Here is a 144,179-nt window from a genome sequence, read left to right as displayed (position 1 = left end):
CCAGCTTCACTTTGCTCACAGAGCGACTGTTGGCACGAAATGCAGTGGCTGTACCAATAACAACCGACCGTTTTAGTTAGTATGTATATTACCGGTCAGCACCTAGAATACAATGGCTCGTCCAGACCTGACTCTCACCAATGGAAAAGTCAACGTATACAACTAAACCACACGGGTACCACACTGTCTGGCTCGACTACCATTATTAATTTTTGAGCATTCCCATTCATTCAGACATTCGTAACCTTTACCGACCTTGGCTCTACATGGAGAAGCTTTCTTTTGGCGTGACGGTCATTTGCGCACATGCGAAATTTGACAGGAAACGCTTGAGTTTGTGCAAAGCATTTCCAAATTGGCCATTTAAAGCACGGAAATGCCGTCATTCTTGCGCGGGAGCATAACAATTTTCCAGCTGCAGGAGCACTAGTTGATCCAAACTTCTTCAGGGGCTGCGGCTCTTTCACATAAACTGTGCCACTCGTGTAGCACTGTCCTCAAGGTGGCTCGCCAGCCCTACAAATGGCAAAGTTGGGTATACGAGAGTTGGCCCTGGTCAGGGCCGGCGATGAGAACCGTACACATAGTTATCTTCGTGATATCTTTTTGAGCCACGCCCGTATACCAAAGCGATAAGAACCAAACAAAAAGAAAATGCTTTTGCCATGCCGGTGCTGGCCTTTCTCAGCTGTATGCAACAGTAAACCATCGGGTTGACTCAAAGTGCAACGCAAGAAAATTGCACAGGACCTCATCATATTAAACAGGATGAGAGCGCGACAGCGTCTTTTATGACTCGGTTTGTTGTCGAGCGTTCCGCCAATGCCGCCTATAGCCTACAATCCCGACAGTGCACTCGGTGCAGCCACTCATTACAGAATCACTATCCATGCTGCTGCGGCACTGCCTCGACTGAAGCAGAGGGCCAACAAAGACTGCGGGAGCAATTTATTTGAATGCACATTTATTTTTGTGTTGCACGTCTTACGGAGTGTGTTGCAAGGATATCGGAATTGACCAAGCGCCGAATGTTTCTTTTTCTGTAGCAGTATATGCAACAGTGCATACCAAGTGCTTCTTGTTTATTTCTTTCTGGTCCACGCCATGGAACAACCATCCATGGAATGCCATGGATGTGCGCACCATTCTGTGACGTGGAATGTTAGGAATGCATTAGGAAATTGTCAGCGGTTGTGGTAGCAAGTAATATTTTCGCATTTAGAAAGCGATTCACTGAAGCACACTGTTGAGCCCACAGGTGTACTTGGCGCAGTGTCAATGAGCCTATAATAAGTGCAACAAACTGAGGAGGAGGCGAAACACTATTGACAACAGGCCGGACAAATAGCTCACAATGCTTCAATGGGTATCACAAGCAGCACAAGCTGTTGCACTGGCATAGGAAAGAACTAAAAAAGGCCAAACAAGGAGAAAAAAAACATTTGGCATCGGCGAGCATGGGAGGTCACTGTATATAAAGTCGGTCAGAGCAAAACTGCTTTTCATAAACCCCCTCTCAATTTTTTTTAAACTCATTCCTCACTCCGCTGCTGTCATTAAAACAGTTGCACGAGGTGTGCATTTCTAGAGCAGCCGTTTTTCTTATGAAGGCAAACAAAATTGCCTTCGTGCGCAAAGTCTTAGACAACATTAATGCACCAACTGGTTTAATTAGCCGATAGTCTGCAACTACGGTATGCATTACAGCTCAAGTATGGCTTCCGTGCATTAACCTACAAATTTTAACTGCTGTACGGAAAAGAAAGCAAGCTTCATTAAATATATGTGCTGACAGCAATGTAAACTTAAAATTCCTTATAACAGAGCTAGAAATTCTTTCAGAGCTAAAATGATAAAATTCCGTGCTGAATGATGCAAGGCACCACTAAGTACTGACATATGTACACGCTAAGAAAAAAGTTTAGCAGTGTCAGTAACACTTCGTAAAACTTTTCTTTGTGCCCTTTGGCAGGGCATGCGCAACAAGATGTCATTGAATTGCTCCACAACAATCGCTTTCTTCTTGTTGCTCTGCAAGTGCCGTGGCTCCAGTCCACCGCTCAAACAGATGAGACACTCTACCCCGCTGACCACGAACAGAAGTTCTTGGCTTGCTCCAGGGAAACAACACCAGTGGTACCAATCTGCACCAAGTTTGTTGCTACCTGGCTTGTGGCTCCCTGCTGGCAAAAGAAAAAAGAAAATGTGCAGTGAGAGTTAGACAAGGGATTGCAGGGGAAAAAAAATCAATTTCTCCTTTTAAAGGATTGCAGGGCACACTGCGATTTCACGTATGCATAAGCAAACACACATGCACTCCTTAATAGAGGCTTCACGTCAATGAGGCATGGGTGACATAACATTGCCCCTTTGGAAGGGAGGTGTGTTCTCTTCATCTTGCTAGATGGCATGGCCAGCATGACAAGGATGACAAGACTGAGGGAAGGAATGATGATGTGGAACAGAAACAGTGGCATTCTACTAGTTCGTAACTGTTGCACATAAGAAGCTGCACTACTTCATGACTTTCTTACATTAGTGAGGTCCACATCTTCTTGTAAGCACAGTTGCGATCCCGCCCATTGTTCCCCACCCTCTCCTTAGTGGGGTGTGGCTCCTGCCCCGAGTCAGTGGCGGCTTTGACGGTGTGTAGTGATGTAAGTAGTACGGATAAATTTTAGCCCAAGCTTGGTAAGTGCCCTACCTTATCGAATCGGATCTGTCATTTTGTCAAAGTGTGGAGTCAATGGGCATGGAACAAAAAAGTGACGTGCAAGACAGAAAAAAAGAGTGTAACAACGTTAGACCACACAGAAAACACAGTGCAGTAGAAACAAAGGACAAGGTGAGGCCGGGGCAAGAGCTAACTTTCGAAAAATGCTTTATTGCAGGACCTGCACTTATAAAAACATCTGGCTCATAGTAGGAGAGAAAGAAAGGAAAACATCAAAACGAACAACGAAAGATGAGACAAAAACCACCACGCGCCGCCTACACCAAGAAATAAATCTCTAGCTTTCGTAAAGCCATAGATGGTCTATTGATGCGTTGATCGCCGTAACATGCCATCTCAGCTGCTTCCACAAGTTCTTTCATCAGTCCAGACTGGTGGTAATGCAAAGCAATCATCTCGTTGTGCAGGGGATAACACAGGTATCCCGATACGCACTTTTTACAATGGGCAGCCCGCTGGCCGTCAGTGGCAACGCTGCTTACTTTATTCTTGTACTCTTAAATGGACATTCAAATATCTGCTTCTTTGGCCAGTATAGTCACTGCCACATGAGAGTGAAATTTTGTAGACAGCATGATGCCCACAGCGTACCAGCTTAGAGCAGACCGGTTTTTGCACACGCGTTAGGCAGGTTAACCTGCACAAGCCCAAAAGCCTGTTCGGGGCTGTGAACAAGACATTGATCCCACTAACAGCCACCTGGCTGCCCATTGTAAAATGTGTGTATCGGGAAACCTTTGTTATCCCATGTACGACCAGACAATTGTTTCGAATTACCACTGCTCTGGGCTGACGAGAAACTTGTGGAAGCAAGTGAGATAGCATGTTCTGGTGATCAGTGTGTCCGTAGACTGTCTATGGCTTTATCAAAGCCAGAGCTTGATTTCATGGTGTAGGCGGCATGTGGCGGGTTTCGTCTCATCTTTTGTTGTTTATTTATTTTTTCTTTTCTCCTCTTACGGGCCAGATGTCTTTATATGTGCTGGCCCTGCAATAAAGCATTTGTTGAAACCTTGCACTTGTCCCGTCCTCGACTTATTGTTTTTACTGCGCTATGTTTCTCGTGAGAGTATGAACCAACACGCCCAAACATTTTCCCTTCTGTTAGACCGCATCCAGGGCATAACAAAAGTTCACAGAGCGAAAGAATGTTAAGTGAGCAAATGAGCTTTTCTAAATGCCCAGGGGCGTCGGGTATGCTAGGTACAGCAGTTGCTGCAAGAACCAATGGAGAGTGCAGTAACTGCACAGAGACGGCAGTAAGAGGAGGAGGCTAGGGTATATATAGTCAGGATCCAGCTTACATGGCCTTATCGTCTGGTGGTAGGGCAGCGTATCGCCTTTATCGCCTTCCAATAGTTTCAGGGAGGGAGGCCATGTAATTCAGGTGGTATTAGTGCTCATTATCACGCTTTTAGAACTTTGCAGAGTAAAAAATGCCAAGGTCATCATGATGTGTTGAACCCAGAATAGTGGCTCAACTAGTTGCACAAAACAAGATAAGTAACAGTCACTAAGCAGTGCTTAGCATGCTACACATGCCCTAAGCAGTGCTTAGTGACTGTTCGAGCGCTACCACATCGATTCACATTAGGTAAACAAATTTTTCTCATCCGGCATGCATTGCATTTGGGTAAGCATATATGCTGGTGCATGTATATATGTGTGCCAGCTTATGTTGTATACATATGCACTAGTGGCATAGGCAAGATACATAAACTTGTGCATAGCTTCCTAGCCAATGCATTTTGGCCTTGGCAACTACAACACCACCCGAAGGTAAGACTAGCCAGATGAAATTGTGGAGGAACTCCTGACGTTTGTTCTGTGGATACAGGAAAATTTTGATATAGTCAGGTACACATCACACTTTCTGATAAAATGTGGCACTCCCAGCATTCAGCGGAGCGCCAGTGGGGTGCTGGTACTGGATGAATTGCATGGACATTGGAACGTAACGAAACCCTGCAGTGTATGAGTATAGCATTCCAGGTTACTCCATGTGAAGTAATACGTGATAGCTTAAGCAAAATTCCCCCGCATTTCCCCGAGGGGGAGAATGTGAAAGTGCGAATACACGGTTGTCGGCCCGCTTGCGGCGCTTGCGCTCGGCCCCCGCAGCCCACCGCCTCGCCGCCTTCTCTTCCATCTCTTCCATCGGGTTTGTAGTATCACGTGTACACCACGCAGTTATCAAGCCGCTATAACGCCGCTGAGTCGCCAACGCACGCCGCTGACGACGTAGTTTGAATGCGTTAAAGATATAAGGCGCGTCAACACTGATATCACCGTCGCGTCCGTGGCTTGATCGGTAGAGCGTCGCGCTGCGGCCGCAAAGTCCGCGGATCGAAACCTGGCGCCGGATGCTGTTTTTCTTTATAGAGGAGCACTGCGGACGCCGCCGACGCCGCCGCCGCCGCCGCCGGCGGTGGATGGTTTGGGGTCGCTTATAAAGTGTATTCACACTTAAAAAGCACCATATTCGTTTGGTCGTGGAAGTCAACCAATGTGTAAGCAAGGTGCTCACTGCATGTTCCAAAACATGCAAACGTCTATTGCAATCTCGTCCTGTCTATTATGTTCGGCTATTACGCCCGCTTTCAGTGTTTAATGAACTTCTTATTTTCGCTACACACGCCCATTGAACGTCCGCACCGCAACCAGCTGCGCCACCGATGCAGTGAGCAATTTTTGCAAGTGTCGTCCTCGCCTTACCGCGGTCCGATAGGATCATACGTTTACACAAATTTACTCGTAAATTGTAACCCTATAAAAATCAGATTTAATCAAATTTAAATGTTTAGAGAATAATATTCGATCACTGACTGATTCGCACAATCGTTACTCGCAAGACATCCAATCGTCATCGCATCGTCACTGCAAGTTCTTGATCCGAATATCGACACTTCGTAACGGTCATTCTACGTAGTTTTTAACGAAATCGATGCCACAAGGCAAGTTACACTGACTGCAAATCATGCCTGAACATCCAAGGAGTACTATAAAAACAACGGCGCAACCGCAAACAGTAGGGCTCTTTGATTTCCAGTCTCGGACTCACCGCGGACTCCCCGAGAAGCAGTCCGGCATTCGATTTTCCCATGTATCCCCATGACTTCGGGGAATCCTCGGACTACCCGCGGACTACCCACGGTGAGTCTGAGACTGTAAATTGAAGAGCCCCAATGAAGCAACCAAGTTACAGCCACGGGACGTGCGACAACGCCGGTAAGCAGTTCGGCCTCTTCCACTGGCTAATATTAGTACTTTACACAGGTTAACTGTGCAGAACCGCTAGGCTCCGAAGCTTTACCGGCTTCGGGTGCGTCACTTGAGCTCAAAAACAGCGTAATATAGACCGTAACTAATGAATAAGCGGTATTTGAGTTCGATAACTCAATTGCCGTAAGCATACATGGGCGCCGCCATCTTGAATGTTTGTTTACATCAAAGTTACCAGACCAGCATCGACATTTCGCTAAATTTAGCGGCCACTTACAATTATTGCGATCTGAGTACAAAGAAAGCAAATATAAAATGGTAATAGAGAAGCCAAAATAGCATGGTATTAATCCAGAAAAACGCGAAATCCGCTGTAGCAAATCATGGTGCACTTGTAGCAATTGTAGAATGTGCTTGTAGCAGTTGCTTCAGTATGGTAGATTGGCGGCAAATTTTAAATGCATACAAGCAGATTTGCATACAGTGTTCGACCTAATCTCTTGTTAAGTATCGGTGACAACATATTGTTATTTAGGTACGCTGTCTTTCGGTTGGTAAGCACGCTTTTTTTCCGTCATGCCGCTGCTGCTGTGTGGCTTGCTGCTAGTTTTCTTTCAAGAAAGCCCCGCATTTATACGTTCCTTTCTGTGTGACCAGCCATTGGTAACAGACACGTTTTCACTGTCTTTTTCATGTGGTGCAAGCTATGTTCCATCAGGTGTATGTGACACCTGAGGTAAGCTTCCATAAATTTCTGCATTCTCCAAACGGGTGAAATGGAACAAGCTATGAATCTGACAAAAAAGAAACAAGAAAAGCGGTGGGCAACCAAGAATAGCTTGTTTTTTTTTCTTTTGGCTCAGAAACAGCGATTTCTTGTGTATGGTTGGAGCATTGTTGGAAAAATACACTGGCACATTGGAGTCCAGCCTGATGATACCTTTGCCCTCTGTGCACATAAAGCTGAAGTATCATTCGAAAACTCGGAATGCAAAATAAATGTGCTGAATACTGTCGGCAGACCAAGTGTGTTTTGTTCTTCAATTGCAGTGAGCTGTTTACGGTGTGTGATTTTGAGATTATTGGTAGCAGCATATCTGCATTGGGTGCGCTAAAAGTAAACATGATACAAAACTAGGATACTGCAAACTTTTCTGAACACTGCGCTAGGAATAATCATCAAAGAAAAAAAGACGGCTCAAGAATACGATACTCCCTAATGCAAAATTGGAGCGCAGTGCAAACTGCAGTCTTCTCGGTGACAGCGTGTAGCTGCTGTGTCTCAGGAAGTGATCGTGTCATCAATGAACACACGACGCAGACGCTACTCTGGCGTTTTCTCACAGCGCCTCGGTGCCACTGAGCACGTCTCGCGTGGCCTCTGCGTACTGCCCTCCCTTTCACACTTTCATTTTACTTTCCTCCTATGCCTTCCTGCTTGCTCTATCTCATTTATCTCCAGTGCCCTCTTCTTCGTTCGGTTACAACAAAGTCGACGGCCACACGAAACCACAGGAGTCAAGCGGGCACTTAAAGCCAACTGCATTCAAAATTTCGACCTCTTGAAAACACCATTTCCGTATAGTCTGCTGAAAAAAGAAAGCAAGATGCAAAATACAACGGCTGAAATACGCGTGTGGACGCCGCAAGCGGTTAGCAAAAACCGGTGATTTTGAAACCGAAATCGAGGAGCGCGGCCATTAAAATGACATTGCAGCCATCCAGCGAGCGGCCGGACGGCGTGCGGGGCAGCAAACGGGTGAAGCGTTCGCAGCAGAGCTTGACCGGTTATCTAGTTGCATGGCTGGCCAGAGGAAGAAGCCACCGTCAGCTGGAGCGTCACAGGCGTGTCATGGCTGTTTACGCAATCTGCCGGCAGGTGCAGCGTGGTCTGCGGTGGAGCTTTTTTAAACGCTTCTGACTGATTAACGAGGCAGTTCAAGGGGCTACCACTCGTGTCCCAGCTGATGTGGGGTGATACTAGAAATTAAAATAAATTTGGTCGATGTGAAATTTGAGTGCAGTTGGCCTCTTAAAAGGTGCGCTCTAAAAAAGAAATGGCAAGCAAATTGCCTTAGCAAGCTGCGTTGCAAAGAAATTATTTCTGTATCTGAACAGCTCTGAAATTTGGTTGGTTCTGAAGTTTGTTCAATCTATCTATCCCAGTCAAAGTATGATATACAGCTGTATAACTCCGGCCCTTTTTCATTTTTAAAAAGTGTTTTTCCTTACATATCTTTTTTGCTGCTGCAGCAGCGCTGGGAGCATGAGCATGCAAGACAGAATGTAAAAAGTGGTATGGTCACGACACCTTTCACTTGCATTACAAATTTCCTGATCCACTTTACTCGAAGTAGTAGAATAATTAAGTGAAGCATCAGTTTTACAGTTAAAAAATGGGTAAAAGAAGTAAGTCCACCACGGGCATAAACATTTAAAAAAATGAGATGTCTATTTATATGTTGTATTAGCTGGCGCAGAATCTAGCAGTACACCCGATGTCGAACCACATTCCATACCGAGACACGGTGCTAGTAACTCCAATACCTTCGACAAACATCACGTAAACTGATAGGTTCGCCTGGTGCACTGTCGAGGCACGAGTCATGAGGTTCCCAGACAGCTCCGATGAAAACCACGCAATCTGATAGCTTCAGCTGGGAGGCTATGGTGCCCTGCAGTGTTGTGGAGCCACCAAGGACTTGCTTTCGTTTTGTATGTTATTTCTCCTTGTAAGCCATGCTCCATGTGTACCCAGGGAATATAGTGGCTCTTCACTGCTTACAACACTAAATATTTATCCTCATGGAGCAGATAAGGTTTGCAGCTCATTAATACAGAAATAAAAGTTGGCTCTGCCACACGATGATGATGATGATGATTTCTATTGGTTTCCCCTTTGTATCGGGGTGATGACATGTCATCTTACCAAAAAGGACTAATATACCTATGTTTTACACTTTTGGTTCAATACTAGCACTGCTTAGGGCAGGCACAAAAAGCTTATCAGGCACAAAATACTTTTTTTTTTTCTGTTACAGGTGGTAACTGTCCTAGGCAATATTCCCCTCTCTGCTTTTCGTCCAACAACAGTCTAATCTTCTTTTCGTCCCCTCGACCGCCTTGAAGATAACTTCCTCTGTGATACCCTTAAATCCTAGGGCTTCTGAAAGCCCAATATTCCCTTCATGTAGATTTGGATGGACACTTCCAAGCTTCACTGCATGGCATTTTCTTTAGTGTTAGCTTTTTCGGCACGACGCCGAAGCCATGCAAGAAAGCCTACCACAAATGCCTTGCACAAGAGTGGAACTCTTACAGCCAATGTTGGCTGAGGTGTAACGCTACCTGGGCAAAATTTATAAACTGGAAAGAAGTTTCCCATCAATATGGTGGTATGAGTGAGAAATCAAGGTTTATTACTTGCTGGAAATGCTTGCATTAAAGTAAAGGTCACACCAACCACTAATGTACCTAACCTCTTTTCAATGCCTGGAGCAAGCCATTCAAATGCAGTCGACTCTTGATCATCACCTAATTGGAATTTTCAGGTAATTGGAAGCAATGCTCTGGTCCCACCAATGTTACATTCAATTCAGTAGAAGAAATTGCTTGGTAATTTAAAGCTGAAACCCAATTTTTCGATTAATTGAAAGTTATTTCGAATAAAAAGCATCAAGGTGAACATCACATCTTGATAAAATTGGAAATTTTAAAGCGTCAAAACACCGCCGTGTACTGCAATGTTGGCACCATCACAACCGAGGCAGCGCATAGCTGATAAAGCAGCCGGTCACTTGAGACTTGTGCCAGTGTAAGCATCTCTCTTTTGAGGCCCTCAACCTTCTTTGTTGCGCACAGCTCCGTGCAACAGTTTGCGTGGTGAAAGCTTCAGGCTTCGATTTTCACCACAAGTCTGAACTATCACGGCAAGCTGTGTCACATTCGAATAGGCAACAAAACAAAACCAAGAAGAGAAGATTGTTGCAGACCAATGGCAATGCGCTATTATGCCTTCTGTTTTTTTGTTGCGGACTTTGTACTAATGGTAGCCAACTGTATAATTTCTCTGGTCACAACATGTTGAGGAAACCGCATTTTCCATGGCAGGGTGTACCAAATTTCATTCCGCTGCCTTGCCATACTGTCTTAATCTTTTAAGGGGCAACCACACGCAGTGACAGCGAGAAGCGACGTGAAAACTGTAACTCAATGGGTACACCAAACAGATAGCACGAGTGACAGCAACAAGTGAAAAAAAAATGATCAAACTGCCGCCAATGCCCTCCGTCGTCGTCGTTCGTCGCTGCTGCTCACTTATGGGATGCTTCTGTACAGCAAAAAGCAAGCGGCGGCGTCAGCCCATCGCCTTCTGCTGTCGACTCCCTTAGCAACCTGGTTATAAACATTTTCGCTTGTCACCATCATCCACACTACCAGTTTGCTGTACCCATTGAGTTACGTTTTGCCGTCGCTGCATGTGGTTGCTATTTACTTGCCATTTTTTGTACCATTTTCCTAGCGATACATAAATATTCTAATGCCTCAGGTCCTGACGACTGCCGAAGTTATCTTTTTTGTCACTTTGTTTTAAAAACTCTATAAACAATGAAAAAGATATCTGTATTCGAATATATTTGATTCATTGAATCCAGTCAGTTTTTGCTAATTGTATTTTATGCACAGTACGAAATTTCCTGTTTGCACATCTCTAGTTAATATGTTATGCAAGATTAAATGAATGAACAAGCTGACCAATTGTTCAAACTTTCTAGGGAATGTGAGAGCAGTTGAAAAAACGAATGTACACAGAGAACGAAATCTCACTGGTAATAATCGTGTGTAGAAACCAGGGTCGGAGCAAAAAAAGAAATGCCAGAAGCAAATATCTAACACACAGTAAATGCCCACAACGAACTAACTTATGATGTTTCCATGTGAAGGAAGAGAAAGAGCAGGCTCAGAGGAGGTTGGCACTGCACAACTTCTTCTGAGCCTGCTCTTTCTCCTCCTTCACATGGAAGCATCACAAGTTTCTCCGTTGTTGGCATCAATTTCCTGACTACCTGTGATTTTGTACCCCTTCTCTCTCTTCTACCGTCTTATCTTTTCTTCATATGCTGCATGGCCAAAATATGAAGTAAAAAAAAAGAAAGGTTAGCAGAGGGTGGTACATGAAAATTCTAGTTGAAGGCTGTAGGATAAAGCGAACAGCAATAGGGATCCTGCGGTTATTGCCATTTTAACCTCTCGTCACGGCAAACAAAAAGTCAGAAAAATCATATGGTGAATGGCTTCAGCACATTAAGTTTCAGACGTCGTTATACACTGGCACAATAGGGTGGACGGCAGCGCCACTGACGTGTCTGAATGATTGGACAATCTAAAAAATCAGTCTGTGACTGTGTACAGGTGCCGTCATAAGTAATTGGAGCACAGGAGCTGTGGCCGAACTGCATCGGAGCGCCATGTAGCTGCACCGGCGGTAAATGCGTGTTCTCATGCTTTCATCTACCGCCGGTGCAGCTACACGGCGCTCCGATACAATTCGGTCGCAGCTCCCGTGCTCCACTTATGACGGCACCTGTACGTAACGATCGAAGTCAAACATTGCTTTCAGGATTAATTTTTCATCAAAGAACTTGGCATGACCTACTCGTTCGAAAGCACCTTTTGTCGCATGAAAGCTTGCTCACACCTATGACAATGCCACCAAGGAACGAGAGACCTGAAGAATACACCACTCAGTGGAGGGGTGTGAGAGAAGAAAACCCAGGGGCAACAAATGGATCTGGACAAAGCAAGATAAGCAGGCAGGCCTTAGTTCTTGTTCTACAGGGTACACAAATAGGCTCAGGACGATGACTATAGCATGAGCAATTCGAGAAAAATTCTCGTCTAGTGATGTGAGACCGGCCAAGAAGTGCCCCGTGTTAGCGAAAAGTAGCGATTGCTACCTATTCTTTGATTACCTACGAGACTCCTGGAATTTCGAAACCACACTTGTATTGCTTGAGAAAATTTCTGCTGAAGTGCAATTACGTTAGTAAATTGCAATCTTTAGCAATTCCATAACATATAAAACGACCATGCTCAGCAACCCTTGTAGTGCGATTATAGCAATTGAAAAAGAGAAGCAGCTGCATTACGTACACTCAACATCAACTGTCGGGAATCAAACGTGAGTGTGTTAAGTGGGCCCACCGCATGCTACACAGTATTTGTTCATTGAAAGCATCAAGTATCTCTATTGCACTTTCCCTCCAACAGAATAAGTCATGACATGCATTCTGTGAAATAACTTCTATCTTCAAACTCCTGCATACAAACGCTGAAAATTCTCCATTCTGTTAAAAAAAAAATTAGAACAGAAATTGTGAGGACAGGTGCAAATTGTATCGACACACACACACGCACGCACGCACGCACGCGCGCCACATATATATGTGGCTCCTCAACAGAAATATACTTGCACTGCACTGTCTACGAAAAACAGGATAGGGAGCGCAGATTCGGTGAAACACTTACATCCGCAATGAGAACAGTGGCACCCTGTATGCCAAGGCTTGGACAAGCAGTCTCTTGAGGTAGGTCTGGCTCTTAGAAACGGAGCAGGTCACCGATCAGCCACTCGTACACATGCTGGGACTGTGGTGGAAATTTATCAGCCCCTGTAACGAAAGCGCAGTGAGCGGCGTCTCGATGACACATGATACGAAAAAAATATCTCCGAAACATTGCTTGCTTTACATTTGTGCGTGCAATCTAAAACCCCTGTTCTGCTTACTACAGCTGTTAACGTAGTAAGCCTCCATGTAATAACTGTCACTAGTGGTAAGCATAGTGACACCACAGCAGATTCTAGCCAACAGTTACGCATATGAGCTTGTAAGTTAAAAAAAAAAACCTTAAGACACTAGCGTGTGTTTCGGGTGTGCTTTCGCAAGAAATGGCATGTAGCTTATCCACTTTGAAATTAGCCTACACTTCTACCACGAACACTAAAGGCAACATCACCTTGCATGTTTTCTTCTCCGTATGAAAAGGGCGATGTGACAAGTCTAAACACTTACCTCCTCACGAGCTTGTTGCTACCACCGATGTTGACGGCCACGAAACCGAGCTAGCGAAGTCTCAGACTTTGCGCCGTCGAAGCTGAGGCGCAGACTGACTGACGTGAGGCTCGGCAGGACCCTAGGAACTTCAGTTGGAGTAAAAGCTGCGATTCCAAACCACGAAGGCGCACAGGCCGTCCGGCCGTTCAGTCGAAGCGGTGCCGGAGAAGCAGGGAGAAGCACAGCCCGCGCGGACGGACAAGCAAAAAATGCGCAAAACAATGTTGTCAGCACGGCCAAAGGCCCTCGATTTTTCAGACCAAAGTTGGAGACGTTTTGAGGCAAAAACGACAGCGTTGCCAGCATAGTTTGGTGCGTTTAGGCCGATTTGGCGGCGGTCGCGGGCGGGTTTTAGTCGGATGCCCCTTCTAGCCACCATACCTGAATTTCTTGGGTCGACATTCGACAACGTAGAGGGTGTTGCGACGATAACTGGAACACTTTAAATTTTTTCCTGAACGATCCGCCGCTCTGTTCGCGCTCAAACTTCACACAAAGGTCGCATTTTGTGGTCTATTTTGTTTGACACCGGGAACAACAACGGTACTTACCTGTTTATTCTGAAAATAAATAAAAACGATTTTCGCCTATGGGAAAATGGCCGCTGATTTGGACGTGCGAGCCAGCGCAAGTTGATGTTGGAACGACGGAACCACCTGCAGAGTGAAACGCATGTTTGGGATTCACGTACGGAGCCAAATGGGGCAGCAGACGATCAGAAAATGCACCTACAAATGAGCTAACAGACGATCAGAAAACCCGGTTTTCGGACTCGCACGTCCAAATCACCGCCATTTTCCCATAGGCGAAAATCGTTTTATGAGCAGAAAAGTCATGTGAGCATGCGCCACAAGAATCAAAATTGCGTGATATTCAGCGCTTAAAAAGATTTCCTAGTGGAAACCAAAGATTTCGTAGTAGAATACACGATTCTACGACAGTTTAGGACCTGCGACCTTCAAAAGGTAGAATAGCTAGACGCTTCGTCTCATAGCCACTGCACTGGTATAACTTTCACGTCTCACTGTACCGTGGTGTACGCTATGTTGGCCAGACTTGACTAAGTCCCTCATGCAAAGAAAGTTAATTCAGGACACACACCCAGACGATAGGGTCAGAGAAGAGGCTGTAGAGACGGTAATAGGAAGGGTGTACGCTTGGCCGGCCATCATGTCTAATACACCTACATGCACTCCAGCATATGAAAACCTATGGGTTCTGCACAGGCTCAATAAGCAGCGTCAAAGAGAATCTTAAGATGTGCCTGGAACGTGAAAGCATCTACGGATTGTTTGTGTAAACAGGTATAAGCAGCGAGCATGCTGCAAATGTAATTGATAGGCAAACGTCAAGGCTGTCATGGGGCGAATTTAACAAAAAGAAATGGTGAAAAAGATCCCAATTTCAAACTACATTGATGTTATATGTGCATGCACTATAAACACAGTCATCAGTATGTTAACTGTACGTAAAAACTCAAGTGATATGATCAAACGAGACTAGAGGCCCCACTGCAATCGCCCAGTTATGTTTCTTTGCAGTGGAATAGGTCGGTATCTGTTAGTCGCACAAACAAGATTCACTGATGGCATGGAGAAATAGCTGGAAAGTGGCTATGGAGCTCCAGCTGCTTTACACATTTTCTGTAATACCAGTTATTTGTTTGAAGTTTGCAATAAAATTGATGTCATTTGTTAGTCTTTTTAATTAATGAATGAAACTTTTCGTGGCCACAAAACAGTGGTCGATAAACAAATGCTCTTTCTTTGGTGGCTTGTAACGATTCACTAGAATTTCACATGGCCAACCCAAGGAATCCATGGCTCGTACACTGCAGGGTAGTGCTAGTCTCCAAAAACATTTGACAGGACGAATGGAAATTAGCGCAGCCCACACGCTCCATAGGTGGAAACCAGTAGCCCACCCACAGTGCCATAAAACAGCTAATGAATGGAGTGAGTCTCTGCTAAATATTAAGCAGGTTCAAAGGGTAGGTTCGCATTGATAAATTTTATGCCATCGTTCACTGTGCGTAGATTAACTATTTAATGGGCACAATAGTCATTTTTGTTATTTCGGACAGTTCTTGAAGGGTTGCCTATAAATGTTCTTTAACAAAACAAAAAGTGAAAGCTCTCAGTTAGGGATTTTAAAAACATTGTTTAGCCTCTCCAGCAATTGTCCCAGCCTGAAGGAACTCGGCTGATAGTTGGTGCCGACTGTCGTCCTCGCTTGCTAGCTCCCTGACCAAGCACATGAATGCAGTGACTAAGAAAGATGGTGACCAAAGTGAGAAGAGAAGGTGGATCCCGTACAACAGCCCTTGATCACCTAAACACCAGAAAAAAGCACCGATGACTCACAGGCCCCGACTAGGGCGTTAAAATACCTTTTGACATACATTTACAGGGCATTTACAACCTTTTATAAAAAAATCTTATGATTACACACAGTCCCTCCATAGAAGGGGTTTGTTTCAGACAAGGTCGTTGAAATTTGTTATTAGTAACAACATAAACTCATCATTGGTCCCTTTCATTCAGCATACTTATGGGCTTCGTTTTAAAAACCCTGCTGTTTCTATTTCACGTATAAATGAAGTGCTTATGCAATATTCTCTTATTTACCTATGTTCGAAGTAAACTGTGTTATACCGTAAAATGTGATGTGCCGAGTGCATGCAGGTGTAACGTTCTTCAATGGGACATGCAGAACATGAAGCTCAGTGCTGATAAACTTAAATCAGGGAAAATAAAGCTTCCCATGTTGCTTCTTTATTTTTGTAACTATTCTCTCTACCAAATACCTTGGTGGTAACTCAACTAAGCTCACCTTTACCCTAGGCCTTTATAATTATTTTGCTCTGCAATTATACATTCTCAGCTGGAGCATGCCTGCTGAATTCAGGCCCCAAACACGCTTTGCTATTTCACATTTGCAGCTGTATGAAATGTTGTTCTTTAGGTTTTGCCAATGATTTCCAACAGGCCACTTAACTAGTGTCAAAACCATTTTATACCTTTAATTGCTATTTATGGCAAACAGTATTATATCATTTTTCATAACACATTTTGTTGTAACTTCATTCAATGATTTTGTTACCCCACCAGCCTGGTTCATAAATCTTTGCGTGAACATGCTTGTCTTGCAGCTAATCTGCAGTAACAGACACCACACATTTTGGCTTTCCAGCGTAGCTTTGGTGTCCGCAAAAAGGAATCTTTTTCTTGGCTCGTCTGCAGCGCTTTGTAGAAAAGGATCACTTGCTGGTTTGGCTTTCCCGCAGGACTCTAGTGTAGTGCAAGATAGTATTGCTTGCTTATTCCTTTTTTGTTGAGGTTTTAATGCTGTGCATCTTCCAGAAGAACCCTGGCATTTTGTTTAGAAACGGGGCTTCACAGCACAAACAGTGCACAGAAAGTAGAGCTACTCACTTTTTGCATAGACACGGAAGTTTGGCAGATCACTTGTCATTGACAAGCAAGTGTTTGATTTCTGGCTTAAGGTGCAACGCTGGGATAGTTTACTAGTTGGGGGGAAAAACGCAGCGCTGATAAACGGTACTGAAGTACTAGGAAAGGTGCCGTGATCAACATGGTTTCCATGTGTTGGCAGCTTTTTGGTCCAGTGTTTTTCATGAATATTTTCCAGGGGGCCTTAACATGGCCTGCTTTTGTGTAACAAAAATGTCAACAGTAAAGCACTTATCAATGCTCACATGCTGCTCATTGATACCAGAGCAAACGTACGTTCAGCAGTCATTTTATTGTTAAAGCCACCCATGATCCATACACCTTCCAGCTGCAACTTTCACAACCACCGACAGGCATTCACATCCACGCACGTGGCCTTGGCTCCAGTTCTTGCACAAGGTATTAAGAAGTACTCTCGGTAGTGGGCAATGTCACGCTCGACATCAACCATTACCCTGAAGTTGTACTTGATGAACTATTTTTTAAGCCTGTTGGCTTAAAGGATTGTTTAAGTGCCCGTTTTGTGGAAGAAAAAGGAACAGCTAATGGGCACACAACACACAAACCGTGAATGTTTTCTAGCAGCTGGCTTCTGACGAGACTTGCATCATTGCGAACGAAATGTGGGACATTTTATAATGCCCCTTACCACTAAGTAAATTCACTTGAGCTTTCCAAAACAGTTCACACAGTGTGGAGTTAAAAAGCAATAGAATGTGAAACGTCCCCTCACAACTGGAAACTCTTCCTGTTCACTACCCCGAAGGCTTTGACAGTAGACGCTTAAGCACGCTTCACCAGTTGCGAATACAAGCATTAGTGTCACGTTGAACTCCGCAGAGTGCTTGGGATGGGCATATAGATGTCACAGCCACTTGGAATTTGTGCATAGACTGCAAGCCTCCGAGATAAGCTCTCATCATCATTAGCCCATCCTGCTGAGAGTGAATGAAAGTATTGTGGCTGGTTATGTTCAATTCCAACCAAGCCAAACACAAGAGTAAAGAAGGAACGAGCCTATCAAAATACATACTCAAAGCCGATGCAGGAGGAAGTTCTGTTGCCTAACCAGGTTACAGGAGGCGAAATGTACTGGAGCGAAGGAAAGGGAAATAAAAGCCAAGCAGTAATTTTAAGCCTTGCCTATCATTTCATTAAGACTTCCTAAGTTGAAAGCACAATGGTACTAAGCAACAAATCTGAGCATAGATGAGCAATATAACTGAATTGTCACTTGTTAGCCTTAAGCACACCAGACTTTTAAAGGACTATTAGCAGAAGTTCCAAATTTGGCTCACACGGCGATCTTATCGGCTGCACTTCTCCCATGCTTGCACAGTTGGAGCTTGAGCCTCCTTACACAAGAAGCCAGCCAGTCAGCGAATAGTTTCAGTGGTATCTTGAATAGATATATCTTTGGACGGGCAGTTGGGCTCCACCCACGGCAGTGAAACTGCGCTCCCTTCACGGATTCTGCAGCACCACGTGCACAGATCGTTTCTGTGGAATAGTCAGGATACATTTCTCGGCGACAGTACTACTGCCCCGGGGGAAAAATTGCAGAAGCTACATGCGAGATCGGATTGCGTTCGATGATGCCGCGCGCTACCTGACGACACTCGATTCGTGCACACGCTGACACTACGTCGTTCGCCACGGCGCGACGCGATGGAAAATACTGATCCCTACGTTTTATAATTGAGCCACCACTCCAGAATCAGAACACAAGGCTTGGCATGGAAGAAGCGAGGCACAAGTAGACGACAAATGCAGGCGCGTAAAGCCGATAGCACGCGAACTGCAAAACAACGTGAAGCTTACAAAATATTAAACGACAACAGTACAGTTCTATATGAGCATGTAAAAAGCGGGGCGAAGCAGCGTGCAGAAAACAACGCGTTAGGCTTACCAAGACGTGCAACAGCAAGTTCACAAAAAATACCCAATCTAAATAATTACAAGCACACCTCCCAACAAGAAAAAAGCGCCGCGAGGCAGCCGCTGTACAGGGAGATAAGGACGTAACGATGCGCCAGGCCTGCCATTCGAACCACGGGCGGAGAACATCGGGACACAAGACGCGAACCCGGCTGCCGTCGTCGTTAACACAAAAAATGGCATGATCAAATGACGTAAATATGACGTTTGTTTTGTGACGTCACAGGAAGTCACGTGATTACTTTAGCTTGACGTCACTTCTGCGTGGCAGCAGCTGTTGCCAGGGGGGCGCAGCTCGTGCCACGCGCGTGGCAGGAGACTTAACCTTGATTCACAACCAATTGTGGTGTGTCAAAGTTGCGAATTATCGTTCAATAACCCCATTGAAACTCTTTATTCTTGCAAAAAAAGCATGTCTGTTAAGAGGCAGAGCCAAAAGTTAAAAGTTATAGTTGCTTGAGAATGAGGGCCCAAACACATTTGTTAGCAGATTTCTCAAGAATAACGCGGTCGTAACTGCAACTGGAACTATATTTTATCCCAAATACAAAAATTTACATGACGTGTAACGCAGTTTTAAACAATAACCTATCACCTGGGACCAGTTGAAACCAGTTTCATGGTCCCAATTGAGCCAACATGAAACCACTATAGCACAGCGCTATTGCAACTGGGACCAAATTGAAACTGGGCCCAGATGAAACCAGTTGAAACCATGGTTCACGACAGTATACAAAGAAGCTCCACGTACGTTGCTATTCTTCTCATATGCAATTTTTTTACTTTTATAAAAAAAAATTATATTTCGCATCTAGAGAACTCAAGTGGGGTGTCAGGGATGGACAGAATATTGGTGGAGGTTACCATAGTTGTCACTGATATCAGCAACCTACATTGACAAATGCATGTTTAGAAATTGGAGAATGACCTAATTAAGTTCTAGATCTATGTACCTGGCAATGCCCATGTTATTCTTATATTTATTTTTAATGAGCTTGACATAATTTTGGCCTCTAATGCTCATGAGAACATATCTGCAGAGCAGCTCGCGAGCACTAGTACTGATGCTGGTTAAACGAGAATGAGCCAAAATATTTTAAAAGTTCGAAATCACCAACAAAAATTCAGCAAAAACAATTATTGAGTGTAAAAATATGTAAGTTTGTGTTCTCTTGGGTTATGTGTTTAACTTGCTATGCGTACTTACTGAAGAGGATGGCTGCCGTTCCTTTGCGTGTCTGTCTTTTCCATAAAGACATCCTTTATCAGTCAAGGCCAGCACCCGGAAAGGCATCACCAAGTTCAGTGGAACAGCTCCGCGGCTCATGGAGAACATCAGCTTCACTGCATGCAGATTTGCACCAATGGGTCACTTCCTGCTGTCTGTGCACGTGCTCCCCTGAAACTCGATCTATTTATGTACACTAAAATTTGCCATATTGTGTCAACCTTACTAAAGAGAATCCATGCTAAATTTTATTTTATTTCCGATTTTTTTTCCTGACACTCATTGTCGTAGTCTTGCGGCTCGCCTCGATAGCCACTGTCCGACTTTTTTATTATCCAACTCTTTTCCCCTTCACTCTGCTAGCTGTTTTTTAATGCGCCTTTGTGCGTGCGTGTGTATTCAACCGTTCAGAATCGAACGTTCGGACCTAAAAGTTCAATTAAATTAGCATGGTACGCCTTTGAAAGGACACCGACATATTTTTGAAAAAAAGAAAAATCGCAGTCGCACCTTGGTTTTTGTTCGGCTTCACCGCGGAGCAGCGTCAACGTGTTGTGAAGCCAACTTCAGCTTTAAAGGAGCCATGAAGACAAAATACAAGTTGGGTTTATTAGAAAGACTGCTTAGCCCCGATAACAATGACACCAATCGCAATCTTCGAAAAAATAACGGATATATTGAAGGAAATGTGTGAAGCAGTCGCGACCCCCTAGCCAATTTCCCGCAACTTTTCTATGACGTCACGGAACTTTGTTTGTGAGATTGGCGGCCGCCTAGCTGACCTGTCGCGACGACACATGACTGGACGCCTGTAATGGGGCCTCTAGTTCCATTTGAACGCATTACTTGAATGCTAACGCGCAGTTAACGCAATGAATATTATGTTTTATTGTTGGCCCGTATGACGTCATTCTTGCTCATAACACGTCACTGTGGCGCAAAATTTGAAAGATTTGAAATACTTCTTGCTTTTTTTTTGTTAAAAAACATCTTTTGTGGCTGTAATGGAGCTGAGTGAGATACTGAATTCTAGTTCTTTAAAATTAACAAAGTTGTATTTTCTCTTCATGGCTCCTTTAAGGAGAGGTCTTTCAGCGCGTTCGTACGCGCGTTTCTGTGTTTTTTTTTTCGCTGTGTCTAAAGGTACGTCGGACGTACCCGCAAAATTTCTTAAAGATACGTCGGACATACCCGAAATATTTCTTAAAGATACGTCAGACGTATCCGCAAAATTTCTTAAAGATACGTCGGATGTATCCGCAATATTTCTTAAAGATACTTCGGACGTATCCGCGAAACCTTTTAAAGTACGTCGGTGTATTCGGTTTCACTCGGACCTCTGAGCCACCTTAGCGAGCTTATCCGAGCGCTTTATGTCAACTGTCACTAAAGTTCCGTCCAGAGGAAACACAACTGATGCGTGGTGACAGCAGTCTTTTGATTTTTACCCAACCGGCCAAACCGCTTCCGAGCACTGACTGGCCAGAGTCACTGTTAGTTGTTCATCATTATTAACGATTGCAGATGATCATACGTAACTTTAATGACGGCTACGGTGGCCCTGGCTTCAGTGAATGGTAGTGGTTCGGCCGTTCGTGTAAAAATCAATACCGACTGCTCTCACCGCCTGAATTATAAAACGGGCGTGAAGTATTGCTATTAATAGCGTCACTACATAAAAGCGTAGCTTATTTAGTGACGCTAGCTCAGACGATTCAAAGCAGGTCGCGCGGATACACGCTGTTACTTCTACATTTCCATGTCCACATGCAAGTGATTTTATGATTTTTTTATTCGCAACTCGCCAATTTAATAACGTGGCTCAACACAGCCGAGGAAGACCATTTTCAATGGCAGCCCCAGAGTAGAGTGAGCTAGAAGATACTCCAAGTTCGCTCTACCCCACAGTCAGTCGACGCGTAAATTAAGCCTACGGAACACTTCGGCCGATTATGAGCTCGCGAAAACACTAAATATCATTTGCAGCGGCCGGTAACACTCTGCGCGCATAAGCCAGTAGCCTAAGTGTTGACTGTTAACGACAAGAATTGTTTATCATCGAGAAAATAGCTTTCCGCTGCCTTGTTTTCTTACATCACCAATCGAGCTTCCTCACACACCTGGGCGCCGCCATGTTTAAGCTGCCCTCCTCCGCGGAACTATAGTGAACTAAAATGATCTAGTGGCGCGAACGGCGAGGAAGGGGCGTGCTCTTCTGTGTAGAAAACACCAGGTGGCGCTGCTGCGCCATCTTCGAAAGGCGCCGCCGCGGCAGGCTGTCGCTGTTCCGATGTTGGGTAGTAATTAACCCTTTAAAAAAAATGCTACTCGTGTCTGGCATTTCCGTACCTTGCTAGGAACGTTTTGTTGCAAATCTGCCCGTTTGAGCTGTAGGGAAACGGCTATAAATCGAGTTGTTTGGTGTCGTCTGCTACCTGCGCAGACGATCGATGCGAGCGTACGCGTTCGATGTGCTGCCGGCGGACAACTGCTATGTTTAATTCTTTACGAATGGATTTACTTTTTATATTTACTGTAATAAAGTCCCGGCATGAACCTACTTGTGAATTTCACTCTACAAAAGCAAATTATACCCAGTATTCACGCGTCCAGTAGCACCCGGCTGATTTTCTCAGCAGCAAAGTTTGCAATAAACAAATTACCTTCAGAGGAAACTTTCCCCAGGCACTTAGTGCTGAAGGCAGCGTCTCCAAATGTGTCGTTTGAGATCGCAGCTTCTGTGTTAGCACGTGTAATACATCACTAAACCTCCTAGTCGTCATGGCCCCTTTGCAGGCCGAACTGCTGTCAGCTTCTTGCAGCACACTGTTCGCAACAGCTAGGGAATATATGTCACCGCTTCCGCATAACACACCACGAAAAGAATGTTTGCGACGACACTTTGTCGTCATGTGGATAGAAGAGCACAGATTTCTCGTGAAAATGTCTAGCTTTTTTTTTTTTTTCGTATCGATGTCGTATAGCGAAACGAACGTTTCGATCGTCGGCACAATTTAGCCGGCACCAGAGCTTTGAATGAAGCTTGACTTCTTGAAGATGGCTCATTGTGAAAGCATCATTCCACAGAACTTGCGACTTCATTTGATGAGCACTGCGGAGAGAGAGCCTCGTGTTGTGGCTGGTGCACCTCATCTTTTTCGGCTCTTCAGCTTGCTTGCTGGCTGCCGAAACTGAAACTCTTGTCCGCCTTTTCCTTTGCGGCTTCCGCGTGCATGCTCCGCGCAGAATTCGAAGCACAGTCAGGCAGGATGGTAGGTACAGCACCTGGAGCCAGTGACAGCTTCCCGCGTACAAGTCGCACTTTACAGCCGTTTATTACGTGGATGTAATCACGCAATAAGCACTCGGGCTCAAAGTGGCGCTCACCAACGGCTGAAGATATGGTCAAGAGTTTGTCCAGTCTTCCCAAATTTTGTCCCCACTTTTTGCACAGTTCATCGTCCAAAGGAGCGGCGAACAAAGACGCCTTTGGAGCACCTGCAGGGTAACCACTGTGACAACCCGGAGCAAAGCAATAGGTGTCCGTCCTTCGTTTTGACATCGCGTACCCGGCCTGGCCAACCTCTATTCGACAGCATTCGCAATAACTATATTCCCGACGATTGTATACCTCTTGCTTCTGTGGAACATCACGGAAACGTAAAACACGCAGAAAATAAAAGGCCGGCCTCAGCCATAAACAGACGGAGAGTTTGTCCGACCGCGCGCCGCCAACGTATCGCACATCCGCTCGTATCGTCTGCGCCGCTAGCAGACGATTTGTTTGTAGCCGTTGCCCGATGGCTCAAACGGGTCTGATAAGCAACAAAACGTTCTTAGAAAAGTACAGGGACAACAAAAGTGAGCATCTTTCTTCCATAAAGGTTAATTACTGTACCACAGTAAAAAACGGCAGCGGCAATAGCTGGCGAGCGCCCCAAGGAACGGCCCGTGCAACCGCGGTACCGTTTTCGAAGAAGGCGCAGTGGCGCCCCTGGCGGCGGTAGACGCGCTTTGCTTCAGCCCGAACGCTGCAAAGCGCTCCCGTTCGCGCCACTGGATCAAGACATTCTAGTTCACTGTAGCGGAACCATCCCCTGTAGTCTCCTGCGGCGACTGCTATGCTTTCTCTATGGGCGCGGCGTAAATAAGGCGGAACCAACCATTTTTAATGACGTTATGCGTAAATATGGTGGTGGGAGAACAATTTTTCGTGATCGTTACGTCACAGCATGACAGGCTCCTCCCCCTGACCGAACTCTTCTAAATAGAAGGCTCTGCACCATGGAAGAAGAAAATTTTCTTTCCTCCATGCTCTGCACCCACCGGGCGCCCGTGCGCCTCTCGCTTCTTGCGCCTGCCACAGACCAAGGGCGCCTGCGAAACCGATGAGGCTTTTTTCTTGTTTTTTTTTTAAAACAAAGCTTTTTACCTCTACCTCCCAAGGGTTCTTTCGCGACCGTTGGTGTCAACAGAAAACTATCGCGAACAAATAAAAGAAGTTACTGGCACCGCCAGGACTCGCACCTTGAACTAATGTAGTAACGGAGCGTGAGCCCGTTCTCTTACCGATTGAGCTACGAGCCGATGTGGAAACGGAGGAGACAGGCGGTGCACTCACCAAGCACATCTGCGGGTTTACCCCCTGCGTTCTCGCTGAATGCCACGTGATAGCGTCGCGCGACCTCTCGCGCCGCTGTGCGCTCCGCCTACGGCACGTGTAGCGGCCGTGTGCGCACCTTGAGCATGCGCTAGGACTTACAAAACTTGAAGGAAGCTCATACCAACGCATGCAATCTCACTGCCAGTTCGCCACCATGCTAATGCCTGTGGCCCCAGTGTTCACCTCAAAAATCAGAGCTCCTTGTCGTCCACCCTCACGCCAAACGACGCATCAAGGAAGACACTCAAATACTCCTTGATGGCCAGGCCATCACTCCAAGCCCCATCATCAAGATCCTGGGCCTACATCTCCAGTCCGACACCAAGAGTGACGATCCTTGCAGCGCCTCAAACAGAGCATCAATCAAATCACACATTATCAGGCGTGTTGCCACCAAGAAGCGAGGCCTCAAGCAAGCCAATACGCTTCGAATAATTCAAGCTTTCGTTCTCTAGAATATCACTTACGTCACCCCCTATCTTCTTCTCGGCAAGGAGGACATAAAGATGCTTGATATAATGATTATAAATGCGGTTAAGCGGGCCATGGTCTTCCCATGAGTGCGTCCACGGAGTTGCTGCTTAGAATGGGGTTTCACTACACGATGGAAGAGCTGATAGAGGGCCATCTATCTAACCAGAAGCTCCGATTGGGCAGAACTGCAGTGGGTCGCCGCAACCTTCACTAGATTGGCTGGGAAGCACAAAATGTCACTCCCGGACTCTTGGCGAAAAGACCCAAAGATGCTCTCTTTACCTAGAAATATGAACCCCTAACACCAAGAGGGTCGCCAACAAGCACGGGTTGAAGCGGTCAACACCACCCTCGGCTGGGATTATGCAGTTATCTACACAGACGCCTGCCAACATCGAGGGCAGCAGTACGCCATCATCGTGGCTATCACCAGAACCAACATCCTTGCGCGTGCCTCACTCAAGACCCAAGACATGACGGCAGCAGAAGAGGCAGCCATCGCCTTGGCTCTCGCTCAACCATGGGTTCGGATGGTAGTCACCGATTCCCAACAAGCCTAGCAGAATTACCAGTCGGGGTGGGTGTCTCAAGCTGCACTGCGTGTGCTAAAAAACACTGCCCAACCGGTTCCATTCAGCTCACCTAGACGCCTGCTCAAGCTTTCATGGAGGGCAACCAATACGCCCACCAACAAGCCTGTGCTTTCACACCCCCCCACCCCCCCCCCCCTACCCCCACCCCTGCTATGGAGCTGCACGAAGACCGTCACCCGCTTGTCACGTTCAGGGACATAACCCAGCATTATCGCCTTCAGAGACAGATCCTACCCTCACCGCACCATGAACTTTCCAAGGAACAACTACCCTACGACTCATACCAACGGACGCGTCTTCACTCAATGCACGCGAATGGCTACGACACCGAATATAAATTTTACTCAGGAGTAGAAACACACTTAGGCCAACACACAACTTAGGCCAAGTTGTGACCCCGGATCCCAACCATGAGGCAGAGATAATTCGAAGGATAAGAATGGGGTGGAGTGCATTCGGCAGGCATTCTCAGATAATGAATGGCAGCCTACCATTGTCCCTCAAGAAGAAAGTGTATGACAGCTGCATCTTACCGGTACTCACCTACGGGGCAAAAACATGGAAACTAATACACGGCATCGAAGCGGGTACAACTGAAGAAGACCTAGCCGACCTGATCTCTACTACTGGTCCTAGAATACTTCACGCACGTATGCTCGGGCGCTCAACATCAGCCCTAATCACTTTCGACGGGCCACATGTCCCCTTCTACGTCAAGTTTGGAAGCACCTACACCCGCTGCCGCCCCTACCGACGATCCGTGCAGTTCTGTTCTGCATGTGGAGAACTCGGCCACCGCCAGGACGTTTGCCCCAACCCAGAAAAAAACGTCTGCAAGCTCTGCGGGGATGAAAACCCCCAGCCAAATCATTCGCGCCAACCAAAATGCAAATTATGCGCTTTAGTATGGGGCACAACTACTACGCAGAATTATAATTAATTGCTATTGTTGCAGAAGAAGGTATTAAGAATATTCGAAAATTACTACGGCAGGCCTGAATACCTACCTACTCATGAACTCTTTCTAAAGCATTCACTTCTTAAGGCAAATCAAATATACTGCTACAAATTACTTCAGTACATTAGAGACAACAAGTTATACAATACTTCCAGCCCTGTAACCACCACAGAACATAACTTGCGTAGACTACATCGACCAATGCCATCTACAAGAACAAACTATGGCCGGCAACACACAGGTTATCAAATCCCCTCCTTGTTGAACAAAGTTCAGAAACAGATTAATTTTCGCCAACGGTTGTCAAAAACACAGATTAAAAATGTCCTGTTAGAGCAGTTAATTGCATATTGCTAAAATTTACCCAAGCATAAAAAAAAAGGTTGCAGCGAAATTGTAGATATATATGTTCAAGTAAGTCTCTGTTTCGGGTGTATTTTGTTGTTCGTTCTTTTGTTGTGTTGTTGCATTGTAGATATCTATGCTGAAGTAAGTCTCTGTTTCGGGTGTATTTTGTTGTTCGTTCACTCGTTGCACTGCACGAAAAAACACACGAGTGTTTTGATACCATATCCAGTGTGAAAATTTGCTTCTGTATTCTTTTTTTTGTGTGTGTGTGAAAGTAGTCGCGCATTGAGCGTTCGAGGAGCACGACTGCAAATGTACTCTCTGTAGTCTGTAGCCCTCTTTTGTTTTTGTTTTTTTTTTTGTTTTTTGTTTTGTACACTCCAGTGCAAGTGTGCAATATAATATACTGTGCCCGCACGCTGCCTGCCACCGGAGCAGGGACCCTAGTCAGGCTCCAAGCCTTTTGCCTCTGCTCCCCTTTCTGTACGGAAAGAAACAATAAAGAAAGAAAGAAAGAAAGAAAGAAAGAAAGAAAGAAAGAAAGAAAGAAACAGCCGGCAAGGACTGTAAGAAACGCCCTCGACCAAGCCCGCCACCTCTACACATCCGTGAGCGCTTCATCCGGTATCCGGAATACTCCGGAAACACCCCCGTTCAGTGCCCACCCGCCCAGGAGACTCGGTCAACGCTACCGCAAGACAACACCAAGGTAAGCTGGTCACAAGTCCTTTAAGCACCCCCCCCCCACTGCTCCGAACCCCTTTCCCCCGCTCCCAGACAGATTATCATCAAACACCAACACCCAACATTACGAGCAGACCATCAGCACCCTACGTAGCCAAAACACGGAATTAACTAGAAGGCTTGAACTCATTGAGAAAGCCGCCCAAAGCAGAATCGAAGCCCTAGAACGCCAAATAGAACTTATCACCCGAATTGAAACATCTCAAAGCAGCTCAGCGACCCTGCGCCCTCTCCAACAAGACGCACCCGCGCCCACCCCTGACGCCCCACAGGTCCCTGCACTCCCGACATTTGAGCAGCTAAATCTCATGATAGAGCAGAAGATCGACCAGAAGCTGACGCAATTCAAGGAACAGGAAGAGCAACACCTCACGTCCCACTTGGAAAATGTCCACAAAGCTCTCGAGAACACTACCCATACCATCATGAAGTTAGGAGAAACACTCAACGCCCGCATGACTCGTCTCGAAGAAGCTCTTAACGACAAAGTTGACAAGATGGGCTTGAACCTCAACCAGCGCGTTATAAGTCTCGAAGAAGAGCACCAACAATCGCACAAAAAGCCCAAATCGCACCCCTTGCGCGAAGCCCATATGCAAGAAACCGGCGAACTACCCGACAATGACTAACGACCTCTCCCGCTCAGATACCTCCCCTACTCTCACCGTGTGGCAGTGGAACTGTAGGTCATTCAATCGAAAGCGACAGTCCCTCCTCTACTTCAGCCAGCAACACAATCCGGATGACGCCGCACTTGGCCCTACAAGAAACTGAAACAGAGCACATTAAATTAAGTGGATATGATACGCACATCGCTCTCGGTCGTTTCCGTACTGCAATTCTTACGAAGAAGCAGCACACCTCCCAACAGCACTTCTTCGATAACCCTATCGAACAAACCCTCGTCGAACTACTACCGCGCAACAAGATTCACCCAAGCTTGTTTATCCTCAATATCTACAGCCCGCCATCTAAATCTCTTGTGGGCCTCGACAAACTCCTCCGAACGACCAAACGACTCACCCATGGACACAAACTGCTCGTCCTTGCAGCACCAGCTTACCCTCTGGACCGATCCCACACTGCCCACTCGCATCGGCAACAGCGTTTCCCGTGACACGACGCCCGACCTTACCTTCTCCCACAATACCAAGAACATCCAATGGACAAGACTGGACGAAACCCTGGGAAGCGACCATCACATCCTTCGCATAGTAAAACATAATCGGATCCCCCAGAGAATCGGGCAAGCGAAGATCACGAACTGGACCGCATTCCGTGAGTCCGCGCAGCCCGAAGTTCTCACTGATATCGAGGAATGGACTAAAAATTATTGGATTCTGTTAATGAACACACTAAAACAGTTCAGCTTACGATGGACAATCCAGCGGCGGACGCGCATCTGCTTCATGTCTGGGACGCCCGGCGGAATTTGATACGTCGCTTCAAGAAACAAAAACACAACCGCAAGCTCAAACTGCGAATAGCACAGCTGACTAAACAAGCTGAGGAATATGCAAACACCCTCATCCGACAAAATTGGAACCAGCTTTGCGATCAGTTACAAGGTACCTGAAGCAATCGCCGCACCTGGCTCATTCTCCGGTCTCTACTCGGGCGCACGGAAAGCAAAGCAACTACAGGACACCACCTCCAGCGGCTCATCCACAACTATCCCCGTACCGATGAAGAACTCCTCCGTGACATCACGACCCACCATATTGGGGCCTCTCTTAGCGCTTCTTCCCCGACCATGGGCCTACCCGATTACGCTGGAAGACCTAACCCGGACCTAGACGCCCCTTTCACGACGACGGAAATTATCGCTGCTATGCGCAAACTGACCCGCATTACAGCACCAGGACATGATCGCATCAGCAATAAAACACTGCGAAACCTTGACTATAAAACCATTGACAGCCTCTACAATACATCAATGAAAGCTGGGAGCGAGGACAATTACCGGCGCAGTGGAAACATGCAGACATCACCATGATTCCCAAGCCAGGCAAACCCATTAACTTCCGCAACTTGCGCCCAATATCCCTTACCTCTTGCGTGGGCAAACTCTACGAACACATGGTGCACGACAGACTATCACCGTACTTGGAAGACAAGGAGTACCTCCCGCACACCATGTTTGGCTTTCGCCCCGGACTTTCAACACAGGACATCAATCTTGAAATTAAAGAAGACATTGGATAATCTCAGCAGCCAACACAAGAGCGCCATTCTCGCACTTGACGTCAAAAGCGCGTTTGACAATGTCACCCATCAAGCTATACTCGAAGGCCTGCAATCTACCCACTGCGGAGGGAAAGTCTACCGTTATGTGCGCGACTTTCTCACCGACCGCACGGCCACGATTGGCGTGGGACAACTCCGCACGGCAACTCTAAAAACACCACCAAAAGGCACCCCCAAGGTTCTGTCATTTCTCCACTGCTTTTTAACTTGGCAATGCGAGGGCTACCGCCACTCCTGAACAAGATACCAGGAATCAGCCATGCGCTGTACGCAGACGACATCACTATCTGGACGCGTACAGGCTCAGTAGGAGAACAACAAGACGCACTCCAAACAGCAATAAACATCACGGAAGAATACCTCAGGGCTCGCGGGCTTCCCTGTGCCCCTGACAAATCGGAACTTTTACTGCTCAAGAAACGCAGCAGAGGTCGCCCACCCGCCCCCATACCCGACCTTGAACTCTCAGTCAATGGTAACCCCATACCCCTGGTTAATACCCTACGGATTCTCGGCTTAATATTACAGAGAGACGGAGCAGGCCTTGCAACCATCCAAAAAGTTCAAGAAACAGTAATTCAAGTCACCCATCTCATTCGCCGCGTAAGCAACAGACGCCATGGTCTCAAAGAGCACGACATAATACGCTTGACCCAAGCCCCCTATCATCAGTAGGATTACTTACGGCACTCCATAACTCAGTCTCAAGAATAGCGAGCGCGACAAACTGAATGTCCTTATCCGGAAGGCCTACAAGCTTGCACTTGGTCTACCTCCGACAACTTCTGCCGACAAGCTAATGAAACTTGGTCTGCACAACACCTGGGAGGAACTCGCTGAAGCTCACAAAATCAGCCAGCTCGAAAGACTTAAACGCACCAAAACGGGTCGTCATACGCTACGTCGGCTTGGCTACGATGCACAGGAGACATCATATAGTAAACAGCGCATTCCCCTGGTTCTACGCCAACTTATTACCGTTGCTCCTATCCCCAGAAATATGCATCCCGTATTCAATGCATACCGAAGAAAGGCCAGGGTCATCACCCTCAGAAAATCCTACGGAGACAACAAACCAGCGGTCCGCTACACAGATGCTGCCCGGTACTCTCGAAAGTCTGCGCATGCCGTCAGCGTTGTCAACAACCATGGCACAGAACTCACGTCGGCCACATTCCCAGTCCCTGACACAGAGTCTGCAGAGGAAATTGTCATCGCCCTCGCTGCTACCACGGGCTCAGACTACCTCACTGTGATCACAGACCGCCTGCCGCAATTACCAACTAGGTCGTGTTTCTGGTCAAGCCATCCGCATCCTGAACAATCTACAATGCCCACTCGAACTCCGCATAGTCTGGACCCCAGACCAGGCATCCCTCGAGGGGAATGAAGCGGCACACGCCGCTGCCCGCGAGCATACCTTCCGGGCCTTCCCCTCGTTGGCAGACAGATCGATGACCTCCAGCGATGACATTCCAGGAAGATACACGGATGTCCTCGCCCATTACCGACTGCAGCGCCGCATCTACCCCCCACCCCACCCCAACATGACCAGAGAGGACGCCATTACCCTCAGACAGCTGCAAACTAACACCTACCCCCACGGAACACTACTCCATGCCATCTACCCAACAACATACACTCTGACTTGTCAACACTGCCCCACACCCAACACTCTCTACCATATGGCCTGGGAGTGCCGACAATCGCCATCATTAAACCCCCAACCAAACCCAACACTGGAGCAGTGGGAGGACCAGCTGACCAGCTCACGCCCTCAAGACCAGCAACGACTGGTGGACAGGGCCCGCCGGGCAGCCAAGGACCAAGGCTTCCTGGACTAAGGAGGCCTCCCACAACGGAACTAATACAGCTGAATAAATGTTTATTCCTCCTCCTCACTAAGAGGGTTAAACTTAAATTGAGGACGACTCAGCGCGCAATGGAACGGAAGATGATAGGTGTAACATTAAGGGACAAGAAGAGAGCGGAGTGGGTCAGGGAACAAACGCGTGTTAAGGACATATTAGTACAAATTAAGAAAAAAAATGGACGTGGGCAGGGCATGTAATCCGAAGGCAAGATAACCGTTGGTCATTGAGGGTAACAGAGTGGATCTCTAGAGAAGGCAAGCGTTGCAGGGGGCGGCAGAAATTTAGATGGGAAGATGAGATCAAGAAGTTTGCGGGGATAAATTGGTCGCAGTTAGCACAGGACCGGGGTAATTGGAGAATAATAGGAGAGGCATTTGCCCTGCAATGGGCGTAGATAGGCTGGTGATGATGATGATAAACAATCCGCCGCATAATCCGGGTGTGCGACTTTAGGCCTGAGCACCTCCCTCGCTTTCTGTCAACTACCCAACAAGAGCAATGGGAGATGCTGCTGTACAGCCCCTCTCTGCCTACACAGCTTCAGCTGGTGGACAGAGCACAGGCGGCGCGGAATGCATGTGGGCTCCAGGGAACAAGGAACCACTCCCCTGGCCCGCCCTTTGGGCCGTTCATAAATCTGAATAGAAGTATTTCCTTCTCCTCCTCCTTCTCCACCCCTGTCAGATTTTGTCGCCTCTGTCGGCGGCGGCAGAGGCCGAAAAGTGAAATCGTCTAACACCGGGTTTGAGCTTCCTTTAATTTTATAAAAAAAGAGTTTCCACTCATATGCTTCCCCAATACAACTCAAACACCGTTCATTAATCGTGCATTGATTTGACTTTAGCAAATAATATCTCTTTGAAGTAATAAAGGGTGTGGTTAAGTGCATTTCATTTGTCTCTGGTTTCACTATTTGTAGAGCCACGTGAGTGATTTTAAGTGATGTCGCATGGGTAATCTTTTTTGGTGCCGCTTAGAGCTTTGCTTTCCAAGCACATTCACAGAGTGTATTGGCGCGCATGTTTTTTTGTATTTTATAGGAGCGACCGGTGCCCCGTCTATCACTTGGGCATCCGGCCGCGCGCCCGCGCGCAGCGGCTGGTTGAGGTATCGTCCTCCGGCGCTTCCCGCTTTTTGCGCCCGCGAAACTGATGTCTATCTGATTTCGATTCACTCAAAAGGTGCCGGCTTCTCTCGTTTTTATTAAGAATTTTTCTTGTGTTACTTATGAATAAACCACATGTATGTAACAACACAAACGATTTTTTGTCACTGTATGGTAACCCTAAAAAATTACGATAATTTTTTCTCGAAATAGATTCATCCGAAGGATTTAAATCAGCAACAACAAAAATCAACCCTGGGGATTCGTATTCGGCGAAAAAATTCCACCCTCAAAGGGTTAAGTTGGGTTTCGGAAACTTGCGTCTCGATGGCTACTGTCAGTGTGGTGGATCTTTACATGTGCCTTCCTATGAGTGTAGGGCATTGCGCCACTTGCATGCCTATCAGCACAAAACGGTCCGACGGGGCCATGGATTCGTCCGTTGCAACAGACAACGCGGTGTAGTTTTTATCAAAGGATGGGGAAAAGGCACGGTCTCTCAAACTTGCTACAGCAGAGGACGTGAGCTGACGGAAACGAGTGTGACGGCGATAAGCAGGAGGATTGCTCGAACCTGTGGCACGCCAACCGAGAAGATGCGACGGGTGTCTTTTTCGCTCGTTCGCCTTGCAAAACCTGAGCCACGAGTCGTAGCGAAGCTCAGGCGAGCTGTTTTACTTCCCCGCGGTAAGAGCTGCGCGCGCTTCAAGTGTACATGGCGCGCGCATGTTTTTCCTCGCGCGCGTTCTGTACCCTCTTGGTTTTTAAGCTTTGACTGTAACCTTGCTTTAAACACAAGTCGCGTGTTGTTTGTGAGCGGTCTGTTTGATGTGTAGGATCTCTACGCAAGTCCAGTGTCGTCGATAGAGTGCGATTGCGCATACAGTACAGCGCAACAATGTGAGTACCTATTCTCTCTCTTAATTGTCCTTGACCTTTACGCTGAGTGGTGCTCGGATTATCCGATGTGCCCAAAATGCTACCCTTATTCCGTAGTCGTTCTGTAGGTGACGCTTTTGGAGCTCGATCATGCTAAACCGGCTGCAGTAGTCATAGCCGCGGAGGTTCATGCTTAATTATTTGCATGCCGTTTGAGCATGCGACGGGAATAGGGTGGGGAGAGGAAGAAATGAGGGTTGTTGTGTGTGGATATTCAAAATAAAGGGAAATCGCAATCGCTTTTCTTTAAAACCTTAGCGCTGTAGAACCGATGTTCTGTGTTACTTCCAATGACTGCCTTCTTCCCCAAATGCTCGGCTGAAACTTATCGTTATGGTGGCTCACCATACCTATAGTATAGTGAACTAGAATAGGGTCAGCGTAGTGTGCTCAGAGGACCGGGCGGAGTGAAGCCGCCCCTGTCGACAAGGACGGCCGCTTGCGGTGGCGCTGCTGTCGTAACAGTGGTAGGGGCGCCACAAACAAGCTCCCGCGTACGTAGTCGCGTAGGCTCGCAGGGAACCAGTAGTATTAACTCTATGCGGGGAACAGCACAAGTATTACTGCAAACGGCTGGACCGGCGTATAGGGACCGGGCGGCCGTTGAATGGCACCACCACCGTTGCTTCAGCGAACAGCGCCGCCCGTGGCGAACCGCTCGTTAGTGGAATGCCGGTGGCGGTCAGCGCAGCGTTATTGTGCATGGCTTTCTGTCGTTTTTCTGCGGTGCGGCTTGCAAAGCGTACATAACCACAAGGACTTTTTTCAGATCGGTAAATCTTGACCGTGGATGTAACCTTTACGAGACATGCCATGTGTGATTTGCACCCATATTCAGTATTTACATATAGCAGACGACGCTCCATGCGCCAAGCTGAAAGTCAAGGTAGAAGTGAAAGTCCGTTACTTCATGCAATTTTTTCATGCCTGCATGCAGTTTCGCGTATCGAGGAGTATATTGCAGCTAAATGCACCCACAAAGCCGGTGTGTGCGACAGATTCAGGAATGCTGTGACGCTGGCCTTTGGCAGTTGATGACTAAACGGCGCCGTGCACAAGCGAAAGACAAAGTTAGAGGGCGCCTTCTAAGATTTACCTCAAAACAGAAATTGTGATGGACGACGCTTCCGTAACTTCATTAACTACGGCTGAAACGTGTTTAATTTCACAGAAACGCTCTTACTACAGTCATCGGGAATCGTTTACAGAGTAAATACCGCATGATAGTAGAACGTTATTGCTTGTCGTAGAGAAGAATCGCTTTACAATAATTGCAATGGTTGCTGGCTAGTTAGTAAATGGTTTTTCAAAAACCAATTCCTGCGTGGCTGAAGGAAGCGAGACAGGAGGGTGCCCGAAACCTGTACTCAGTTTCACAACTGTATGCTGCGGTTGGTTTACAAGCTGCCACCTCCGCTTGAAAAACCATGCACTACTCCGTCTAACGACGATGATGGTTTATCGCAAAGCTTTCTGGTGTGTGTCCTTGGTTGCCTTCTGAATTTAAACTTTGGCTTGTTGAGCATTGAATCTAACCAGCACGCAGTTTGGTCTTTTGATCGCAGGGTCTTTGACTTTGACCATTTCCCATTCGATTTCGCACGAAGAAAGCTTTGCGTTCAACCATCGTATTATTAGACAGGAGGGCTAGATGATTTTGCTGTTTAAGTTTGAAGTTCCATGCATCCCTCTCCAAGTCCAAACTTTTTCCAGCGTGTCGGAAATGTCTGTGCCGGAGGACTTGGGCTGATGCACCCATATTTGAGGCAACTAATCGCGCGTTTTTGGTGTGTTCACAAGGCATTACACGGTTTTTTTAGGTACTCTGTAAATAATACTTCAGCATTAAAGAACACCGGCTGACGTTAACACTGCCACATTTTTAAACTATCGATGGTAAAACGGGAAGGGGAGAAGGGATGGTTTGTAGGTTGGGCTGTTGGGTCGGTTAATAACTTTGGCTCTTGAGAAAATGACCACGACATACGTGGGAGTTCCACTTCGGCTTTCAGGCTCCCAAGCTGTCAGAGTGTCTCTCACCAAAACCGAAGGCACAAAGCTCAGGGTTACAGAAAGAAAGTGCAAACTGCCGCAACATTTCTACGGCTACACGGTAATTCATCTCGCACGCAAGTGCCTTTCTCTTCAAAGCACACGTATCGAGGTATGCCAGCGCTAAAGCTGGCGTGGAAACCGTAGTCATTGAAACCAGTGAAGATAATTTAAAGAGGTAGAAATGAATTCTAATATTCCTAATAGTTTTATTCCTACTCAGATCGCGCGGAGCCATGCGCAGAGCGCTGCAAAAGCGATCATGTCAGGGTAGCCTATTCCCAAACTTAGAAGCGTCAAACCAGTTTATGTAGCCGTTAGTACATTTAAGAAGAAATGAATACTAATAATAGTACTTTTATTCGTACTCAGAACGGGTGGAGCCAAGCGTAGATCGCTACAAAAAGCACTCATGCCATTGTAGCCGATACCCAGATTTAGAAGCGTCCGACAAGTTTACGTAGCCGTTACTGCATCTAAGAACCCAACACATCTGTCTAGACTTCGTTTCATCTCACATGTCCGCTCACAGCAACACCAAAACATTCACAGCACCGAAGCAAACACGACAAAAACAACGGGAGGCTGTGTAGTCCAATGCACCGGCTCATTCCACTAACGAGGGGAGCGCCGAGCGGTGGCGCCACCCGTCTAGCTGCCCGGTCCCTATAATGCTGTGCGCTTTAATATCGTGAGTAAAAAGCGCGGATCCGCATTCGGTAGAAGCCTCTCACCAGTGAATGCGGGGTAAAGAGTGCAGCGCTTGATGCTCAAGCGTAGTGCATATCGTTCGCTCTCTTGCGTGCTTCTTGATGACTTCGTATGTAATTACAAACCTAACCTCCACTCTTGCCGTTCTAAAATATTGATTTTAGTACGTGTTCTCGGTTTCGAACAATTGCAAAATGCTTTTTATAGATGCTTACCCGCCTGAAGGGAAGATAACCGGCTGTTGCGCGCTGCAGAATAATTTTGTCGTAGAAGGCTTTACAAAATCTTATTTCTTGTTTAGCTGATGTTCTACAAGCCTAACTAACCCAGCACGCAAAATTATTTGGCACGCGTTCCATTGTAATAGAGTAGGTTTTATTTCGTTCTAGAAAAAAATTTTCTTCCTTCGTTGTTGTTTTTGGGAGCGACCAGGTGTTGCGGATAACTTGTAAGAGCACATACCCGTTAAGCATACGTGCGCTATCCTCTCGTACCGAAGAAAAATTCAGCAGACTACAAAAGCTCAAGCCCTTTCTGCCCAATGGAGCAGAGGCAAACATTTATTTTGTGGAAGCCAGGCTGAGCATAATTGCAAAGCAGCCGCCTTATTTGCTCAGTTAGAGCTCATCTTAAGGTGCTTGGCTCGTTCCCGTCGGCCAGACTTGTCCATGTTAACTCCTTTGACAACGACGTGAAGCCGTACGGCGATGAAAACTTCACAATCTTAATTGCATAAGAGCCACAATCAACTTCCTTGGACGGCCTGATGCGAATGAACATCACTACCTTCTCGTATACTAGTTCCACGTTAGAGTTCAACCTAGCTGTGCAGTAAAACGTTGGGTCGTTTTCTCTACGAAGTGCATGCTTCGTCCAGAACATAAAAAATAATTTGGCTTTTGGGATTCTGTGCTAGAAGACTGGAGACCGGGTCGCGCAGCGTAGCAAGCGAAAGTCTCCGACTGACTCTTGTAAAAGCTCACTTGGCGCAATCTCGTTTTCACTGCTACCACCTTCGGTACTATCGAAACGCCCTTTACGCCTTTCAATGGGGGACGCTTTCGCTTCTTCCCCAGCTGATCGTTTCCTTTCTCGACGGCCCCTCCCGCGGCAGTTTAGGTAGAATGGTCGGCACAGCATCTGGTGCTAAGCGTGGCGTTCCGCGAGGAATACGGGCTTCTTGCCCCTGCACAACAGGGACGTAATCGTGGATGACGGAGCTCCGCTTGAAGTGTAAGCCCTCATTCACACAGCCGTCACCTTCTCCATCATGGCACCGTCACGTCAAAAAAACCGCGACGGTAACGTAACGGAGTAGCGTTTGTACTGGAGCTCTCCGTCAGAGTACAGGGTCGCCTGCCTAGTGATCAGTTTAGCCTAAAATTGGGCATGCTTAATCTGAAAAGTAAAGGCTTAAATTTTTACGTGTGCTCACTTTTTGCTAAATTTAGTCGTAGAAATTTGCTTTCTGATTGGCTGGTTTACCTCTGGACGTGGCCTTGTTGCGTTGATGGAATGGAAACATAGAGCTCGGCTTCCTGTCACCGTCGCACCGTTTTCAGCGAGAAATCGCCCGAGAAACCGTCGCCCGTGACGAAAGACGGTGACGTGACGGGGGGGGGGGGGGGGGGGGTAAAAAACGGCTGTGTGAATGAGGGCTATCGCACACAGCGCGGTTGTTGTCCAGCAGTTTATTTTCGCGATGGAGGTTCCTCTTCCACTGTTCTCTTCGAGAAGCCTCTTTTGGCACACTGCAAAGGGCCACCTTAGGGCCACAATTCTTGTTAACGTGGCCGGTATTGCAGCCCGGCTTGCAGCAGTGGTTCTGCCTATTACCGGGCTTATTTGTTCCCTTTGTGAAGAAGACTCACAGGCCAATAATACGCGCCGCACCCTACATTGATGATTTTCCAGTTCAATGAACACAAAATAACTAAACCCGCACCAGCAACGGATTCACAAGGGCAGACTGAACTCGCCACGACCACCAAACCCCCACGTCGGAACGCACGCAGATCAACGAACACCCGGGCAGCTCCCCTAGTTTGAACCGTAACGACACCAAGAGGAGCGGGCCGAAGCTATCAAAAGTCTGGAGGCTACATTGTTGTCAACAGTGCGCCCACTGAGGGCGCCTAACTCGCTGTGAAGGGGGTCCTGAAAGGACATTCCCTTCTCCCCTCTCGGCAAGTGGAACCGCAAGGCCCCGGCGCCTTTTGTCGCTTCCTTCGCGAGGAGTTATGCGCCCTGAGGGGGCGGGCTGTTGACAACAATGTAGCCTCCACAGTGCTGCACCTAGCTTGTAGTGTGAACTATAGTTCACTGTACTTACAGGGGAAGCGCTTGATCGAGGTCCGCAGTTAATGGACGGAGCCTGAAGGCCCGTGCTGCACCTAGCTTGTGGTATGAACTATAGTTCACTGTACTTACAGGGGAAGCGCTTGATCGAGGTCCGCAGTTAAAGGGACCCAGAAAAGCCTTCTGTAGAAGTTATAAAAGGCCTGTATTGTCACGTAGCACCAATATAGCGATGCAATGCCGTTGGAACTATTGATCTACATTTAGTATTAGCTGCGCCAGAAGCAATTAAATGCACCTCTCCCCACTCGCTGATCGACTCCTCCTCCCTCTCTGCTTCCTTCAAAGCAGCTGAAAACACTGGGAATAGCCATGTGACATCGCGACGCTCGACTTCCGTTCTGCGCTAGCTACATTCCTGCGCCTAGGCACGCGTCAATCCCTGCGGACCCGCCTTTGCCGCCTTTGCCTCGGGATCGCGCAGGAAGGAGGGAGAGCAGCCGGAAGCCAATATAACAGTGACGCCGCCGGCGGCCAACCTCGCCGGCAGTTGGGCGAATCAGGGGGCGCCTTCGCCGTGGCGTCAGCCGCGGTCGCCGTTGCGTCAGCTGCAGTCGGCTAACTGCGGCGTCGCGCTCATCGGCTGAAAAAGGCGATCTTCAAAAATTGTTTACAAATTATCCGTACAACGTATGGGGCTCACACTTGGCTCAAAAATCCCCCGTTATGTGTTCTACCACCTGAATGCATTTGATTGCCACCTTCACAAAGCTTTTCGGGGTCCCTTTAATGGGCGGATCCTGAAGGCCCATGACGTCAAAAGAAATAAAAAACAACAACAAAAAAGCAAATTTCTCCTAGGTGTTTTCTGCTCTTCGTCGTATCTGTGAGCGCAGTGGGGATTGCTTCGTCGTAAACAAATCAAAACAAAACCACACGGCGTTTTGCTGCAGCGCTTTGCCACGAAAAATACATACTGCAGCATAAATTTTCATGGAATATAAGTACATTAACAACAGTGTAGACTCCTGGTACTCCTGGGCTCGCCAGCTTCCAAGGGAAAGGTACGACTTCCACCGCTGCCCGTGACATTATTTTCCAGGCGTGCCCGGCGAGAGTATACGACTCACTTCGTCCAACCCATTCTCTCTTACTACACGGACATTCGCAGCCGCCTCCACTATACCTTCTCCAAACTTCACGCGGCCGCTTTCACGACACCCCCCCCCATCAATGCCAGGTAATAATACCCCTGAAACTGCCACTCTTGTGAAGCTTATACCACCTCGTGTAGGAATGCCTAACGTTATTGAGAATGCCCATACCACCCGCCCTTTCGCATTCGCGTAGCAATGCAAGTGCGGGCTGACAAGCGGCCTGAAATTTAAGAAAATTTGGACGCACGAGCCGACAACTCACGGCTTTCTGAAATGGGAAAAGGCCACACACGTTTTTTTGTTGTTTATTATATTTGGCTCAACTACATGTTTTTTTCTCACTCACTCAAGTACACTGCCTAATAATCATGGATCCCGATGTGGATAATGATCCACAGGAGACCAAATTTACAAGATTTTATGAAAGATGGCGATAACCTGGACAGGTGTTCTAGCTTCCGATAATTATCTTCAGGAGTCGTTCAAGACTGGAAAGTGCACACAGTTTGATACCGAGTTGTGAAAAAATCACAAGTCTGAAGCACTTTACCAAACGCCACAGCACTGATTATTTATTTACACAACAAAGATGAAATCACACGAAATTAAATTCTGACCACAGACATTGATCAGGTGCAGTCCATAAGCATTCAAAAATTCTGAAGTGGACTGCTTGAGAACACACCACACACTAGTATGTGTGCGTCCCTAGTTTCCAAAGTTCTCGCCAACTAAACTCCGTAATTACCTTTGAGGCATGGTTCCGTGTATTTTTTCCTGCTAATAAATGAAATGAATGGACAAACCAAATTAAATCCAGAATATGTTCTACTAGGAATGCCAAATAAGGCCAGTTGCATGACTCAAAGGCTACTAATAAAGCAAGTTACGCATTGCCGCTTCGTTTGTTCATTGTGAACACGTCACTTGGATACTTGACCTTTGGTGCTTTTATCACAGTACGAGACAAGAACCTGCATACCTAAAGCTCGTGTTCGGGGAATAGAATACTGACTTTGAACTGACTTTAAACACTAATTTGAATATTCGATGGTGACTACAGTCAAGCTGAAACAAATGTTATGAACGAGCGCTTTCCTGAACTCAAAGTTGTTCCATGCGACTCCCATAGGGAGCAAGCTTTGCGCCAATGCCTTAAAAACGGACTGCTATGTGCAGTCAAATGATGCTGTACTTATTTGTCTGAGAACTGAAATCGTAAATTTATCTTACGGATAACTTCAATTATTGCAACAGTGCTCGAACAGCAAGCTGAGGTCGTACATAAAATTCCAATGGCTGGCCGTCAAAGATATGTAGGTGAGGGCATATACAGCCTTGACTTTAATGTAGTCGTTACCACAAATAATGGTACAGAGGGCCAAAAAAAAGTTTTGAAGAATAAATATCAGAACACCAACCGGGGAAAACAGAAATCGTTGACTACTTTTATCTCTGCTCGTGTAAAGAAATTTCTACCAGACAGGCCACGAGATTACAGCAGGTGTGTGGTGCGATCACCATCCCTTTAGAGGGCATATAGTGGCAATACCCCAGTGTACTTGTATGACAGACCAGCCGATGATGCCGAGAATGAACACTGCACTGGAGTGCTAGGAGGGTGATGTGGGTGCCGCAGGTACAGCTAGACAGTACCAAGTGTGCTTACAGCCATCTGCCTGGAACACAATAAAGATGTTGCTGCAAGAATGTACCTGCATGGACTTCAGTGTAATGAAAATTCCCTGTAAACATTTCTGCACTGTCTTTAGGCATGCTGACACTTCATTCCTTCAGCGTCCTGTAAGTTACCTCAATAAACCTTTTGTATCTGACATGCGAGCCCGACACCGAGAAATCCGAGTAGGCCCCACTGAAGCACAGCCTGAACCTCACGAAGTCACAACTAGACTAAGCATACCTCAAAGCTCATCACATTGAACCGTAACCTCACAGAAACATTTGTTTTGTCTTCTACAGCACAGGCCCTTTGGCTCTGGATTATGCTATCAAGAGGCTTGAGGTCTGTCATTTTAAGTGAGCCGATTTCTTTGTGCAGTAGATTGCCGCTCAGAAATACCCCAACAGCGGCTCAAGCCAAAGGCCCTGGCCTTTGCTAAGGAAAGCCATCAGGTCATCAGGAAACACCTTGCTTCTGACCGTGAACGAACAGCACTGCATTTTGAACAGTGCAAAGAAGACGAGGCACAGGAAGAGGGACAATACAGGTGCTTCTTATTGCTGTTCAAGATGCAACCCGACCAATTAACTCAGCTTTCTTTACAAAGGAGCACTGGTGTACTAGAAGGCGTGCTGGGAGACGTTCGGGGGACACGCACAAATGTTAAACCCTCTTTGTCAAGCCACATGCCGAATGAGATCGCATAAACTGCGAATATACATTCGAAAGATATAAGCGCTGACATCACGGTTGGCGCGAGTGGTGATCCAAGAATACTGAGGATTTTTTTCCGTTTTACTTCGCAACAAAGGCTGTGTTCATTAGCCAACTTGCTTGTTTTGTTCAAAGCCTGCATATAAACACCCACACTGTCTGCGTATACGCACTCCCAAACCTTTTCTACTGAAATGTTTCAGGACGGCCTGTAGTTCCTTTAAATGACCGGACCCTATAGCAATTTAAATGTCACATATTAATTTGACAACTAACTTTTGTTAACGTATGCCTAGGCTCACTATATTCCTTATAACATGGCGATTCTATCATTAAATAAATGCCTCATCCCATCCACTTTCATCCCATCATAATAACATACAGTGTTATTCAAAATGTAGTTACGTGAACTCTTGTTTAAAATGCGTCACGCGTTTTAAAGGTATCTACCCCCCCTCCCCCCGCCATCGTGATGATTTCAGGCATGGGGCACACATTAGACATTGCTGAAAGTGACACTTCTAAAGTGCACATAATTTGTTTCCGTCCATGTGTGGAACGCGCCAGTATTTAAGTGCTGTACATATCCACATGAATGAAGAGTACATATTGCTGCTTTCCCTTAATGGTTTTCTGTGTGCATTGCAGTCTATATGTAATAAAAGAGAACCGCTGATTGTTTTAATTCTGGAGATTAACTGAACGTGCACTACACTGCACTTGTGTCTTTTAGCATATTGTTTCAACATAGTCGCATTCCCGTCGGTTGCTAACAGCATGTATAACGACATCTACCGCAGAAAGGAAACTAGTGTAGCGATTTTGTCTTTTCCTTCAGTCTACTGACGATATTTATTTATTTAAATAATATTTATTTATTTAAATAAATAAATAAATAAATAAATAAATAAATAAATAAATAAATAAATAAATATTGCACGTAAACAAACCACTGCGAACTGTTTTTTTTCCTTCAGGGGTAAAAGGGTAGTAATCAGAATTGCACACTGCTGGAGCGAGCTTCGCAATACTTCGCACGGGAGTTCAAAAAGTTTAAGCGGTGCCTTAGCGCATCACCCAGTTTAAAAGCACCAATTTGATGAGCTTAAACGGGGCAGACGAAGAAACACACGTCATAGGTGCGGCACATCACCGCACAACTTTCACAGAAAAAAAAAAAAAATGTTCAAAGCTGTTGCCCTCGTGCATAACCTATGTGCACTCCAGGCACGCACCAACTGATCAAATAACAACACGAAAACACACACAAACGCATCTTCGAACGCACGTGCTGTCCACCGGGCACTAACGCATCACCCACTTCACGCACGTATGCTGACGTCGACGGAAATCCCCAACTGATCAGCTGAAACAAGACGGACACACAAAAACATCTTGGAACTTAGTGGTGCCCGCAGTGCATGGAGCATCCTCTATGGCATCGAGCCATCTTCTCGAGATGCCGCCATGATTCCGCGCCGCCGCTTCTCCTAAAACAAACATAAAAAGCGCAAATTAGGGGACGTCACCACTGAGCCCCTCCTGCCTAAGCCCCGCCCATTAACTGCGGACCTGACTCAAGCGCTTCCCTACTTATAGCTACCGTTGTTGATGATGATGATGATTGCTAGTGGTATCCCTTTGTAACGGGGTAATGACGTGTCATTTTACAAATTAAACTAACGTATCCAAGTTTTACACTCTTCGTTTAACACTAGCGCTGCTCTTAGGGCAGTCACAAAATACTTTTTTTCTGTTACAGGTGGTAGCTGTCCTAAGCAATATTCACCTCTGCTTTTTCGTTGTCCACCAGCATTCTAATCTTCGTTCCGTCGCCTCAAGAGCCTTAAGGTTAACTCCCTCTGCGCTACCTTTAAAATCCTGGGGCTTCTTCTGGAAGTCTAATATTTCCCTCATGTAGACTTGGGTCGATACACTTGCATCCCAACACTATGTGCCGCATAGTTTGTTTCTTTACCGCAGACCACACATGCCCCATCATTTTATGTATACTTCCCCGCAAAGCTCTTAGTTCGCAAGCAACCTGCTCAAGCCTCAAAAAGCAAAGCGCTGCCCTTGGAATTATCGTAGAAATTTTTGTTTGTGATGTCCAATTTATCTGCCCTGTACATTTCTAACGAGTGCTAACGACGTTTACCTTCCAGTTTTTCTCTCCATTTATTCGTTTCTATCTGTCTTGCTCCTTTTTTGGTTGCCTTGTCTGTCTTTTAATCTCCACTGTTCTTTCCGTATTTCATCGTTAGCCTTCTAGTATTCCTTAGCCACTGCGTGCGCATGCTTTTCATATGTAGTTACCTAAAAACTTTAGCTGCCCACCTACGTCGACTCATTGCCCTCAGCCTGCTCTCAAAACATATTTTACGCCGAGTTTCTCGAACTTCAAACGACGCCCAGCCCATATCACCCTGCACTGCTTTGTTGTTTTACCATTCGCTCCTAAGGCCCAACGGCCTACCATTCTCTAGTTCACTTCAAGGCATGCAGCGTCTGATTTTAAACGGAGTACGGCATTCGCAAAGGTGAGGCCCAGAACCGTAACTCCTTTCCACATTCCTCTCAATGCTTCATATTTGTCATACCCTAACAGAGCTCTATTCCTTATTATAGCAGCGTTTCGCTTTCCTGTATTCTTAGGTTGCTCCTCGTGAGTTCTTCAGTAGAGGTCTTCTTCGTTTATCCACACTCACAAATATTTATACTTATTGACTATGGGTAATTCGCCATGCTTGATTGACACAGCGTCAGTGCTAGTGTCATTGGAAAACCAGCATGGTGGTGGTGGTGAAAACGTTTTATTGAGCTGGAACGGAGTTAGTTGAGCCGTTCCTCTCTTGTGGGGGGCGTCCTCAGTCCAGGAGGCCCTGGGCACGTGCGGCCAGTTGCGCCCGGGATATCAGCTGTTGCTGGTCACCCAGGTCGCCGCTAGCCAGCTGGCCCTCCCACTGCTCAGGGGTTGGGTTGGGAAGGGGGAGTAGAGTTGGGGTTAGGTGGCACTCCCACACCATGTGGTATAGGGTGCATGGGGATGGGCAGTGTTTGCACTTTGGAGAGTACTGTGTAGGATACATAGCATGAAGGCGTGTGCCATGAGGAAAGGTGTTGGTTTGCAGCCGTCGTAAGATGCACTCGTCGGTCTTGGGAAGGTTCGGATGGGGTGGAGAGAAGTGCTGGCGTTGTCGGCGTAAATGGGCAAGGATGTCAGCGTAGCGGAGGGGTATGGGCGGAGAAGCACTTGGGTCGTCGGCTCCCGTGGGTGCCCGGGGTATGAGGGCGCGGGCAGAGGCGTGGGCCGCCTCCTTCCCAGGGAGAGCCGTGTGACCCGGTGTCCACACGATGCGGATATCGGGAATTGGCGCTGTTCGTTGGGCAAGAATGCGGAGGGCAAGGGCCGAGATTCGTCCAGCTTGGTAGTGGCGGCAAGCGGTCTGGGAGTCTGTCAGGATCGTCACGTACTCTAGATCGGTGTGGGCGGCCAAGACGATTGCAAGTTCTTCTGCTGTTGTTATGTTGTTGGTAGGGGTGGTAGCTGAGTTCACAAGACTTCCTGTGGAGTCGACAACGGCTGACGTGTGGGCTGAGTGAGAGGAGTATGGAGAGGCATCCACGTATCGAGTGTCGTCCCGAGATCCGTACTTGACGTAGAGGTGGGCAGCCCGCGCCTTGCGGCGGCCTTGGTTATACGTTGGGTGCATATGGCGGGGTATAGGGGAGACAGTGATGTGACGACGGATAGCTGGTGGAATGCGTTGAAGAGTATGTTCCGTTGGGGGGAGCGGATAGCCGAGACGACTTAATATTGAGCGACCGGTGGTTGTCAGGAGGAGGCGTTCTTTTTGGCTGGTGAGATGCGCCTCGATGAGCTCCTCAAGGGTGTTGTGAACCCCGAGTTGTTGGAAACGGATTGTTGACGTGGTGATAGGTAGCCCAAGTGCCATTTTGTAACTTCTCAGTATGAGGGCGTTTAATTTATTACTTTCAGCAGGTTTTAGTGTGAGATACGGCGTGCCGTATGTTATGCGACTTATTAGGAGAGCCTGTACAAGGCTTACAGTGTCGCGCTCCTTAAGGCCTTGACGGCGGTGGGTGATTCGTCGAATGAGGCCGACTAGTTGCATTACGGTGGTTTGCAGTTGGGTGAGAGTTGCGTGGCCAGCCCCATCTTGTTGAATTTGAAGTCCTAGTACCCGAAGAACGGTCACCTTGGGAACGGGTTTACCCTGTATGGTGAGTGAGGGCTCAGGCGGTGGAGGTGGGCGTCTGCCACGAGAGCGGGCGCGGAGAACGAGTAGAGACGATTTTTCCGGGGCGCAAGTAAGTCCGCAGGTTGTCAAATAGGTGAGAGTGGCATTGATTGCTTGCTGGAGTGAGTCTTCCTGGTCGCCTACTGATCCACCAATAGTCCAGATGGTGAGGTCGTCGGCGTAGAGTGCGTAGTGAATGTGAGAAAGAGAGTCAAGAGCTGGTGGTAACCCGAGAAGTGCGACGTTGAAGAGGAGTGGGGATATTACTGAGCCTTGTGGCGTGCCCTTGGGTGGTGGGTGGAAAGCAGAGCTACGGAGGTCACCGATTCCGATCGTAGCTGTCCGGCCAGTTAAAAATTGACGTACGTAGTTGTAGGTGTGGAGGCCGCAATTGGTGCTTTGTAGGTTCTTTAAGATGGCAGCATGGGAGACATTGTCAAAGGCTCCTTTGACGTCTAGAGCCAGGATGGCTCGTGGGGTGGATGTGCTGAGATGGTCCAGAACCTCTTCTTTGATTTGGAGCAGGATGTCTTGCGTTGAAAGGTGAGCTCGAAAACCAATCATCGTATGCGGGACTAGGTTGTTGTCTTCAAGATAGGCTGTAAGGCGAGTATGAATGAGGTGTTCGTAAAGCTTGCCTAGACATGATGTCAGGGAGATCGGGCGGAGATTATTAATGGAGAGCGGTTTGTGAGGTTTCGGGACAAGTGTTATATCCGCATGTCGCCACTGGGCTGGAACAGTGCCTTGGGTCCATTGCGAGTTGAAAAAGTCGAGTAGTGCTTGGAGAGAGTCGTTGTCGAGGTTACGCAGGGTTTTGTTATTGATGCGGTCGTGGCCGGGAGTGGTGTTGCGGGTGAGCTTGGCCAGGACGTCTTGAAGTTCTTGAATTGTAAAAGGGGCATCTAGGGTGGGATTTGGGGCCCCTGAGTAGTCTGGATGACCTATTGTAGAAGAAGGGGGCGGCCCAAATAGGGTGGTTTTGATATCGGAGAGTAGCTGGTCTTGGGGTCCGGGGTAGTTGTGAAGCAAACGTTTGAGGTGATGTGCCGTGGCAGATTTGGAGGGTTTGTCCCCGAGAAGCGATCGCAGTATGTGCCATGTCTTTGTAGTTCCAAGCGTTCCTTGCAAGCTGTTACAAAAGGTAGCCCAGTTTTGCTGATGTAGCGTGAGGGCGTATTGGGCTGCCAGCAGTCCCTATTTTTCAGTGCTAAAATTTAACCTGGGGTCTGTGGCTTCCTGGCCACGAATATTTATGAGCTGTTGCATAGCGCTCTGGTTATCATCTGAAAGAACAATGTCAACTGCATATAACATTGCCGGAATATGCTGTTGTACCACTTCGCTTTGCAATATATGCAACAGGACAGGGGCGCCGTTTAGTGTTCATTTCCTGAACTACACGGCAGGATGTCGAGCAGAGAATGCTGGAGCAGTTTATCCAAAGACAGATTGATTGTGGGGCATGGGCGGAAAGTTTATATTTCCCCGGTGGAGTGCTGGGGCCCCCCGGCCAGAAGGACAGCGAAATATTTCGTTATAAGCATTATTTCGATATAAGCGACTACTCGAGAAAAGCTCAGCAATTTGATCTTTAGTTGCGCCACAACTGCTAGGAATCAGAACACAATGTGTTCAGTGAAAGAAAACTTTTTCAGGGGAAAAAAATGCAGTGAGCTTTGATTGCTTAAAGTTCTTACCGGGTGCGAGCAACCCCTGCTCCAATTTCACTGAGCATTGCATGAAGGTGTGCACACCTTTCCCAAAGTGGACTGCGTTAGCACGCATTAGAACCCACGGCAACCGGCTTCGAATTGGATTGGATTGTAAAAACTTTTATTGGGCCGGCGGTTAAAGCCTTACACTAAGACTTCAGACTTGGCCGGAGTCGCCCTCGCCGTCGCCGCCAGGCCTGAGCCTCCTCGCTTCCCGTCATCGGGTCGCTCGGGCTCCTGCCTGGTCAACGCTACGAGGACCCGCTGGACGGCCTGGATTTGGAGGTCTTGGTCATCGGATCGCTTCGTCTCCTCAAAGGCGGGTGGCAGTCTTCCTGTCATGGATTCTTCCGGGAAGTTGAGACAGTCCCAGACAATGTGCTCGAGGGTCGCGGTGGCTTTACGACACACCCTGCACGTATCGTCTGGGTGCGTCTCCGGGAACATCTTGTGCATTAGGGACGGGCTCATGATCGTTCTTGTCTGGAGCTGCCTGTACACGACTGCTTGTTCTCTGCTCAGCCCTTTGCAGGGCGGTGGGAGCGTTCGTCTCGCGAGTCGATAAGCCTGGGTTATTTCCTTGTATCCCGTCATTCTGTCTCTCGTGCTGTGCCACGGGCGTTCCCCGCTTGGCCCGGCGCGGCCTGTTAGTTCGCGCGCCTGGGCGTGTGCGGTTTCGTTGTGGTTCGCACTGACGTCCGACACCTCTCCTGCGTGTGCCGGGAACCACTTGATTTTCTTCTTTTCCACGATTGTTGGCGCCCCTCTCAGGATTTTCTCCGCAGCTCGGGAGACCCTTCCTCGTGCGAAGTTCCTGACCGCTTGCCTTGAGTCGCTGAGAACAGTGGTGCATCCTAGGTCTTTAAGGGCCAGTGCTACGGCCACTTCCTCAGCTTCTTCTGGTTTGTCGCTTCTCGTGCTGGCCGCCGCCCTGACGTTGCCTTCGGCGTCGACCACGGTTACGGTGAAACCGCTTCCGTTCTCGTACTCGGCTGCGTCTACGTAGCGGGCACCCGCGTCTCCGGCGTGTAGTTCCGCCAGTGCCTTGGCCCTCGCTTTTCGTCTGCCCTCGTTGTAGTCGGGGTGCACGTTACGCGGGATCGCATCCACCCGGATCATGCCCCTGACCTCGTCCGGGATCGGCATCTTGACTCCCTGTTGCTCGTGGTATCGAAGCCCCAGCCGTTCGAGGATTCTCCTTCCAGTCTTAGTTGTTGCCAGTCTCTCCAGCTGTGCCGTTCTCTGAGCTTCAATCACTTCATCTAGGGTGTTGTGGATGCCTAGGCTGAGCAGTCTCCCGGTGCTTGTAGACTCGGGTACCCCGATGGCCGCCTTGTATGCCTTTCGGATGGTCCCTTCCAACTTATTCTTCTCGCCATTCTTCCACCTGTGGAAGGCGGCCACGTACGTGATGTGGCTCATTACGAAAGAGTGAACGAGTCTTGTGAGGTTCTCCTCGCGTAGCCCCCTCTTTTTGTTTGACACTCTCTTGATAAGTCTGATGGCATTGGCCGCCTTGCTGACGACCCGTGCCACCGTACTTCCGTTGTTTCCGCGTTCGTTGAGGAGCATGCCCAGGACGCGGATGTCTGATACCCTGGGGATCACTGAGCCGTCTTTGGTGTAGACCGCGATTTCTTCTCGTTCCCTTCTCTCGGCGCGCGTGCCTTCCTTGGGTCTGTACAACAACAGCTCGGACTTGGTCGGTGAGCATTTCAGGCCTGTGCCCTCCGGGCTGTCCTCGACTACTCTCACCGCTTGCTGCAGGGCCTCTTCCACTCGAGCATCACTGCCGCCCTCGACCCACAGGGTGATATCGTCAGCATATATAGTGTGACCGACGTTCTCCACCTCCGCGAGTCTTTTGGCGACTTCGATCATAACTAGATTGAATAGGAGCGGCGAGATCACGGACCCTTGCGGGGTGCCTCGGCTCCCGACCTCTTTGACATTCGTTGCAATGTCACCCGCGGTGATCTCTGCCGTCCGACCCGTCAGGAAGCTTCTGATGTACGCATGGGTTCTCTTTCCCATGTTCAGCTTCGATACTTGACTTAGAATCGCCGAGTGGTTGACGTTGTCGAAAGCTCCCTGCAGATCGAGACCCATTATGGCCCTCGAGTCCCGGGAGTCCCTGTCAACGATTAGGTGCTTCAGCTGGATCATAGCATCCTGCGTGCACAGGTGTCTTCGGAAACCAATCATGGTGTCGGGATAGAGGTCGTTGTCCTCCAGGTAGTCCTGCCATCGCGCCATCAATACATGCTCCAATACTTTGCCCACGCATGACGTGAGCGAAATGGGCCGGAGGTTGTCTGTGCTCGGCGGCTTGCCTGGCTTGGGGATCAGGATCATCTTCGAGTGCTTCCACTCCTTCGGCACGACTCCCGTTCTCCAGCACTTGTTGAAGAATTTAGTCAGTGCCTCGATAGATGCGTCGTCAAGGTTCTTGAGCGCCCTGTTCGGTACGCGGTCCGGGCCCGGCGCCGACCTGCTGTTGAGTTCTTGCAGGGCAGTGCGCACTTCTTCTACGTTAATTTCTCTATCTAGCTTCTCGTTGGGTATTCCGAGATAGCCTCCGTGAAAGACCTTCTGCGTGGTGGGAATGTACTTCTCCAGAAGCTTCTTTTCCACCGCCACCGTTCCCTTCTCCTTGATTTCCGCGTGTATGATCTTCGCCAGCCTGTCCCTCTGGTGAGACTTGGTCTTTGTCGCGTCCAGAAGATGCCGGAACAGATTCCAGGTCTTTCCGTTGTGCAGTTGTCTGTCTGCCGCGTTGCATATCTCGTCCCATTTTTGGCTGCCGAGCGTGCGGCAGTGCTCCTCTATCTTGCGGTTAAGTTCAGCGACCTTCTTTCGCAACCTCCTATTTAGCCTTTGCTTCGTCCACCTCTCCTGTATGGACTTCTTAGCTTCGATAAGATGGGCCAGTCTGCTGTCCATGCCGTCTACCTGGTCGTCCGTTTCGATCTCTCTCGTGGCTGCCTTGACGTCACCGGTGATTCTTTCCATCCAGGCCCCGATGTCTTCTATCTGTTGATCTCCCTCCGCACTTTCATTTCTCTGCTTCCTGAACGCTTCCCAATCGATCCACGTGTGTTTTCGCGTCTGTGCCGCTTGAGCCCCCTTCATTCGAATCGTAGTTTCCACGATCATGTGGTCACTGCCCAAGTCCGTCCCCGTGTTTCTCCACACGACGTCTTCCGCTGCAACGTTCTTGACGAAAGTGAGGTCGGGAGTAGTATCCCTGGATACCGAGTTTCGCGTTCTTGTCGGGTTGGCGGGGTCTGTGACGAGGACGTATCCGTTGTCGATCGCGTCTTGCGCCAGGTTCCTGCCCTTCGCGTTGCTCTTGGCGTACCCCCAGGACTGGTCAGCGGCGTTGAAGTCGCCACAGACCAGCAGCTTGGAGCCGTTTGCCTGCGAGCTCGCCCTGTGCAAGAGTGCCCTGAAGCGTTGTTTGCGCTTGCTCGGGTTGCTATACACGTTGAGGACGTAGACGCTCTCTTTCCTCTTCTTGCCAATTACCACCTCGGCGATTGCGTGGTCGACTGCGACATTTTGTAGTTGAATTTCCAGCATAGTGTGCTCCTTTTTGGTCATGATGCACAGTCCCCTGCTGTCTTTCTCGTCGGACCAGATCGCTCTGTAGCCGTGGAGCGGCCGATGCGTCGCCAGTGTTTCCTGCAGTAATATCACGTCCGGTTTCTTCTTGCTGTTCTCGACGTGCTGCAGTAGTACCGCCCACTTCCTTTCCAGGCCGCGGCAGTTCCACTGCCAGATGATCACTGTTGGTTCTGGGTCCATGCTTGTTCCGTTCTAGCGATGCCTCCCTGCGGTGCGCTGCGCGGGTCCTGATATTGGATAACTGCTTGCATGTGGCTCTGTAGGTGTTGGACGGCCCCCTCTATTTTTACGAACGGCTCGTGGTCCAGCCTGCTCTTCTCTGCGATGGCCGCCTTTATCGTCTCGAACATCCGCTCCATTTTCGCTTCCAGCTTGTTCAATCTGTCGTCCATGCGCGCCTCGATGCCGCTCATTCTTTCTTCCATGCCGGCGTCGATGCTACTAATCTCCTGGGTGGCGCGCTTTTCCACCGTTCTCTTCTTTATGGCCGGCTCTCTGGGTTCCGGGACGTCGCTCGTTATATCCATCGGCTGCGCTTTCGGCGGGGGTTCTGCCGTCGCCGCGACCGGGGGGCTCGGGGTAGCAACCAGGTTATTGGTTTCCGTCATGCTCTGTATGGTCTTTTTCATCTCTTCCAGCATTCTACGCAGTTCCCTGTTCTCTTCTCGAAGGGTCTCCATGGCTTCGTTCTCTTTGCTCTGCTTTTGTTGCTGCTTCTTGGGCTCTTTTTCGCCGGTCCTCCTTGTACTCTTGGCCTTGTCCGCCCAGCTCACGCGCTCCCTCGACGGAGACCTTCCCTTTCGCGTGACGCTGGGACTCCGACTTTGCCTCCGTAGAATGCCGCCGCTGGAGGGTGATCTACCTCTAGATTCCGAGGACCCCCTGGATGGGGACCTCGCCTTTCTTGCGGGGTTCAGTTCCGGGAAATCTAGCTCCAGCGGCAGCCGCTCCTCTTCTGCGGACGCGAGGCGCCGCTCCCATTGTCTTTTCCTGACCACGTAGGGCGTTTTGAAGCGCGCCTTGCAGGACCTGTCGCCCGACACGTGTTCTCCGCCGCATAGCTTGCATTTCGGCTTGCACGGGTGTTCTTCCCCCGGGGCAAGCTTGTCACATCCCGGACATCGTTTTTCGCTCGGGTTTGGGCACACGTCTTTTCGGTGGCCTACTCGACCGCATTGGTAGCACACGTCCACCTTCTTGCAGTACAAAGAGCATCGTAGCAGCGCCGATCCGTACCTATCGTAGTTTGGCACCTTCGTTCCCTTGAAGACGACGATGACCATCGTCGTCTCTCCTATTCTCTTGGTTCCTAGCGCCAGCGGGTTGCGTCGGTTGACCACCCTTTCATCGATGTCCTCGGGAGTTTCGGTTGTCGGGATTCCTCTGATGACTCCCTTGGTCGTGTCATGTGGGGCGGTTCTGTAGGCCCACACCTCGTACTTCTGCCCTCTCACTGCGATCTCTTTGACTTGGCTGTAGCGGCTGGCTCTTTCTTCCTGTGCTGTGCAGATCACGATGATATTCTGCTGCGCGTTTACGCACAGGGTGTCTTCGTATTCGGTTTCCTTGGCGGTTCCCGCCGCTACGTGAACGGCCGCGGTCACTTCGACCAGGCCTAACTTGGCCACGTTGATTCCGCCTCTCGACCTCATGACGATTTTGATATTATCCCTGGGTAACGCTGGCATTCTCGCCGCTTTGATTGCTGATGACCTTGTTCTTCTTGCAATATTTGCCGCTTTCCTAGCCGCGGTAGCGTTCTTGTCTGTTACAGAAGCGGTCTCTCGTTGCTGGCTACGGGCGAGCCGGTCACCGGCAACTTTCCATCCTGCCTCGTTCATTGCCTCCGGCGAAATGTCTTCGCCCTCCACTTGCACGCTCATCTTGCCGAAAATGCTAGTAGATGGAATGGGCGGCTCCATTTCTGCGTCTAAACTTGTCATCTTCGAAGGTTGAGCCAACCCCGACCGGCGCGGCGCAGGGCCGAACCTCGGCGGCCACGCCTAGGCCTAGCGCCGTTCGATGGCTTCAAAGTTCCACAAATCGACGAAAAAGCACTTGCCTTAGTCGATATTGGTGTCAGTCGATGCCTTGCGTCATCCCGAACACGCTGGGAATAACAGATTAGCTCTTCACACGAATTGGCACTGCTAATTTGCCACTAACTGCGGAGCCGATGTTGAGCACGTCAGCTCACGCGCAGCCTCACGTGCCTCCGGCTTCGAAAAACTCGCCTTTTGTGCTCCCCACTTCAGGCGCAAACGCACGTGAATTGGCGCGTAGAAGGGTAAAGGAGAGAGCACACCACGTGCGCTGGGCAGAGTGTTCTCGAAGTTTGAGCTGGCCGGCACTGGGCGCTCCTCACAAGGGCACGCTCACGTGCACTTGGTATTTTTTTTGGTATTGTTACTGCAAGCCCATCACGTTGTGCAAGCCCAAGCGCAAGACTGGACGACGCCGGACACTCTTCACAAGGCACACGCCCACTTGTGCTCAGTAGTTTTCTTCATATTTTTTGTGGTAACACTATAGGGTGGAACTGTAAGCGAAACAGCTCTGCTGTATAAAAACAGCATATTCGTTGAGGTATACATTTGCATACTTAAAATAGGCCCCACACTCTTACTTTCTAAATGACGCACGTACAACAAGATGTGATAGGTGCTGCGAACGACTGAACAACATTTTAGTGCAGTGTAATGCTTAGAACTTGCAAGATGACGGCACTTTTCTGTACTTTACAAGCATCATATTCCGTTAAACCCTTCATTGTGTTTATGTGATGAACCAATGTTTTGAACTGAACGTGTTTTGCCATACATTTATGACAGAATTTCTAACACTTGTCCTGTACTGAGCAAAACCTCCGACCCCCTTAGAAGCGAGGCCATACTGAGGGCCTCCTTATGTGAGCCAGACCTTCCCAGCGCTTGTTTGAGCAAGGGGCGTGTATTGGGGCTTCTGGTGCTCTTTACACCTTGACATTGGCACGTTCATTCGTCATTATGATCAGTGTAATGTTTTGAATTAAGGGCCCTGTTCAGCTACAGAAGCAGCATTTTCATTACCGCAACACTCATTCCATGCCGAGTTTAGCCACAAAGAACACACGGAATGACCACACAAAATGGTTCTGGCGCTCCTTGGCCACAGACGCCCTTGTACATTAAACACCCACACACGGTTACTTGTCCACACATCTGGTTCATTTACAGGCCATATTGTGTTGCAGTTCTGTGGTATCCGAGATAATTGCGCAGTAATGTGATACTGTGATTGTGTAAATAATTTTGAGTACGTGAAAGCTTCGCAAAGTGGGAGCTTTTGGCACAAACCGCCTGGTGGGCATGCAGTGGCCTCCCTACTGGCAGGGTTCGTGGCCTTTGAGAATAGAGCTCCATGGACGAGCGCAACCTAAATCTAATGCATCAAATCACAGTGCCCCACAAGGGTCTTCCCAGTGGGGAAGCAAGTTGGCCTTTGAGGGGACTGTAGTCACCCCTCCCTACGTGGTAGCTTGTGGTCGGCGTCTAAAAAGTGCCGTATAATCCACAAGCTCCCTAGCTTGGAGGGGCATCGCGCCTTTCCCTTCTCTTGCCGTCTCGCAGCTGTTCCTGCTTCCAGGAACCTCCCTGCTTGCCCGATTGGTCAAAAGGGAGTTTGTACTGCCTATAGACTCCGTGGGGCTGTGGGAAGAGCCTCGGGGTCTTTCGTTTCTATAGGCCTTAGGAGCTCGCCCCGTGGGCCGCAGGGACTTTCACATCAGCCACCGGGCACACCGATCTTGTCCCCAGACCTAAACATGGCAAGCTGACGTGGTGTTTGAGGTGCGCTGCATATCCCATCCCAGCCTCTCCACGCATTCTGTTCTCTAACACCAGACGGTATCACCTCCTCCTCTGTGACTTTGTGTTGTGCTGTGCACTTTTATCTTTGGTACGTGTTAGCGGTCCGATTTCATTTGGAGCACTTGTGCCGGTCCCTGCCAGCCCTAACTTATTTTCAGAGCCACTCCGTGCCCAACTGGTGGGGGTCACGCACTTTCTTCCGAACTCTAGCGTGAGGATGCTTGTTTCTAGTTCATCTCCGGCCGTGGTGGGACCTTGGAGGTGCTCTGTGTGAGTGTCCCCCCTTTCTTGACGCAGTGTGTGGCCCACCCTGTGCGAGGGAGTCATGCTGCGGGTGACGGTGCTCACCCTGACCCTGGTGGCCGGAGGCCCGCTGCTTTCCCCGAGCATCGATTACACGGACGGGGCACTGGAGGTGGGCGTCAGGGATGCGCAACCCGGCTGGGACCTGTTGGTGGTGCGGGCCACCAAAGGGGGGGAGGGGGGCCTCCCCTGTGAGGGCCCCTCCACCCTGGTGAAGCAGCAGACCATCCAGGTGAGCGTGGAACACCGCCTGGGGCCAGAAATGCCCTCTTGAGCAGCTGCAGCAAGAGTGGCACGGCGGCACACCCAGACTTGGCCGCCTTGAACGCCCTGTCGTACGTATTACACCGTTAAACTGTGGATTGCTGACGTCGAATAAGAGCGCTTTCCCATTTCGAAACCAAATTAAGCACCCAAACAAACACCTGCACAGTATGCAGCCCAACGTGACAGACGGCAGTGGGGGCGGCTGCTCTCCCTGCAGTCCCCCAGGGTGAATGCCCGCATGGCAGGGCACCAATGTGAGAATGGCAGTGCCCAGAGAGCATTGGAAAAAATTGGTGGATAAGCCCAGGCTAATGTACCTACGCAATTAATTACATTGTTTTATAGGCCTAGTCCTATAAACCAAAGCATCTACACACCGATACCAAAATAGCTATTGGTCTCAATAAACCAATAAGCTATTGTTTTTGACCATTGAAGTGTTTTAATATCACAACATGCATGCACGTTGAGATATTGATGAGTTTTTTAGGTGTGACCTGTACAAATATATAAAAAGTAGTGGTGCGCGAATAGTAATTTTTGCCTTTGAAGCGAATACAAACTGCAGAATGATTTTGTTCAAACAGGTATAAAGAAAAGCAGATGTTGAACGACTTTTAATTAGAAAACTGAAATTTGTAATTTCTTATTAAACATGCTTCAGTAACTGTTGCTTGAAGAAAAATGAAAGGCTTGCATAAAAGCTTTTTCAGACCTTTTATGTGGCATAAAAGACGCACAAAGAAGCTGTCCTGCTGCTCTTAGCTTTGTTTATATATCATATGAGGGCAGCTTCCGCCTCGTGTGGTGACTTCAACCACAAGCACTTTATTGTACAGTGTAATTAGGGTAGTGTAACTATATTTTTGGACAAACTGCATGATTAGTACAATATGTTTTGTTATAAAAAAGACACGTAAAGGAAATTTTTACGGATCTTCATGTCAGCTATCAAAAAAGGAAGAACTCTATGTGAGGCAACGTAACGCATGAAAGATTAGCTTTGTTCATAAACCCTGCTCTGCATGCGTTCATCGCGTGACGAAATCATCCCTGCATTGCCCTTGCTCGCGGCTCCCTTTCCAAGTCCTAACAACACATTTAAACGTGCACTGCAAACCACCTTTGTGAGTGCCGCAATGTCAATGGCTGCTCCTCAAGACAGCTTCATCTCAGTGTCCCGGAGCATGAAGCAAGGCAAGCACACGTCACTGTTAAAAGAAGAGAAACATTACAGGCTTTAAAAGAATCTGTGCCCCTCCACTCTGCGAAGAAGGAAGGCCAGTGAAGATGGCCACAGGGCAACGAGTATGCGAAACAAAACACGATTGTTTGTAATTTGTCACTGAGCGTACTTCATAGTCAATTAGCGGAATGAAACTTGCAAGGACTAAGGTTATATTCTTGCGCACAAACATGGGGCTGTCGGTTTCCTTACTGCAAAAGCCCATGTATTGCAGAAATTTTAGAATATTGAGACCTTCACTGTGAACTATGTAATTACGAAATGTAAATGAAATTTTGTGTAACTTTAGAATCATTTTAGCGGCTAATTGTCATATAAGTTGTTTGGGGGTAATTCCGATTAAACAAGATGTACAGTCATGTTCTATAACTCCCTCTTAGGGCACCATGTATTGACACCAGACGGGAATTGTATGAACTTTACAGCCACCTTCTCTATGATCTAATTATCACAAGTACAGTGGACTCCAGTTAAGACGAACTCGGTTAAGACGAACACTATGGTTAAGACGAACAACATTTTTGCTCTCTTGTAATTCCCACAATCAAAAAACCTCCACTTAGAATGGATTGCAAATAATACGAACTTATCTTTACGATTCCTTAGGGTTCGTCTTAACGGGAATCTACTGAAGGTAAACACTCGACGTAATAATTGAGTTTTGCTAGCAGCCAATTTAGGTATACTTTTTTTTTCAATGTACCTGCATTAGATTGGAGAGCTACCGAGCATTCAGCAGAAAGTTGGCTTTGCCTGCCGCAAGACTCAGAATTGCTTGTCTACGCGACTCGGTAAACGGATGCAAAAATTTTCAGAAAGGAGTCATAGACAGCTTCGCTGGGAAAAAGGATTAATTAGTGCAGCATTTCATCAGAAAATCAGGTGTAAGTTGGCAGGGACTATGGAAATACGAGGCTGGATTTTACTTTCTACAGAGTGATGCCAAGGAGAAAGCAGACACTGCCTAAAAGCGCCTCTTTTTTGCCTTTAGCCGCACGCCACCACAGAAGTAGGGGAAGCCCCTCGCCAACAGCAAAGAGCACAGCAGCAAAGAACACTGGTGGATGTTTTTGAACTTCGAAGTACTTCGGCAATTTATTTGAAATTTTCAAGTATTGCTGATTGATTCGAAGCCAAATAAAATAGGACAGTTTTGAATATTTTCACATCCCTACTAATGAGTAGTTCCAAGATTTCAGTAAAACCTATCTATGTGGGGCGAATGTAAATTGGATGTTTTTACAAATTCCGCATTATCTGTGGTGGCCTTGAATACATCGAATTTGTTTTTGTTATGACAAATGTTCTCCTTGCAAATGCAAAAAAACAAATTTAAGGATTTTGCTTTAAGACGCCGCTAAAAAAACTACAGTGTAGACATTCTATAACGTAACCGCTTACATTGCGGGTCCAGACATAACGCGGGTTTTCCTGGCCACCGGTAGGCCTCGTATAGAACTCAATGCATGAGCCCACCGCTTACAATGCAGTTTCCCGAAGCACAATACTGTTCGTAGTGCGGCTTTTTGGCAGGTCCGCTGATAGAGTGGTGTAGCAGAGGCATTGTTTTAGGGTTCCAAAGAAGAAATAGAAAAAAATTCAGCCATCCGACGCAGCCCTCAAACTTAGACACAGATAATTAAAAAAATAGGCACCCTTCAGTTCGTGTGTTCCGTTTGCACATGCGTGATAACCACAACTGCCCCTCCTTTTGGCACACCTCTGAAGGTAGTGCGTCACAAACCCCACTTCTTCCTTGGGCAGAGTAAGCTGTTGCGATTACAATTTCATGCAGGCAGGCAATTAACTACCCTTTTCCTTTCAGAACACCTGGAGATAGAGAGCCGAGCCACGGTACGGGAGGTTCCCACTACCTGGCGTTGGGCTGAAGCAGTCGCCTTTGGCATCGCGACCACAAACAAGACGCAGATGAAAAAAAATATCCCACTTGCATTCTTAGCACGATGTCTCACCGGCATAAGCTGGCTGCTTCCCTCCGTGCGGCATCCGTTCTTCTGGTCGCTGAGAAACGCAAAGCTCTCAAAACATACACACAAAGTTAAAGCCACACTCACAATTTGTAAGACCGTACAGTAGCAGTGTCTGATGCGAGTAAAAGACGAAATAAGGACTGTACCTCTGTTTTTAAGGGGCGTTCTTTTGAGTGACAATAAACAATGATTGAAAGGTAGCTTGCGATATGTTTCGATTCGCGCCTGTTTTGTTTATAGTGTGGCACCGCTTATAGTGCACATACGTTATAAGCGGTCTACTCTGTGAAATCATTTCTGGTGAACATCACATCGGTGCTTTACCAATGTACCGATTTATGTCCTTAGCTGCTACATGGTAACAGGTAGGAAGAAAGCACATGGTAACGTGATTTGCAACACATGCACGCTGTAGAAAGTGAGACCACTCGAGAAACAGAGCTTGTGAAGAAATTTGCACGAGCTCCCCTTCTCCACCATGTGGACGTGCGCAACACCGCTTCGGCTGCCCTGCTCTCATTGTTGCAGGCTGGTCAGCAGAAGATCCTCTTCCCAGCTGCTGGACTGGAACCTGGCCTCTACTGTGCAGTGGTGAGCTGGGCTGGCCTGGGGCTTACACGCACGGCTAGCTTGCGCACCAGATATTGTGTCATCTGTTTCCTGAGGCCAGTGAGGAAATGCAGTTTAACAACACTTGTTGCTGAGATTGTTGGTGTGTGCCTTAAAGAAGAAACCAGCGAGGCTACACAGACTAGGATGAACAAAGGCAAGAAACGACACATAGAGGCGCCTTATCTGTGGTTTCTTGATTGCTTTGTTCTCGCCCGTTTGGCGTCGCAGGTGTGTGTGTGTGTGTGTGTGTGTGTGTGTGTGTGTGTGTGTGCGTGCGTGTGCGTGTGCGTGTGCGTGTGTGCGTGTGTGTGTGTGTGTGTGTGATTGTGTGTGTGTGTGTGTGATTGTGTGTGTGATTGTGTGTGTGTGTGTGCTAATGGGGTTGAAGTCAAGGCAGAAGTGCTGGTACATGTTGCATCAGTGCCTCTTCATACGACGGTTCATGCACTTGGCAAGGCCTATGGCGTGTGTAAGACCAGCGTCCCTCTCATTTTATTGCTATTTTCCGCCACATTTGTTTTTATACAGCAATGCAGTACCTACTCTCTGCTCTAGCAAGTGCGGTGACTCTCGTCCCCTCTGTTTTCTTTCCTCCCTCAGCCTGTTTCAGGCAGTTCGGCACATCATCCCGTTCTTTGTTTTTGTTTTTTACCCCGCCTTTTTCTTCAACACAACCCCGTACCGTCATTTGTTTCAATTTTCCGTCCAGCCAGTTTGCTTCATTGCAAGCTCCCCCTTAGCTGCTCCCGCACTTTGTCCCTCGGCACATCTTGGGGAATCTTCCAACGGCACCTGCCTGCGTTTGTTGTCTTCGGTGGCTCGTTATCGGTGAAAGGCACCCATGGATATGATTTTTTATCTTTCCTAGCTGCGCGCGATGCTTGCAAAAAATGCCTCTGACACCTCGTGACAAGACTGAAATAACCAGAGAGGCGGAAAAAGACGCGGAGCAGCTGCCAGCTCTTGCATCTGCCGTCTTATGTTTACTTGAAAAAAAAACTTGAAGGGATATATTCATGCAATGTTCACTGTGCATCACAATGGGCTTCTGCCAAGTCCAGGCTTTCCGGCAGTGCTCACAGCAGTGTCCCTGCACACTACCCTGTGTGATGTACAGACTTCGGCATAAATTTCTAGGCCAAGCTGAAAGTGTGGAGGCCGCAAAAAATTCAATGTTCAAGCTTACGTCCTGAGCGACGCTGAAATGTTTCATGCTGGAAAGCTAGAGAAAACACCTTTCTTTCTTGCTGTCGTAACATGATTTTGTCATATTTACGGTAAAACTTATTCTTGGAATTCTTTGTCGTCAGGCTTGGGTTTGGCCAAGAAACTTTTGACAAAGGGTGTACGCCACACATTTTCATATGCCAAATAATTTGAGACGCTAAGCAACGGGGACCAGGAGAAACACGTAGACACAGACAAGGCGCCTTGTCTGTGTCTACGTACGTTCTCAGTACGTTCAACCAACCAGCCCTCGTCAGGCTTTTGTTTCTTATATGCCCTTTTGACCACGCGCTGTGGCCGAAAGACGCAAAGTTAGGCAAAAACATGCCTAAAATATTCGAACTCGCGGTAATTTTTTTGCGTTTCGCAGCATCAGATTTGCCGCCCATGCCACGCGGATATCAGAATGATTTTCTGCCCACCTTTGGTGGGCTTTCATTTCGCACCTTTTTGGCCACCAAATCAAGAAGAGGAAGTGGTTCTGAGGCCAAATGGCGGCTTCTGTCCGGACTCCTTCGGGCTGGCATTGCAGGCATGCGCTTATCCGTAAGGGCAAAAGTCACAGATACGCAGAGCTGAGCCGTGCCAGTGGCTTCGGTCTTTGGGCCAATCGCCGAGTTGTCATTGCGTGATGCGCACATCTCTGCTGCACTTTTGATTCTTCCTCAGTCTGTCTCCAGGCTGGCCCTTGCAAATGTTGAGTCGGTGTTGCTTGCAGATTTTACGCTAGTGTAAAATGCCTGTCCTAATCGTTTCAGAGATAACTAGTGATGGTATTCGTGAGTGATTACTTCTAGCGCACACTGTAGTGCTTCCCTGGGATTACGAAGGATGTGTTTATGCACAGGAGAAATGGAGGGTAGCGTCTCGCTTTTTTGGAGCGGAAAATATTGTTAGGTCGCAGCAGAAGTGATGAGACGATTTGTGATTGATGGGAAGTGATCTTGTTACAAGCAGATGGGATGGACGTATTTACAGAATGCACATGGCGGCCATAAGACAGCATGCGCAGGGACACAGCCACTTCTTGGTCATCTTCATCGTCTTCTGTCTTGAACCATGGCAGCGTGGGACATTGTTCAGCTATGTCTCTCATGACAATGTTGTGCTTGTTGCAGCATTAGCACAACAAGACGTACCATTGAAAAAGTCTGGAAAGATTCCGGTGCGCATGTTATCATGTCCACTGTGGGACGAAGGCCTCTCCCACTGACTTGCATCTTCTCCTGCCCTATGCTGTCCACTCCTTGCCACCGGACTTCCCCCATCTCGTCCCTTCATTGAGTTCACAATCTTTCCCTTTTTGTTGTCACGGCCCTTGGTAGCCACCCCATTATCCTGGTGGTTGCCAGTTTTCTGCATTGCATGAGCAGCCCAACCCCTTTCCTTTGCGTAATTTAAGATAGGCTGTCTTTGAATCGAGTTTGCTGCCTTATCTAAGGTGCTCGTTTTTTTGTCTCTAATTGTTGCTCCTATCAGTATTCCTATCAGAACAAGTAGAACCACCGGAAGAGGAGGTAGGACAGGAGCAGGCCCACACACACTGGTTGTGTCTTTGCCTTCCCCTCCTTTTCTGCATCATTTTCACTGGTTCCACTTTAAGTACATTGTGAACCAACTATCCCAGCAATTTATTCTCGTGAACATAAGTTTTCTTCCAAGGTTCTTAGTCCCCAAATGTCTGTGCCGTAAGTACCTGATAAATAAATGAATATTTTATGGGATGAATGATTACATAAGTACACATCGATTATCTACACCAATAACCATCCTTTTCAGTGACAGATATAGCTTAACGCTCATTAGTTGAGAGTACTGTTATCATTTTAACTTTTTTCTCAGAAGGAAGCGACAACACAATAAATGGGATGGGAAGATAAGTAGACATAAGTAGACAAACGCCTGTGCTTCTTCCAAAGTTATGTACGAAGCAGCCCAAGTTTGAACCCTTCTCAGGTTTTTCTCAAAGCTGGGATAGGCACTGACCAAAGGTAGTTACATTCGTCAAACTCTTCAAGCATTTCAGTATCTAGGCTAAAGGTGGTCCATGTGTGTATAACATTACTTTCTTAGAAGTTAGAACTTAGAAGGCAGGTTTTATGTGGTAAGTTGCTAATATGCCCTGTCTAATTACTTCGCAGCTTTTTCCAGAGATCTGTAGTTATGCTGACCACTGTAATGGAGGTTTCATAGTATTTGGGCTAAGCAATAGCTTTACTTTTGGGGCATGCGTACCCTGTCGGCGAGTGTTGACCCCGAAAAGAGTGATGAAAAAACAACAGAGGACGTTGGCTGAAATCAAGGAAGGAACAGTACAGGAAATGTCGAATGGTTAACCAGGGAACTGTCCCGTTGGCTATCCTGCACTTGGGGACGGGATACTGGAATTACCTCACACTTTAAAAGGCTTGATTGCAGGGACAGAAATCACATGGCTGCATTTTTAGGACATCTTCGACCGTAGTGGGGGTTGGAACGCTCCTTCAACATCTTGCGAAGCCTTGCAGCGTTCCAGTTGACTGCACCAAGCCCTTAAATTTCATGCCGAGAGGGTCTGGCAGACAGGTCAATTTCCTATAAGCCAAGCACCTGATTGGCCATGAAACGTTCACCCTCTGTGTGCAGGTGGTGTCCCCTGGAGGGAACCTGACGTCGCTGCGGCCAGCTGAAATCAAGGCTACACTAGGTGGGAACCCATTTGCAGCAGAGCCCTTTTGTGAGCAGGCGCTCACGGGGTACGGGTTGGGGCGTGAAAGTCAAAGGTGGATGCATCCCGTGTGCCACAAAGGTAGAAGGTTGGGCATGCGCTTTCCATGTGTAAATTCCACTGCAGAAGCGCACAGGGTGGGGTGAGGGTCAAGTGTACGCGGTGGACAGGATACACATTCCCAATCGTTAGAGGGGACATGCCCTGTGTTAGCGTTCTGAACGAGCCAGCAGCTCTGCCCACTACACCACAGCACTTCTTCAACGCAAAAAGGCTGTGGTGCCTCATCAGAACGAGGAAACGCCATGCGACAGTTGCATTCACATTTGAGGACTATTTATTCGTACCTTCCAGAATAGCCCCACACGTGGCTATCTGAACAAATGAGATGATGAAACGCTGGCGCAAAGACACAGTTGAAGCAGTCATTTTCGGGTTGAACCTGATCTGGGAAAGAGCACGGCTGCCCAAATCATGGGAACGTGCGGGCATGACCCCTGAGGTAAGATAAAGGAGGAGCCAGTGCTTAGCAGGCAACTTCGGCCTGTCACCACGGGACCATCAATCTAAGTCAAGGAGAAGACGTCCAGGTGGAGGGGGCCCTTCAGCCCGCTACCTGCCACCATCATTAGGACTTCGATTCTCCTCGAGACACTTCCTCAAAATAAAGTTAATTACTCTCTCTCTCTCTCGCTCATGTTACCTGTTGTTTAGAACATTTCGGTTTTGGCTACCGCTGGCAGGCGACAGCAACTGCTGAAGCCACTTTTAGACACGGCTCGCACCATTTGTTTAAAGGAGCCATGAAGACAAAATACAAGTTGGGTTAATGAGAAAGACTGCTTAGTCCCGGTAACAATGATACCAATATCAGCGCAATCTTAAAACAAATAACGGAGATATTAAAGAAAACGTGTGAAGCAGTCGCGACCCCTTAGCCAATTTCCTGCAACTTTTCTATGACGTCACGGAACCTTGTTTGTGTGATTGGCGGCCACCTAACTGACCTGTCGCGACGACACATGACTGGACGTCTGTAATGGGGTATCTAGTTCTATTTTACCGCATCACTTGAATGCTAACGTGCAGTTAACGCACTTAAAATTACGTTTTATTGTTGGCCCGTATGACGCCATTCTTGCTCATAACAAGTCACTGTGGCGCAAAATTTGAAAGTTTAAATACTTCTTGCTTTTTTTTGTAAAAAAACATCTTTTGTGGCTGTAATAGAGCTGAGTGAGATACTGAATCCTAGTTGTTTCAAATTAAACGAAGTTGTATTTTCTCCTCATGGCTCCTTTAAAAAACACTCGTTTTACTTCACAAAAACATTTTTACCCTTATAAAAAGGTTTTTTTCCGCTCTAAAGACTTCTACAATAGAAGTGCATTTCTCTTTTTGGTCGTTTATTACCATCACGCACGTACACATTTAATGTCTTTGCGTTTTAGCGTGTAACACGGACCGCCCAAATAATGTCATCCGGTATCTTAAGGCCTTAAGCACTTAATGGCATTTTTGTGCACGTGTGGCGCGGATATAACTGTGCGAGTGTGCGGCACTTGTGATGAACGCTTCCTGGGACGTTTTGCATACGTGGCCGCGTGTGGTCCGCCCACAGACGGGCTGTTCCCTCGTCCCACCCTGCCCCACCACTTGGGTTGCAGGGGGCGAAACCTGCACGTCACAGGGAGCTTTGAAGGGGCCATGAAGACAAAATGCAACTTTGTTTAATTTGAAATAACCAGCGTAGCCTTTGGTAATGCACTGTTCCAGACACGAAGGGTGTTTTCTTAGCCGATGAAACGAAAGAAATATTGAACAACTTTCAAAGTTCGCGCTTCATTGACGTAATACAGGCAGCAGTGATGGTATGGGGCACCGCTAAAAGCATGGTTATCAGTGGGTTTAGTGCCCATTAGCCTTCAAACACAACACGATGGCCCAGTGACACGATGGCCCCACTGCAATGGTCCAGTCACGTATCATGGCAGTGGATTGGGTCAGCGGCCACTTAGAATTAAACACAAACAAGATTCTGCGACATCCTAGAGGAATGGCCAGAAAGTGGCTGGAGAGCTTGTTCTGCTTCATATGTTCTCTTTAATATCTCTGCTATTGACTCAAAGTTGGCAATAAAATTGCGTCATTGTTACGAGCCTGTCTTACCTTTATGGCCCCTTTAAGTGAGCTTAACATGGGACATCCTTTGCTAGGAAATCTGCCGGCAGTGCAGTGTGCGCACTTCACAAAGGCTATAAAAGCTGCTGGGCTGCTTTGCAAAAGCAGATCCCATGTGGTGCACTTCGTGCACGCTTTTTCCCACTGCTTCAGGGGGCCACCGCAACAGTGCAGAGGAAAGTTGGCTCCTACCGGTGAATGTTATCGGCTTGCACGATATGCCACCTGCAACGGCAGAAGTTTTGCTTATTAATGCGAAAAATTACAAAAGCCTAGAAACAAGTCTCATCACCCCGAACACTTTCTCTGGCTACAATTTGTAACATCCAAAATTCTGGATCGCAAGGCAGGATTGGTGGGGGCTCGTCTCAGTGTTTTCGTTTTAATGTTTTTACAGAAAAGAGTTGCAGGTACTTCCGCTGAGTCCATGGTTTTTGCAAAAGCTGCGACCAACTATTTTTGAACATAATTTAGTTTTCATTTTTGAACATTTAGTTTTCACTAATGATTTATTTTCCATAACAGGCCGGGGTGCCATTGTCAATTGCATTTTTCTAGATTTTCAAAAAGCGTTCGATTCAGTTTCCCATGAACTTCTTTTGTTAAAACTTAGTATTCTTAACATAGAAAGCAGTTTACTCAAGTGGATAGAGTGTTTTTTGTCTAACCGAATACAATATGTAAGTGCTAACAATTGTAACTCACCGTTGCAACACGTAACATCTGGAGTACCACAAGGTTCTGTGTTAGGTCCATTACTCTTCCTAATTTATTTTAATGACCTTCCTAACAGCATTTTTTCTACAATTAGACTTTTTGCTGATGATTGCGTGATTTATCGTGAAATAACTAACCCGGAAGATTCCGCCTCTCTCCAATGCGACATTAATACCGTATCTTCTTGGTGCAATAATTGGCTGATGCAACTTAACGTTAAGAAATGTAAAATAATGAGAGTTTCTTCTGGCGTCAAGCAGTACCTATTTCCGTACGAACTTAACAATGTACATTTATCTTCTGTCTCTTCTTATAAGTACCCTGGCGTCCACATTAGCACTAATCTGCAATGGCATGAACATATTAATTATGTTAGTACTAATAATGCTAATCGCATTCTTGGCTTCTTACGCCGTAACTTTGCTTTTTCTCCAGTGTCTTTAAAGCTCTTACTATATAAAACCCTTATTAGATCAAAATTACAGTATGCATCATCGGTTTCGGACCCTCGTATGGTGGTGTTGTCTTCATCCTTGGAAGCCATTCAGAACCGGGCTGCTCGATTCATTGTCACAAACTACTCACGAACCGCTAGCATCGCGTCAATTAAATCTCTTAAACTCAGTGAAATTGCTGCTAGAAGGAAAATTGCGCGCTTGTGCCTTTTTCATAAGATTTACTTTACTAACCCCATTCTAAAACAGGCTCTAATTTCTGCTACATCCTACAACACCGCACATAACGATCACAGGTTCAAGGTAGGGGTTCCTACCTGACGCGCAAACCCTTACTTTCACTCGTTCATTCCCAAGACCTGCGACGACTGGAACCACCTCCCGCCTCCATCGCCAGCATTCCGGACCCTACATCATTCAAAACGGCTGTAACTAATATTGTATGAAATGCTGACCACTCCTCTCTGTAACGCCTTCGGGCTTTGAGAGTAATAAGTAAATAATTGTGAGTACTTTCAGTGAAGGGCTTTGCATTGTCATACAGGTACCGTAAATTTCCGAGAAAACGCCCTCCCCGAAACACTGCCCGCTCCCCTATACAGATGAAATATTCAATTTACTGAAAGACGCCGAAAAGATAGACGGCTTTAGTGCCGATGAGTGCGCAAAATAAACGCGAATAATCTTTACATGTGCTCATGCGGTCACGTGCTTGTGCTTTCCGCAATTGGCCCGAAAGTTCGCCCATCCGATATTTTTCACTTGATATTTCTGTACTTTGGGTGGCTGTTCTTCTGGAACGTTCTGGTACAACTGCAAGATTTGAGTAGAGGAAAGTGAGACCTGTTACCCTGTGCTACTGCCAGTGCCTATTTTTATATCACAAGCAATGGCAAAAGTCTGAGGTTACTAAGTGCAATCGGGCCTGCAACCTCCCTGACCGTCGACTGCCATGGTGGAGAATCACACCATCATTCCCTACTCGTTCCCCGACGCGGCAGAACTTTGTCGCGCTTGAAAAGAAATTTAAAGAAAAATAGGAGGGAAATGAGAAAAAAGCTGACGGCATTTGTTGTTCATTTCTAGACAAACGAGGCAATCGTTTGGCACCACAAAAGAGTCGGGACAACTTTGAAAGATGTGACGTTTTAGGTTAAAGTGCGAACTCACTGGGACTGTGGTGTTTCTTTAGTAACGAGGGCAGCCTTCACTGTATTTTGGGCAGAAAAAGAGGGTGTGGAAGGGTGTGGCAGGGTCTTGTTGGTTGTGTTCACAGACACGGGCCCCAACCTGGTGAAGGAACCCACTCGGGCCGACCGGTCACTTGCAGAGTACGACAAGGAGCCGTGCCGCAATTGGTCTGCCATGGTCATCCCCAAAGGAGATTACTACCGGTGAGTTCTTGCCTTCGCGCCTGTTCACTGCCGCAGCTGTCACTGTGGGCGATGTTTGAGCCATTGGCCGTGGAAGCTTGTTTCGTGGGGAAGCTTCAATTGGCAACCTTCATAGGCAGCGTGTGCCTAACATTGGGGCTCTTCGGTTAGACTAAGCGCGGGTAATCCTCCATAGGGATATAGTGTGTGGGAAAGGAGCGCCAGATTGCTTCTCGTATAGTGTGCGGTGAGACCCAGGCTGTTGGTGTGAGCGCCCTCCCCTGCCCTTGCCTGCTGTGCAGACGCGCCATTGAGGTCTACGTGGAGTTAGACGTTCACCCTCACTGCAAGAAATTGTGGGTGACCCTGTTTCGTCTCTCCGATGAGGCTGCGTCTAAAGGGGATTGTGAGAACGTCAGCAGATATGTGGCCGACGAAGAGCACCCACTGCGGGTGAGTACAAGAGTTTTTTTCACTCGAGTTGCGTGTGGCGGACACCGGGCAAGAGTCCTCGGGCTGTCTTCCTTCTGTGGATCTTGGTGCAGGCCTGTGAGGGGGGTTCGCGGTTGCGTTTTGTGCGCATTAATCGCGTGGTTTGAGAACTTCAGGCTGAGAGCAAGGTGACGCCCTGCGTTTAACACTTTCGTGACCGCGGGAAAATCGGTTGTTTTTCCCTTCCTGGAAATGTTTTTTTTTTGCCACAGATAATGAGTGATGCCGAAGTGTAAGATACTAAATGATGGAGAAAGAATAGGGCTTTATAACAGCAACACTTTCAAATAAGTGATTCTTACCAAATTTTATAGAAACATTAACAAAACCAAAAAAGTAACGAAAAGAAAAACAAAATGATGAAAGCATCTATGTTTCTTTGCACAGGCAACAAAAAATTTTCTGAAATATGCAATTTCAACATAAGGGCATTATAAAGTAATACTGCAAAAATAAACTTTGTAAGTGCAAAAGTTATTTACATACATGCATTTATATAAACACTAGTGTCCAAGGGCTATTTTTGGGTGGTCCAGGAAATATTTTATAATGGATGCTAGGTTATGATATGATAGAGGAAGAATGGGTCTTTCCAAAAGTAATAATTTCAAACAACTGATACATTAGAAAATATATCAAAAAATTGTGAAAAGAAAGTAACAAAAAGGAAAAAAAATTGATAACCTCAGTGCTACTTTGCACACGGTAGACGTAAATACAATTTGAGGTGTACACTTTGAATATAAAACGCTTCTAGACTAATACTGCAAATAGGAGCAGTGTAAGTACAGAAGTTATTTACATACAAAAAATGGTAGCATCTCCACTCCGTGGATGATGGCGAGGGTGCGGAGTACGGGGACTCGAAATGACATCCAAGTGGCGCCCCAAGTGACATCCGATTGGCGCCCCGACCGTAATTCGATTTGAAGCGTGAGTTGCATCTTGATTATTCCCTAAATGAAACTTCAACTCCCGGCTCAAATCGAATTTCGCTTGATTTTCGCTTAATGGTGGTGTGCGCACGGATGGACACGGACGGACATTGGGAGGTCCTAAGGTTCTCCGCACCGTTACAGGCGAGGGAGTAAGCCGTGTGACTCTCGGGAACTAAATCACGATCATAGCCCAATAGGTAAGACGACTGACACTAACTCTGTCTGGTCTGCCAGACACAGGCTCGAATCCTTCCGGTGCCTGTGTGATTTTTTGCGGTTGTAAATGCTATGCGCTCGGACGTGGATGGACAATGTGCGGTCCTAGGGTGCTCCGCACCTAAAATAATAATATAAACACGAACCGCCGCGAGCTGATCCGGAGCGTTACGTCAAGGTCAACTCCGGCCGTCTTCGTGGAGAAAACTCAACTCTCTATGCAGTCGGCGCGAAATGGTCTCGCCCGAACGAAGTCGACACCCTGCAGATAACAGCTGTGGCCTTTAGATTAGAGCCGGATCTGTTTACTACAACGCGCGCCCGCGATAGAGCGACCGGAGAAAGAAGCCAAACTCAAGGGCGCACACCTGGTGATGGTCCGGGGCGACTTGACGCACTTTCGCTGACCGTCAGGGCGTAGCCGGAAATTTTTTCGGGGGGGGGGGGGCGGTCGACCAAAAGATGGGAGGGGGAAATATGTAGGCAAGGCAATGCGCGTTGTTTTTCAGCCGAAGCTTGAAATAACTGACTTCGACATGCGATTTGTGTATGCTGAACGCTAGCAGTAAAGCCCACCTCAAAGGGCTTACATGATGATGATGATGATGATCAGCTAAATTCCCGTTTGCCGGTCTATGGGTAGGCCACGGGTGATCCGATCGTCCCTAGAGCAGGCCGTTATGTGGGCGCGCGCTCGTGAGCATGATCATGAATGTGCTCGTGAGTGGCCCGCGGTCCCCAAAGTTCGTCAGGCGGAAGTGGAGGCCTACACTTGGTGTTTACTATCAAGATTTGCGTGTTTTAGATCTTCCTCTAGAAAAGGGACTAATAAGTTTTTTTATCACCTATGACGTACAGTAGAGCACGATTTGAAGGTTATCGCGCCAGCATCGAGCGGCCAAGCGTGCCACCGGGGTACGGTTTCGTTTCGAACCATGAAAATCAAGATTTCTCACTCTTCTCTCCCTTGTCGGCTGTTCAATGCTACAACAATGGCACGCACGACTGACTTGCCACCCTTTGAATTTCAAGCTTCACATTCGTGGTTATCAAGCACAGCCTTGGTTGCCTTATATCTACGCCGACGATAAGGAAACTGGCGTGGAAGATTTGCTAAAGCTGGTGTTCTGTCTGCTTCATTTGAAAGAGTAGCTTTCCCGCTATAACCTTCAAATCGCACTGGATTGTACGTGCGGCACATTCGTATTTTATAGCGTTGAAGCTAGCAAACGTGCATCTTCGTCCTTAAGTAATCACCTTTTTGTTATTTTTTGTGCAAGTAACATGAAATTTAAACTTTCTCTTAGCGGAACACCTTATTGCACGGCTGTTGAATGTTGAGCTTGTTGCACGTTCTTTAACTTTCATTCTACGTATTTCTAGCCGTTAAATCGAACAGACATGGCCGCAGTGAAATTCCAGTTAAGCAGATACAGAATGTTGATTCTAACGAAGAGGTAGTTCAAAAAACAATAGAAAAGTGCCTAAAAGAAAAACCTCCGCAATAAAGACAATTTTGCAGTTTTGTTGATGTGGAGAATATACAAGATGGGCAGAGCAATGCTTTTCATATAGCAGAAATTATGGAACTGCAATAGTCAATATGTCGGCAGAAAAATAAACATATCAAGGATCAAGGATTGATAGTTGACTGAACAAAATACAGTGACATGCTCTGCCATGTTATTACACTTTGTACCAGTGTAAAGACAAGGAATGACGCGCTTAAGTCCAGACCACATGCATGCCTATATGAGGCTTTTACTGCTGCTCCGCCATTTCCCTGCCGTGGTGTTCCGCCAGCGAAACAACGGTACTGCCTCGATCGGCTCGCGGCGGGTTCCCGGCGCTGCTCGACGTATCCGACGCGAAATGCGGCCGGGCTGTATATGTTGACATGTACTGCATCTGGAGCGGGTACAGGGACCAGACGTTGACGTAGCCCTTGTTTTCAGCTTTATATTAACAAGAATGTCCTTAAAACTGCAGGTTTCGCACCTGCAGGCGACTTCAGGTGGTTCTTCAAGCTACTTGAACCGCGCCCGAGCCTGGCACGAAACATTTCGGGGGGGGGGGGGGTTAGCACGGGCCCGGTGTGCCCCCCCCCCCCCTGGCTACGCCCCTGCTGACCGTAGGGAAGTCTGAAAAATCTAAGTTGTCTTCTGTGCCTGTGCTGCTACCATCGTACAGAGATTTAAGCACGGTTACATCGGAATCCGTCGAAATTCGCCATTCACGCGAAGAATCGGCGGGCGGCGGCGACACCATAACTGAAACCACGTGAGCTCGTCTCCTCGGCGGCGAAGGACATTTAAAAATCCCCCACGCAGCGGAAAAACAAAACTCGAAAGTGAAACTGATCAAATACGTCCTCCTTTACCATTTGGATGGCGTGAGCGGTCCATAAGCGTTAGGAGAACGCCAAAATGTTAATTTGAATTCATCGATAGCGTACTATCGATGGAAATAGGCGCGGTCACGAAAGTGTTAAAGACAGGGGGGACGTGAGCTTCTTAGGTGGAGTGTTTGAAGCAGTTGAGTCTCTCAGTCGCAATAGCCAGCTTTTCACAGCAGCAAGGTCTGGAAGATAAAAAAAAAAAAGTGATGAAAGTGAAGCAAAAAGGCTATTGGCGGTGAGCGCGACCACGGGCGGCGCTGCGAAGCGCGCCCCCGTGACGTCGGCTTAAAGATTCTCGCATTCGTCGTCTGCTTCACTCGGGTCGCTCTCCTTGCTGTATCTTTGCGCTCCGTTGACGACTGATGCTTGTCCGCACCAGAATTTGCATGTGAGTAACTTTTTATCATAATTAATAGGCTTAAAATCGCACACACTAGCTTAGGGCGTAAGTTAAAGTATAGTTTTGGATACCGCTACGGAAGAAACATTGCCGCCGTCACCCCATTCCTTTCGGAGCCGGTCCTGTGCAGAGCGCGAAGAGTCGGAACTAGGCGTCAGCTTCTGTATTAAGCAATCTTTCAACAAAGGAAACAGCCAGATGGTAGTAACCGACAACAGCGAAAATACAAGACCAAAACAAATTCCATGCCTTCGGGGCTGTCGGCTTTGGCAGAGGGCATTACGGTCCCCGGTAATCATATATAAGGTAAAACAGTTTTTGCAACCTTGCCAAACGCTCGAAAGTATTGTATCACATCACTTTACGTTGTCATGGTGCGCAAAATGTAGGTTGAGTTCCAAATAACTTACTGTGTTTACAGGCGCTTGCTGGTTTTATGCCAGGCTTCCAACCAGCATGGAGGTTTATTGAGTAAAACGAGTCACGTCTACGGTAAAGATACAGTAACGCTATGTTTTTTCATACCTGGAGGGATATTTCGGCACATTTCGCACAGCCATATCTTCCGAATATTCAGATATGCTTTATGTGAGAACTGCACTCAAGAGGAGGAGGAGAAAACTTTATTTCGAGCTAAGTAGTTGAGCTAATTTAAAGTCGAGCTAATTATTCGGCTGCGTCCTCAGTCCAGGACAACAGTCTAAAAATAATTTCCTTCAATTCATAGAACGCCATCCCGAGAAGACCAGGATTAGTTCTTTACGCCTGGAAGAGTTGGAAAACAACAAAGACTTCCTTGGAAATATTCATCGGTTTCGATTCTTGCAGTATATGCACGTACGCTATTTATTGCGTTCGCTAGCGAGTATATATGAAACCTTCAACACCGTAATCATGTCATAATTTTTCGGGTTGAGAGTCAGTTCGTTATGATAACGATGGTTACGATAGAAATTCGGGGCACAAAAGCCGCTTTCGAGTACTCTGGACAACGTTGTCTGGAGCGCGATCGCGGTTGCGTAGCACAAACTTTCTCATTGTATTTGCATGTGAATAAACAACGCACGCTGCGGATATGCAGCTTCTTGTAACCAGCCACAACGAAATCCAATACAGCCTGAACAAAATATCCACACCATCTTCGTGTGCCTCCGAAACATACCCAAACCTACTAATAAGACGTTTGGGACGGTGCAGAAAAATTAATAGGTTGGGCACAGAAAAAAAAAAAAAAAACGTTCGTGTGATACAAGTCAACAACAACGAAAGAAATAGAAGACAGCCGTTTTATTTCCTGCTCTACGATGCGCGTATAGGGGCCCGCTTCTTGGCACGTAGCAATAGACTGTTGAGTCTTCATAAGGGTATCTCAAAAATACTGCAGGCAACCCTACGCATTTTGAATACTTATCACGGAGCTCTGAGCGCTGAATCTCGCGAATAAGCTAGAAAGGGCGAGTTACACAAGATATTCTGACCGATGCTCTGAGGAAAGTCGTTCTCTCTCTCCTCGCGTGTTGCAAACTTGTGGGGGATACAGCTTGAACTCATCCAGATGTGTCAGAGGCTGGCATAGATAACTGAAATACTAGAAATACGCTTTATAATTCACGAAAGCATGAAAGCGGGTGATTTCTAGCACAGGCACCGCTTCCCCTTACAAGCGGAGTGTAGCAGACGACAGCGGCGCGAGTCCCTAAGCCGACGTCACAGCCAGGGGTCGCCACTCAAACATCTCACCGCCAATTGAGCAACCGCTCCTGAAGTTGCCCCTTTGAAGCGACAAGCCCTTGCATACTGCCCTGGGGCAAGTGATTCGACTGTGCTCACGTGCTGGACACCGCCGCCCACCATCTGTGGGGCATATTCACGTGGTGTCAGCTGGCCCTGGGCCTGGTGGGCGCAGGAAGTGGGTTTGTTGCTTATGCCCCATAGAAGGGTTCTGGCCGCCAGCCTTGAAGCAGCGGGGGGTGATGTGTGCGCCATGATTACTGCTCTGCTTGCGATGCAGGAGCACTCCCTGGATGTCCGCTTCAAGGACGTGCCCCCTGGAAACTACTGTGTCTGGGTGAGTGCCTCCCAGTGGGAGACCCTTTCCTAAAGCTAAACACGCTTCCCAGGTGGCGTAGAGGCGTTTCCTAGTCAGCATAGCCTAGTGACGCATGGCGCCATCTAGGCGCATGTTTGGTACAGTGGAACCCCGCTGATACGTGCCCTGGACTTACGACGACCCGCGTCGACGACACCCCATGGAAACGATGCATTAAAAATCCCGATGGTACGAGTCTAGAGACCGGAACTTTAGGCACGAAAAATCCAGTTTTTAGGCGCCTATTATAGGCACTGAGAAGTGCCATTTAGGCATATATAGGCAACAAATACTCTCGATTAGGCATATATAGGCTCAATTCCTGTTTACTTCAGACGCATACTTTAGCACAAATTTTTGACGTGCAGTGACACCGCGGGCAAATAATGTGCAGCGGGAAGGGAGGTTTATTTTCCTCCGGTACATAAGCAGCACAAGAGTTCATATTTCAAAATTTACGCGAAATTCACGGTGATTCAACACCAAAAGAAAAATTTGAAAGCCATGGAAAACCACACCAATTTCAATGGTTTGCTGCGTGAAGTTGTACCCCCTTTCAGTCAATAATTGTGTGCGAAAAAACAGCGTTCAACGTACATTGAAGTTGGCGAAGCGTTCTTGTACTTCGGGACGCTCCATGATCTAATTCCATCTGGAATATCACAATTGTGGCTGCCCAGAACATTCGGAAGTTATTTAAGCACGTGGAATCCAGAAATTTCGTCAGGTAGATTTAATCAACCGGTCCTTCGGGGATGGTGGCAGATCTGTCCTGAACCTATCAAATGAACTTAGCATTCTTGGAGTGGCGCCAACTCTCTCTGCTACTGAGATGCTTTCTTCTAAGAGTGCAAAATAAGAACACGAATGTGCCATGTCACGTTGAAGTGTAGCGTGAGGCAAATACTTGGGGCTGCGGCGCTTTTGTCCGTTGCAAAGCTATTCATAGAGACCGTAGTGTTTTTGGTGTCGTTTTCTGCCCTCAGCCGAGTTCCTGGAGGTGTAACAACGAGCTCTGGTGGAAGAGACACAATGGGTAACTGCCCCTTGAAGACATAACTGTGCTTCGAAAAAAGATCTTTACGGCAACTTAATATTCATTGACGGAGCAGAACGACCTCCTAAGATCTTCACAACACCAATTAATCCCATTGAAAGTACAGGGAAGTGCAATAATTCTGTAAAAATTACTGAGCTATTCTGATCTGCAGAAGCGGATGACTAGAGAAGCTGCCGGAATAACAGCATTCAGTAACTATGCGCTACACAACGATTATTATTAGAAAGCGCGCAAGATTATTTGGAACTAATTCCCGCAATACTAGGTTTCCAAATGCCCTTAAATATTACCCGGCCGCGGCACATGACGGGTTTCACGACTAGACTACAAGTAAAGTGCTGAGATCCCCATCCTAAGCTCCTTTTCTCGTTCCTTCTTCGTGGTACGCGTACTGCCTCTTGCCAGCCGGCGGTGCACCCATTATCGGCGGCTCACAGTGCACGCGTTCGTGGCATCACCTCAAAACTTTGGTGTCTAAGATTTGCACGTGCTTTCTTCCAGCACGCGTCTTTGAGCTTGCGCAGCATGTACGCGGCTGTGTCGCGTTCATTTTTTGTTTGCTGTGTTTTTATTCTGTTAGCTATTTATAGGGCACGTGGGCAGAGAGAGAGAGAGAGAGAGAGAGAGAGAGACAAACTTTTATTTCGTTGAGCCCCTTGCGGGAGGCCCAGAAGCCAAGGCGTTGGAGCTTCAGCGGTGGGCCTCAGCTGGTGCCCATGTTGCCAAGCTCCCTCACCTCAGCGACCCGTGTGAGAACGGCCAAGTCCCCCGTGTCCCGCACGCCCCAACACCCCGGTGCCCTCGTGAGGGCGGGCCACCGGTGGCGGCGCGTCCAGAGCCAGGCGGACCAGCCGCAGTTGGATCTCCGGGTCGTTGCTGCGCAGAGCTGTCTCCCAGTCGTGATGACTCTTGATTAACGTCGGTGGTGCCTTCGGGCAAGCCCAGATTAAGTGTGCGAGTGTGGCTTCATCAATCTTGCATCTTGGACATTGGTCGGTATAAGTCTCTGGGTATATGCGGCTGAACAGTTTGGGGTGAGGGTATGTATTCGTTTGTATGAGTCTGAGTGTGGTAGTCTGTTGTCGGGTAAACTGGCGGGAGTGGTTAGGGTATCATTGACGAGTTTCGCGGTAGTAGTGAAGAATGTCGCGGTATGTGAGCAACGGGTGCCAGTGCAAGCTGGGAGAGACGGGTCTATCGAATGGGTCCTGGTTCGTGCATTCACAAGCCCAATCGTGTGCCACCTCATTGCCCTCCAGCCCAGCATGTGCCGGTGCCCATACGAGGTGGATTTGCGGAAGTGGGTGCATATCAGGGATCGTCCGTAAAACTGCTAGCGTGTGAGGGCTTCCCAGGCCGTTCGATATAGTGCGATAGGCGTCCTGGCTGTCCGTGACGATGGTTCCTGGGGTTCCGGAGGCCGTTATCCGCACTATGGCCAGGGCAATGGCGCATTCCTCAGCAGCCGCATTGTTCGGCGTTGGAACGGTGCAGGCCGTGAAGCTGGTCTCTGGATAGTTGCAGGCGACCGCGCAGCAGCTGGGTCGTTGGGCATACGGCGTAGCGTCAGTGTACCATACTTTGGACTGCTGGCGGAGTGTTTTTGTTAGCTGCCGAACTCATGCTTGCCTTCTCTCTGGATGTAGATCCGGGTTCATGTTGCGAGGTAGCGGGGTCGCGTGTATGGCTGCTTGAACAGTTGTCGGTAAGGAGCGATCGTCAGGGGTTAGTAGCGGTATGGTGATCCCCAAACGCGTGAGAAGCGTGCGACCTCCAGGAGATTTCGCTGGACGCTGAATGTGCGCTGTACGCACTGCTTCTGTAATTTCAGCAATCGTATTGTGAGCTCCAAGAGCTGAGAATAACGCCGTGGAAGTGGTGGGAGGGAGTCCAAGGGCCTGCTTATAAGCTTTGCGGAGCAGGGCATCGACTTTCTGTGTCTCCAGCTTTGAGAGTTCAAGGTAGGGCAGCGCGTACGCAAATTTCGCAACTATAAATGTGCGCACCAGTCAGAGAAGTGTCGACTCAGGCATTCCCTGGCGCCGGTTGGCCACCCGGGCAAGCATTCGTCCTACCTGCTGGGAGAAGTGTGACAGGGTCTCAATCGTAGTCGTGTTACGCCCGTTGGCCTGGATGGTCAAACCAAGTATACGGAGTGTAGCCACTCTGGGAATGGGATGCCCTCGGGCTGTATATACTTGGATGAGTTGCGATCCCGAAGGTTGGCGTCGTCCAGGATGTATGGTAAGCAATGCCGATTTTTGTGGCGAGCAGAAGTTTTCCCTGTTGGTCGGTGGACACAGCACGTCAGAAAGACATCAAACAAAACAGTTCGAGCGGACCGGGGTGTCGTCGGTGAGCTTGACTCCGGTGTAGCTGCGCATGGTTTTCTGGCGGCTCGGCCGAGGTGGCAAGTTCCAGGTGGTGGTGGCTAGGGCACGGTTTGGGCTTTTTGCGTGTTTGGCACGGCTCGTGGAGTTTTCTCGCAAATGTCATGCAGCAAACACCCCGTCTCGGGCTGCTGAAGCGAGAACAGTCTCTGCAGAACATCGACTCAAAAAACAAAAAAAAGGGCATATATAACACAAAAAAGGCATTTTTAGGCTCCAAAAAGCCCATATAGTCAAAATAGGCACTGTAGGCACAATAAACTATTTATTGCTTAAAAAGCTCCCCCTCCCTTAGTTCGTGCTTATATGTTAAATAGGCTTGATACCGACTGAAGGAAAAAATAGGCATTTTGCCTAAAGTTCCGGTCTCTAGCTATGATACTCGGGTGCTCACGGTCCACTTCATACGACGGACCCTGGAGCGGAGAAACCGGCGTTTTTCCCATCATTTACACCGCTTCGACCCCTCGTCTCGACCTTTCTTTATTCTGAACCCCGCTTGACGCTGCTTGATGTGCAGAGGTCCGCAGGCGGGCCAGACCACTTGCGGAACAGACGCAAGCAATAAGCAGATGGGTACTCGCGAGCAGGAGTCAACCTTCAACGGCCCCATACGGCAGCAGTACGCCAACGCGCCAACCGCCAGAACTCAAAGTTCAGGTGGCTGGCGGACCGTTAATTTGATTGATTGTAAGATTTAACGCGCCGACGGAACGCAGGCGATGAGGCGCGCCGTAGTGGAAGGCTCGGGAATAATTTTGACCACCTGGGGACCTTTAACGTGCGCCAAAATCTCGTACATACACACGGGCGCTTCTGCTTTTCGCCGTCATCGAAAAGCGGCCGCCGCTGCCGGGAATCGAACCCGCGTCCTCGTGCTCAGCAGCGCAACGCCTTATCCACTGAGCCACCACGGCCGGCGGCGGACCGTTAATTTGAAGTTCTTATCGAGCCGCCGCCAAACTCGAAAACACATACGACGCGGCCCCACGGCCAAGACTGAGCACCGGCTTTCCTCGCCCGCTCAATCTAAGTTTCTATCTTTCACAACACTTTCTTTCTCCCCCACCTTCTCTCTGTATATCAGTGTCTTTCAAAGTCTCTACTCCTTTCTTCGCCGCCTTTTTTCTATCGCTGCCTGGTATCGTTCGTTTCGTTTCACGGCTCTGGAAACGTAGGGGCAAAAAATTGAGTTTTTTTTTAACTTCAGATTTTTGAGAAACGTTCGCAAATTACTTGCGAACGCCCTAAACATAGTACTTTAAATAGGTTCTTAGCCCACTTGTAGCGTGAGACCGTCTACTAGGCCGGCATTTACCCGCACCCCGGTCATAAGACACTTTCGTGCAGTTTCTTGAAAAGGGTTTCCACTGTAGTAGAGTGAACTCCGATAATACGACTTTCAAAAGACCGCAGGAAAGCGTCGTATGACCGGGGTGTCTTACGACAGGAATGCGGATAAATGCCGGCGTAGTAGACGGTCTCACGCGACAAGAAGTGGGATAAGAACTTATTGAAACTACTACATTTAGCGCGTTCTCGCGTGTTTTGCGAACCTTCAGCGGAAATTTCAAGTTCTTAAAAAAAGCAACGCCTATGTTGGGCCCCCTCCTCTCCGTTACATCCGGCTAGTCGGCAAGCCAAACGTCGCGTTCGACCACCAGCCCCCTCCCCCCCCGTACCCCCCTTGCGCGCGCTGGGTAAGGCCGACGTGGTGAAGCAAATTGAGAGGGGAAAAGTGAGTGGGAAACTTCCAAGGCCAAGGTAAAGGCACGATACTGCAAGGCGGAAATGAAAAAAACACCGACATATCCGGACATGGTAAAGACACCCTTTTTAACGGTCCCGTGCCGTCGCTATTGGTTCAAAGTGCTCAACACAGTTGTTTTCGTTTCCCACAAGACCCAGCAACGCGAAAGAGATAAGATGATTCAAACTTAGCGAGTAAACCGTGTTGCGGCCAAAAGTATAGCGCGGTCTTGCTACAATGACTTGCTGCAGCGGCCAGCGAATGACCCAAAATGGCGGTTCCAACGCGCACGTGTCTCCACCCTTGCGGCTACGCGCGTGAATTGAGGCATTCTAGCAAAGAAAGGCGCGGAGTGCCAACGCGGCTTTAAGACATCGATAAGCAGAGAGCAGATATATAGGGTCAGAGCGTCGTGAAAGGAAGTGTAGCGGAAGCCGCCCGGCACCCCAGCGCAAGCGTCTCCGGCGAGACGGGGCTTTTCCTTTCTCTCCGGTCTGCCGCCGGATTGACGACAGTGCACCTTTGTGGAAGATGCGTATTGGCGACGTCGCCGATGGCTTACTACAGGGGGGTCGCCGTCGGTGGAGGGGGGAGGCATAACTTGTCCGGCCGACTCCTGGCATTGGTCCTGGCGCCGTTGCCGTCTGCTCGCTTTGGGGGCCTTTTTCCTCTCTCTTTTGAAGGACGCGGGGGTTCCCCTTTTGGGAGACGCTCTCAGCACACGCATCTTTTGAAAATAAACAGTCTTGTCTTGAAACTGCAAACCACCTCCACGTCTGCATTCTCGCATCCTCCGGTAGCCGACATTCCGGGCTCCTACAGAAGAAACTTGGATCAAGCGGGTGGGAAAGTGGCTGTTCGGTAACGTTCATCTTAAGCGCAGAAAAATACACGGAGACAGAAGACAAGGACAAGCGCTTGCCCTTGTCTTCTGTGCTTCTGTATTCTTCTGCGCCTAAGATGAACGCTATGGAATACCAACTAGCCCGAACGCAACCTTGTTCAGGCTGTTCGGTCATCGCCGTGGGGTTGCGTCGTATGTGTTTTCGCGTTCGTCGGCGGCTCGACGAGAGCCTCAAATTCACGGTCCACCTGCCACCTGAACTTCGACTTCTCGCTGTTGGAGTGTTGGCGTACTGCGGCCGCGTGGGGCCGTCGCAGGTGAACTCCCACTCACGCCTGCTTGCTAGCGTCTTTCAGCAAGTGGTCCTGCCCGCCGGAAGTCCTTTACATATCAAGCAGCGTTAAACGGGGGGTAAGAATAACGAAGGTTGGCACGTGGTGGCGTAGCGGAGTACAAAATAGGAAAAACGCCGGTTTATCCTCGCCAGGGTCCGTCGTATGAAGCGGACCGCATGCACCCGAGCGTCATACCATGGGGGTTTTTAATGCATTGCTTCTATGGGGAGTTTGCCGGGACCGCAGTGATCTGTCGTAAGAAGCGGGTCATCGTGAATCCGTGGGACATATAAGCGGGGTTCCACTGTATATCCACGTGCTTGTGGCACTCCATTTAATCGCTCAGAATCGTTTGGTCTCGTGGCGTAGTGGTGCCCCTCCTGTGTATCAAGCATCCAAACCTAGGTTCAAATCCCGGTACCACTGTTTCTTTTATTTTTCAAAAGTTTGTCATACTTGGAGATTATATTTTTTATAATGCACATGATCTATTCACGACACCTGTGTGCACTATAAATGGGATTTCAGGTAGTTTTATTAGCTTTAGGTCAATTTCAGCTGCTGTTTTTGTATTTTTTTGTGGTTTTCCTCTTTTAGGTCAGTGTCGGCTATTATAGTCGAATTTTTTTAGACACCATGGTTGTTTCCCGTTGGGTCTGTTCACTGTTCCTTTAAATTTGGGGGATCTTGTCTGCTTTAGGTTGGTTTCACCTCCCCGTATAGGTCAGCAAAGGGCTGGCTTAGCTAGCTGCGGTGAGGATTTACATCTTTCTTTCCCCGTCACTTTAGCGGTTAGAAGTATGCAACCTTACCAACTCGCTCGATTTTCGTTACTGCAATATGAAATGGGCAGGGGCACACCGGCTGAGTTGCATAAAGTCCCCACCTGCATTTGTGGCCCTTTTAGCGTGGTCGCAGTGTATCCACTTCTGCAGTGCCCACTCTGTTGCTTATTCTGCCACGAGATGCATGTGGACGGGATACATGTGGATTGTCGTTTCAGTCTCAGGACGAGTGTTTCTGCTCTGAACTAGGAGCGGTTCTCCCTCCCCGTGCTCGCCATGACGAGGGGATCAGTTTGTGCTGCTTTTCCAGGGGGTCTCGCTTTTGTGGAACCTGAGAGAACAGGCTGAACGGTGTCAGTGGCCCCTCGGTGGCTGCACAGCTCTTGAAGGTGGTCGTTGAGTAGGCACGTGTGGGATAACCGCACCAGGGGAGGGTGGGATGTCCATAGTCCAGGTGTTGTCACGCTCAGCACCGACGAGCTCACTGCCAATGTTCACTTGAAGCCTAACACCTGTTGCTGCATGATGGGGAAAACTGTTCTCTCGACAGTCAGCAGCAGGTGTGTGGCTTCCTAAGTACTGTATGAGAACTAGCTGTGCACTGTAGTTGCACCCTTTTGGCTGGATGCCGTCACAAAAGACGGACAGATGTGAGGAAACTTTTGCTCATTACTTACTTTCTTTTTTAGGGACGAAATTCTACTTTTAAGGGGGAACTCTGGTCTTAAAACACTTCTTTTAATTTTTTAGTAGACTTTGTGAAACTTGTCAGTCTTGCTGTTTTTTCCCCACTGATCTCGAATGTGCCATTATTTTTTCAGTTGGTTAATTAGTCCCCAAGATAGAGATAATTTGCCATTTTTGGTCAAACGATAGACAAGACAGTGTTGGTCATAAAACTGTAATCTCTATGCAAATGAAAGTTTGACATTCACCTGGATGCAGCCACAAAGGAAAGCTATACAGCTATATTTATAATTCTCATTACTATGAGCCTTGGTGAGTGCAATAATCAGTGCTTTTGGGTGCACCGCTTGGAACTATTTTTACAGCTCATTAAACTTTGGCGGCACCAGTAGTAAGGAAACATTTTGAGTGCCCATTTAAAACACAGAGTGCGCATTCCAAACTCTGAGACGGCAGAACACATGCAAACAATGCTTGAGGAACTACAATCAGAAAGCATTGCCGGGGGGGGGGGGGGGCGCTAAGGGGGCTGCTATTGGTATTGGGCGCACTATGATTGTTTTAGGTGTACAGGACTTCGCCACGTTGAAATTGTCTTACACGACACTGGCCGATTGGCGTAAGCGAAGTTGTCTTACGTGGCCCTGTTTTTTGAGGAAACCCCGTGTTTCACGAAAAGATTGCTTTCTACAGTAGCAAAAACAAGCCAGGTGCCAGTACCGTCAAAAACCACGCAACGGCGGACAACAGTTTGTGGATGAGTATAGTAGCACCATCTGGGAGGGCTGACGCAAGCAAGGCTGCAGTTCGTTTGAATGCACGCACTCATTGTTGATGATTATAATAAAGAAGCGGTTCACACGGGCACGGGGCACGGGTCTAGCTCGCGCCTCGCGCTCGTGACAGTTGGGTCCGATCAGCACAGCGAACGGGCGACCGGCTGTCTGGCTCCCTTCTTGCGTCGCTATCCGCGACACTTAGGACTTCATTGCTGACGTTGCGAAAACACACGATTTGGCGGGAGAATCAAAATTTTAACCTAGGTTGGTTTATTTCTCAGTGAATACGGCATCATTTGTTGCCGGAAAAGTGTTGGGGGCACTATAAAAGGAGAAATATTTCGAATAAAACAAACTTGTGTGTTGTCTGCATGGCACCTTCAAAGGGCCCCTGAGATGGGGTTTTTGGGTGGTCAATGGTATTAAAGCGCGCAACGGCTATTTATTGAACTACTCCTTCACGTACTAGTCCGACCTGGATATAAGCAATTTTTCAGGCGGGGAAAAACACCAAGAAGCTACAACAAACCTTTTTCGTGTGTGAGTGCGTTGGCACAGCGGCAAATATTTGTGTTATACCCGAGTGCAAAGCAATTATACACCAGGATCGAGGCTCACCTGTTCTTGGTGGAAGGATACAGTGCACGAGCGCCGGAGAAACGACTCACGCGGCGCGAGCGATCAGCGCTCCGTTTCTGGCACAAGAGTGTCATCGGTTTCATTTCTGTTTTATTTGCTGTTGTACCCGAAACGATTATTTGCACTCTCTTCGGTGATTCACTGTTTATAGCATCGCATCACTGTGTTTCTGTTATGAGGCAAAGAGCATGTGCAGCCCGTGGTTGTGGCAACTACAACTCCTGCCAGGGAGTTTCATTTCGTTGCCTCCCGTCAAGTGAAGATCGTGGAAGAATGTGTTTGGATGTGCTCGGCATTCTAAATGAACCGCATTGCCTAGTGTCTTCTGCGCACCTTACTGTTTACCGTGTTACTTGAGACAAGAGTTTCCGTTTGTCGCTGAAAACGAAAGGACTTGTTTGGGCACTCTGTTTCAAGTATTTCAAGTTACCGTATTTCAAGTTACCGGATGGCGTAATGCAAGTAGCGACATCTGTCGAATTGGTATCAAAGGAAACGACACAGAAACTTGTTTCCAAGTACTATTCGCTTACGCTTGAAATATCTGGAATCGCAGGCGCTCTAGATTAGACTCTCACAATGCAATAATACTCTTTTAGAAATACCGTCTTTGAAAATTGCCGTACGCATTTCTGTAGAACTTTTAAAAGAAAGCATGATGTTGCTGCCGCCACCTAGCGGGAACAATTACCACCAAATAATGCGTTAACCAGAAGCCACACCTTCGCTAAATATTTCGGCATGAACTGAGTAAAATATGTTGTAATATTAGAGAGTTATAGCAGATCGGAAAAACGGTTCCGGTACGGTACGCGGTAACCGTTACCGGACCGTACCGGGAAGGCTCGTTTTAAGAGTTATAGCAGGCCGTAACTACCGGATATGCTACCGTGACTAGGAGCGACTTGGGTTGTACGTCGTTTGGCAATTCTTCGTGAGTCTTCGGCGTTTCCTGTGCTGAAATATTAGTTTTCAGTTCTCAAAAGCGCTAAAGGCAGTATTAAGAAAAAAAAATTACACCATCTTCCTGTAGGGGAACCCTGAGTAGTATGCAAAGCAGCCATGGGGTCGATTCAAGTGCCTATTAGTTTTCAGTTCGTCGTTTCCGTTAGGTTGAGGTACGTAGCTACCGTTATATTTACAGTTTTGTTTCCATGGTAACTACCACACTTTTCACTTACCGGAACTACGAAATGGGAAATTGCGTTGAGCCCATGGCTGTTTCGCATACTACTCAGGGTTGCCCTCCGGGAAGATTGTGTATTTTATTAAATGCGACGGAGCTATGTCCCTCCCTTGTCGTTGTTGCGCCGTCCACACCCCCACTGCGCATGCTCGGCTTGCTGAACGCCCGGTGGTGTCTTACCCTTTAATGGCTCTTGGAGCGACAATGTTACCGGTGTCTTCCTGGGCCGGCCCGAGATGAGCCGAGCATGCGCAGTGGGGGTGTGGACGGCGCCACAACAAGGGAGGGACATAGCCCCGACCATGAGATGCTGGAGCGACAGTGTTGCCGGTGTCTTCCTGGGCCGGCACGAGACGAGCACGTTTCCCCTTAAAGGGCTCCTGGAGCGGCAGTGTTGCCGGCGGATGGATGGACGACGGACGACGGAGCGGAGAGCAAGAGATGCTTTGCATCTAAAAAACATCCAACGCCCCCACGGAGATTCGAACTGCGACTGCGTGAGCATGAAGCGGGCATTTTACCTCTACTCCATTTCAATAGATGGCGCCAGCAGGTCAAGCTGGGCTCTCAGTACATACAGCTGGCTGTTTCGTTTTTCGTTGTATTTGAGAGTCCCTCGCACTGTTACCGCCTGTTCCTCACTCGCCGATTTGCAGACGGGCTCATGTTGCGGTTAATACTAGTTATGTAGCCGTATCGTCTTTATTTAACTTAAAAGAAGTTATCGTACATGCTTCGCTCGACGACACAAGTTGGGCCGGGACCATGTTTCGCTTGCTGCTTGAGCTGTCAGAATGGCGCGGATTTCACTTGTTGCAACCCCATTTTTCTTAAACGATCTCATAATTACAATTCGTTCTACTAGGCGTGAGCCAATCGTACGTCTCCCAAACTCTTCCAAAGCGGCCGTCCGCTTTCCAACGACGGACACGGTACGTCTCGGGTACCGTACGGCCAAGTCGCTCCGGTATACGGTAGGCTTCTGCGCATGCGTGGTGGCGTCCGGAGGGTAGACGTTACCGTACCAAAACCGTTTTTCCGATCTGCTATAACTCTCTAATGGCGCAGTAACCAAAATTACCTTACCCAGGACAATTTTAAAGGCGTAAGAGAGCTTTGCGACTTCATGAAAGCATTTGAACCATTTGATGTGGACAAGGCTCAGCACGAGTAGGGGCGGGAATTTTGCTCGCCTGTCTGAAAAAAATTGTCATCTGTCGTACTCCTGAGCGCCATTTAGCTTGAATAACGTATTAAACATCAACTAAGATTGCTCTTATCGGTAGTACCGAGCATTAAGAGCCAACCGCACTGCATTTGTTGTAATCAAGACGTGATGGTACACTTCGCTGGCACGGGGAGCTATGTGTCGATGGTAAAGGGCAGCGACGGCGTCAAGCAACGTTAAAACCACAACTCAATGGCACAACAAACAGGTAGTATGGGTGACAGCGACAAGGGAAAAATTAATACACCGCCGCCATTGCCTCCTGTTGTTGTCGCTCGCTTGTGGGCTGCTTTTGGCTGGCAAAAGGCGAGCGGCAGCGACGGCCCATTGCTGTCGGGCCGTCTCTCTCACCACCCCCGGCGTCTTGTGCAAAAATTGTTTCGCTCGTCCCTGCCACCCATGCTCACGGTTTGCTGTACCCATTGAGTTACGTTTTTTGTGTCGCTCGTCACCTTCGCTGCGTGTGGTTACTTGTTTATGGTATTTGCCGTTTATGGTAACTCTCGTGCATGCACAGTCAATTTACTCCCGACCTCCTGCTCAAGGTCCGTAAGGTCTGAAAAGCCAGCTTTAAAAAACACCAACAAGAAAAGCGTTGTCCCATGTGCGACCAACTTGCTTAAGTAACCATGGTAACGATGGCGCTGTACATAAGTGCGGGTAGAACCACTGCCGTCAAAAATCGCGGACATAGAAGCGAATTCAGGCGGGCAACCAAGAAATGCAAGCTTCGCCTCGGACGACGTCGGTCTTCTACGTCATCGCAAGCCTCCGAGCCAACAAATAGTTCCGTCTCGTCGGGGTAATAACTTTTGTTAGCGTGAGTGAATATGCTTACTATTTTTTGAACATGCCACAAAATAGTAATAGGGAGTGGGTTTCTGACACTAACAAACCCACTTTGATATCCATCTCAGGGGGGCCAGCCAGAAGGGAAGGCCCGTGTATTCCTCAGTTGGCTGACAGGAGTGACGGGGGGCCACCCTTGGTGGGTGCAGATGTGAATTACGAGCAGCTGCCAGGGGGTGGTGCTCAGTCAGGGCGACTGCGGATGGGAAGACCGGCAGGCAGTGTGGTTGCGTGCTGGTACCGGTGGGCAGTATGAGCTCCCCCCCTCCTGTTCGCCCCTGCTTCCCCAGGTGAGGCCCATGTGGTGCAACAACTAAGACAACGTGTCCCTCTCCACCCTTCCGCCCAGGTAACACCTATGTGCGACAGGACCTTGCAGTGCGTGAGCTTGTACTCCAAAATGCTGGAGCTGCCCCCAGGTGAGCGCACCTCCCTTGGCCGGGCTTTGTGTGTGCAGGCAGGGGCTGCGGGCCACCCAACCACCTCTTGCACCCTGGTGACTGTTAACCTTGCGACGGTTAACTCTTGCGACGGTTAACCTTGATGTTACGAACTCGCTACGCTGACAAACCTTTGTGTTCTGCACTTGTTCTGAAAAAATTGCCTGGAGAAATGCAGTAATTTAGCGAACTTCCTCCGCACCGCAAAGTACCGTGGGTGTCCAGTGTGAGTGCGGTGTTGGTTGGGTGCTAGGCCTGCCTCTCGGCGTGTAGTCGCGTGTCTCAACTTCTATCTGCGGTGTCGGTGTCATGGGTGATGAGTTCTGTTGCCACAAAACGAAAAGTTGTGTCTTTTCAAGACGCGTTCGCAATTTTAAATGCTGTCTCCGCCGGCGAGAAATAACGTCGCCGCCCGGTACAGTATCCCACCTAACACCCTCTCAACAACTGTGAGCGCGGAAAAGAGCATCAAGTTCGCGAGAAGGCGCCCTTTCAGCATGAGTTTGTTCCTTAAAATGGGTTTAGGCACCAAAAAGTGTCAAACGTGATACTTAAGTCACGTTTGCGAATACTGGGGTTAGTGACCTTGTTTCTGTGCAGTGCCGTGTAGATCCTAAACTTGTGTGGGAAAGCAGCAGGCGCAAATCACGCACTTTTCTTACCGTGAAATAAATCCTTGAGCGGTGAGTTCACCATCACTGATGTCTAGTATTTTGGTTTCGCTTCTTCATTTACGCGAGCCGTAGCTCAAAACCTGCATGTAACAAAAACCTGCCCGTAACAAAAAACTTAGAAATTTAGTCAACTGTATTATATCCAGGTTTAACAGAATAAAGCAATGAAATGCGTGCAGGAAGTCTGGTGCATTATTACTGCGAACAAGTGGGAGGTGTAATGCTCACTTGACAACGCGGGCAAAGATGACAGTGTAGTGTTCCTTTGCGCTATGTCCTGTAAAGTCAACTGTAAGGTCCTGTAAAGTCGACTCCAATGACGCTCAATAGGTCACATTTAGTTACTCGGTTTCTTGGTTGAGGGGATCGCTCATTGGCTTTGCTGCAAACCTCTTGCAGTTTAACCTCCACCCCCCCCCTTTTTTTTCTTACCACTTGGCAATTTCCAGTAATTCCGTATCATTCTCACTGCCGCACCAAATTGTCCTGAATGCAGGCATAGAAAACAGTTGGTGAGCGCTTTCAATGATACTGTTGTGAATTCGTGGCATGGAAAAAGGGGTTCTCGCTGGTTGTGACATTGGAATCTTGCGGCTGTGCTCTTGCTCCAGTTAGGTTACCCTGATCTCGTTTGGACGGAAATTTGCTGATCACTGGATGGGTCAAATACCGAGGATGCGGCGACTCTCCGCGGGTTTATAAATACCAAATGTCTCCGCCTTTTCATTCTTGAACGTGTCTACGGTTTCCCATCAGGCATACGGGAATTGTGGGCAGACAGCATTACCCAAGCTGTGTTGAGCGACCTTGTCATGTTGTTGATCCGTGCAGGGTTAAAAAATGAGAGAAGCTCACATTAATGTGCAAGACTTGAAGGTAGTGGAGCTCAATGCAACCTTCACGACCATCATGGTGGTCTGAGTCCACGATCGCAGCCGAGTTGGTTCTCCTTCGCTGCCGCAATGACCTTTACATTGTTTCCATAAGTGTGAGCTGACCCGCCGCGATGGCTCATTGGCTAAGGCGTTGCGCTGCTGAGCATGAGGTTGCGGGTTCGATTCCCGGCCGCGGCGGCCGCTTTTCTGATGAAGGCGAAAAGCAAAAATGCCTGTGTGTACGAGATTTCGGCGCACGTTAAAGATTCCCAGGTGGTCAAAATTATTCAGGAGCCGTCCACTACGGCGCGCCTCATCGCCTGCGTTTCGTCGGCGCGTTAAACCCTACAATCATAAGTGTGAGCTTCCTTAATTTTTTTGGAAGTGGTAATTATTGAATGTTACCTTGAAGGGGCGGACACTATGGCGTTGTGGTTCTCGTTCTGAGCAAGTGTTACCGTGATTACATCGAACGCTGGAGTTCTTTTTTTTGGGGTGAGGGGGGGCAAACTTGACTATCTCCCGAAGTGGGTATTGGATTGACAAACGTGCGCCAGGGACGCTGGGCGGTCGTCGCGAGGCACGCACACGCGAGCACCCGGCATTTCCTTGGTTTTTTGAACTGCCGGGTGGTAGCGGTAAGGCCTGCTCTCACGTGCGCACGCTCGACGTTTGCTGAACAACGTCGCAATTAGAAGGCGGGAAGCTTTCAAGTTGGTCACGTTGTGTATCCAATCCAGTCTGTTCAACAGTTTCAGCATGAGTGCCCCGCTCGGCCGTTGGTCCCCCCCCCCCCCTTCCCCTGCAGTCCCGCAGCAGACTGGCCGCCCCTCCGGAGGGGGAACCCTCGAGGGCGAGCTCCTGTGGCTGCTGCTGGTGCCCCTGCTGGTGGCCTCGACCCTGGTGATGGCCGGGGCCGTCTGCTGGGCTCGGCACCGGGCCCGGCTGGCTGCGAGCTCCAAGAAGGCCACCCTGCCGGTCCCCCCGGGCAGCCTTCCACACGGACAGCCACCCGGTAAGTGGACCACCTTGCTTGCACGGGGGGCAGACTTCGCCACAGGCAGGGGTGGTCAACTGCCCTCACGCAGAACAGGAAGCGGGGTGCATTGCGCGTGGCTAACCTATTCCGGCAATGAAAATGTGCGAAGGAAGACGGCATGCGAGCCATTAAAGGGACACTGAAGTGATTTGTAAACATTGCGGGATTACTAGCGCAAATTGTAGTTCGGAGTCCGTAGGCATTGTTTCGACCACTCTGGCCGCGTTTACGCGAATTTATTTAGTAGAAAAATCAATTCGAAAATGTGTCCTCCTCTCTTTACGCTCGCCCATTTTCTGTGGCGTTTTCGTGTGACGTCAGCAGGAGATGAGCTGGAAAATGGCTGCGCTACTGCACGGTTCGCCGACCAGCCGACCTACCGATCGAGTCAGTCGGCCCAGCGTTTCGGCCGCCGGCCGCCGACGGGTCGTCGCTATTCGCTCGCTCAATTGAAACTAAGCCACAACACCTTTGTGAATGAAAGAATGTGCCTTTCCTTACTTTGTTAGTTTGTACACTGTGTCAAACTCAGAGTCCGGGTCGCTCCACACAAGCGCTGCACAAGTGCACATGCGACGCTTCGCTGACTTTACGCTAGTAGGAAAATCTAAGGCCAATTGAAGGCGGGAGAAGAGTCAGCGAAGTCAATATAGGTACTAAGAAAATAAAATCACCTGAAACTTTTACCGTACAGCGCAAAACTAGGGAGCAGGAAGCACTTTTTGCGCTGGGTAAACAAGCACATCGGTCAGCAGCACGACCGCACATCTGCGAACGATTTTCCGTCAAAGAAATGTAATTGCTAGACGTGAGATATTGTGGAAGTTTGGGGGACACTTACTGCAGGAGTGATATACAACAAATAGTCACATAAAGTACTTAAAATGCTTAAAATAAATAAAAGTGTAAACTGGTCATACATTATAAACCTTATATATCCAAACCGCCCAGCGCCGGCTCGTGGTTAGCGGTCTGAGGCGCTGGAATTTGTTTTGAAATTCGCAAGTTCGAATCCCCGAGGGTACATGTATTTTTTTTTTTTTTGGGAAGTTGATCTTTTCGTATGTGGCTGATGTTTTCTGAACTGAGTTCACCATTTTTGGGCCGTAAGGTTCACTGCTCCACGAGCGAGATCGCAGAACGCGCGCATACTGACAATGACGCGCTAGCGAGTTCTCGTTGGCGTGCTGTTGCCACAAGCACCGACTGTTTGCGGGCAGTGGGCCCAGGCCTGAATCAGCACACCCTTGGCCTGGTGCGAACTAGCTTTTTACGAACAGACATGAGTGAGGCAAGCTCCGAATATGCGGGAAAAGCGCATGGCATTTGAGAGTCTGCGGTGACGCGGAGGGCGTTCATCCACTGCGTAGGCCTCGTCTAGTGATTTCTACTATTCCAAGCCGCCCTGGGAGGTTTATCTCAGACATTTGACAGCCGACAACATGGCAGAAGCGCGGTACGGCGATAATTGAGAAATCTAGAATGCCCATCCAACAACGCCATCAGATGTCAAGCATGTTGTTTTACAGAACCGAAACCAAAACCGAAACTTTTGATTGCTAACCTTGGGCATCGTCCAATCACGGTGCCCCCCCCCCACCCTCCTGACGTCACAGCCTTTAGTTGGTGCGGCCGCCGCAAACCGCGCATAGTAGTTTTTCTTCTTTCGGGCTTTGCAAAATAATTACCGATTTGTCAACCGGATAAACGATGAATAGTGTGTTAATTTGAGCCAGTCTACACAGTGCAAGCAAAAACGGGAGCTTGACAAATTCACTTCAGTGTCCCTTTAAGGCCCGCCATTGGTACAGTGGGATTGGCCACATGCGCCGGAGTAAGGGTGTGTAGTTGCAAGTGTTTTGTTGGTTTTATTCTTATGCAAATTCTGCTGGCTCTTTTTGAGCTTATGCAGGAATGGTAATACTTGAACAGAAAGAGAGAATCACAATTGTGTATAATTGGGAGAAAAGGCACGGGATGCGTTAAATACAAATGCACACACAATTTTTGAAGTATTTCGAAGTTCTAAAACGCAATTAGGACAGTTGTTTCAGCGAACCTGAATACGTGAAATTGCCCAGTGTTGAACATGACAAAAGCCATCCTGAAAGACATGCAAAATATATTCTCTGAAATGAGTACGAACTAATTGGGCAGCGGGCGCTTACGATCATTTTGTTTGCTCTTATATTGCTCTTGTCCTGTGACCCACACTGTATTTTTCACAGGGCTTACCGGTGTTACGCTTTTTCGCGCAGGTTTGGTGTTACGCAAGAAAACCAACCCAAAGCAGCATGCCATGCAGTGAACCTTAAACTTTCTGAGCTTACAAGTGACGTGGCGGAGCTGACTTTTACTGCCCTGTTCATTGATTCCAAACACTCTCAAAGTTTGGACAGTTTGAATGGTAAAACTGCACTGTGAATTGAATGGGGTAGCAAGTGGTACTTGCAAAGTATTCAAAGTTTTGAATATTCGCACACGTCTACCTTGAAGTTATGCTCTCAAGAAACGAGGCTGGTCTGCTATTTGAGTCCCTTGGCCATTTTCTTTTTGGGATGCACAAGCCGTCGAGCAGGCAGCACAGCACCCTATGAATGTTCTGACTGGCAATGCTTGTCACAGAGCCATGTTCAGAATCCAGTTGCCGTTTGGATAGCTTTTTCTTCCCTAGGTCTCCGCTTCGGTACTTTTTCTCACCTGAGTAAGTTCTTCTGTGCATTTTGGAAGTGTCAATGGGGGTTCAGATGCTGCAGCGTTTGCACTACCATCGACAGCTCTTGACAGCTGTGATGTTAAGAGCTGTGAGAAAGAGGACAAGTGGGGAGGTTGGGATGGAAGGTTTGGCCCTTTGGGGGCATTCTCAACCTCGAGTGCCCCCTTCTCCCTCCCCCCGTTGCCTGCAGTGGAGGTGCGCGTGGTGTACTCGCGCGACAGCGAGGCCCATGTGGCGGCCGTAGGGCAGCTGTGTGCGCTGCTGCAATCGGAGCTGGGCGTGCGGGTGGAGTACGACGAGGCGGCCACAGGCCCCGCCCACGTGACCCACGACTGGGCGCTGGCCATGGCGCACCTTCCCTGCCCCCGCTTCAACGACGCCCCCCAATGGGGAAGAAGGGTCAAGATGCTCGTGCTCGAGTCGGACGGCGCACTGCTCAAGCACCGGGCATACCGGCTGCACAAGGTGAGTCCCGCTCGAGGACTCCGCTGGGGGACGCGGAAACGGTAGTTCGAACCACGGAGCAAGAACAGGACAGGAGGGGAAACGTCGCTTCCTAGGGCGGCCAGATAACGGCACAAGCACTTGGCCTAGGTTAACGAAGCTAGCGGTGTCTCTCGCGGGAAAAAACAACCTACACGGCCACTATGATTCGCATTCAGCTGTGCATTCACGGAGTGAATCGTGGCCGCTGTCCATCAGGTATCGCTACCCTCTCCTTCCCCGTCGCACCTCAGAAAGCTTTGTGGTTCGTGTTTGTTTTCACTGTGACATTATCCCGTCGCTCACCCGCACCTGCCGCAGTGCGGCGTTTCGCCTTATATATATATATTTCTCCGGGGTTCAAACTTACCAAACACAGTGGAGCCCCAGCCATGCAACCTTCTCCCACTTACTCCTCATCAGTTTCTCAGTCCGCATTTTCACTGCAACTGTCCCCGCTATGTGCGTCCTCGAGAACAATTAGCCAGATCATTGGCCCGTTCGAACTGTCGCGCTGTGTCTGAGGAAGTACTGCTGGGTCCTTTTCTAGGCATACCCTGTTTCCACAAGGCATTCAAAGCAGTGCTGACATTTCTGCATATGGTGGCGTGGCAGCGATGTTGTAGTTGAGGCCCGTCTTGCAATATAACGCATGAACTTTATAAGTGCAGTTGAACCTCATTACAAGAAGCATGGATGTGAAAGACAATCGGGTATGAGAGACACTATTCCCCCACGTGGTTGGCCACCCGATTCTTCCCATTACTTGACTTCTTTTATAACAGACATCGGATGTTGAAAATAGTTGGCTGTAAAGGACAAATTATCCTTGAATTTTGATCTACAAGCTCACTTGTAACAGACATTTTCAGTTTCAGTTTAGATGCGGTGCCACCAGTTGCGAACTGCAGTTTTGTCCATTGTGGAAGAAACGAAGGGGAGGACAGACATGCACAGTCGCTATTTATTATTACTTCAGCAAATGCACGGCGGTTAAGTCAGCTATGAAACAACGACGAGAAGCCCCCGCAATGGAAATGTAATGTACAGAAGTGGTTAAAGCTTACCGCCAAGTGTACAAGCACGACCGCAAATGCAGGCTTCTGTGCAAGCCAAGAATACCTGGAGCGCAAGGTGGGCTCTTCCGATCTCATGACTCCCATTCAAGAAGCATCGCAGATGTTAAGTCATGCAAGCGTGAAGAATAGCCAGAGCACACAGCAGAAGAAGCTTTGCGCTCAGGCTATTGTGCTCTGGCTATCCATCAAACTCGTGAACTTGGCATCTGCAATTATTCTTCAGGCAGGCCTTCAACTACCCCAGCGTCCATTGGTTGAAGACCTGCTGTGGTGTTTGGCGGTAGGAAGATTAGCTCCACGGAAGACACCTTTGGGCTGACGTTGTGTGCGCTCGTTTTCAACATGCAGGGTGACTTTTCTCCCCTGCCTCTCCATTTCCCCGTCAAATTCAATGGGCCACTCTTCGAAGAGCTTCCTTGTCATCCAAGCCTTTTTGTTACGCCGATATCGCACTGGTATGTGCTGGTTCCTGAAGCACCTTGGCTTCTCGGGCTTTCCAACCACAAAAGACTTCACCCTGTTGCTCCCATCCGTGTTCGCACACAGAAGCACTGTCACTTGGACCTTAGAGTGCTTTCCACCGACACACGCGTCTCCTTTTAATGCGTGTGTCTTCCTGGGCAAGACCTGGTAGAAAAGCGCAGTTGCTTCAGAATTGTAAATGTCCTTTTTCTCAAAGCACGTCATTACATCGGGTAGCGCCTCGTCCAGCCACTTATCCTTGGCCGCTATGCCAAGTGACGCAGCCTCACCCGCAACGGTTTTGAAAATCATGCCGTGGCACTCCTTGAAGCGCTGAATGCGCCCCCCTCCCAGAAAAAAGTCCGTGTTTCTGAGCAGAAAAGCAAATTTCCGCGCCTTTGAAGCCAATAATAGCCAACTAATGGGCAGAGTTTGCGAGGGCGCTGACAAAAACCACTGGCAAAGCGCTTCCTCAAAATCATTCTGGAGGGACTCACTAACCCGTTTCATCTCGTTGTCGTGACCGCCGGTGCCAGCCTTTATCATCACCGAGCCCTTAATCTTGAGGATCGTGGATGTCGTAGACTGCGAGAGCTCGTACTTCTTGACCAGGTTCTCCACTTTCATCCCTTGTCGTGCATCTTTCAAAATTCGTTGCTGCGTCTCGAGCGATATAGCCTTGCGCTGCGTAGGCGCCATTGCAAATAAGTAACCAACCTCGCCCCTTCACCGATTTCGCCACCTACGCAGCAGGAAGAGCCAACAAAGGTGGATTGGATTGGCACGGATCAGATCGGCCCGCTATGCTGTGTTGATGATGATAGTGTCTAACAGGCGCAATGCAGGAATTCCTTCTTGCGAGGCTTTTTAAATGAGATCCTGCGCAACGATTCCGATCGTGTTTCCACCGCTCGTTCAGTATCTCAGCTTTATTTTACAATGTTCTCGCCAAATGTGGCACAATCCACATTCAAGGTACCCAGGGTTTGGTCGTTATGAGCAATACACAAACGAAAATCACATCGACATATTGTTTTTTTACACGGCTTCTATGGTAAAATTGACGGTCCCGGTAAAACCGATCAGTATAAGCAGTGTGTCATCATATGCAGGATCGTTATAAGTGGATTGCACTGTAGTTTTTACTGCGAAGCAATATATGTCTAAACCCCCCAGTTTTCGTTCCGGTGAAGCTGATTTACTCAGTGCTGCTCCGGGGCTTCTCCTCGCCACTGCCGACCCCTATTTCACAACTTTTATTCCCTCCGCCACCACTGATGCCTCTTTAACAGGTTGCGCAATCATCTGACAATCACAATAGCGCCGTTATCATGTGATTGTGGATAATCAACGAAGGAACTCATGGGTGTATTATCAACGGAAAGCCGTCGCTGCCAAGCATGCAGCCGCCGCCGTTGCTGCCTCAAATTCCACATTTCCGAGTAGCTCAAATTCAGCCCGGTTGAAGAGCAACTTGGCCGGTTGGAACGCCAGCACGAGCCCATAATTTTTCTTCAGGTTGGAAGGCTTTCTGAGCAACATTTTCAGTGTTTTATATCACGCCTAACTATGCACCCATCACCCGTTCCCGCTTGAAGTGTGGGAAGAACGAGGGCGGCCTGCGCGCACAGCTGGGATTCATGCCGCTACTGATGACATGCCTGTTGTGTTAGTGAGAAATTTAAACGTGGAAGTCTCATGGCTCAAAGCGCCCTGTCCGCTATCGTCCGTAATCGAGCGGTTTGGATCTGGTTTGGTGTGTAGACACACAGTAATATGTCTACAACGGCGAGGGCAAGAGACAGCAACATGTTTGTCCACTAGAATTAAGCTCGAGGCCTTCCAGGTTTTAACTCGCTTTGGACCAGACGCATGTCGTTCACTTGTAGGAGGAAAAGCGGGAATTGAAGAAAAGTCGACCCGAACAGAACCATGAATGGGCATGAGAACTACACAAAGCAGTTTCCGCTGCAGGTTCCAGCTCGTCGAGTAACTGCGAATCCCTCCCGGATGAAGAGTAACTTTCCCGCTTGTAACATAGTGCTCCAATATTACTTTTTCAGCGTAGAGATCTTTCAGAGTAACCTATTCGACGGTGTCTTTCACTTCTAAGCACGTGTACATAACCGGTTGCGAGTTTATGCGTGCACGCGTTGGGAGTAGGGGGAGGAGTGGAGGCGTGCAGGCGCAGCTATAGGTTTCATGTCCTTTTGATGACATGTCTGTTGTGCTGGCAAGAAATGTAAATGTGGACGTCAGACACTTCAATCTGGCCTATCCGGTGTCCTCAGTGGTGCCGGCGCATTGGGCTGGTGTGTTACACAAATGACCCAGAAGGCAAACAGACAGCTCCATGATTGTTGGCTAGAATAAAGCTCTGGTGATTCCAAGGTTTAATTCAGTTAATTAGCTAGGAAGTATGATCAATCGCAAATAAACAAAACTGCTTTGTTTCGTGCACACCGTGGGCTTCGTCCAGCTTCACAGGTCATACTTCTTCACGGAGTGGAAAGACACAGATTTTTTCTTGTTTGAGTAGTTTGGGATGATGAGGAGGCAGGAGGGTTTGTCCAAGGGTGCAGTTATGCTGGGTGATGACTTGGAGTGGGACCAGGGGTGGAGTGTCCAAAGTGTCCTCGGTAGCGTGGGGAAAAAAGGGGGCAGAGTTGTTGATGTCCATAGTTGTTGCCTGTCAGCAAGGAGTGAGCTGGAGTTGAAACAAGGTTGTTGTTCCGAGTGGGGTGGTGATGGCTGCTGTGTTGTCGGGGGGTTGTCAGGGCCAGCTTACCTGACAAGGAGCTACTACAGACGTGAGGAGCTACGACAGGCTGACGACAGACCCCTATCATATTTGTCTGCGAGTCGGCAGGTATGGTAGAGGTGTAGCTTGAGTGAGGAGAGGGTGTTGACGGAGGCACAGGTTGTGACCTTATCTTAATTAAGCAAGAAGGAGTAAGGGCTTCCATCTGTATGTCAGACGTTGGGGACTTTGCCATATGCTCGTTAGTGAGCTTGGCTACGAGCGAGACGTCGGCCTGGGTGGACTGCGGGATGCTTATTGTAAGGTGTTGGTCGTCAGGGGTGGCTTGAGCGGCTACAGTTTGAGGAATGGCGATGCAAAGATCTTTGGGAGGGGCAAGCCCTGTGGAGGGTTGGGCGAGTCAGAGACTCTGGCTAGAGAGATGTCCTTCTATCAGCTTGGCAACGGTGTTATCGAGTCTAATGCTTTGTAGAGGAGAACAAGAGAAGCTTAGAGCGTGCTTGGTTGCTTGAGCGCATCCAGATCCTCTTTAGGGAGTGTAAAATAGGGGGTGACACAGGTGATTCTTGGTATAAGGACTGGGTGAACGAGTCGTATAAGGTCCTTTCCTTCATTTTTTGGAGTTGGTTGGATATGGACAGAAAAGCATGGGAAATCTTGTATGACGGATTTGGTTACATGAGCGATGGGTAGGTTGTTCCAAGTCGAGGGTAACTCGGATAGATAGTTTCATGAAACGAGGATCGATGCTTGCGAACAATCTCTTTGCTGTACAAAGGTCGCTGAATGCTTTGCTGGGTGTATCGGCTTGTCACCTTTCTTACTCCCGCTTGCGAGATGGTTGATGGAGGGTGAACAATAAACAGCAGTCCTAATATCTTGTTGCGAGACAGCGGTGCCACTACTCCCTGGCAGGCCTTCTGATATCCATGCCCTGACTTCACGGAATGCTGCTGCCTTGGAACCACCAAGGTGCTACAAGCTTTGACACAAGCATCATTTCTGCTGACAGGGGAATTTGCAGGCTAGCGGTAAGGGTTAGTCGTGGAGGCTCTCGCATCTATTTAGTGTCGTTATCCTGCCTGTTGCTGTTCATAGCCACGTTAATTTGCATTTGTCTCCCATTTGTTATACGTAGGCAGCAAGCACATTGAAGTAGTTTTGTTGAGCCTCGATCGTAATTTGGCACCTGTCAAAGACCAAATTGTCCTGTGAAGGGTTGTTGACGAAGGACCCAGCAGGCGGCAGCCACCCACTGGTGCAGCTTCAGTGCTACCCTTGCCCTCCCCCGGTGCAGGACGTGGGCGTGGCGAGCGAGAGCAGCGTGGATGAGCTGTACCACACGACGTATGCGGCGCTGCTGAGCCAGCAGGCGCAGGCCCTGGGCGACTACTGCCACCTGCTGGTGGCCCGGCTGCCCTACACGACGCTGCCCGACCGGCTGGACCTGGTGCCCGAGAAGCGCTTCCTGCTGCCCCAGCACCTGCCCCACCTGCTCGAGGCCCTGCTGCACGACTCGGCCAAGGGGGGCGGCCATCAGCAGCAGCAGCAGCGCATCGCGGCCGCCCTGCGCTCCGAGGCCCGTGCCCGCCTCGACCGGGCCCTGGCCCTGGCCGGCAGCGCACACCAAGGGGACGGGCAGGGGGGACTGGCACACCTGCGGGACGTGCTGCTGGGGCCGGAGGAGCAGGTGTGATGACCCCCGCCCTCACTACCGCAGGTACAGTGAACTAGAACACGGAGTGGTCCAAACGGGCTGCCAAAAATGAAGCAAGAACGGGGTAACAAAATAGGAATCCCCCGAAGTGTTGCAATCATCAAGCCGCCACTTGGTGGCCAGTGCAACTTGAGCCTTTGCGTGGATAATTTAAAAAGAAGTTAACAAACACATCAATTATTATATAATTATATAAAAATATAAACACGCAAATAATTATTTACCTAAATAAATGCACTTAATTATAACTACTGTGAATTCGAAGATAAATTTCCGGTACTCTTGCGATGGCGGCCAGCAAAAACTCTCACGTCGTCTGCTAAATGAACTACTGCAACGCGCAGCCGTTGTTTGGAAGATAATGCACCCCGTGGCTTGAAAACAGCGCATAACTGTTAAAAACCGGGCGTGAAGCAAGTAGTCCTCTGGGCTAAAATATGGGCCGGTGACACACCAGTTCACCAAATATACGCTTCTTCTAATCTACCCTCGATTTTTCGCATTTGGTGAAAACCACTGCCGAGCTCAGACTAGCACGTCGCTGCATGAACACGCACTTATCAGGCGAAGATTCAGCAAATGTGATGTCGCATAAAACAAAACCATGTATAAGCATATGGTTTCATACAATAATATTTGTATGAAACTCTGTTTGTATAGATGGTGTAAATGTGTATATGACGTATTCAGTGCTAAGAAAAATGCGGTGCTGTTTTTTCTTACAATCGCAAACTACAAATTTGCTCGTGACTGTCTGTCCCAAAGAAGCACGAATATTGATTTCACTGTCAGAGTATGACTATCGCATGTCGTGCCGAATGGAAAATAAAGACTAAAGGTCAATAAAGCAACCCTTAAGCGTAGTTATCTAAGGTTTTAGGGACATAAAAAGAAAAAACAAAAAAAATATATAACAGTGTGGCAATTGTGGGAATCGAACCTCAACCCTCTGCGTGTGAAGCGAGTATTCTACAACTGCTCCACATTTTGAAGTCTTGCGATTGCAGCGCCACTAATGAATTTTACCAGTTTTTGGCTTCTGTTTTGATGTCTTAAAAGTATAGGCGTTTGGACCACTCTGCTCTAGTTCACTCTACCGCAGGGGAAGTGGCAAGCCACGCTCGCACTAGAGTGCACATTCCCAAGGGTCCCTGAACATAGTGAAAGTGTGGTAGCACTGACACAGACAAGGACAGACCAACACTCTCTTGGGCTGGAGATGCTAATGATGGCAGGGCACTTTCACCGGGAACGTATGAAAAAAAGGAAAAATTAGGGCCGGTCCTTCTCTCAGAGGAGTCGGTTAGAACACGGAATCCCCGGTGGTGGCCGATGGAGGTACCGTATTTACACTAATATAGGTCGACGCTTTTTTACAAATTTGATAATCCAATGTTGCGGGGCCGACTAGAATCGATATCGAACCGTGTATCGCTAGTAACAGCAAGAGAAACGAGAAATCACGGGAGTTCTACGAGGTGGGGAGAGCTTTGCACCCTCGTCTGCATGGTTATGGTCGAACCGTAGCGTATTAATTTGCCATAGCATACATTCTGGCATCAATAAAGGTCATGCTGACTTTGAAAGTTGGCGTTCCCAATCTGTGCCCTCTGTCCACCATACTTCGAGCGACTAACCTCCCACCATCGCGTTCCGAAATGTACTGAACAATGTGATATGACAGTGGCTGCGTTAGCGCCTTGTATTGAATCAAAGGATTCGCTAATGCTCATTTTGTTTATTAGAGACGAACGGAACGCTTCTTGAATGCGAGTAACGTATTCATGAATAAAAGAAAATAGCGCGCGGCCGCTTCTGTCAGCCGCCATCTTGTTTGTTTTGGTATCGCACAGCAGTGGCCGCTGCCTATGGTTGTGATCTCGCAGCGAATGTGTTCTCATAATTGGGAATAAAGTTTTCCGCTCAACCCACAGCGCATGGTTATTCCGCGTGCTTATACAAAAGCTTTTCTTTTTTAACATCTACAGCGCGCACTACGAGCGCACGGCTCTTGTGGGAGCATCGATCATTGATGGAAGAGCCACCGTATGAGGGTTATTGGTAGTTGACGGAATAGCTTCTTTTTGTGAACATTTTCTAGGCAGCGCTTGCATTTTTTCTTTCTTTGTTTCTTTCTTTCTTTCTTTTTTTGTTGTTGAGATAGATGCAATTTTTGGAAGGTCAACCTAGATTCGAGTCGACTTACAATCGTGTAAACGTGGTAGGCCCATACAAAATCAATCACACAGACGCTTCGAAACCGTTGCTAAGAGCGCAGGAGGGGGCAATCGACGTTTCTCTATTTTCCTGCTCTTCCTATAGCACTGCGTGCCACAGCTTTTACAATCACTCATTCTGTTCCCTTTTTCTGTTTCATGTGATGAGAAGTGCTCTAACCACAAAAGAGAATAGCAGTGATTAAGAGGAACAAGCCAGGATAGGTGTCATTTGTTGACTCTGCGAGGAACACATCCTCAAAGAAGGGGGAGGGGGTTTCTGGCAGTTAAGAGCCAAGACATTGATGATCAATACGGGTCCATAACGAAAGTTTACTGCATTGCAAGCAGATCAAAAACATGGCCCCAAAGACGACACAACGTGTTACACCTGACACATCGTTCGCACAGATTGAGTCCTTACATTGAGTCCTTATTTTGCTTTGAGCATTCCACCTAGATGACCATCGCGAAAAAAATCACTGCACCAGGTTTAAAAATAAATGAACAAACTTGTCCCCTGATGCAAATATCTAGGCCCAACTGTACAATCTAATTTATTTTGGAATGCCTTGTAACCAGCATAGTATACATAGCATTTTTTAGGTTTCAGTTAAATATCACAATAGACGTTTTTACAGAGTACATAACTTTAGTAGGTCCCGTAGTCAAAGACTAAGCAGGTATCACCTAGAAACTATGGTTCTTGAAACAATGCTTTGAACAGTGCACAAGGAAGGCAAAACGCATAGCACACACAGATCTGGTACCGTATAAACAGGACCATACATCATTCATACATCATCCATAAAAAATAGGGACTCGTGACCTCTATTCTGGTTAATGCGGTGTGTTGCTCACTGTACTTAGGCTCTAATGCTTGCGTTGCTGTGCACTCCAAAGAACAAACAGTTGATAGCTTGCGGCTGTGTTGTTTCCTTGTCTCCGTCTGCGTTTTGTACTGCTCTAAGCAGCGCACGTAGTCCAGTCTGAGTTTACCATTTAGAACTCGCCCAAAGGGATGCTTTGGTGAATCATTTGCTGGAATATGCACGCGGCATCACCCCAGACCCAAACGAAAAAAAGACACTGCATGCGTAGAGGGCATTCAAGCAGAAGGGCTAAGGTTCATGTGTCATTTTCATCAGCAGGTACAATCCCTGAACGCTAGCCTCACGGGGAAAAAAATTTCATCTGAGAACATTAGAGGGGATCACAATACGCTCAGTTTTTCTAGCTAAAAGCAGCGCAACCGTGTCCCAGGCCCTAAAATGAATGTGCACCATTTATCTTTCCTTCCAAGGAGGATATGTTTGGTTTGATTGATTGATTGTAGGGTTTAACGCGTTGACGCAATGTAGGCAATAAGGCGTGTTGTAAGGGAGGGCTCCGGATTAATTTTGACCACCTGGGGATCTTTAACGGGCGCCGAAATTTCGTACACACGGGAGAAGACGTTTGGCGCCCACCTTCGTGTCACGTGGTCAGTGCTTCGTTTTTTACTTAGCTGTTCTGCAGTTGCTTCAAATTTCTGAAGTGAAGGTGCCTTTTCTCTTGACGGGTGCTCTATAACAAGTTGTATGCACCCTTGTGTGCCTGCGTCTTCTAATCCTGATTGTTATGATTTTGGACGACAGAGTGCCACTCTAGAAACCGTGTGCCATGTCTAATACTGAATGCTATTGACCTCGCTCTTCCTTTTTTATACGCTAATCTTTTTTCTTTTCATCCACAGCTTTGTTTGTGTCTCCTAATTCGCCTTACTGTTGTAAACAACTTGTTATGTGTGGGCGATTCAGAGCATTTATGACACCGCCATGATTTTTACGGGTTTTTATTGTAATCTGTGCTAGCTGGCACAATTGTAGTTGTGCCTGGTGTTTTGTCTTTTTTTCCGTCTCTTTTATATCCAATCACATGGGTCCAATCACAAAGTCGTAAATGCTATGTGATCACACTTAGTTTTTTTGTTTGTTGTGAATGCGATCTTGAGAGAGATTTGTATGCTTGCGCTTAGAATAGTGCTCATTTAATGTTTGTTTGTTGTTGTTTTTCTTCCACGTGTATGTGATATGTTTGTGTACAAATGTTGCAAATGTTTGTGTACACTCCTTCCTTGGCAACCAACAGGCTGCTGGCGGTGTCGAACAGATGGATGAATAAATGTTATTTTTCTTGCACAATGCGGGACTCACCCCTTCCTTGTTTAGCTGGTGGGTCACTTCTGAGGCTGAGGATTAGAAATGAGGTTTGGCCAGAGTTTGGCGAAAATGTTGCCAGAGTTGAAAGGGGCCTTGCCCAGGGCCATCGAGCACTTCAGCTCTGTAAAACAGCACCAGTGTGCAGGGTCGAAGGAAAGGCACACGACAGCATTGAAGCTAGACACTGTCACACGCACCAGTAAGTAAAGCCAACAACTGGGAACGCTTTCAGCCTAAATACCAAATTTTCACGCTTGTAGGACGACTCATTTCTTCAAATTTGGAAACCGGAAGTTTGGGGAGTCGACCTACAATCGAAACTAAAACTTCTACTGCCAGCGATGGCGAGGCAAACGAGAAATCCGGGACCAACGGCGTAATTGCAACTGTGCATTTGCTTTCTGACTCTACCTGTTGCGAATAGTACTTATTCCAAACGTTTGTTCGCAATACTGTTGTTCTGTTCTTACTCAACCCACAGTGTAGGACGACGCGCTGTGGGACCGCAGCAATTGGGATGGTAGCTGCAGCACTAGTGAATACACTAAAGAGGACGAGCTGTAGGCTAGGTGACCAATGTAATGTGGCTGTGTAATGCAGTCGTGTATTCTGTTTTTCTTTTTTTTTTTTTGACTTGCGATGCGGAGGGTTCGACCTACAATCGTGTAAGTACAATAGTGAGGCGGCATAGCAAGTAAAAGGACACATAGGACAACACTGTGGTGTCTTCCCTCCCCGCCGTTCAGTGTGCGAGTACATTTGATGGTTTTAGTAGCCGGGGTAAGTGCAGGGTAGTTTCTTTATGAAAAGGGGTGTCTGTATGCTTGGCACTTCATGCTGATGCCAGTAGGGGCTTAAAACCCAAAAACCTATACCCACACACAAGTGAGGCCCTCTCGAGGCATGTAGCACATCTTAATTGGGTGTGGACATAAGTCATACCAACAGGGCTGAACACCACGGAGAGAGAGAGAGAGAGAGAAATAAACGTTTAAAGAAAAGAAGCAAATTCGTGCTTATAGATGGCAGGGGTACCAGCCCTGTGGGGGGCGTCCTTAGTCCGGTATGCCCTGGTCCTGGCTGGCTGCCCGGGCTCTAGCGACGACTTCTTCCTGCGCCGCAAGTTCCCAGCTGGTCAGCCGGTCCAACAACTGTTCGTAAGTAGAGTTGGGGATTGGAGATGAAGACGGGGATTGCTGGAATTCCCATACCAGGTGGTATAGGGTGCCAGGGGATGGGCAGTAGGCACAGGTCATGTAGTATTGAGTTGGGTATATTTTGTGGAGGAGGGTACGGTGGGGGTGCGAGTTTGTTTGTAGCCTTCGGAGGGTAATTTCTTCGTGACGACTAAGGCGAGGGTGAGGGGGAGGATATCTGCGGCGGCTGAGGTGGTAGTGGGTAAGGAGATTGGGGGGGTGAGAGGGGTATCTGGGCAAGGAGGCTACCGGTCGGAGACGGCCTGGCGTGCATACTCGCCGGCAGCGGCGTGGGGCCGCATCGTTTTCGGGGAGGTCAGCGTGGCCAGGTGCCCAGATGAGTTGGATGTCGGGTAGTTTAGAATGAGCCTGAAGGATGCGGACAGCTGTGGCAGTAATGCGGCCCCGAAGATATCGGCGACATGCTTGTTGCGAGTCACTAAGTACGGTGACGTAGTCTTTGGCTGTGGTGGCTGCTAGCGAAATGGCTTCTTCTTCGGCCGTTGTGGCAGTGGTGGTGCGAATAGCGGCTGCCGAAAGCTGTTGAAAGCGGTGGTCGACAACGGCAATGGCGTAAGCTCGCTGGGCGGAGTAACAGGCAGCGTCCACGTACCGAGTGATGGAGCTAGAGGAATGTAGCTGGTGCAACGCGGCCGGACGAGTGGCTCGGCGGGCGACGTTGTATTCCGGATGCATATTTCTGGGGATAGGAGCCACCGTTATTCGATTCCGGATATCAGGCGGTATGCCAACCAGGCAGTCGTCGGGTGGGGGAGTGGCATAACCCAAGCGTTATTGAGTGCAGCGCCCCGTATATGTAAGAAGAAGGCGTCATTGCTGTGACAGCTTGTGCGCTTCAAGAAGTTCTTCCCAGGTATTGTGGATTCCTAATTGGAACAACTTGCGGGTGGATGTAGTGGGCGGAAGGGCGAGTTGGGTCTTATAAGCTTGGCGAATGATCGCGGTCTTACAAGCTTGTCCCGCTCCGCAGGTTTGTTGGCCAGGTTTGAGGTCCCGTACATGAGGCGTCTGGTCAGTAATGCCTGAATGATGCGAACCGCATCGTGTTCTTGAAGGCCGAACCGATGGTGGGCAACACGGAGGACTAGTTGAGTGAGTTGGGTGGGCGTCCGCTGGAGTTGGGGGATGGTGATAGAGCCGCTACCGTTCTTAGAGATGTTAAGTCCGAGTATTATTAGTGAGGCAACATTGGGTACTGGGTGGTTGTCGATGAAGAGGTCAGGATCTGGGATTAGGTCGGTGCGTTTCTTGTACGCGCGAGCGCACAGTGTGATGAGCGCAGATTTTTCTGGGGCGCATTTGAGGCCCCTCTCCTGCAGGTACTCCTGAATGCCATCAACAGCAGTTTGGAGAGAATCCAGCTGCTGGCTGGTGGAGCCCTTTGCAATCCACAATGTGAGGTCATCAGCATACAGAGCATGATTGACCGTGGGAATTGCGCTAAGTAATAACTCTTGCATCGCTAGGTTGAATAGTAACGGAGACACCACTGATCATTGCGGTGTCCCCCTGGAGCGGAGAGGAAAATTCGTGGATCGCAGATGCCCGAGGTGTACGGCGGCCGTGCGGTTTTGGAGAAATGCAGTGAAATAGGCGTGCATTCGCGGACCGCAGTTTGTGGTTGCTAGTCCCTTGAGGATGGCCTGGTGTGTGACATTGTCGAATGCATCTTTAATGTCAAGGGCAAGGATAGACTGCTTGTTCGAGGTGGGGAGGTGATCAGTGATATCCTGTTTGGTTTGTAAGAAAATGTCCGAGTAGAAAGGTGCGGGCGGAATCCAAACATGGTAGTGTGGAGGTAACCGTTATCCTCGATGTAAGGAGTGGGGCGGTTAAGTACCATGTGTTCTAAAAGCTTGCCAACACAGGACGTGAGGGAGATGGGGCGAAGGTTTGCGGTGGTAATGGGTTTGTTTGGTTTAGGGATCAGCGTAATGTCCGCATGCCGCCACTGCTGGGGGAGGGTGCCAGCAACCTAATTGTGGTTATAGTAATCTAGGAGATGGCCAATTTCCGCGTGATTAAGGTTCTGGAGAAGCTTGTTCGGAATTTGGTCGTTGCCTGGGGTGGTGTTGCGTGTGAGCTTCAGGAGTGCAGCTGTTAGCTCCTGCAGCGTGAATAGGGCGTCGAGAGAGGGATTAGGGGGCCCCTTGTAGGGCGGGTAGCGGGCGGGGGGTTGTGTCGGGTCTTCATGGAGGGACTGCTGGAGACTACTCAACAGCTCGTCTTCCGTACCGGGGTAGGAGTGGATGAGGCGCTTAATGTGATGGTGTGTGGTAGCCGTCGTTTCCGTCTTGCCCATAAAGGAGCGGAGCATGTGCCAGGTACGGCCTGTGCCCAAGGTACCTTGAAGTCTCACACAGAATTCTGCCTAGTTCTGCTGGCTGAGTTGGCGAGCGTAGTTCTCTGCCTCCTCCATCAGCTTTGCAATGCGGAGCCTAAGCTTACGGTTAGTGTGGTTGCGCTTCCACCGTTTAGCGAGGCTGCGGAGAGCTTCCCATAAGTGGAGGAGGTGAGAGTCTGCCGCAGAGGTTTCTTGCGTTAGATTGACAGTGGTAGTGTGTTGCCGACAGAGGTCCAGTAATTTAGTTGTCCATGTGTCGATGCAATCAATTTTCTGAGCCGGTGTTTGTTTACGGGCGGTGATGCGGGCCGTGCCGATTTGGTGTGCTTGCTGTGATATCGTGGGTTGAAGGATGTGATGGTCACTGCCCAGGGTTTCGTCGTAGATGCTGGACGTTGTGGGTGAGCGTGAGGTCCGGAGTAGTGTCCTTGGCAACGCTTGTGCCAATACGGTTGGGGAGACCTGGTAAATTGCACAGGTGAAAATGCTGTTGTTGGAGGGCATGGAAAAGGCGCTGGCCCTTAGGAGTTTCGTAGGAGTTTCATTGAAATCACCAAGAAGAATATTTATTGATTGATTCATTGATCGATTGATTGATTGTAGGGTTTAACGCGCCGACGCAACGTAGGCGATGAGGCGCGCCGTAGCGAAGGGCTCCGGATTAATTTTGACCACCTGGGGATCTTTAACCAAGAAGAATAAGCCGGTGGCCACGGGTTCGTTGCCCTACTGTTTGCAGTAGTGCTTGGATGCCATGAAGGGGTTGTCAGGGGGTGCTGTAGATATTTAGTATGTATCAGCTGGGTTGTGTTTTCTTATGAGGTAAAAAAAGTCCACATATGTGCAGTCAAGGTCCGTCGGACCTTGACTGCACATTTGTGGAACTATTTTACCTCAGAATGTGCAGTCAAGGTCCGTCGATAAGGAATGGGTCTGTACCCCATGCGCAGTACGAATGAGGATGGCGGTGCGGGAGGTGGGTTCAGTCTGGTGAGATTTGTAACCGTGAAGGGTGATTGGCGCCGCGTCCACTCCTTGCAGGACTATAATATCTGGGGAATGTTGTTGTGCGTATGCTAACAAGGAGGGGCGTTTTTTGCGGTAGGAACGACAGCTCCATTGCCAGATGGTCAGAGCCGGAGGTGATCGGTTGTTGTTTTAAATGCAGAGCATTTCAGTAACTCACGATGTCACCCGCGTTGGCGTCCGTAGTCCGCACGCTCACTGCGCATGCGCGTCGAGTCGAGGCGAAAGCGAACACATCTCTCGCGAGGGGCATTGGATTGGATTCGAACACTCTCTCGCGAGGGGCATTGGATTGGATTCGATTGGATTGGCTTGGATTGGCTTGGATTGGATTTGGATTGGATTGGATTAAAGTGGATTGTGTTGGATTGTGTTGCGTCATAGCCGCGGCACGTTGCGTCATAGCCGCGGCCGGCAGACGCGCTTGGGCCGGCGCATGTGCAGTACTCTCTCTTCCGCGGTTTCCTCTCCTTCGGGCGCGCTGCGCATATAACCGGTGTGCCGTTCTCCGGCCAAGCAACATCCGCGGTTGGCTCCAACACCTAGAGTCCACGCCGCTTTACAAGTACGCCAACGTCGTCGACTGGGACCGGCTTCCGCAGTCCCCTCAACGTATATAAGCGGCGGAGCGCGCGTTCGGAATTCAGTCAAGGGCGTCTTTGCATGGCTTACGCTTGACGTGACGCTTTGCTTGACTCGAGTAGATGCGACGTATTTACTCGAGTTCCCCCCGTGGGAAGATGCGGGCGGCTTTTTTGGGTATCATGCGTGCCTTCGTTCTCCTCTTGATCTGATGGGATGGTCGAGCATGTGTCTTCTGATTCCGGGGGCAACTGACAGATCTTGGGCTTTTTGCGTGCTTTAGTAATGCGTGTGCTGTCCTCAAGAGCATGAAGGCGTTTGTCAAGGCTGTTAAGACGGCTGACCAGCTTACCTTGTTGGTGGGTTTCTTGAGTGGTGAAGTTGGGGTGGTCTCGTCCAGGGAAGGCCAGCTGTTGGCAGGGGCCGGTCCTTGGTTGGTACGGGCGTTCCTCTGAGGGGGTGGTAGAGGTGGTTTTAATTTCTTACGGCATTCGCGGCTGGCCAAAAGGTGGTTGAGTCCACAAAGTTGGCAAGTATGGATGCATGGATGTCCGATGGGGGGATCACGTGAGTGGCAAGTTGGGCAGATGATGACCTCGGTGTTTGGGCAGATGTCCTACCGAGTACCCATCTCCCCGCAGAGAGCACTGCACTGGATAGTTTGACGGTATGGTCGACAGCGTGTGAGGATGCCGTATGCTTGCATGTAGTATGGCACACGGGTGCCTTTAAAGGTAATTACGGCGGCGGTCGATGTGCCGAGTAGTCTGGCGTGTAAAATGCGCGGCCCGTTGGTGGCCAGTATGAGCTGCAGTTGTCCATTCGTAGTCCCCACCTCTAGGCCGGTGATGGCTCCTCTAGTCGTGCCCAGTAGTGGTTTGAGGTAGGGGGGAGCTCTTGAGTTGTTGCCCCCCGTTGGATGGTCGTCACTTCGCAGAGTGTTAGAGCTAGCGTTTCACCGGGTGTGCTCGCGACGATCAGGTTCTGCGTAACTTGGGTTTGGATAATTACGCTGGAGAAGATGTCCATTCAGGAAGTTTGCTTGCTTCGCAGATGGCTTGTGCGAACTGCAGCTCACTCCAAGACGCAACGCGGAGTCCGGCCTTAATACGATATACGATCTTGAAATCATTGGCGGGAAGACGTAGCTTCACATTACCACGGGGGGTGGGCTTGCGGACAGGTGCGGGCGAAACTGCTTGCTGCTTACGATTTTGCCTCTCCTGTAAGATTTGTTGCCATGGGCCGGGTTTGTGGGTAGTGCGGCCGCTGAGCTGGTCAAACTCCATAGTCGTGGAAGAACCCTGCGGTGGTGTTGTCTTGTTTCGGAAATCTGGAAATCGGGCCGGAGCCCGTCACTCACGGCGGTGCTAATCCCAGCTGAGCAAGGCTTAGCCGCGCCACCGGCGCGCTCAGGCAGTCGGTGGTCATTGCGTCTCAACTCCTGGTCCGGCGGGGTCGTGTGTGGGCCCAATCGATGGCGGACGTCGTTAGCAAACGATTCGTAGCATTACCAGCGAACTAGGTACTCGGTGTCCGGTTATATCACGCATTTCAGCAGGAGCCCATCATCCTCATCTGGGCAAACAGAGGCCGATGATGATTATTTTTCCTACGGAGAGTATAGTTGAGCTCTTTTGTGTGTGAGAAGAGAAATTTTAGAATGTTATGAGGGGGAGAATGGCCTTGTTTAAAACAAGTGGTCTGTGTCAGGTGTCTCTGTGGGCTGTTGGGGGGTGATGGCCTGTTGTGTCGGTGAGCAGGACAGTCTTGGGGACGACCATTCCAGTGAATGCAGTGGGTTCAGCCCCAGCAGTGTCACTGCAGTTGGACGACCGACTTCTTTGGAATTAGTTCGCCTCGCCACTCGATCCTGTAGTACGTTTGCTCAAAGGAAGCAAAGTGCGTGAAGTAAGCCTCGAGTGGAGATCGCGTTTAAAGTAGACACATTTAAAGTAGACACATTCTTGCCACACATTCAATAGCAAAGGCAGGTTCTGGCCGACGTCCAGAGCGTTTTCCCAGCAGAATTCTGCAGGCTAAACGTGCTGGGTTCGTAACCCGGAGGGCTGTAGATTGAAACCCCGCCCTGCATAATCTTTAACGGTAGGTACTCGTGTGCAACTTTGCGGGGATATCCTTTACCTCACAGGGCCCCGCATGCACAGGCAAGCAATGCGTGCAACTGGCTGCCCGCCGAGCACATATAACTCAAACCCGCTGCTAGGCGAGACTAAAAAAACAAAAATCATGAACAAGGAAGCAATGCTGTCTAAGAGGACCTGAAACAGCCAAGCAGTGCTCAGGACGGCCATAGACAAGCTTGTCACAAGCCACGAGAGAGAGAGAGAGAGAGTAAACTTTATCAAAGAAAAAGAGCCAAGTGGTCGGTTTTCTCAGTCCAGGACCCCGTTGGAGCGTCCAGCCGTCTCAGCCCGGTGAATCAGCCGAAGCTGTTCTTCGGCGCTCGAGCTGGCCAGTTCTCCCTCCCACTGCTCAACCGAGCGGTTAGAAATCGCGGAAAGTGAGGGGTTGAGCTGGCATTGCCACACCATGTGGTATAGAGTGGAGGGTGCTTTGCAGAATCGACAATGCGGGTCGTATTGCGCAGGCCAGATAAAGTGCAGCTTGGTAGGATGGGGAAAGGTGTTCGTTTGCGGGAAACGCCAGTAGCGCTCCTCTTTCATGCTGAGAGAGGGGTGTGGAGGGGGAAGCGTGAGCCGGGCTAGCCTGTAGTATTGCGTCACCTCCTGGAATGATGTCAAGGGGATGGCTGTCTCTAGCCAACTCTCTCGCGGCGCTCGGCTGGTTAGACCTCGAGAAGTCTCGTGGGCAAAGGCATTGTCACGGAGAGAAGTGTGAGCCGGTGTCCAGACAACCGATGCCCTTTTTTTAGAGCGTACTGGCTTAAGATCTTCATTGCGGTGTGTGAGATGCGGCCTTGGAGGTAGCTCCTACACGCTGACTGAGAATCCGTGATGATTACTTCCGCAGGTGTTTGCGTTATCGCCAGTGCTATAGCTACCTCTCCGGCCTGTAGCGTCGTTACTTTCGTGAGAGTGAGGCTTGTGACGTGTCTGTCTATCTTCGTTACGGTCGCGACCATGACTCCGCGTCTTGCATAATCTGCGGCTTCCGTGTAATTAACGTTTTCGTTGGAGCCATATTTTTTCTCCAGGGCTCTAACTCGCGCCTCTCTCCGTCCCTCGTGGAACTGCGGGTGCATGTTTCTTGGCAAGGGGGCCACTGTGATGTTTCGGCGTAGTTCGCCAGGGATTATTTCCGTGGATTCCAAAGGGCGATCATGGATTTTCATTCCCAGTCTCAGTAGAAGGGGCCTGCCCGGATCCATCCTTGATAGCCGGTAGCGCTGACTGAGCAGGTGGCCCTCAATCAGCTCGTCCACAGTGCTGTAAAGCCCAAGCTTGAGGAGACAGTCGTTGGAGGTGTAGGATGGCAAACCCAGCGCTTGTTTGTACACCTTACGCAAGAGCGTATCCAACTTGTTTTTCTCAGTCTTCGTTAGTAAAGCATAGGGCGTCACATGGGAGAACCTTGAGACGACAAATGCCTGGACAAGTCGAAGTGTGTCAGCCTCCTTCATGCCTCTTCCTTTAACCGTGATCCGACGAAGCATGTGAGCAATCTGTCTACTCGTGCGTTCCAAATTCCCTATCGTCGTGGTGTTTTCGCAATATGCTTGGAAAATCATGCCTAGAATTTTGATTTGCGGAGATGGGGTGATGGTGGCACCGTCCCGCATGATGTGCATTGAAGGTGCATCGGCTCGCCTACCACCTTTACTGCGCACTAGGAGCAGTTCTAATTTTTCTGGGGCGCACGAGAGTCCACAGTTCTTAGCATACTTGTTCACCGTATCAGCCGCCATTTGGAGACGGTCCTGCATCTCCCCGACCGAGCCCACACCGGTCCACACCGTGATATCGTCGGCGTAAAGACCATGGTGTAAGTCGGGGATTGACGCCAGTTGTTCAGGCAGGCCGATGAGGGCAATATTGAAAAGTAGGGGTTTTGGCGATTTGTTTTACCCTGCTTTTATTTGTTGAATTCCTAACTGTTTTATAATATCTTGCGTCTGCAAGACATGGGCAGCGCTTAATGAACTTGTGCATTCGTAATATGGTAATTGTTTTATGTTATTGAATGGCCAGCGTACCACAGAACTGTACAGTTTTAAAATGATCCCGGTATAAAGTGCGCCATATGGTGCTTTTCTGAGATTACAGTTTTTAATGTTGATCGTTTTCGCTGCCTGGAGTGAAGTTATTAAAAGCATATCATGTGTATTGGGTGGATTAGGGCACTGAAATGGCCCGGGCAAGGTGGGACGCATTTTCTCGGGACCGAGTGGGGCTCGGCCTTCAAGAATTTTTTTTTCGTGCCGTGCTGGCCCGGGCGCATGCATGCAGTGTCTGAAGCCCGGCAGTCATGCGCCGAAAATTCGTGATTGTTGATACCAAAAAGTTAGCTCAATGAATTAGGGTAAATAAAAAAAATCGAATCGCGAAGTCACTGTGGCTTTGTTAAAAATATATTTCGTCGATATTCTCCAAAATTCCTTTTTCTGTGTCCGGATATATATTTACAAATCTCGGTCCAAGTTTAAAAATTGTAAGTCCAATATACTCGCTTTATGGTTACGTTTTCAGGTTGAAAAGGCCAAATTTTTTCGGACTCATGTTTATAGTCTTTCGAAGGCGGGCTGATATTACAAAACAGTCCGACGGGCTCAGGTTTTTTTTATTAAATTTTGCCGGGTACGGGCGGGGCTCGGGCTTATATTTAAAAATTTGTCGGGTTCGGGCCGGGCCTAGGAATTGTGGCTTGCGGGCGCGATCGAATTAAAAAAAATTAATTTTTAATTGAAAAATTTAAATGTTTAAATAAAGCGCGATCAAATTAAAAAAGCCGCCCGCATCTTCCCACGGGGGGAACTCGAGTAAATACGTCGCATCTACTCGAGTCAAGCAAAGCGTCACGTCAAGCGTAAGCCATGCAAAGACGCCCTTGACTGAATTCCGAACGCGCGCTCCGCCGCTTATATACGTTGAGGGGACTGCGGAAGCCGGTCCCAGTCGACGACGTTGGCGTACTTGTAAAGCGGCGTGGACTCTAGGTGTTGGAGCCAACCGCGGATGTTGCTTGGCCGGAGAACGGCACACCGGTTATATGCGCAGCGCGCCCGAAGGAGAGGAAACCGCGGAAGAGAGAGTACTGCACATGCGCCGGCCCAAGCGCGTCTGCCGGCCGCGGCTATGACGCAACGTGCCGCGGCTATGACGCAACACAATCCAACACAATCCACTTTAATCCAATCCAATCCAAATCCAATCCAAGCCAATCCAAGCCAATCCAATCGAATCCAATCCAATGCCCCTCGCGAGAGAGTGTTCGAATCCAATCCAATGCCCCTCGCGAGAGATGTGTTCGCTTTCGCCTCGACTCGACGCGCATGCGCAGTGAGCGTGCGGACTACGGACGCCAACGCGGGTGACATCGTGAGTTACTGAAATGCTCTGCATTTAAAAACAGAAATGTCCGTAAGTCGGCCTGCCTAACGCACCATGCTGTTTCCGCGGCTGACAAAATGCGACAGAAACATTAGCAAACAATGAAGAAACAGTATCCACACGCTAGCCTCGATCACTAAAGCACGACACACGCGGTCTGCTTGGTTGGCCAAATGTGTTGAAAAAACGAACAAATAGTACATGCGCACGGCATAGCGGTACTTTTACCATACGAACCTTGCTACCTTATTAATAGCATTCGCAGAGCTATTGCAACGCGCATTCGCCGCACCAGGGATGCATTTACACTGCAATAGAACTGATGCCCCTCGAATACAGCCGAAAATGAACGCTGCGGGTTGCATTATTTATTTGCTTCCCTTCTCCGTTATTTTGTGTGTTTTCTCACACGCGCTGCGTTTGCTCGCATTGGTGGGACTCATTTGGCGTTGCTCGCGCGCTCCGGCGAGTTGACGCTTTCGTGTGGAACTAATTCGAAACTTGTTCTTGCTTCAAGCGCACCGAGCTTCTATTTCGCACTTGCATTTCGACTCACATGTGGTTTCGGTTTTGCTTTTCCCTTCGTGTTCCTATAGTCTGCTATAGTTAAGCGCTCCACACGTTCGTTGGACATGCGTGGGTGAGCGCACACATGTGGTAATTATTTACAGTATGGAAAGCGAACAATAAAAAGATGACACAACGACATTATCTCCCCACTGTTGAGTCGGTGCACATGATCCTTGTAGGAAAACAACACCAGCTAGCCGCTGCACATGATCTTGGTTTGGGAAATTGTAAAAGGAGCCTAGCAGGAACCACACTTGTTTAAATGTTCTTGGTTCTTTGTTTTAATTGTTTGTCCCTTGGATGTAAATAATTAAATGTAAATAAGGTGTATTATTTTATGTTTATCGATGTACAGCTGTGCGAAACAGCATGCAGTTTTAAAATGATCGCGCAGTAAAATGATGCTGTGTGGCTTGGTGCTTTTCTGAGAATTACGGTCGCGAATCCTGTATTTGCACGCTTTCCGTTGACTTGACTGAAGTTTTAAGGCATCTGTCATGTGTGCTTCGGGTGTACGATTTGTAAAAAAACAACGTAAATGTTTGCGCGTGCACGACGCTGTTTGCTCGGTATGCAGAACTTGATAGAAAAATCAGCAATAAAAAAGAAGAAAAAAAAGCAGAAACATTGACCTTAAGCAGAAAGCCTTAAGCACCCCGCTCATTCCTCAGTTGACACAACACGATAGAAAAAACATCAAACAACGAAGAAAAAAGTATCCGCACGCTAGCCTAGACTGAGCACGACGTGCGCGGTCTGCTGGGTTGGCCAAATGTGATGAAAAAAGGAACAAACAGTAAATACAAAACGTTTCCCACAAAAAAACCTTGGTACAATATTAGCATTCTCTACTATTTTGACACGAAAAAACCACTGTAGCTCTTCGGAGACTGCCCGACGCACTCCTGCCCGCCGCTTCCAGTGGCGAAAAAGCGCTCAAACGGGGCACGCGAGCGCCACCTCGTGGGGTTGACACTAAGTGCCTCACTCGGAGCCACGGCCGGACTGGAGGAGCGGCGGGCGCGCAGTTTCATACGGCCTGCGCTTCGGGTATAGTTCCCACCTTTCACCGCCGCTAGTTCGTGGCGCTTCGGACCAACCCTCGCCAGTTGACCCACAGCACGGGCGGGGTAGAGGAGCGGTGCGCGCGGATTTGCCGCTGCCCTAGCCCTGCCGTGGCTACAGGTGATACCTGCCAGTGTTAATTTACATGGGCGTTCTTAAAATAGTTGATTCCTTAACCCCTTCTGAATTTTCGGTCTATTAGGGTCAAACAACCTAACATTATCATTCGGAAGCGCCGAATCAAACATTTGAAAGAAACATTTCAACGCGGGGCGCATGATGAAAAATATGCGAGGTCTTCATATCTTATCAGCGACTGTATTATATGAAAATGGTGAGACAGGCAAATAAACACGGCACTTTCCGTGACTATAATATCATTTCTTATTTTTTTTATTTTTCCTTTCGAATGATGTCTTGGTTTGCACACGCACAGGGCACGACCAGTGACGCGAATGATTTCCCGTCGAGGGAGATAGGGTTATCGCTTAGCTAAACGTGATTCTGCTATTCACGCTCCGGTCGGGCTGAGCGGCCCGCCGGCAGCGAAGCGCACTGTCAAAAACACACAGCTGCGCTCGGCCAGAAGCGATGCGTCGACTAACAGAAAGGCGGGTTGGAAGGGCAGAGGGTTGGTTCGAAGCGCCCCCACTGTAAAGAATCTGCTGTATTGGTTCCTTCTTGGGTGCGCAGGCCGTATGAAAGTGCGCGCTCGCCGCTGCTCCAGTCCGGCCATGGAGGAAAGAAACTAAGGAGAGGCCCCTAGCATACCAATGCATTTCGAAAAGTGTGGAGGAAGTGGCGTCATTTTTCTTGAGCCCATGGACAATGTTGCTTACTTGTTTACAACTGCGGCGGCCACATTTGGGCAAATAAAACGGACAAATTTTTAAGGCGCTTAGTATGTGGCTGCCTCGCAACGCTTGCAAACCAGTACACTCGCTACGACAAACGTTTTTAGATTAGACCAGTTTGAAAACTCCGCCGTCGGAGGCGGCCTTAACTCGTATGCGTTCGCCATCCCGCGAGTCTGTTGCTATGACGACGACAAACGCTACTTTGCCAGGCTTAAGAGCTGAAAAATCGTCCTTCTATCTCAAAAACGAACGCCGTTTTTCGATTGAAACTTTGGGTGAGGGTTAGAATGGGCAAATTGAAGGCGAAATCAACAGCTTAGAACATGACATCGTACCGAGGAATTAGCGACGAAGCTGTTTTTGTTGCGAAGCGGGAGGGCAGGGCGACGCCATGTTAGTCAAATCAAACCGGAGATAGCAAAGGATGATGGGATAGAGTGCTGGGCTCAGTGGGCTCAAGTCATGGCGGCACTCGGCTTCACAAATGTGACGTCAGGGCCTCTCCTAACCTTTTCTTTCCTCCATGAGTCCGGCCGTGTCGGAGCACGGCCTCCGCGATCGGCGTCCGGCGGCGCGCCGTTGCTCCGGCCGTCCCAATCGCCCGGAGAGAGCGTAAGTTGAAAAGGGGGCGTGGCCGCGTATGCGGCCGCACCGCGGCGCGCGCAGCCGATGGTTGGAACGAAAGCCATGTATGCTGGAACGCTCATCGAAATGGCTTTTCGTCAACTTTCGCGCTTCCTATCACAACAAAAAGAAAGCATAGCTGATTTTATGGGTGCAAAGCGGCTCATAGAACCTGAAAATGCATTTATTTTAGCTGCGATTGCAGCAATGCGACTTATTTAACATGGGCTGTGCCGCTTTATGCCCTCGACACACGGACAATATTCGCTACCACCGATGGGAAATTTCTGGCGCCGAAATAACGTTCGGTTCGCTAAAATGTCATTTTGTGGTATTTCTTATCCCGGCTTATGTATTTTATATAGTCTGCATGGATAATGCAATTCAGTAGAGCGTGGGGCGCGATCGCGTCGTACCCACGACAGATGGCTGTGCTCTTATCTAGCCTTCGAATTAATGCCTGTTTGGCAGAAAAGCACCCGTCTTATTTTTAGAATTAACGCGTTTAAGGAGATTACGTTGAGCGATAGCCTCAAGGATGCGGCAATCTGCTCTACACATGCGCGTTAAGCAAGTAATATGGTTTCAATTTCAGTCGCAACAAATTTTAAAAACTTAGTCAGGTGCACTCTGATTTCATTGTATTCTTAAACGTATTTCGGTGGCCACAGGCAAGCCCATTTTTCCTATTTTGGAATGAATACCCGGCACATTTAAATTTTCAATTACTGATTTCAAAGCACGTCTATGTGCTAAGCAATGATGACAGCTTTCATGTTTGTTTTGGACATTAGCCACTTATGTACACACTAAAAGTTGGAAACCAAATGTGTACTGCACACTCGTTCAAGAGCTGCATAGTTTATTAAACAGTTATTTACAAACTATATTGCACTTACATTCACAAATCTACACTTTCAAGGCATCTGCATGTCTTCAAAAACGGAACAGTTCACACACGAACAACTTTGCGATGCAGGGGCTTGGGCAGCAGTTTTTTGCGGTACGCGGCTTTGTCCGTGACAGTTGCACCAACATTTGCAAGCAGTGGCTGAAAAAAAAGTGTAAAAGTCAAACGATGGTTTATGCCGAGATTTCGGTAAAAAAAAAAAATCCATATTTTGCACCAACGCCAGTTGCATTGAATCCTTTAATTAAAGTCGGATGCGGCGCTTCAATGAATGCTATTCGGGATATTCGAAAGCTATTCGAAGCTTTTTCTCAGCCCATCGCTGTCGTTTTTCTCGATCACATAAATCTAGATCACGCTCTAGCCTGCGAGCAACGAGTGCTCGCAGGCTGGAGCGCCGAAAGCTTCACAATATTTTGCACGCCATTTCAGCAGTGTAATATTCAGGCCAGCCTTTACAGCTGCTTACATGCGCGGGTTCTTCAAATGACTTACAACGCGCCGCAAATAGCTGCATGCCGCAAACAACGAATATAAATATGTTATCGTAAATAAAAAAAAAGCATGGGCAAAATCATATAATCAATAGGCTGCATAACACGTGTTCCGTGAACGAGGCTTCAAACACGAAATATACAAAAATTAAATTTCTAAAAATAACTGCCGAAAATCAAACACGGCACCTGTATAAAAATGCAATCACTGCGCTTGATTGTTGTCCATAACCCACCCTACGCGGAAATAAAAATATAACGGCTGTTCCAGCAGGCAGGCACCCGATAATTCGCTCGCCGAAAAGTTATCGTCCCCAAATGTCCCCGCACCGAAATGTCATGCACTGATCACAGCGCAACAATCACAGCGCGATTAACTTTTCACGGCACAGTGACATACCTGGGTTTCAGTGCTGTTCCTCGAAGCTCCTAGACAAGCGGACTTCATGACCTGGTCGTTGGGTTGGTCAGCTTAACAAAAATAAAGCTGCAACACAGTTCTGCCTGATCCCGGCAGCGAAGAAACGCAGCAACAAAGGCTCCGCAAAGCCGTCCAGGGGAGCCGGTGCAAGCTTCCCAACCATCGGCTAACACCGCCATCTCGTGGCGCGTTCAGGCGTTAGCCGCATTACATGTTTTTGCTGGGGGACGCGCCGAATGGGACGGCCGGAGCAACGGCGCGCCGCCGGCAGCCGATCACGGAGGCCGTGCTCGGAGCACGGCCGGGCTGGAGGAGCGGCGGGCGCGCACTTTCATACGGCCTGCGCTTCGGGTATAGTTCCCACCTTTGACCGCCGCTAGTTCGTGTCGCTGCGGACCAACCCTCGCCGGTTGACCTACAGCACGCGCGGGGTAGGTGGAGCGGCGGCGCGCGCGCACTTGCCACTGCTGTAGCCCTGCCGTGGCTACACGCGATACCTGTCCGTGTAAATTTACATGTGCATCATTAAAATAGGCGACTCCTCCCCCCTTCTGAATTTTCGGTCTAATTGGGTCAAACAGCCTAACATTATCACTCGGAAGCGCCTAATCAAAAAATTGAAAGAAACATTTTAACTCGGGGCACATGAAGAAAAATATGCGAGGCCTTCATATCTTATCAGCGACTGTATTATATGAAAATGGTGAGACAGGCAAATAAACACGGCACTTTCCGTGACTGAAATATCATTTCTTATTTTTTATTTTTCCTTTCGGATGATGTCTTGGTTTGCACACGCACAGGGCACGACCAGTGACGCGAATGATTTCCTGTCGAGGGAGATAGGGTTATCGCTTAGCTAAACGTGATTCTGCTATTCACGCTCCGGTCGGGCTGAGCGGCCCGCCGGCAGCGAAGCGCACTGTCAAAAACACACAGCTGCTCGGCCAGAGGCGATGCGTCGACTAACAGAAAGGCGGGATGGAAGGGCAGAGGGTTGGTTCGAAGCGCCCCCACTGTAAAGAATCTGCTGTATTGGTTCCTTCTTGGGTGCGCAGGCCGTATGAAAGTGCGCGCTCGCCGCTGCTCCAGTCCGGCCGTGCTCGGAGGCGGACGCTTTTTCCATTACCCAAGTATTCTAGTTCACTATGGCACCACCGTCCCTTCAGCCCATAGAGTTTCTTACAGTATACACTAGAGAGGAATCTGGCGCTAGCGTCTATGCGGCTCACATCAAGGCCGTCTGTGTCGTCATGGACCGCCATTATACATCGCGCTCGCCTTAGTTTCATCATTGGCTTGGATTGAAACGTTTTAGTCACCGCAAATTTAAACAAAGTGCCACAAAAACGAGAAGAATAGTGTTCAATTATGTAAGTGGAAAATAAAAACAGGCTGTTTTAAATCTAAGAAAAAGAGAAGTAAACCGTATTTTTGCCGGAACGGTCGTGCCTGCTGTTCCGCAGGCCAATTAGTTACGAACAATGTTATTATTTGGGGGGTAACTCATTAGAGACTGTGATTTTATTAATTTTACCATTATTTCAAAAAAGAAGTTTGAAGAGTTTCGAAAGTTTTTTGAGCGTGCCTATGAAAACGTTGCCTTCGTGGTGAACCGGTGCACCGAGACCGCCAGCTAGTTTAACAAGAAAAATGAAAACGTGGCGTTAAACAGTCGTGGACGATGACAAGATAGGACGCATACAAGCACCCGTATCTGCCGTATCTTGTCTTCGTCGAAGTTCGTTTTGTTTCTTTTCGTCGGCTACAAATTTTGCGGCGGCATATTACCCGCTCAGTCATACGTCCTTCGACTGCGGCATGAGCAACGTCAGGTGCGATCACGCATTGCCTGCTGTTTCGCTGAACACGGCTACCACAGAAACGGGAGGATTTCGGCTTCCTTGTAGCTCGTAAACGTGTGAATGCATAGTGAAGAAAGCAAATCCCAAGAAACCGCTTAAGAATCCAGTTGTCATGCCAAGCCCAAGTCAAAAAGGATGTATTCCCATGAACCCCCATGACGACATGGCTTACGAGGCTCAGTTTCCTCTCTAGTATACTTACTAAGAAACTCTATGCTTCAGCCAACAGCGCTAGCCGTGGCGAACTGCTCGTCAGTGGAATGCCGGTGGCGGTCAGCGCAGCGTACTTCTGTATGGCTTCCTGTCGTTCTGCTGCGGGGTGGTTTGCACGGTGTAGATAACCACACGGACTTACTTGACACAGTAAATCTTGAAAGTACAGTCGCCTTGCTACGAGGCCTGTCCTGTGTGTGATATACGCCAATACTCGATAATTACAAATAGCAGACGATGCGCCAAATAGACAAAACGCTCAATGCGCCAAGCTAGAAATCAAGCTAGAAGTGCGAGTCCGTTTCTTCGTGCAAATGTTTCATGCCTGCATGCAGTTTGGCGTGTCGAGTAATATATTGCAGCTGAATGCTCCTACAAAGCCGGTGCGTGCAGCCGATCCATGAATGCCGAGGCGCTGGCCTTTGGCAGCTGATGAAGAAACGGCGCCGTGCACCAGCGGAAAATGAAGTTGGGTATGCCGCATAGGATTCACTCCAAAACCGAAATTGTGATAGTCTTCGCCCTGTAATGTCATTAACTACGGTAGAAACCTGCTTAACATCACAGAAATACGTTTACTACAGCCATCGGGAATCGTTTACAGAATAAATACCGCATGATAGCAGAACGTTACTGCTTGTCGTGGAAAAGCATTGCTTTATAAGACTTGCAATGGTTTCTGGATAGTTCCTTTGTGGTTTGTCAAAAAAAAAACCTGCATGGCTGAAGGACGATAGGCAGGACAGTGCCGAAAAACTGCCCTCAGTTTCCCAACTTAATGCTGCGGTCGAGTTTTAAAAGCTGCCACCTACGCTTGAAAAATCATGCACCCCTCTGTCTAACGAAGATGATGATTTATCGTGAAGATATCTCGAGTGGGTTTCCTTGTTTGCCTTCTGAATTTAAACTTTGACTAGTTCACCTTTTAATCTGAACAGCACGCAGTTTGGTCTTTTTATCGCACGTCTTTGACTTGGACCCCAGTTATTATATTTCACACGAAGAAAGGTCTGCGTTCAGCCATCGTCATCGTTAGGCGGAAGGCTGGATGATTTTGCTGTTTAATTTGCCCTTCCAGGCACCCCTCCCCAAATACTAACTGCTTACAGCGTGGCGGAAATGCGCCTGTGCTGGAGGACTCAGGCTGGTGCACCCCTATTTGAGGCAACTACTCACGCGTTTTTGTTTTCTTCACGAGGCATTACACGATTTTTTAGGTACTCGGCCCAGAATACTAGAGCAATAAAATACACGTGCTGAAGGTAGCACTGCGAAATTTTTAACTATCGGTGCAAGGCTTTATTCCAGCAAGGAGGTAAACTGGGAAGCGGAGGGCGAGTGGTTTGTAGCTTGGCCGTTGGGTGGTAGAACAAGATTGGCTCTTTCCAAAGTGACCAGTACAAATGTGGGAGTTCCACTTCAGCTACCAGGCGCGCATACTGTCACTCACGAAAACCGATGGCAGAAAGCTCACGGTTACAGAAAGAAAGAAAATATAAGCTGCCGCGACGTTTGCATGGTTACTCGGTAATTGATCTCGCACGTAAGTGCCTTTCTCTTCAACGAACACGTATCGAAGTCTCCCGTCGTTAAGGCTGGCGTGGAAACCGTAGACATTGAAACCAGTGAAGATACTTTAAAGTGGTAGAAATGAATACTACTAATAATAGTTTTATTGCTACTCGAATAGCGGGGAGCCAGGCGCAGACTTCTGCAAAAAGCGGTCATGTCAATGCAGTCGATTCCAAACATTAAAGGCGTCCAATTTAGCTGTAAGTGCATTAAAGAAGAAATGAATACTAATAATAGTCGTTTCATTCGTACTCAGATCAGGTGTAGCCAAGCGTATATGGCTGAAAAAGCGCTCATATCATTGTAGCCCATACCCAAGCTTAGAAGCTTCCGAGAAGTTTACGTAGCCGTCACTGCATCTAAGAACCAAACACATCTGTCTATACAGCGTTTCAGCGCATACATCCGTTCACAACACGAACAAAACATTCAAAGCACCGAAGCAAACACGGCAAAAACACCGGAACGCTGCGACGTCCATTGCACTGGCTCATTTCACCAACGAGGAGAGCGCCAAGTGGGGGCGCCACCCGTCCAGCTCCCCGGTTCAAGACTCTGGGATGAAGTATACGAGTTATGCGTAGGCACGATAATTATGCGCGAGGGTGAAAGTACCCAAACAAAAAGGAACGAAAACAAAGGGACACGGTCTCGCCAAAACTGCATACAGCTTCCCTGGAAGGGGTGTCCAAGAAATTTGACATGAAAAAGTGAGAGCTCCGATGAATGGGGATTGTTTGAGACGTTTTTGATTTGCGGACGACATAGTCTTGTTCGGTGAGTCTTGAGAACACCTGAAAAAAAAAATGGCGGAGCTTCCACTAGTCCTGCAAAGCTGCAGAAACGGCTAAGCTGGCGGCCGCTCTCACTTCGTCGGAGAACCGGCTGTGTGCACCTCAGAAGGGTTTTTGAGCTTGCCACTGAGAGTTCTCCATCACTGGCAGACCTGGGTCGTCTTGTCTGCCGGCTTTCACGTGTCTCCAAAAGGATACGGCATTACCACGCGCTAGAACCTGTAGAAGCCGCCGCTCCGAACTCGGCGTCTGGGCTTCCCATTTCAGGAGCGAACGCACGTGAACTGGCGAGGAGGCGAGTGCACGACAGATCACGTCATAAACGCAAGCGCGTAGAAGCCGGTTTTATAAAGCAAATAACCCAGGTTAGATCCAAGCAACGGAAAGCGTTTTTTACCTTGGCTCGCCTCTTTTTCGCGTCATACAGGAACGACCTTTTACTCTTTTTTTGTGCTTAAATTGGGGGGTAAGGTATCACTTTTTCATTCTTTAAATATTTATTTCCAAGCTCCCAACGCCATGAGTGCATTAGGCAAAGTGTCTGCGACACCCAGCACATGCGCGGTATGAAACGCAACATATATACGGACTGAAAAAAAAAGTGACGCCTACTGTGCAAGTTTGCACGAAGCAATACCATCACGACGGCAACTACATTTCAGGTCAGGAGCCACTCGCTTTTTGATTATATGGTGAAGCCCCAGTGCATGAGTGCGATGCACTTTCTGTCGGCCCGCGTCCCCTTTGGCTCTGCTCGCGAATATGCAACATATGCCCCGACCAGACGTCTTTTAGGCGCTAATTATGCCAATATATACATGTCAAGATGCATCGTTCAATTAAAGAGCAAATTTAAAATTGGCTTAGAACATCGCTTTTTGTTCTCCGTGCTTGGGGCGGACCGGGGGCGCATATCGACATCCTTTACGCTCAAGCTGGTGAAGTGACGGGCATAAAGCCAGGAAATTCAACTGCTCCAAGCACCGAGCGCACGGCGGGCTTATACCGGCGTACGCCGTATCAAATTTTTGGTTACTTTTAGCGCTCGTGCGCATCTAGTTTAGCTGTTTTTGAGAAGTATGTATCAAGAACCGAAATAAGCCGCGGGCCTGTTAAACAAAGGGTGCGACGTTGTATTCGTGATTAAAAAGCGCACATCGCGTGCACCTGCCAATCAATACAGTTAAACTTGTGTCGGAAAGTATTCAATTCCGAATTTGTAAAAAAACTACCGGTCACGCGACAAAAAACGCAGTAATTCGTAATATCCACCAGGACGTAGATGTTCATTTATCTTACTGCCATACGCCCCCAATTGGCTGCTCCACTTGCTCAGTTTTTCAACCACCCAGGATAATCACTTTTAGCACTGATGTGCCATGTGCATATAAGTCAGAACATCCCTTGCCTGCCAGGCAACATTAATATTAGCCGATAAGCATCCAAGCTGTCTGTGTAAATTCGCGCCTGGACCCTTCCGTGTGTGTGGCTGAAATATGCTGAACGTAGAAATAATGGAAGTCAACTATCTGTCGATAAAAGAGGAGAGTCGAATTGACTTGTCCTTTCACATATTAATGCTTTAAAGTCGTAAGTCCACACTGTATTTATATCAAATAATTCAAAGTGGCCAGAACGCGACAAATTACGACGGTCATTTAGAACAAACCACTGGAAGTGAGTAAAGGCTCACTGAAGTCATTACTAATGCTCTGTGACACGGAACGGTGTTAACATTTTGCGCCCGCTTTCCTCGATTTCGCCGCTCGTGATGAAGCACCAACACCCCTTCGTGTCGATAATGCAAAAATTGGCGAGATCCATCCAAAACACAGCCTCCGTGACGGCGACCAAGAGACCTAGATAAATGATGCAGTTCGACAGCATACAGTCAATTTCGCGAGTTTAAAATATGACACAAATTGAAATACAGGTATCGAGCTTTTTTTTCACGCTCTGTTTGGTCCAGATCCTAGCCATTTGCAGGTGCTGCGATTTAAAGGCATCTCGTGGCATCAATACAACGAACAAGGCCACAAACAAAAAAATCATGCTACCGTTCATCTAAGGACGAATTTGGTTAAGCGTGAAGCTTTCTCGCGACGAAGTCTTTGGTTGTCGTCTGCGTTTGGAATGAGTTTCCACAAGGTAGAAATGGAGCAATTGTACAGACGCCGGCTTTACAATTCGAGTGGCCCTGGTTCGCGTCCGGCCTCTGAATCGTTTGTTTCTTTCACTTCTCCAACTACCATCATCATCGTCAGTGGAAGTTGCCTTTCCTGCCAGACATTTTCCGCTTTATATACACAATTAGTGAGAACACTAATTTTCGCTTCGGAAATGCAAAGTGTTCTTTTTACCCTATTTCTTCCGATGCATTTTTCTGCAGTTTGCGCTGTCACCATATCAGTGACCAGGTTATGGAGAAGCTCCATCACAGCCCGAACAATGGTAATTGTTTGAATATAATTTAGGGTTAATAACTTCAATGTCTTTGCGTGTATGAATGCCTTTTAATTTTATCAACCCCACCTTCTTAGCAAACCACTGAAAGCAGAAAGTTTGCATCAAATAGAAACTTTTTACTACCATGTCTTCAAACTAATTACCTCAACATCACTTCAACTTTCTCTGCAATATCCCTTTGAAATAGCTTACCACCTGCTGTGAAAATCTTTATTTGAGTGTAGTTATTTAAATCGCCCAAAGAAGACCATCTTTTGTCCTGTTATTGGTATTTTGTCACGTTTTTGCGTATGTATTTCTAAATGGAACTGGATATGGCAGTCTTGGTTTGTCAGTGCTGAACTTTTCCCTGTTGCGATTTTTTGGAAATGAATTCCCCGTTGCTATTATTTTAGGATCTTAAATTGTTGCACTGTTAATGCCATGTTTCGGTGTTAACTCACGGAGGGTCTGAGTACAGTCACTGATTTTGGGACCCTTGTCTGTAGCGTTTTTACTAATTCCCTTTTCTAACGCACTCCAATAAACTTTTTTCTTCTTAAAGGAGCCATAAAGAGAAAACACAACTTAGTGTAATTTTAAAGAACTAGAATTCAGTATCTCACTCAGCTTCATTACAGCCACCAAAGGTGTTTTTTTAACGAAAAAAAAAGCAAGAAGTATTCAAAACTTTCCAATTTTGCGCCAAAGAATAAACTTTTTTCTTCTTAAAGGAGCCATAAAGAGAAAACACAACTTCGTGTAATTTTCAAGAACTAGAATTTAGTATCTCACTCAGCTTCATTACAGCCACCAAAGGTGTTTTTTAACGAAAAAAAAGCAAGAAGTATTCAAAACTTTCCAATTTTGCGCCACAGTGACGTGTTATGAGCAAGAATGACGCCATACGGGCCAACAATAAAACAGAATTTTCAGTGCGTTAACTACAGGTTAAGATTCAACTGATGCGATAAAATGGAACTAGAGGCCCAATTACACACGTCCAGTCATGTGTCGTTGCGACAGGTCAGTTAGGCGGCCGCCAATCACACAAACAAGGGTTCGTGACGTCATAGAAAAGTTGCGGGAAATTGGCTAGGGGGTCGCGACTGATTCACAAGTTTTCTTTAATATTTCCGTTATTTTTTCGAAGATTGCGATGATATTGGTATCATTGTTATCGGGACTAAGCAGTCTTTCCACTAAACCTAAGTTTTATTTTGTCTTAATGGCTCCTTTAAGACTGTATGACCTACCTGCAGCAGTGCATTACAGCCGCAGCAAGGTGCTTTCACTTTATCTACCAGCCCTGCTGCACACAAACACTGCCCTTCAAAGATTTTTGGCTCTCTAGAAAGGGAGCTCTCATGTTCCCTACGCAATCTCCCGGTGAATGCAAGTTCTGTTTAAAACCCGGCATTCTTCCTCATATCATATTAGAGTGCAAAAGGTGTTAAAGAACATGGTGACGAGCAGCGGTCTGCATGTTCAGACACTGTTCGCCTCCAGAGCGAAGGCTCCCGCTTATCACATGGGTTTCTGGAATGAACGCTTATCACATTGGTTTCTGGAATGAACGCAAAACCTACGAATATGAGTACAGCAGCAACGAAAGTTCCGCGGGAGACATGTTCAGACACTGTTCGCCTCCAGAGCGAAGGCTCCCGCTTATCACATGGGTTTCTGGAATGAACGCTTATCACATTGGTTTCTGGAATGAACGCAAAACCTACGAATATGAGTACAGCAGCAACGAAAGTTCCGCGGGAGACATGTTTTGCGACGCATATTTGGTTCTTTTGACATGTTTCCAGCCTCTGCAGGGGAACTTGCAGTGGCGAATAGCGTAAGTAAATCAACGTTCTGTATTTAAACCGAAAGTACCAGAACGCTCCTAACACAAATTGGTATTTCGCGTCGGAGGACAAACAACTTCACCAGCATATACAAAAATGCCACGCGTCCACTTATGGGTGTGACCATATAACCACATGACCCCTTACTGACCATAAAAAGCAGGAAGTGATGCATCTTAACACAAAATTATAGGGCACCCAAGCAAGAAAGGAGATAGAAAAGAAGTGAACGGTATGGAACCAAATCACACCTGTAAACCGATTATAGAAAACTGTGCAAGTTAGCCACCGGATTGGCTAGCGTTTTGTGGCTGCCGCTAATTATACGGTAGTCTCTACTAGCTTTACCGCTGAAGTGGCCAAACAGTCAGAGTCACTGTTATTTTAATGGTCATCATTACCAAAGTTAGTCGGCACCACTGCTAAAACCAAAAAACCTTGAATGGTACTTTAATTGTTTTTTGGAAAATCATCGTAACGCCTTCAGTAGAAACATTAGTTCTCTTGTTTTAATGTGCAAGTCGGTGTCGTGCTCAACGATGTTTGACACTTAAACGCCATGCGGAAGTCATCCGAGAGACAGGCGATGTACTGCGCTTCTTTCTGGAACTCCTCCTTATAATTCGCATACGTAGGGCAGTAGTGGTGGTAGACGAATAACATGTAAAACAGCTTGCAACGAGATACTCTCCAGCCTCCAAAAGATTCAAACTGCCTCTGCCACAAAGAACTGGCCGCCGCTCGTCGAGCCGTCTCGATGCTTAGAAGCGGAACACGCAATCTTCGTACGGACTTCTTCAACAGTGTCCCGAGGCTCTCCTGACAAGCGGTGTAGTTTTCGAATAACTTGGAAGTAGCTGGGCTCCATTCATGCTCAGAGAATATGTTTTCCCAAAGCGCATCAGCCAGCGGGACACCTACGATAGCCGAGGGAACCACTAGCTCATCGCTGGCGTTGAAAGTAGATATGGTGTACAGAGACACGGGTATCACAATGGTGTCGTTGAAAACAGCGATTGGTTTCAAACCTGCTGCCCGGTACACATCTTCTGTGATGCCTGGCCGTAGGTCGTTTCCCTCGTTTGACCACCCTGACCGGAACAACGTCAACAAGTTCCTGACGAAGTCACCGGTAACAGTGGGAATTTTTTTGTGCACGGGCAGTATATCGGTTGGCAACAAAAGTCGGAGGTTTTTGTGGTAGCTCAGTAGCCTGGTGTGGTCAGTTGGCGGCATAATGCTCGCAGATTGCTCCGCAATCTCCACCAAAAGTTTCTTGAAAATGCGATGAAATGCGGCGGCATGCTCCTGGCTGTATGTTTCGATATAATTCACCATCGTCAGAGGGGAATGCTCGTACATAATGCTCGTGCAGTACTCAAAATGTTGGGTGAACCGAATGCCGCCGCCTTCGTTGAGCATTTCAAAAAGAAAATTGGTGACCGCCTTGAAAATGAAAAATACGAGCGTCGCTGTCCGCCGTCTTACGTCCAGCAGCACACTGAACGTATTTCGAAGCGCATCCACGCTGCTGTGGTAGAGCCTTGCAGGAGGATCGCTGCCGCTAACGTTCCTCACAGCCCAGCTCCAGTCGGCCAACGTCAGAGACGGTGCCAGTTTGGCCACGTCAGAGAAGTTCGCCAGGACAGCGTTTCCAAAAGTGAAGTCTTTATACTCTACACCCTTTCCAAAAGGGACGTGAAGATCGCGCTCTAGATCTTCCATATTCTTCAGGCTGACGCTAAGGTTCAACATACGGTTAATGGTTTGAAGACAGTCCTCGCGTAACCGCTGGTACCGGGCCGAGAGGTCGCCTCTGATGCGCGGTGCCGTGCTTGTTATTAGGAGTACAGCCAGGAACCCTGGTTTCCTAAGGAGGTGCATGTTCTTGAAGTAGACCCTGCGAGGAAAGCCACCGCGGCCGTACAAAGCGACGACGGGATGGGACATTATATTGTGCCTCACTGCCATCTGGAGCAGGAACCGCAGAAGGTCTCGTTCGGACGTCGTCCCTGCGGTGTTCGGCAGTAATGCCCCAATATACGTGGTCGTGGTTGAGCCACCAAGTTTCTCGGTGTTACCCACTGCGCTTAGGCAGGACTGAAACAAACGGTATATCGCCATCCCGGATTTGCTTGCAGGCGGCCAGTAGAGTTCTTTGTCTGAGCTGAAATAGGAGTCACCCCAAGCCAGCGGCTCTCGCTGTTTATAGTATTCGCCACAAACGTAGTCGTGCAAGAATCGGCAGGGGTTAAGGGAAATGTTGACGTGGTAGAAGAGCCACTCGGTCTCGCGCATGCAGCAGCTGGCCGTGTCGGGGGCTTCGACGCGCTGCCTCGACTTCGAGAAGCTCAAGGCAATCGCCGCCACCAGGAGCAAGAGTGTGGCCATGAAAAACACTGCCACGATTGCTTGGATCGTGGACAGGGTGGCCTTCCTGGGAACTCTGACTGGATATGTGTGCTGTGCGGCGTTCGCTGGGGTTGGTGGTGCATATTGATCGGCAGCCTGCATCAGATGACGGGAAAGTGTCGGTTTAGTGGTGGTGACAGTGCCAATTATGAAAATCGTGCCATTTACGAGGTATGCTCACCTGGTAACTGATATTCCTTTAATCTTTTCATTATTGCGATATTATTGTCTTGTGACCTAGAAGCAGCAACATTTCTTGGCAAAAGATACGTGATAAGATACTGTAACAGAACTGCTTAGATTGGGGAATAAACTGGAACATACCCAGCTTTCTCGCTCAAAATTCCAACCTCTCAGGAACCTAGGGAAACCACTTCAGGAAGATGATATTTGTCACAAAGCAAGACGTCAACGTGCAAATGAAAACACTGGGAGAAGTTTCCAGGACTCTGAATATTTTATGTGCAATTCGCTTTCAAATCTTACTCCCCATGCATTTCTATGGGATAGTTTCCATGGCTCAGGAACCTAGCCGCAAAATGTGCAAGACTTGAAACTGTGGGCAAAGCAAGTTTTCACCCCCAGTATTCGCAGCGCAAAATAACTTTCTATTACCCTAAATAACTGCAAAGTATTCGCTGTTGAAAGGACTGCCATGAGCGGGAAAGCTGCACATGAAATTTCAGCCATTCCACTCTGGATGGGTGGTACACTAGCGGTGCCGCATAACTACACCTAGTTAAATGTGTGTGATAAGGAACTTTTTCTACTGTAAAACAGTTATGAGAGAGCAGTATATCCTCCTCAGACCCCAGACATAACGTAGTACAAATAAGATAATTTTTATAGAACTGAATTTATCAGAGTACAGGGATAATTCTGATGATATTCCTTACTTTCTGCTACGTTTCGTTCGAAAATTATCGGATGCGTAATATATTGCGCACTCGGACTGAGTTGTAAAAAAACCATGGAACATGATCTCACAGAGAGTGCGTGCGCGTGAGCGTTTGCGGGTAAGTGCGTGAAGGCGCGCCTGTGTGGGCGCGTGTGGGCTCGTCTTTGTACACGTGTGTGTGCGTGCGTGCGTGCGTGCGTGCGTGCGTGCGTGCGTGCGTGTGTGTGTGTGTGTGTGTGTGTGTGTGTGTGTGTGTGTGTGTGTGTGTGTGTGTGAGAGAGAGAGAGAGAGAGTGCGCATGTGCGTGCGTGCGTGTGCGTGTGCGCTAGTGCGCCTTGTTGATTCCGACGAAGATAAAGGAGCCGGTTGGCTATGGAAAGTCCCTTCCCTCCTTGACATAATTACAAACGCTTGCCTCATTTTGCCACGCTCACAAAGCATCAGCGTTGCCGAGCAAACTATCCCCTTCCCCGATTAGTGCCCAGTGAAGTAGTTCGTTCCTGTGAAGCCATCCCCGACAGGCCTGAAGAAGAACTTTGGCAAACCCTGAAGACGTTGCCATAGATTTTGAAGTTTTTTCAGGGGAAGGGAAGGGGAAGGAATCGGTACTGCTTGTCACCATTTGCCGCAATCCTCTCGAGAGAAGTTCGAGGGCACAGGCATCGGTGGCATCTAAAGGGACTTTTATGGGCGCAGTCCCTTAGGAGCTGTGGCTGATGGCGTCTTCTGTCATTGTCGTAATCGCCGTCTCATGTAGTCACGGTATTAAACACCGGGTAACTTGTTTATTCCCCGCGCCTGAACGCGACGTAACGTCTACTAAATAATCACTGGGACACTCGTTTCCGCCTCGCGTTGGAGCGATTGGTAGCACGTACTTATAAAATTCGGCGGCACTCGTTTACGCCACGCTGTAGAGAGCTTCGTGCTTCAAAAAGAAAGGCTTTTACAGCACACCTGCATACCTCTACCCCACAACGGTTCCATCTCTGTTGGCAAAAACAACAAGGAGCGAAGAATACACTTATAAACTGCATGCTCTTCCTCCTCCGCCGGTTACACTTTGGTGGAGATGGTCCGAAATTTTTTATTGATTAGCGGTAAACCGACCCCTAATTTTAATACAGAGAAAGGGCTAATCAAAGTAATTGGTTCTGCCAAGAGTAGCAACGAAGAGTCAGCATTGTCTTGACGTGCAATCTGTTGCATATCGAATTTACCAGTGAAATGAAGAAAACAGAAAAGTGAAGGCAGAAGTAACGGTGGTGAATCAGACCTTAGTCTATCGTGAGCTCGTGGAACGATATTCAAGAGCATCTCAGCGTTTTTAAATACACGAAAATAATTTGCTTTGCTGGCGTCGATAGAAAACCTCGGGATTGCAAGACACCCTTTTCGTTTGTTAGCTTGAGAGCAACCCCGTGCCTACGTTGCATAAAACAGCAACAGACGGCACCACCAGTCTCTAATGAAGCTTGAAGAGTCTGTTCCGCTTTATCCTTCAGCAATTTTATTTACGATTCGCCCATATCTGAATGAGCAATACGTTACACGCGGGGTTTTAGAAGGATATAGGCAGCCTTCGTGGGAGGGGCATATTGCAATGGTCAGTATGATTACAAGGAATGTAGGCATCCCCCAACTGCACACTGCGGTTCTTATATTTTTCAAGTGTCAACATATATATAAAGGCGAATTATAATTTGTAATTTATCATACATCATGAGGAATCAATAATTAAAATCTCAAGTAAAATAAGCGCTCAGCCTGGGGAGCGAACCCAACACCTGTCTTACGATTGCGTGTTTTTCCGCACTTTCTTGCATAGATTTTAACAAAACAATAACGGTTATCTTAATTCGAAAACGGTCAACCTACTTGATCTCTGCTGCTTTCCTTTAAGTTCGCTCCCATTGGTTTTTCTTTCTGTAGTATTGAAACAAGCCCGTCTTGCCAGCCTACGTGCATAAAAAGGAAATTGATTCTGGTAGCATTGGTGCTGGAGATTACGGAAGAAGGTCCCAACAGGTTGACTGATCTCTGACTAGCAACCGGATTTTAGGCAAATGCATAGTTTATCATCGTGCTACTATATCAATATTTGGTATATGATCATAAAGTATAAATACAGGAGTGCTTTTCAGATGTTTTAGTACAGCGTAAAAATGCCTTTTTTAGCGTTCGTGCCTAAATGCCTATAGGTGTCTCTCAATGGCTATTTTCCATATTTCGAGGGCCGTTTGACATGGTTATTCCTGTTACCAGGCAACATGGAACCTTCTGACATCCAAGGATCCAATTTAGTCTCTAGTTCAGCCTACACTCCCGGAAAAAAACCGCTAGCAGCTGTGAGATGGGAAGCTCCTTCTCAGTGACAACCGGCACAGTTTTGAATCTAAAAATCGAGAGAAAGCGGAAGTCCTTAAGTTTCCAGTGACTACTAGATACGTTATGCTTGGTCTCCAAACGGAATTTCTAAAACATGGGCAGTCGCATCCTTTTTATAAAAGCATACTGATATCCAACTCTACTTTTAATCCAGATCGCTGTGAAGAAACAGAGCCACGGAAACATCACTGTGAGCCTGAAAAATTTACGCCTCAAAATTTACGCTGCCGACGTGGACTAAAATTCGTGCTTTCATCAAAAATCTATTTGCTTGCTAAACAGCTTTTGAAAAACGCTATTCAAATGTGTATAACCATGTTTTGCACTGTTGGGACACATTGCCTGTAGAATGCGGATAATATCATTGTAAATAGGAAAATTTGCACAGTATACCTAAGAATCTTTGTGTAAAAACATGCTATGTTTTAATAAATCTCCTCTCTTTCGTTCATTATTTGTGTCTCTTTTTGTTCTATCCTAACTTGATTGCATCAAGGAGACATAAAATGGCGCACTTCTCAATTAGCATCTCCAGCTTCAAGTATTCTTTTTCACGCCTATTTCACTATACGCGACGCTGGAGCAAGTGACAGTGGACATTGAGCAATAATCGCAGCAGTACGTTCGTTCAATCGAGCCAATCAATTCTTATTAGTCAAGCGGTTTTATGGGACAGTTTAACGGCTGTGTTTAACTGTTGGCGCCTTTGTGCGAGCATAATTATTAACATGTTTCGTTTTCCTGTCGTAGGTGAACAGGTCGAGCACGCCTTGATTTCAAAGAATTCGCATTTACATAAAAAATAATAGTGCCAATATTTTCGTCCTTGGAGGCAAAAAAAGTTTGTTTTGCCTGCCTATTTTTGGCTCCGAAAACGCACATTTTTGATGCCTCAAAACCAAGCCTCTACTCATTACACGCTGTCGACAACAGTCACGGCACGTGGGTTAAAGGGGAAATTCCGTGCACCCCACGTGGTCGCTGTAGCATTGGTTATCCTCCCAAAGCAAAGGATCCTTACAAAAATGCTTTTTTTACATTCTGTAGACGTTCTGTTGACATCCTACCAACTTTATTGCTATCCTACATACTCTTACATTCTATTGACAGTCGTCTGTAAAAAGTCTACTGAATATATGTTGACACCCGTCTGTTGACTGTTGTATGTAGAAAGTCTACTTAATTCACGTTGACATTTGTCTGTTGACGGTTGTATATAGAAAGTCTACCTCATTTTTGTTGACATTTGTCTGTTGACGAGCTTCTGTAGGATGACCACTAAAAGTGTTTTGACACGCTTTGTCTCAAGTTGAATTTAACGCAAACATCTTTTTCCTTCGTCCTGGAGTCCGATTTCAATTAATTCATATTGGTTTTTGCTAAACACCAGGACAGGTTCACAATATTTGGGGACAAACTATTTACTTGACTTTAACCAAATTACGTTACTTTGTTTGAATCAGGTTTTAAACACACACGCGCGCCCGAGCGCCTGCACGCACGCACGCACGCACGCACGTACGCACACAGACACACATACTCTCTCTCTCTCTCTCGCACACACACACACACACACACACACACACACACACACACACACACACACACACACACACACACACACACACACGTATCTTTCTCTCTCCCTCTCTCTCTGCATGTATCTTCACACTTGTGCAGCCCGAGAAAAAAAAAAGTAGCAAAAGGGAGCAACTTTCACTGTTCGTACCTCGAGCCGCGCAGTTTCTCCCTCGGAACAACCAGTTCGTCCCTCAGCCGCACGGGTTGGTACTTCACGACCCGCTCGCTTTCACTCTTCACGGTGATCAACATGACTATTCAGCGGTTCCGAACAAGCGCCAGCCAGCGGCATCAACCACGCGCAACCGCTCGTCACTGTGTTTTGATTTGCGCAAGCTAAGTGCCATGCATGGTTGAAAGGAACGAATTATGCCAGTAAATATTTCGCGACAGACTACTGGACGTGTCTCCAACAACGGCGATAATCTAAAATCGCCTACTATGCCCACCTAATACGGCCGGCGCAGATGTTTTGGTCGCTCTCGGCCAACCGCCAGCGGCGCCCCTCCCTCTTTGCGTACCTCCGGGAGAAACGCGTCAATCACCGGAGGCAGCCGAAACGCGGCGCGCAACCCATTCCAACAATTCAAATTGACCGGAAGGTTACTGTAAGCATATGGCCGCTCTCCAGAGCGCGGACTTGGTAAAACACCTTATGCGCAGTACGAAAGTGGGGGTTTGGTCTCTTCTCCCGGTCCTTTCCATTCTAAAATCTAAAAAAACTCGTTTTCTTTGGATTTCCAAAACAGACCCGCGCGGTGGTTGAGTGCCTAAGCCGTTGCGCTTCTGGCCCAAAGACGCGGGTTCGATTCCCGTCCGCGGCGGCCGCGTTTCTGATGGAGCAGAAGCAAGAAAGCATCTGTGTTAGTGATTCGAGCGAGCGGTAAAAATCCCCAGGTGGTCAGAACAGATCCGGAACCCTCCACTGCAGCCGCCTCACAGCCCAGTGTAGCTTCGGCGCGTCAAACACCTCAATCGAATAAAATTCGCAAAACGGTCACGCTGCTTAACCATTGCGTTTCTTAGGTTTCTGGGACAAAGACTCTTTTTACATTTCTTGAAGACTCACAGTTGGAAAAGGTCCGGGAGGTCCTCTATACATGTTCTATTATATATCCACATTTCCTCGTCATGTGGAGATCAATGTTTCGTGCAGCGGTATTTAAAATTGACTATAACCGTCTATATCTTGTAATCGGAGTCCCGGTCTATATCGCAATGTTTTACTCTCGCTTTCCCCCCTCCCACGCACACACCTTCTTTGTTTACATTTGTCTCTTCCATCTCACTGTATTTACCCCCATCTGGAGCACCAATGCCTACCATTACTGCGGCCGATCTCCTCGAATTCCCTTTAAATTTTTTTCTTTCTCTCTCTAGACTGATGTAGTTCCTTTCTGTGCATTTTCAGTATATTTGTCTCTTCACCATGAAGGCCTCTCGCATTGACTTCCAGCTGCTCCAACTGCGCGCATCGGATTGAGCTCATACCTCGGCACGCAAAAGAATTGAAAATCAGGCGCATAAGGACACAGCACCAGTATGAAAATGAGCTACCGTTTCATGGCTTTTTGGTTCCTGGATAGTGGCCGGGAAAACTGGCGTGTTCTGGTCCTCCCGGGCCCGGTGGTCATCGACATTCGTTGGGGATGCCCCAGCTTCTTTTGTTGCCCGCAGACCAGCCCGCAAGACATGACGCGATTAGACATTCCTAAATAACCTTTAGCTCAGGCAGCACACGAACTAAAGCTCCCTTCAGCTGTGGTTAGGCGACGCGGCGTAATCAGGCGATACGTGACGACGGCATGTGTTTACCGTGATCGAAGCCTCGTGAGTTGCCGGAGGCTGCCACAGCTCTGCGTGGGGTCGCCGGTGGGGTGCCACGGTGTGCGTGCTCTTGTCTCCTCCTCGTTGGCCTCTTGCTGCTGACATAACGGCTGCACCTGAGCAGGTGTATTCGTTGCCGGAAACCTGGGAAACCGGTTGACCGCTGATCCTGTGGGCTATAAGGTTGGACGAAGCAGTTTCGGCTTGCAGTGGTCGCCTAGAAGCGAAGACAGGTATCGCGTGTTCGCAGCCTCTTGTCTTTCTTCTCTTCACCCCTAAAGGATGATGATAATTAGCACGGTGATGACTTTTGCTTCGATGAAAATGTCTGCTAACCTCTGAGAATTAGTCGGCCATATGAAGCCCGAGTTTGGCTTTGAGTTCGGAACAGAATTAGCTTGAAGAAGGCGCCACATAACATACAGCGACCTGAGTTACAAGGTTAATAAAAGCCAACGTGACTTGATGCACACAAATAGGTTTGAGCAATTAAGCAATGCGACAATTTTGCGGGGCGTTCAGTTGAAACCCGCAAAGAAAGAATAAATTACTTGAAGATGCCAGTGACAAGTCTCAGTGTTGTGAGCGACAGTAGCATTGGAAGACACTGTCACTGCTCTTACTACTATCACTCTTCTCCTACAGCAAGAAAAACGGAGATTGTACACTGTGGGTTTCAGGGAGCAGTACCTGTGGGCAGGGGCACGATATCCCCTCCCGAGATATGCCCAGTCCGCGCACTCTTGGCGCAATGCAGAATTATATTACAAGTGCTGATATATCATGTCCTTCCCTTAAACAGTTGCGTAACTAGGGTGGGGAAGGGGTACCAGTGCCCCGAGCGCCACTTCGGAGGGGGCACCCAGGCGAGTCCGCCCAACCTGCGCCCGGGGGAAAAATTGCAGCAGGGCGACAAAGCCGCAAAAGTCGCTTTTGAAAAGAGTGCTACTTAGGCCTGTTGGAACGACATTGTAACAGAAGAATAACGATAAAGTATACAATGACACAGAGAGGAGGATACAGGCGGAACGCTATGGCGGGGAACACACATTAGCGCTAGCGCTCTGCGCATCCTCTACACGGCCCCATGTGTGTCCCCCTCTTGTCGTCCTTGTCTTCTTCAGGGCTATTTTTTTTTTTCTCACAACCTCGCTGCTCATGTAGTTAAACTGCTGCCCTTGTCGTGAAGCGTCTCCTCTATATGCCTGAATTCCCAGAGATGCCCGGATCAAGGAGTCCAGGAGGCTACCCCCGATGACATCCCTGCAGTGTGCGTGCGTGCGCGCTGCATGCTTGCGTTTTCATCTGTTCTGGTTTGTATTCCAGCAGCGGGGGCACCTGGGTTAAAATTTGCGCCCATATATTTCGATTACCACTTAGCAGGCATTCTTACTAGCCGAGGTGAACCACGTGCAGTGCACTGTATGGATTTTGATTTATGTTGGTCATATGGTCATATTTCATCAAAAACTACCCGCTGCGAATGCTATGTGGAAACCGTAGCCCAACTGAGGTCGCGGCTGAATTTTATTTTCAGCCACACCGGTTATTTTTCAGTTGAAGATGAAACACTGAAACACCCATCTGCATCGATTTTCGCAGCACGTTGAAGGGAACCAAAAGTGTTTTTAAGATGACCTTGTCATTCCGCTATACACTGCTGACGGTTTGACCATTCAATCCCATGTAGCCCAAGCTGCAACGGTGGCAAGAACACCTTGTTTTGAAACTGCAGAATAAATATAAAACCAATTATCCACGAAAAACAATTACGGGGGATACTAAGAGTGTAAAGGCGAAAGCCTAGTTGGACCATCCGTTGGCATGCTGTTGAAGCTTCTGCGGGACTTTGCGGCTGCGTCAGTCACCACTTCACCAGCCCCGTGGACAGCACCTCCGAGCATCGTTGCCCTCCTTGGCTAGACGACCTCGTGGTTGACAACTCTTCTTGACCACCTGCGGGCCATACGCGGGGAGGTCGTTTTTTCTCAACCTCACAGAGCGCCGACGCTGACACGGCTTACGAAATAACGGTTTACTCCCTCTCTCTCTCTGTCATCCCGCTCACTAGCCATTGCCGGGAGCATTCCGTTCACTCCCGTTTCTTCCTTCACCTCTGATGGCGGCTTGTATTGGTCTGCGGCAGCGGCCTACCCACCTAAGGCATTGCTGCTTCCCTTTCAGGGCCCGTTCTGCGTCGTCCTTTCTCAGAGCCCTCCTCCTACACTCTTTCCGCACTGGTGTTTGCCTTTCGTTTCGCGCGATTCCCCGCTCGAACAACTGCAACTTTACGACCACTTATTTCTCGTACCTCACAACACGCTTGCTCCAACATAGAGATGTAAGCCTTTCGTCCTAAAAAAAACATATGTTTCAATAGGCGTTGAACCAAGCACCGCAAGATTCCCAGGAGGTTTAAATATATTCCGTAGCCCTGTACTACGGCGCGCCTCATAGCCTAGATATAGGCGGGGCGTTAATAGAGTGAAAATTTTCAACCTCAATGGGAAATCCTGGTCAACGTGAACATTTATATTTAGATGCGTTATGTCCCTCAGCTCTAAATTGACATAGCTATTGCTTATTTGAAAGTCAATTTTGGTTTAGGTAAGAGTCTCAAAGGCACTTGATGTGTTTCATCACAGAACATATCTGGTAAAAAATTCCAGATGTTGTTGTGTTGACAGAAAAGTGCTCAAGCGGCAAGAGGGGGATTAAGTTGAAATATTTTTCCTGTGGGAATCAGCCTAAATTTAGGTTGCCTTGCTATCTTAACCTCTAAAACGTGCAGTTCGCGGCTGAAGAAGTTTGCTGCGATATATAATAGCCATTTTGGGGTGATCTGGTTTTTTTGCGTTTCCCAACAAACGATGTCAGGTCATTTAGAGGTGGTATGAAAAACTTTGGAGATTAGCCTCAACAAAAAATTTTACCGGCTTTCAGAAGTCCACGACGAACAAACTCGAGTCAATTACTTGTGGGTGCTTTCTTTTTAATTTCTTTTTGTTGGTTGATGTTTTTTTTTTGTTTTCGTATGAAATTGTTAACGTTATCTTTCACCAATGAACCTTCACCCACCAGCAGTGCCGTCACTTGCACAGCACATCCAGCTGTGTAAGATTAGCGGCGTACAATAAACTCTTGCCTCTCTATAAAACCGCTGCTTGCAGCTGTTCTTCCCGCCATGAGGGAGCGACTTTATTGACGTCGGTAAATTTCAAATCTTTTTGGTAATCCTACAGAGCATCGCCCCTTTTTCAGGACTAATATGCATATTTGAAGCATGAAATATATACATTGTAGTAATACATTTCATCTCATTGCAGAAAAAAACGATAAGAACAGTTCACCTGCTTCCTTGGCCGTTGCCATCCGTAAGGTTGTGCGCAATTTATGAGCTTCGTTTATTTCGTGTCAAGCAAACGACAACAGGTTATCGGCAAGGTAAATTTCTTTCTAACATTCTGGTCTTCTGGAGTATAGCACAATGCTGGGATGTGCTAACGCCGCTGTAGTAAACTGCAGTGCACAATCAATAAAGAAACCCCGCATTTGCTTGCCCAAAACTGCGAGATGGACTATTTTTGCACATAAGAGATGATCAATCAATCAATCAATCAATCAATCAATCATTTATTTGCGTGCCCAGGAACAGCCGGGGTCGGCCTTTGTGCTGGCGCACGGAAACAGAAACACACGAAACATAATGTACACATCTTTCAAATACAAAATAAAATACAAAATACAAAAAAAACGAAAGGATAGCTTATGTTGAAGTTACGGAATGAAAGTCATTTGAGTGCATGAACTCAAGGATAAAAGACAAATGCAGAATAACAAAAGTTGGCAGTTACGCCAATACAAACTCACAGACATGTTTGCGAAACAGAGTAGGGCAATCATTAAATATATCAAGGTAATCCGAGTACCGATTGTACGTGCATTGCAGTCGGCACACAGGGCACAAGACACGCAGACAATTGGGGTTGCAAAAGGTATCATGTTTCCTGGTCCACTTTAGCGGCACATAAAGACGAACATGCTGTAGCAGCTCACCACAAGACACTATGCCGTGCATAATTTTAAAGAGGAAGAGAACATCAGCCTTGTTCCGCCTGGAAGTTAAGCATGATAGCGTCAATGAAGAGGGCGATCCAGGGTTATAATTACTACTATCGCCAAAGCGATGGTTGAAGATAGATATAAACTTATTTTGGACCCTTTCTACAAGCTTACGGTTTGTTTTGCTCGTGCTGTTCCAGACAACAGATGCATATTCAAGCTGAGGACGACATATAGTTGTGTAGAGCTTCAGAAGAGAAATCTGCTCCTTGAACTCCTTGGACACGCGACAGACAACGCCAAGCGATCGTAGAGCTCTTCGAGTAATTACCTGAATATGTGGAGAGAAGCTCAGTTTACTGTCGAAAGTGACGCCTAGGTCATTAACCTCTACCACACGTGGGAGTAATTCACCGTTGATGTTATAAGGAAACAAGATGTTGTCAGTCTTTCTTGTGTATGTCATTACCTTAGTTTTAGATGTATTAATGAGGAGTTTGTTGCATGAGCACCAATGCGAGAAGGACGAGATTGCTTTCTGGAGAGCGGAACAGCTGGCAGAGTTGGAAACAGATTTAAATATTTTTACATCATCGGCGTATAAAAGAAAATTACAATCACTAAATATTGTCGCGACATCATTTATAAAGATTGAGAAGAGAAGTGGCCCGAGAACTGAGCCCTGAGGGACACCACTGGTGACCTCATAGGAAAGAGAAGACTGTCCATTTACATGCACGAAACATGACCTATCACATAGATAATTGCATATAAGAGATATCAGGGATGGTTGTATATCAAGCTCAGATAGTTTTTTGGCTAAGAGCTCGTGGCAGACGACATCAAAAGCCTTGCTTAAATCAAAGTAGACTACATCAAGTTGACCTCTCCCTTGCACAGCTTCCGAAGCATGCAGCATGAAGTTGACGAGATTGGTAGTGGTCGATCGGCCCGCGAAAAAACCATGCTGTTCAGGTATTAATGTGGTATTTATACTGAATGTGAGTAGTTTATGCAGTATTGACTCAAACAATTTAGAAGCAGCACATAGAATAGATATCGGTCGGTAGTTCGTGGGGTCCAATTTAGAACCTGTCTTAAATACAGGAACAACCCTTGCATTCTTCCAACGAGCGGGGAACTTGCCAGACTTGAGAGAAGTTTGAAATATACACGTCAATACTGGAACTAGGATATCACCAAACGCTTTCAGTACGGCAGAAGGAATGCCGTCAGGGCCGCACGAAAATGACGATTTCAATTGTTTCAGAGCTTTCAAAACGAGACTTTCCGAAACCAGCACTTCTGAGTTTTTACAGTAACCTAGAGATTGTGGAGGGGGGCAAGCTGCACTGTTGTTGCCATAAGTGGAACGGAATTGTCGCGCAAAGGCATTGGCAACGTCCGATATGCTCTCTCCTCGTTCATCGATGAGGTTAATGTTCCCAGGTGAATTTTTACATGTTTGAGAACGGACGTGGCCCCAGAAAGCTTTAGCATTGCGTGTTGCATCAGATTCAACCGCGGCAATGTAATTCGACCTATCGCGCCTAACCAGACATTTACAAAGAGATCTGAGTTGACGAAACTCATTCTGCCACCTTTCCTGCCCCGTTTTCTTAGCTTGCTTGTGCGCTCGATTTTTCCTCCCCAAAGCTCGTTTAAGTTCAGCAGAAAACCAACGCGGAAAATTGCCTTTCTTTTCAAATTTTCGGGGAACAAAGCTCCTCAAGCCATCGTGAACAACTTCAGTAAAAAAATCGGTCTGTTCATCAACGTCGTTGAGGTTAGCGATTGGTGACCAATCAGTGTTACTAAGAAAGTGAAATAAACCAATGTAGTCACCACGAGCAAAGTCGTAACTACTGCTTCCTGGTGTGCAAACAGGGGGACTGTAATGGAGGAGAGATACGTTATGCAACGAAATATGTAATGACGGATGAAACTTGTCCGGTTTTACGAGATTAGTATCACTGCGCGAGACGACGACAGCTTCCAAGCTAGTCAGACACAAATCTAAGACGTTCCCACATGAATTCCTAATGAGGTTGCACTGCTGCAAGGAAGTAAAGGAAATAAAATCAAATAGAAAGTCACA

General features: G+C 48.1%; 1 protein-coding gene and 1 long non-coding RNA gene across 2 annotated transcripts in view; one reads left to right on the top strand and one right to left on the bottom strand.

The window, feature by feature from the left end:
- LOC144152265 (uncharacterized) overlaps positions 1–12,623 on the bottom strand; it is a 13,030-nt gene extending 407 nt beyond the window's left edge. Inside the window, exons 1-2 of the long non-coding RNA XR_013319125.1 lie at positions 12,485–12,623; positions 1–2,183 (exon numbers count right to left, since the gene is read on the bottom strand). The exon at positions 1–2,183 is cut by the window's left edge and continues 407 nt beyond it. This is a non-coding gene — a long non-coding RNA (uncharacterized LOC144152265). The remainder of the gene's footprint in view (positions 2,184–12,484) is intronic.
- Positions 12,624–33,324: 20,701 nt separating this feature from the next.
- LOC144151596 (uncharacterized) lies at positions 33,325–104,503 on the top strand. Its single transcript, XM_077682705.1, has 12 exons — positions 33,325–33,403; positions 33,553–33,616; positions 56,018–56,255; positions 60,056–60,118; positions 63,992–64,052; positions 68,703–68,820; positions 69,102–69,252; positions 75,255–75,311; positions 88,214–88,283; positions 90,662–90,868; positions 93,799–94,073; positions 99,691–104,503. The coding sequence occupies exons 3-12, from the start codon at positions 56,046–56,048 to the stop codon at positions 100,087–100,089; spliced, it is 1,611 nt and encodes a 536-aa protein (XP_077538831.1). The 5' UTR covers positions 33,325–33,403; positions 33,553–33,616; positions 56,018–56,045; the 3' UTR covers positions 100,090–104,503.
- Positions 104,504–144,179: the final 39,676 nt, after the last annotated feature.

Source organism: Haemaphysalis longicornis, unplaced genomic scaffold (genome assembly GCF_048455015.1).
Source record: "Haemaphysalis longicornis isolate Haplotype H1 unplaced genomic scaffold, Haemaphysalis longicornis Haplotype H1 scaffold_9, whole genome shotgun sequence".
Taxonomy (NCBI): domain Eukaryota; kingdom Metazoa; phylum Arthropoda; class Arachnida; order Ixodida; family Ixodidae; genus Haemaphysalis; species Haemaphysalis longicornis.
The sequence above is the reverse complement of the archived record's forward strand: the minus strand, read 5'-3'. Positions and strand labels throughout refer to the sequence as shown.

What these genes read in the sequence shown, in the direction of transcription:
- LOC144151596 (XM_077682705.1), top strand. Translation starts at nt 56,046, where the DNA reads ATGCTGCGGGTGACGGTGCTCACCCTGACCCTGGTGGCCGGAGGCCCG. An exon ending in TGAAATCAAGGCTACACTAG is followed by an intron (nt 64,053 to 68,702) that starts GTGGGAACCCAT and finishes TTGTGTTCACAG; the next exon opens with ACACGGGCCCCAACCTGGTG. An exon ending in AATGCTGGAGCTGCCCCCAG is followed by an intron (nt 88,284 to 90,661) that starts GTGAGCGCACCT and finishes CTTCCCCTGCAG; the next exon opens with TCCCGCAGCAGACTGGCCGC.